At 44.6% G+C, this 142,753-nt stretch overlaps 6 protein-coding genes, 1 long non-coding RNA gene and 1 other non-coding gene across 14 annotated transcripts in view; 4 read left to right on the forward strand and 4 right to left on the reverse strand.

Annotated features, from left to right (window-relative positions):
- The window catches only part of LOC118790749, a 10,951-nt gene extending 9,696 nt beyond the window's left edge, over positions 1-1,255 (reverse strand). The window contains exon 1 of the long non-coding RNA XR_005005520.1: positions 1,195-1,255. This is a non-coding gene — a long non-coding RNA (uncharacterized LOC118790749). The remainder of the gene's footprint in view (positions 1-1,194) is intronic.
- A 28,613-nt stretch (positions 1,256-29,868) lies between these two features.
- On the forward strand, positions 29,869-31,404 carry gpr101 (G protein-coupled receptor 101). Its single transcript, XM_036548940.1, has one exon. It carries the CDS (start codon positions 29,912-29,914, stop codon positions 31,241-31,243), a length of 1,332 nt encoding a protein of 443 aa, XP_036404833.1. The 5' UTR covers positions 29,869-29,911; the 3' UTR covers positions 31,244-31,404.
- A 3,811-nt stretch (positions 31,405-35,215) lies between these two features.
- Positions 35,216-48,673, reverse strand: LOC118791480 (transmembrane 9 superfamily member 2). The gene is made up of 17 exons (XM_036548849.1): positions 48,349-48,673; positions 47,356-47,423; positions 47,151-47,244; positions 46,781-46,908; positions 46,092-46,221; positions 45,617-45,744; positions 44,867-44,978; positions 44,611-44,690; positions 44,413-44,518; positions 42,988-43,120; positions 42,438-42,557; positions 41,728-41,785; positions 41,433-41,592; positions 40,841-40,992; positions 40,601-40,712; positions 39,755-39,926; positions 35,216-35,782 (listed from the first exon to the last, which is right to left on the reverse strand). Exons 1-17 carry the CDS (start codon positions 48,481-48,483, stop codon positions 35,715-35,717), a joined length of 1,956 nt encoding a protein of 651 aa, XP_036404742.1. The 5' UTR covers positions 48,484-48,673; the 3' UTR covers positions 35,216-35,714.
- A 355-nt stretch (positions 48,674-49,028) lies between these two features.
- LOC118791122 (RNA-binding motif protein, X chromosome-like) lies at positions 49,029-53,647 on the forward strand. Of its 3 annotated transcripts, none has more exons than XM_036548385.1 (9): positions 49,046-49,072; positions 49,788-49,915; positions 51,008-51,114; positions 51,214-51,379; positions 51,657-51,782; positions 51,869-51,986; positions 52,138-52,269; positions 52,452-52,543; positions 53,256-53,647. In XM_036548385.1, the coding sequence occupies exons 2-9, from the start codon at positions 49,807-49,809 to the stop codon at positions 53,573-53,575; spliced, it is 1,170 nt and encodes a 389-aa protein (XP_036404278.1). In that variant the 5' UTR covers positions 49,046-49,072; positions 49,788-49,806; the 3' UTR covers positions 53,576-53,647. The 3 variants fall into 3 exon arrangements, with proteins under 3 accessions (XP_036404280.1, XP_036404278.1, XP_036404279.1); XM_036548386.1 differs by having other exon boundaries at positions 51,214-51,355; XM_036548387.1 differs by lacking the exon at positions 49,788-49,915 and having other exon boundaries at positions 49,029-49,072.
- On the forward strand, positions 51,501-51,576 carry LOC118791696. The gene has a single exon (XR_005005557.1). It is a non-coding gene; the product is annotated as a small nucleolar RNA SNORD61 (small nucleolar RNA).
- Positions 53,648-56,423: 2,776 nt separating the features above from the next.
- On the forward strand, positions 56,424-87,111 carry arhgef6 (Rac/Cdc42 guanine nucleotide exchange factor (GEF) 6). Of its 5 annotated transcripts, none has more exons than XM_036547992.1 (22): positions 56,424-56,802; positions 58,451-58,534; positions 61,555-61,639; positions 65,775-65,896; positions 66,599-66,803; positions 67,515-67,585; positions 67,844-67,938; positions 68,388-68,483; positions 69,881-70,003; positions 71,778-71,916; positions 72,252-72,311; positions 76,174-76,320; positions 77,297-77,383; positions 77,584-77,665; positions 78,071-78,186; positions 78,682-78,867; positions 80,447-80,467; positions 81,911-82,007; positions 84,262-84,348; positions 86,044-86,143; positions 86,338-86,392; positions 86,825-87,111. In XM_036547992.1, exons 1-22 carry the CDS (start codon positions 56,638-56,640, stop codon positions 86,945-86,947), a joined length of 2,346 nt encoding a protein of 781 aa, XP_036403885.1. In that variant the 5' UTR covers positions 56,424-56,637; the 3' UTR covers positions 86,948-87,111. The 5 variants fall into 5 exon arrangements, with proteins under 5 accessions (XP_036403885.1, XP_036403886.1, XP_036403887.1 ...); XM_036547993.1 differs by having other exon boundaries at positions 81,914-82,007; XM_036547994.1 differs by lacking the exon at positions 80,447-80,467.
- Positions 87,112-96,183: 9,072 nt separating this feature from the next.
- On the reverse strand, positions 96,184-100,389 carry cd40lg (CD40 ligand). The gene is made up of 5 exons (XM_036548572.1): positions 100,130-100,389; positions 98,004-98,144; positions 97,734-97,755; positions 97,472-97,558; positions 96,184-97,186 (listed from the first exon to the last, which is right to left on the reverse strand). The coding sequence occupies exons 1-5, from the start codon at positions 100,301-100,303 to the stop codon at positions 96,816-96,818; spliced, it is 795 nt and encodes a 264-aa protein (XP_036404465.1). The 5' UTR covers positions 100,304-100,389; the 3' UTR covers positions 96,184-96,815.
- Positions 100,390-108,109: 7,720 nt separating this feature from the next.
- tmtops3a (teleost multiple tissue opsin 3a) lies at positions 108,110-123,871 on the reverse strand. The gene is made up of 4 exons (XM_036548573.1): positions 123,493-123,871; positions 117,272-117,600; positions 110,903-111,136; positions 108,110-108,346 (listed from the first exon to the last, which is right to left on the reverse strand). The coding sequence occupies exons 1-4, from the start codon at positions 123,869-123,871 to the stop codon at positions 108,110-108,112; spliced, it is 1,179 nt and encodes a 392-aa protein (XP_036404466.1).
- Between the last annotated feature and the right edge of the window lie 18,882 nt (positions 123,872-142,753).

Genomic DNA, 142,753 nt, shown 5'->3' on the forward strand with positions numbered 1-142,753 from the left:
CATGCACTTAGCCCATAATTCAAGAATGCTGAAAAACGAAAGGAGACCTGTAATAATAAAAGTTAAAACATGCTGTAAAACTAACTGTTATATATCCACTGTTGTATATGAACAGCTTTGTGCTAAATGCGCGTTTTAAATTCTAATATATCTAATACCTAATACATTTCTAAAAGGCGGGTTTAGTGCAACAAAGCAACTCCACTGTGTGCAATGCATTAGACCAATCAACAGCAACTTCCCCCAATATTTACATGTTGATCTTTTTTACTCAGTTCTACTATCACTACATGACTGCCCAAATAACTGACATTGTTAATTTCCTATGAGGGCTAATGGATACAAACAGTGTAAACTTAAGTAAGGAACTTAAAAATATACACCGGGTACTTCCGTAACATTGTCAGCGCTGGAACTGCAATGGCTACTTTAAATGAACGTGATCAACTTCTAATGACATGTGACTGCCTGCATCCTGCAATTTTACCAACACTTGACGATGGGGATAATATGCATCATCCAGCCTTAACCATCGTATACCGCGCCTGCTGTTACGCCGACTGGTGTGCAGCTGCGTGTTTAAAAATGCGAGTTTTATTTACATATTAAATTAGCCCGACACTGGTCGGCGTAACTACAGCCGCAGTCAATACTAACAAGGCTGGAGGATAAACGACTGTTTAATTAATAACGGAATAAATGAATAACTTTGTCTTCAGAGCGTTTCGTCTGTTTTTCAAACAACAGAATATCACAAATCGTAGCAAGATAACAATGACGCCACCATAAAAGGGGGGAAACCCTTAGGTAACCACTTCAGCCGACGGCTGTCTCTCCTTTTTTCCCTCCTCCACACAACGGCAGTTGCACCAGCGATGCTGTCTAAGGTCGGAACCTCGGCAATTTTCGCCTTCGATCTCATTACAGTCCTGCCTTTGTCCCCCCTGCAGTTTAAAGCACCGTTTGTGGCTCGAGTCAGTCCCTGTGCGACAGACACCGTTGTGTTTGTTTCCACGTATCTCGGCTCTCGGCTGCATTACTGGCGTCAGCATAAAAGTGTGTCGTCGGTACTAAACTTGAAGGGGAATTATGTGACGGCGAGAAAAGCCTCAGTCAGCACGCGATTCACTCACTGACTCCCCCCTCTCGCGTCTCGGTCTGTGCGGGTCTATCCAGCGTTCACGAGCATCTCACCTGCCGTCCTTCATCTTTAGCATACCAGGTTCTGGACATTTCTGACTCACGGTCCTGCGACATATTTTTCAGTTTTGACCCGTTGATGTCACTTCCTGTGGATGTACCACATGAAATCCCCCAGCTTACGAAAAATCAAATATCACCGAATGGTCATTTCTTTCTGGGTCGCCCGGCCGAAGGAGTTCACAAGGTCACGTAGAGAGTATTGCGTAAGAGCGGCTCGCAGTAGTCTGTTGTCTGTCGCCCTGAGCGTTTATGAAATTTAAAGCGATATCCAGCATCCCAGCGCGAACATCTGATGACACTTGCGCATTATACTTTTATATAACCACTCTCCGATCCACTCTTTCCCTGTGCTATTACAGTGCCGAGATTTATTTCCTGATACGTCCTGCGCATTTCTCGCAAACTACGCTCTCTACTCTCAGACTTGAGCATTTCACTTAATCGTGTTATTTTTAAGGGGGCAATCCAGCCGTTACAGTTACGATTTTAGCGCCACGTAAGACTACAGAGGCTGCATTTGAGTTTAAAACCATTACGGTGTAAATAAAGGTCGCAAAAAGGATACACTTGAAGACTTAATGGCTGCATAAACAGACACTGTAATGTAGGTCTAAGAGGAACTTGAGTGAATTGTTGGACAATGTATTAACTGTAGGTAAATCTTTTTTGTTGTTGTGTGAACTGTTATGTCAATTTATTGCCCAAGAAGGGTAACAGGTGTCATTTATGTTGTCTTTGTGCCACTAAGTGCCACTATCAAAATTGCAGGTACAACGGTCACATCAGGAGCTGTGGAGATGACAGCATCGCCTTAGGCCGGCATTTAAGTGGCAAGCAAATTAATAATGAGACCCCAAGTGTATGTTCAACTTAACACTGAATCTCTTTCCCCTGGATTGGGAGAATGGTGTTCACAACATGAGAAACAGCAGACACATGTTGAGCACACCCGTCTGATCTCCCAAATGAAATACAGCTCTTACATTGCATTAAAGTTGCGTAGCAGACACAGTCATCCACAGTGCCTTGCATAGCTTACAATTTTTACATGTTGTCTGTTACACAGCTGGAAATTTTCTGAGGCTATTCGGTTTTAATAGCTTACCCAAACATATAACAGTAGTGAACCACTGGGCAACTGAACCTGCCACCCTTGGGTTACAAGTCGTGTTCCTTACCATGATCCTACATTGTTGCCCACAGCTTTCTTGTCTAATGCTGCTGGCAAGCAGTAGTACAAGTGGTTTATGTTTACTGTACTTTTTTGGGGTCTCTCCTCTGCATCTAGGGGGTATTTGGAAAGGTGCATGTTGTCAGGAGAGCAGCACCATGGTGGTAGACTGTGCAAGTCTGCAGAAGGCAGCGTGAGTCAGGAAACATCAGTCTGGAAGGGCACTCACTCCACTCCCCAGGAAAAGGGTGGCTGGCGAGTAAGGTAACAGCGGGCCCTTTTTTAGGGGACGCCCGTGCGGGTGGGGGTGAGGAGGCTTGTGTATGGACCCCCCTACGAGGAGCGGTATCCCCTTTCTCCTCCGAGGTCTTTCTTCTCCACCTTTGAACCACAGGCTCTGTGGCCCATCTGCGCTCTTCAGAGGATCTCCCCTTACACCATCCTCGCGCTGGCCCGGGTGATAGATGGCCGCCGGCCTGCCAATACAGCACGATATTTCAATTTCCTGCCTGGGCGGAGGTATTCCAAAAGGTCGCCCCGAGTTCACAGGCACGGCGTGGTGCCCAGCGGATGCCACGATGGCTTCGGTTCAGCCGAGACCCTAAACATTCGACTGAGTGCATTCCAGCTCGCAGCCTGTGACTGCACCACCATGGAGCCTTGGTCAAAGCAAACACACACACACACACAAGCGCAGATTAACGTTTGATGCAACGTAACTTGTGTCTGCAAAGGGCATTGTTTAACTGAATTTAATCTGATTTCTTGTATTATAGTTTCTCCAGAGGGTTATGATTTCATTATGTACGCTCTCATCCACCTGGAATGGCACAAATTTACCAATTCTTATTCTGAATGTTATCCTTTTTAAGATGTGTTTTTTGTTTTTTGCTTGACCCATATTTTTACTTTGTATTTTAGCTGTGCTGGTGTCCGAAGACATTAATATTTGTCTCTTATATCTGGAAAAATAGTACGGGATGATGATTTGAAAGTGATACATCCTTTGGCTAACAGCACACCCAGAACACAAGCATTTTTCCCCACAAGAACCCAGAGAAAGAACCAGGAATCAAACAACAGTGGGAAATCTCCATATTAAGAACTGAGTTGAAAGAGAATTCACACTTCAGTAGACATGGAGCTATTTCAAGGAAGCACTACTTCAATAGTGCAGCCTGGACTCCTTCTTCTCTCTCCTTAAAAACATATGGCAAACATTCTGAGGGAGAAAAAAAATACCATGTGAAGAATACAACCAGGAATGAAGTCATGGATCGCACTGTTCTACAAGCCTGACTGTATTATCTGGGTCAGTTATATTTATGTACCATGGTGTTTTGGGCAAACAGGATTATGTGCACTCATATCTATGAGAGTGCGTGAGTAAAGCAGACAAATATTCAATATGTGCGTGCGTTTGCGTGCTTGTGCGCGTTTCCATTCTGTGCCCTGCTTGCCTGCGTATTGGTCGAGGCGAGCGACACAGCTCCCCCACGGAGGGCTGGGATTGGGTGAGATGAACTGGGGGGCCTGAGGCAGGCTGGGAGGCAGGCAGTGCGACCTAGTGGTGGGAGAGGGGGACGGGGCGGCGGGCTGAGCGGGCGGGAGCAGGGTGCAGCCGAGCACACTCCCTCACAGAGTGGGGAATGGGAACAGCAGAGCTCAGACACTGAGAGATTACCACCGGCTCTGACTCAACACACGCACGCGCGTGCACACACACGCACACACACATGGACGTGCACGCATACGTATACACACACACACACCTAAATAGAAACACACAGGCACATATAAATTGACACACATATACGCATACACATACACACACAAACACATACACACAAAACATGCACACACACACATCTAAATAGACACACACATACATACACCTAAACAGACACACACAGACACATCTATATAAACAGACACACACACATCTAAACACACACAGTGAACCAGTGACAGCACAGGCCCTAAAGTAGAAACGGGGTCTAATTCAAATATGGAAAGATTATCACTGCCTTCATCTTCACGCGCATGCACACACATGCGCAGACATACATGCACATACATACGCACGTGTACCCGCACACACACACGCAGACACATAGGGATTAAAACACGCAAACAGGCCCACACATATTCACACACACGTGCGCACCCAGGCTCAGCGCTCACACATACAAACAAATATAGACTTATTCACACAAGCAGACAAGTGCAAACGGGGGCACACACTAACGCTGGCCCTCACACACACAAACACGCACATCATTATTCACACAGAGACACACACACGCATGTTATACTTTCAAGGCTGCTATTACGTGTTATGCGAGAAATGCACAGTATGAATCAAACACAAATACAGTATCTTATACATACATACATATATATTACACTTAATGCCTATTGTTCCTTTGCCAAAAATAACACATAACTGCATAATCCTCAACAGCCACCCGCCACGAATCGCTTTCCGCTCCATGATCCGAACGGTGTTTGTCTCGCACCCCCCGCCATGCCCCGCCCCCTTTCAGACCAAATGGTGCTGCTGGCAACTTCAGAGTCAATAGCTTCTCAAAAAAAAAAAAAGAGCATGTTTGTTCAGCAGCTTCCACCAATGGACACGAGGCCACGCGCTGCGTTTTTTCCCCCTGCTCAGAATGCGACTGCCAGGGTCAGACAGACACCCGACAGCAGCCTGACCCACTGCAGCCGCATAAACCGCCAACAGCCCCCAAACCTGGCTGGGGGAGCCAGTGTCTCCACGCAACCAGGGATCAGCCATGGACGCCCCCCCCCCAACACACACACACACCCCCTCCACCCCCAACTACAGATTATCCTCCCCTTCCAGATGTGTTGAAGCAGGATTGAGGGAAGAGGAGGAGTGAGCGGAGACTGAGGTACTGGACAGGACAGGACAGGACAGAACAGGGTTGGGGGGGGGGGGGGGGGGTGTAGGGTGGGGGGGTACTCAGGCTGAGACAGACACCCTAAAGCTGGGTTTTAGTGGGGAGCACAGGCAGAGGCAGCCGACTCCTCTGCTTGCGAGGAGATTAATAATAAATTAAGGCATCCCCTAAAAAGAGATTCATGCATGCTAATGCATCCATTATTTATAGCCCTGTGTGCAGTCCCAGAACATGCAAGGGGATCCCGTCACCGCCAGACGACACCGGCAGGGCCGCAGGAGGGACATCCGCTCGTCGGGGCGGTGTGGGGGAGGGGAGGCGGCGGGGTGGGGACAGGGGAGGACACCGATGGGGGGGGGGGGGAGGGGTGGATTAAACAAATAAACACATGATAAGAAATAATCACGGCAGGGGCGGTCGAGCTCAGTGGAGACAAAGAAGCTAAAGGGGGGGGGGGGGACGCAGTGGGGTGGGGTAAGTCGGCCCGGCTTTGCTGTCTGGATTGCCCCGCTCTCCCTGATAAATCCAACATTTGGACCAGATCAACTTTTTTTTTTTAATTTGTTTATTTTGGCTGTTACTCGTCTGCCTGTCTGTTTTTAAGGATGGCACCCATGACCGCTCCCTGATAACATAATTTTGTTGTTTTGATGGGGGTTGGGGTTTGCCGTATCTAAGCACAAATTAGAATATACGCAATTATTACAATTAGAATATGAAGGACCCGTGCGATTCCTAACACTCATGCATACGCACAGCATACACATTGAAAGAAAGAGACATGTCAGTGGCCAATTGTGATAGGAAAGGGACACAGAAAGGGGTGTGTGAGAAGGTGGGGAGATCGGAGGGGAAAGAGGCTCGGACGCCGCATGCCAGGAATGAAAAACAGCAGAGGAGCAGAAGATAAGATAAAGAGAGAGAAGAGAGGAGGCATCAGACCTTTATTAGCATAGATATGGAGATCAGTGAGTCACCACGCGAGACTGCCAATCTCTGATCTCTGTGCACACTTGTGGAGCTCTGCGAGTTGAACCTGGAGGGCTGAGGACTCTCGAGAGCGTTCTGTTTTTTCTGTCCTTTTCACGCGCCGTTCAGGAAGCTCTTTCTGTCAGCCTCGGTAATGACACTCACAGGTGAATAAGTCATAAAGAGGCTAGCGCAGACAGCAGATAATAAAGTCTGACAAAGATATGGGAAAACCCATTTCGGATTAAAAGTGATTACTGGCGCGTTCGGCCTTTTGGATCGCAAAGATACTCACACCTGAGCTCAGTCATGCATATTTTTTATGAAATAAGTTACCGGAATCCATAGGTGGGTGTTGTTTCCCCTACAAAAATATCCTGCCAAAAAACCACTTTAAGATCTTACTGTGTTGGCTAAATCCCATTCTAAATTAACCAAAGGGGACATTTTATGAGTGTATGTATATACTCGTTTTTTTTGTTGTTGTTGCTGTTGTTGTGCAATGCACTAATAAAATCTTGATTTGAAACAGATCGCTTGCCGTGTTCACAATTCATTTAGACACTAGACAAAAATGATGGATCAAATTAGCGGTCAAGCTCTAATTGACGGTGTTAGCAACGTTGCTCTCTTGAAGCACTACTTCAGGGCAGACCTCCCACACATTGCAACCTTTGTTTCCTCAGCAAATGCGAGGTGAACCTTTCAGCATTTTACCTCCGATCTCGCCACGCATTGGAAAACCCATAAACTCTGGAATGATGTCAACAAAACACACTGAGGTTTTTTTTTTTTGACAGATTTGATTTTCCACTGTTCAAAGTAAAAACCTGCTCCCTTTACATTTCCTCTCCTGGTTTTTTTTTTAATGGCGCTACAGCATCGGTGTAATTACATGTACGACCACCGTTGTTAACACCATCCTGTTAACACAGAGGGCCCCCGAAAAACTGTCTGAGTGGTATTTTTTTAATGCTTTCTCCCCCGTGCTGCGTTCTCGGTTGCCAGCTGGCACAGTTATAAAGGAAACAAACGTTTATGTGATTGTGAATTCTGAGTTTGAGGCGTAGCTGGTTTGAAAGACCGTTACAACACAGGGGGGATAACAGTAGTCCGCACAAGCAGGCAAACATGGACCCTGGTCTCACTTCCTGACTGCAGTTGCACGCTGCAACCATTTCTGTGATGCCTGTCCCAGGGCATCCAAGGAAAACTGCGAGTCTCTGAATGACCTAGAAAGTGCTAAACTCATGCTGAAGATAGTTTTACTAGAAGATAGTTTTATTTCAAAGCCTGCCTGGGATTGCTTTATTGAAGAAACACATGTGGCACAATAGAACTGCCCAGCACAGTGATCAGTGTTTACTGAACTCAGTTCAAATAGACCTCCTAGAGTTAATTCAAACTTCCCTCGGTTTTAATTTCAAAGCAACAAAGCAAGGATCCCGGAGTCAGTTTTAATGCTCTCAGAACTGAACTTACATTGGCCATTTTGCTGTGTGCTTGGGTGGTGCTTGGCCTGTCCATGGGGATACAGTGAACGGTCGGATCTGCCACTCCAAGCAGGAAAGTGGTGGAATTCAGCTAAGCACACAGAGCACTGGGCTTCCATTTGCCACTCCATTTACTGCTGTTTGTCTGACAGCACACTTTCCCTGTTTCAGCTGCAGGTTTCACCCTACAAACCCCCTGCCAATGAGACTGTCAATCACACACCCTGCACCTCTTTAATTGCCCCAGGAAAAGTGGCGAAACCAGACATTTCCAAAACAGGAAGTATTCAGATCTGCGCCAAACCGCCAGCCAGGTGCAATCCCCACCCCGAAACAGACTTTCCCGTCCGTCTGTCAAAGGTGAGGTGCAGCAAAAAACCTGCCGCACGCTTCACCGGCAGGGGCCCCATCAATCTTGCAGCGGGGATATGCCGCCGGTGTTAATTCAGGAGGAGTGAGCCAGAGAAGTGGGCAGAGAAGGCATCCCTCCTCTCAATCCCATTATGGCCAGGCCCTATTGTTTTCCAGCACGCCTTATGCCCCTGTAGTGGCTTTTTAAAAAGATATGTTAAGAAAAGAAACTCCTGGCTGAGAATGAACCAAATCAATTATCATAGTTGCCCCGGTGCTCTTTAACATGTGAATGGAGCCTGCCTGCATGCATAATTCTTGCAGAGTCATTGTGCCTGGCCAATGACAAAAACCACAGGCACGGGGCCTTTGTTATGGAAGCATCCATCTGGACCCAGGCCATTAGAGGATATTTACACTTCCTCTGTGGTCCTTTGGCTTTTTGACATGCGGATGCGGGCCCCTTGCGTTTGCCCACCAGCGCTGGGATGGCTACGGTGCGGGCCGGCCATGGGGGGGGGCATGGGCCTGTCGGAGTAGTGACGGACGGTGGACAGGGGATGTAACCAAGGGTGCCGCTCTCCTGGAGTCTTGGGGCAGGGACCCTGACGAGACCTGGAGAGTTTCCGCCCGATGGGTTTTTTATGCGCAGCACACTTCTGTTGTCAGGCTCGGAGACTGACTCCTGCTGCTGGAATGCTCCAGATGGGCTCCTCGGGGGACCCCATGCTCCAACGATGGGGGAAGTGTGCCCTGTCAGTAAAAAATCCTCGCTGTGCACCTGTGGATGTATGGAGCCCCGATGGAACAGCAGCATAGGAAGAAGAAGCAGAGATAGTGGGAGAAGGGTTGGTCACGGAAATCGAACGTCTCTTTAAAAGGGAATCCCAATAATGAGAAGAGAATGACCCAGCTAACACCAACGGGTGCATCTGTACATACATCCCATAACTAGATAAGAACAGCACAGCTAAGGCCAGCGAGAGCACAGAATGTGGAACTAAACCTATCCCCAGGGAGACTGTAATGGTGAATGAAGTGAATAAGACGCATTTCCTCTTAGTAATCAGCATATGATGATTTCGGTTTCCTATCAGCTATAAATGCGCTTGGTTGGTTTGTGTTTGGACGTACGTTGAATTTTCCTTCTCCCAAGATTGTACTGGATTATCCTACAGTTAGTCCACAGTTAAAACCTGTATCATTGCATCACCAAAACACAGTAAGCAGTCCAGCCTGTCCTGAAACCAGGGTCCTAAGCCTCATCATCAACGCAACAAGAGAGAGAGAGTGACCGAAAAAAGAGGGAAAACACTTATAGGTACATGAGATAAGATAAATGCCTCGCTTTAAGATAAGTGTCTCCCTGTCCTCATTGTAACTTGTATTCTTGTTGTTGTATTTTGTGGGGCTCCATGTTGTGTAGGAGGTGGAGATAGAAATCTTGATTTAATTAAGCAACGATTTTGGGGGGGCGGGTGGTTGGTGGCGTTGGCGGTTTTGCAAGCGGGTGGGTGGGCAGGCGGGTGGGCCAGGCTGGGCGGGCAGACCGGCAGGCGGGGGCCAGGAGGGGGGGCACCTGAGGGGCAGCTCCTACAGGGCGTAATTTGGAGCAGACAGCTCCCAATGTGTTCATTAAGGTGGTGATTGGGATCTGTGCAGGTGGGGAAGGGTAGGCCCGCCTAATGCTGAATGGTACTGACTGTACTCAGCATAAAACGCCATCTGTTTCGGCTGGGGAGCCAGGCGGGAGGGGGTAGGGAGGGCGGAAGGTTTGGGGGGGGGGGTTACAGCAGGAAAGTCAGCTTTTTCTTACCCCCCATTTTAAACCAGCTCTGTGATGGGTGTGAGGAGAGTGAGAGACAGAGCAGGGGCCCAGATGTGCTGATATGGCTGCCTGAATGAAATTCAAACCTGTGCACTAACAGCCCTCGACTAAACCTAAACCTCTTCCACAGCCCTGAGCTTGTGAGAGTCACTGGGCCTCATTCACAGCAGCACCAGAATGCGTCTCCCATTGTCACTGCCTCCATTCCAGCAGAGCTGGCCGACTGAGTCAGAGGATGAAAGGTGGACTTCTCCCATAATGAATATCCAGCTGTGCAAAAGGATAATAAGGAAAAAAACCTGAGCCCTGGAAGGCACCCTGCATGAGGGCGTCCGCTAAGCAAATAAATGATATGAAAAAATACATGTGATTCATCTAAGGAGAACCGATGCGATGAGGGCACACCGGTGTTGTGTGTACAGATCGCTCTCCTGATACACACGCGTGTGCATAGACGCATTTTTCCATACATTTACACACAACCCATTTCAGCCACTCTTCCGTTTAATCTTATTCACACACACAGACAGGGCTCAGGTCAGGATGTGTGCTCTCGCTTTTGCACTGACACTCAGAGGAACAAATGGCCTTGTGTGGTGAACACAAATATACCCTTTTGCTCTCTCTCTCTCTCTCTCTCTCTCTCTCTCTCTCTCTCTCTCTCTCACTCTCTCTGTCTCTCTCACTCTCTCTCTCTCTCTCACTCTCTCGCTCTGTCTCTCTCTTTCTCCATCTCTCTCTCACTCTCACTCTCTCTCACTCCCTCTCTCCCCAGGGGTCCTTCGCCCTCCTCTATCTGATGATCCCTCGGTTTTGACTGATCCTCGAGAAGAAAGAAAGAGCGGAGGAGCTGGCGGAGGGGAAGAGGCCCGGGCGCTCTCGCTGCCTGCCGTTTGATGCGTCTTTATCTGGGGCGGCAGCGTCGTCCGACGCCTCTCTCCGCGCCTCTCTCCCCGCCCTCTCCCCGCTTTTCATCCTTTGTGCAGGCCAAGGTGTGTCCAATGCGCCGGCTGCTTTGTACCCGCTGCGCTGCGAGGGAGACGACACATCGCATTCTGTCTTCTTTCTCTGGTGGGGGGGGTGAGGGGGGGGGGGGTACAGAAACTCAACTTACAGAAGGCCGCTTCAAAGCCGGGGGGGTGGGGGGGTTGAGGGGGATGCACAAAGGCCCACGTAGCGTTGCTTCATGCAGAGTCGCGCCAGATGTAATTGCGGGGTTCCCTGAGATAGGGGATCGCATGCAACGCTCCGGCCCCGCCCCTGGCGTCCATGAAAGAACCGCGGCGAAAAAGCCTTCGACTGAAAATAAAAAAAACTTTGCCTTTCTTTGATTCCCCACAAACAAGTGAGCAAATAAGCAATCTGCAGGGCTCGGGTACAAATCCCCCTCTTGCTGACTCCAAAAGGCAATTTCATGCGTTTAGCCTGATAGACGCTGAGAGAATAGGGGCCAGAATGCCTAATGGAGAGAGCGTTACCAAGTGTCAAGCGATTGCAGGGGAGGGACGCCGCCCCTCCCAGCATCTCTCTGTCCGGGTCGCTGTGTGGCTGCAGGAATTGGCCAGTCTACATTGGGGTTTCGCCGAAAATGGCGCTGATTCACTGAATTCATTCATTGAATCTTGTGCCCTGTGTATCTTTATCGGTCACTTTAGGGCATAAAGGGTGCATACTGAACCTGTACCTGAGATCTGAGCCCATGTTGCATACGTGTTGAGATACATCTGGGAGCAGTTTCACCTGCATGGAGAGCCAGTGATCTGTGTCCGGGGACCCTGTGCTTGCGTGTGATTGGGAGAGAACTAGCAAGCGCTAGACAGATGATCTTCATCAGAAACTTTTCAATGCGCTCCGACAGGCTGGTCTTGCATCCGGGAGGCTTGCAAGGGAACGCGATGTTCCCTTCCTTTCGGCGGTAACAGCAGCCTGCGATTTCCAAACGCCCGCGTGACGTCGGCGTCTCCGCCTCTTCAGAGCACGTGCGGCGAGAGCTGGGCGGGGACGCTGCAGAGGCGCCGTGCTCGTCACCGGAGGATCGCAAAGTTTTTGGGCGGGGGGGGAGGAGGTGCTGCCGTTGAATGCTTGAGGAAGATGTTTCCTTGAAATGTTGTGTGAACAGGGGATATATTCTGCAGAAAAACACCCGCAGTCCAGCCGCATAAGGCCCAGCCCTTACCTCCCGAGCCTCTGATGGCGGCGAGTCATGGGAAAAGTACCCAGCTCTGAGCCCCTGAACACACAGAGAGGTTGAAACGAAGCGCAGCGGCTGCTCGGGTTGGCCGACGGCAGCGACTTGCAGCTGGAGTGAAATCTTCCCTCTGATCAAAGTGGAAATGAAGGATCTGGTGTATATCCAAGCGGTATTAAATGGCACCTGGCAGGTGAAATGGGAAGGGGGATGGAGGGGGGGGAAGGTGGTAAAGCCCCGCGTCACCGTCTTATGCATATCAATGACACGCCGGCTATGAAACAGAATAATTCATCCCCCTTTTCTTTCAGTGCGAACCTACAGGATGCGTGGCTTTCCCCAGGCTGCAGCCGCAGCCTCTCAGGGCTGACCCCTGACAGCCACTTATGGGAAAGGACAACGCAACAAAATGGAGGAGCCAGGCGGAGCATGATGAAAGCGTGGCAAACAGTAGCTGAGACAGAGCAATGACTGCTCCCGTGCAGCACGCCGTAATGGTGCAGAATGAGGCTTGATAAGTATCTCAGATGGCTTGGATGAAAGAAGCCTGAGAAGGTAAACCCAATTACTTCTGATGATGGCGCAGCTTTACGTGTTGCAGGGGCGCAGTTCCACACACTGACCTGTAGAGGGCAGTGACGACGCAGAGCTCTGCAGGGGTCCCTCCTCATCGACTGTGAGCCTGTGTTGCTCTGAGATGTGATGGCATGGGTAAACACCACAGCCAGCTGCGGAGCGGCGGATCATAACCGATGTACACTGCACGCGAAGCCCCAGGCATGCTGAGAGGTGGCGGGGTCGCTCTGCTCTGAGGAAAAGGAGCTAGTCTCGTGTCGCCCCCGCTGATCCACCCTGGGAAGGAGGCAGAGAGGACCGCACTGCGCTTGGGGTCGCCCTCACCGCGTGGCTAGTGTGCTCACTCTCTCTCGCTCTCTCTCTCTCTCTCTTTCTCACACAGGCACACACACACACAAACGCACACACACACACACGCAAACACACACACACACACACACACACACACACACACACACACACACACACGCACACACACACACACTTAAATTCAGTTTAACTCAGCACAGCGTACAGAGTACACGAACACCCAGAATGACCCACAATGAATCAGTCAAAAAAAAATTACCCAAAAAAAGAAACAATACAGATACATTTGTAATAATGAATAATCACAACTATAATAACAGTAACTACAATACTACCAGTGCTAATGATAATCACATTAACAGTGCCATTTTGATGTCATGCGCTGTCTCTCTGGCTGTCAAAGGCAGAGATATGTCTCTCTGCCACTGTCTCTGGCTGTCACAGGCAGAGATATTTTGCACTGCCAGCCTCTTCTCCTCAGAGAATTGGGAGTTTTTCCCTTAAGGAGGGTTTTGAGATCTGGGGCAAATCTTTGTAATTTTGCTGAAGAAAAAAATTCTTTATTTTTCAAAAAAAATTTAAATCAAATTTGAGCACAGCCTGTCCTCCTTAGGAAACTATGCGTTGTGTGTCTGTATGTTCAGGGTCTTATTTGGATAAAAATGGAGTTCACTAGTTTCAGGGTGTTTCCAGGATTTAATGCCTTTTTCAAAGTTATGAATGTTATTTAGTAATGGATATTGGCCTAATTCTGTCACGCATACATTGTTTTCCTCTGTACTTGATGGATTTTCTCTCTCTCTTCCTCTCTTTCTCTCTCTCTCTCTCTCTCTCTCACTCTCACTCACTCTGCCTCTCTTTCACTCTCACTCTCTCTGTCTCTCTTTCTCTCTCTCTCTCTCTCCCTCTCTCTCTCTCACTCTCACTCTCTTTGCCTTTCTCTCTGTCTCTCTCTCTCTCTCTCTCCCCCTCTCTCTCTCACTCTCACTCTCTCTGCCTTTCTCTCTGTCTCTCTCTCTCTCTCACTCTCACTCTCTGTCTCTCTGTCTCTCTCTCTCTCTCTCTATGACCTCCCCCCACCCAGGTCAGATGGGACACAGTGGGAGACCAGTAATGATGCTCAGTCCACACTGGGCGCTGGACATGTCCACACGCATGCTCCCCCGTGTTCAGTCCAATCAAACACAGGGGCAAAGCGTTGAGGGCCTCAGACCGCAAGAGACAATTAGCTACATCCCAGTCTCCCCCACCACAGTGGCTCGCCCAATCAGCCTCATCAACGGCCAGCCAATCACAACACAGCTCTGCGCCGTGCCGCAGGAGCACAAACACGAGTAAAGCTGAGGGGGTTAAGGAGAACAGAGGCCACACCTAAACAAAGGTTTGTGCAATACATCATTATTCACATAAGAGTATGTGAGTCAATATCTTCATCACTTTAATACAAATATGTTTCTCTCCCCAAATGTCACTTTCTCTCTGTAACCCCTGCCTTTGCAAACCTATCCCACAGTGCACTGCTCAATCCCCTCAGTGTAAGTACCAGATACCCCTTCCCTGGTAGAATACGTGCATCAGCCACTGATAACAGCCTTACTCTTCCTGTTACTTCTCTACATAAACAAGGACAAAATGCTCATTTTCAGCTCACACCGCTGCAGATGTAAATACAGTCTTTCTTTAGGCTTTTACAGGCACAAGGTTAAGAAACAGAGACTTCTAAGTGGATTCCCAGTACTCTTCTGAATGAAAAACTGCAACTTGAATCCAATCTAAACGCCTAAATGGGAGAGCATTAAGATGTTTTAGCGTGGGGTAAGGTGGTTAAACATATGCATACATAACATGTTGGGGCTAAGACCCCCTGCAGAGAAAAGGCAGGGCAAAGCCTCTCTAACTGGCATACCTCTGGGATCGCTAATGATTAATTAGCTTGTGTCATTAACTGAAGCAAATGTCACCCGGGCTTCCTGGGGAAGCTGTCACACCGCGTGCACTCACGAGTCTGTCACAGGAGCGCAGAGGCCGCTGAGCTCGAAAACACAGCAAACTCTGACATCTTGTGGCGAATTTTAGAACTGCATCCATCAGGCAATCATAAAAATTAGGAACAAAATGATCGCCTGTAAGAAATTCATATACGAAGTGTACACTGATACATGTGGATGACACCCCAATACCAAAGTAATTTTGAGATGTATTTAATTAAATATTTAATGTATTTGATTCAATTATGATGAAAATATCATTTAACTGAGTGTGGCAACTTGAAAGAATGGTGTCAGCTGGGGTTTCTCAGCCCTGATTCTGGGAACCAGCTGTGTAACGTGGTCTTAATTCCATCTGATGGAATCTGGTGATTAATTAGGTCTTATTAAACTGAATACAGCCATGGATGTGACATCTCTTGATAGTGTCATGTCTCACTTCCTTTGTACTTGAAGTTTCTAAAGTGTTGTTTGTGCTTGTAAAAAGATAAAAAGTTTTTTCTTTTATTTGACCGCACAAAGCAAGGATATAGATCAGCTGAGTGAAGTAGAGGGTTAGCATTGTGTTCCATGACCTGGACCACTTCCTAGGCCTTTTAATGATGGGAGAATGACCTCTGACCTCTAAACCTCCTTCAACACTGTCAGTGCTCTATGGACAGATTCTTGAACTCTGGGTCTGGTGACAGATGCCGCTGCTGTTCAGCGGTACCACATACCCTACAAAGGCATTCCAGCCCCTCTCACATCTGTGTCCAAACACCAAGACAAGGCCACATCAGTGAGCATCACATTATCACATAATGTACAGTTTTATACAATGGAAAAAAACTACAAAGCAGAAGTTAAGGCAGGAATGTAATCTTACCAAAAAATCCACATCCACACCTTGTCACGTGACTGTCCTCTCTTCTGGGCCGATTGAAAGTACAGCCAGAACTGTGGTTCCTCTTGAATTTGCTGACCTACATCAAAATGCAGGGAATCTGAAATTAAACAGACAGTCCAGGATTTTGGAGAGGTTGCCTTGTGCGTCCGCGGAGCTTGAGAGCGGAGACGGGTCCCTCGCTCGCTCCTCACAGGCTGTCACATTCCGCCCCTGCTTTCCCTCCCAAGCCCGTCCCATCGGGAAGCAGGACTGCGGCCTGCCGCTGGCCCACGGCGCTCATTAAGGCGAGGGGCTGGGAAGCTCATCCGAGTGTGACGAGGTCTTTGTGTGACGAGAGGTGGGGGGACACAGAGAACACACAGGAGAGACGACTGTTTTGAAAGCCCCCCCTCCAAAAAAAAAAAAAAACGTATGGTCATATGCACATGGTGCAGTGGGAACACACACACACACACACACATACACACACACACAACAAAGGCACACCTGTCAGTCCGTTTCCACTTTGTGAGCACAAGCAATGGAACAGAACCCTCATGCGGTCTCTCTTCATGTGGACCTTGCACGCATGTTACATCAAAGAGGTTCACTCATGCCTGTCCTCTACTCAGCCGTGATTCTGAAACAACGGCATCGGCGACCTCACCTTTGCACAGAAGAATACGCACACGTCCACACACTCAGCCACAAACTTGCACTTGCGCATACACCCCCACACACAAACCCCTGTCTGTGGAAAACTTCCCCTTCCTTCCCCAACGGCCACCGAAAATAAACTTCAAGAAGATTAGTGGCTCTGAGAATTAAGCCAGCCTAAAAAAAGAAACTAAATGGAATAGATGCGCACAGATCACTGCATAGTCAGTCGGCCACATGAGTGCAGTTTGTCATATTGCCACAACCAGAAGACATGATCCACAAGGACCCGTACCTGTTGAGCTTAGGTGTTCAGTAGCAATGGCCTTATTTGGGTCACGCCTTGTCCCTTGGCTCAGTGCACGCACTCGTCTTCAAGGGACACATCCTGCCTCCCGGATTTTGTTGAGAGCCACACGGTATTCGGTGGAAGTGAGATCCACCCTAAAGATAGCCCTCTCAGTGACGGTCCCTGAATCCTCACAGCAGAAGGGGAACCTGGGTAATTACCTGCAGGTCAGGAAGTAAGGGATTCTGACTGGTGACCTTTAGTCCTTTAATATCTTCACTAACTGGGAGAATGAGTGTAGCCAGGAATGCACAAGAGAGGGTCTTCTTAACTCACAGATTATCAACTTGGCAGCCCTCAACCAGAGTCCTCATACAATGAGAAAATATCCATAGAATAGAACTGGTTGTTGAGTTAAATTGTGTGTTGTAATATTTTCACTTCGCATTGTCTCATACAATTACTTCTCTCTATCATCCACCTCCCTCTGTCCCCCTCTCAAGTTCAGAAGCTTTATTGGCATGAAATACAACACAGCACACATCGCCAAAGCATAGATATTTAAAATACAAATGACATACTCCAAAAGAATAAAATGCACAACATTTGCCTTCGATTGCAGGGATTACATCCTATTTTTTTATCCTACAATTTTATGTATTCCTTCAGCCTCTCTCTCCCTCACTCACTCTCCAGAGGGAGTTAATTAATTAAAGGCGGACAATTACAATGGATATTTTTTATGCATATACAGACAGCATTGCTTTGTTAAGGGGTTAAATTTAAGATCTGCAAGGATAACAGCACTGGCCTGTTGTCCAGGCCATGTACCTCCATGACCTATCCCATTTGTACAGAATCGTATCAGTTAGTAAGGAAGAACCTTTCCTCTGACATTTTCCTCCTCATTCTCTCCCTGTGCTCCTCTCTTGGGTCAGTGCCCAGCCCATGGCAAATATCTCATCCTCAGCCACAAGCCAAGATTTTTAGCAGACACCCCATCCTCCTTTCATCCAAATAAAATACCTCATTTAAAGGGTGGTGAAAGGGAGATTGGGGGAAGAACCAGACCAGACCAGAGTCATGTGGGTGGAGGTTGCATGCCCATTGTATGAGATCTACACTTATCAATGGTGACACTTGATTGGTCAGGCTGGTTATTGGGAGATTCCTCTAGGGCATAAATTGTTCCTTCTAGCCTAAGACTTTGAAGTGCGGCTCTAATAGATCTGACATATTTTTGAATGTTTTGAAGGATTTGGGGGCTTGCATTAATGTGAAGCTTTTGGTATTGATTCTTGAAAGGCAGATGCATTTTTTAAGCCCCGTTTTCCGTTTTGCACCCACATATTCGAAAGCAAACATGCCTCCATCGTAATTGGAGTTACCGTCACGCAGACCCGGTGTGCGAGAACATGCAACTTGCAGCCTACAGGAAGAGACAGGCTGCCCTTTCCGTGACAGGCAGTGGGTGCACACACAGCCCCTCTGAATGTCACAACCAGGGCACCGTCACTTGGAAACGCACACTGGGAGACAGAGCAGCAGGAAGGCCTTCACAGACCAATAAGAATTCAGAATTTGCCACCCCCCTCCTCTCTAATGCCCCTGCCCCCCCACCCTCACCTTACCCAGCAGGTCTACTGCTGTGGGAGTAGGGTTTTTTTTTGGAGTGAGGGGGGTAAGTCCACCTAAATGTTGTGAAAATGTAATTGACTAACTACACTGCAATGTGAATGGTAACGCCAGTGTTCTCCCAAAGTTCAGACTGAACCTCGCACACTCCTGGGAGCTGCTTTCACGCAGTAACGTGTCTGAGCATGTTGCAACGTGCATGTCTGTTTGCATGTATGTGTTTTCAATCTGTGCACAAGATTGCACACCTCCTTTTTTTCTATACTTTCATCACTGAGGCCGTGTGTGTGTGTGTGTGTGTGTGTGTGTGTGTGTGTGTCTACAGCGGGGGGGGGGGGGGGGGGGGGGGACCTTAAGTTTGGGCATGGACACCCCCACCCCACCCCTTCAGATTCGCTTGTTTGAGTTGGTCCCATGATGTGTATTTTCAGGGAACTTTGTCAGCTAGAAAGATTTAATTAAAGTACACTTTATTCCTTTCAGGCTCCGTCCCTTTGCGGCCTGCACCGCAGCGCCGTGCGGCTGAAATTAATTAGACTGGGGGGGCATTGGCGACCGAGTGGCTGATCCCCCCCCCCCCTCAATGAGCGGAATCATCTTCCCCTGAATGGGGGGCTCACATCTGAGAAGACACTTTATTTTTCTACACTTGAGGTTTGTTGTCTTTTGTGTCCCATTACCCCATTCAGAGGGGCACTTTCATGCAGCTGTACCAGTGAGGCGCGCGAAGAAGAAGGAAAAAAAAAAAAACAAAAAAAAGCCTTTGTGCGGGGTCCATGAATACGCCGAATGTGTTGGTGGCAGGTAGCCCTTATAGCAAGTTAATCTCCTGAAAGAGCCCCATACAAGCACTTTTTAAAGTCCTGCTCGGCCGCTGAGGGCCGTCATCAATCGAGCACTTCTCTCCTTTGTCGGGGCGGCCCACTGGCGTGAAAGCGAAACGCCGGCTGGTGACAATGGCTGCCAAGTGTGGCGGAGTAATCACCTTTAGGGCCAAACACGGGTAATTACTTATAAACTATTTGGCCATCCGGGACAAACGCCCGCAATGTGAGATGGAGGAGGAGCGGCGGGGGGAAAGCCCCTTTCACGGCGCTGGTAGAGTGTTGTTGGCTTTTTTTTTACCCCCACAGGTCTCTGTTTACCCATTAGTTTATTTTCGGGCGAGCCGATGCTTTTTCTTTCCCGTCTTTGTCCCCCCGAGCTCAGACAGAAAGGCCTGGATGCGAACAGCATTCCGTTGGGGTGTTTATGTTTACGCTCATGTGCAACATAAGGGCGGACACATTCGGCTGAATGTTGGTGAATGACCTAAGACAATGAGGCATGGCCTTCTTGTGGTTAAACGCTCAACAGCCAATGAGAGGGAAAGAGAGAGGTGAGGAGAACGATGAAAAACGGACAACCCTGGGCTGATTAACAAATCAAGTTTCCCTCTCCCTCCAATGACGATTGGATTTTCTTTAGCAGACACTTTTATCCAGGATATAGTTTTTATACATTATCCATTTACTCAGCTAGATATTTACTGAAACAATTTGCCCCAGGGTACACCCACAGGCTGGGAGAGATCCTCAAAAACACAGAGAGACACTACAGCGTCCTATAAGCTACAGAATCTACATGGTCAATAAAAGCATTAAATAACCAGCAAACCCCAGCCTGCAAGTGGAGTGTCTTCAATCAAACTCACATATATGGCAGGCAGGATCTAGAAATGCAGGCTCTAGAGGAGCAGTCAACAGTGCTGGGTGGATAAGGGACAGCACCAGCACTCTGACACAGTATTCTCTCACCCCTGGGCGGGAGGAGCTGTCCCTACTGCTATGGCTATCTCCCTACAGCCAGTGAAAACATTGTGTGCTGTCACAGTTTAAGCACTTTGAGGCTTTGCGTAGTTGCATTTCATTGCATTTCATTGCATTTCATGGTGGATTTGTAGGCCATTTTTGGCAGCAGCTGCAAGAAGCAGGACCTAGAAGCAACAGTTTGCTTTCCGCATTCACTTGCTGACCCACAGGCCTTTCTGATGTGGGCCACTCCTGCAGTAACAGTTTTTACCACTAGAGGATGTAGGACATTGCCTGTTGTCAATCCTGCTGCCGTTCCTCTGACTGCCTGCTGTTGTATATATACGTCTATGTTGACCCTCGTCCCAGCATTGCCAACTTAATAATTTAGTCACAAGCTCTAGACACATTTAGACCAATCGAGAGATTCATATCCACAAGTTTTTTTTTATATGATTTGGACTTTGCCAAATGGACAAAAACACATCTGTACAGTCTGTACCCTGCTGCTGCCTAACCAGGTCAAACAAAGCTTTCAGCATTCAGAATCGGGCTGCACTGCCTTTGATCAAGGTGGATTTGTGTGCACTATTTGAATTACCCAAGTCATTGTAGTGTGGCCATTGTCACATGACATGTTTTCTGTTTTCATCAAGTAAAACTAAATTAAAATCTAATTTTTGTTACACATGTGCCATTCCTTCTCTTCGGTAGCTCTTTGTCATCCTTTTGAATTCACTGATGTGTTTCTCTTGGGCTAGTTCACCATTTTAGCAATAATTTGATCGTCTTTGTTATCTTTCCAAAATCATTTCCCTGGGATGCGCATTGTTTCTTGGAAGCGCGATGTGACAAGATCATTACAAAAATCACAAATGCTACAAACGGCCTGACCGATTGCTTCATAATGTCACGCGGGAGAATGCCAGAGAATTTTCATAATAATTGCAGTGAGTGATAAGATTTTCCATCTGTGAAACAAGAGGACAAGAGGAAAAGAATTAATTTGCAGGTTTGGGAATTGCTTAATGGGAATCAATTTAGTATTATGTCGCCTCGACAAGTAAGAGGCACTGGGCATTATTGTCAGATAAAAGCGCAGATATAGCTATGTGCAGCCAAACTGAGGGACAAATGTCCATGGATTAGCATCTTTTGTGTCTCCGAGCCATGTATGTCTAAACATTACCGTTCAAACGCATGCACTGGAGTGAAAAAAAACCACCCTTTTCACGGCGCAAAGCAATTAACCGCCTTTAAAAGGAACGACAATGGACGCTGTTCGGATAGGGCTAAATAAAACGGGTTCTCTGCCCCGCCCTCCTTTATCAGAGGTCAAGTGCTTGCCCCGGCCTTGGCAGAGCGGCCTTCACGGTTGGCTGGGGGGTTGGTGTTGAAATCGGGCCTGGAACGGGGGGGGGGGGGGGGTAGATACATGTGCCAGGTTGAGTGGGCACACTCATCCCAGCAAAAAAATAACCCTGGTCTATTGATGGAGAATGGCTGGATGCTTTCCATCCCATTTTCAAGCCAAATCACACGCGCTCGCATCATTGAGACTGAAAATATGTCTCCTGAGACAGAAAGAGAGGTGAAGTGCATAGGAGTGTCGTAGGAGCGGCGTACCGGCTGTGCTGCCAATGCATTGCGGTGCACAACCCTAAGTGTTTGTGTACGATGATGCTGAGTTGAGTCCCCACAGCAGGTGAATGTGATGTAAGGGGGTAAAAGCTTGCATTAGCCATTACTGTATTACACCTAGCAAAGTGAGGGCACATGAGAAGAGAGGAAGGAGGAAAACATGAAGGGCAGATGGATGTAAGGACTCCACTTACTGTATGTGGGTTTCTGTGCTCAGCAGATAACTGCAACGTGTGTGAAAGGGCCACAAACACCTTTTTAAAGGCACTGCATAACCAGCAACTTCAAATGTGGTTGTGGTAATGCGGTATCTTCGGTGTGGTTCCAAACTGGAAGGAGGAGGCAGTTCACCCCAGGGAAGATGTTGGAGTTTCTATCCCCAAGGTATAGCGCTTTCAGCCCTGAGATATGCTCATTATTACATTATTATTACATGTTGAATCCGAATCATTTTATGAATTGATGTACAATCCCAAGGCTTCCATATAATTGCGTCAAATGAAATTAACCCACCATCTCTCTTTCTCTCTCGTTCAGAAAGTTAGTTCACAGAGACACATCTGGAACAATAGAATTTGATGGCCACTAGGGGGCATGCATGCTCCTGAAAGAGGAAACTGAGCCGATTCCATGATCAAGGATAAAGGATGTTTGAACACTCTCACTGACACAAAACCTAACCTCTAACCTTGAGTAAACAACATAGTGATAGCTTTTTTTTGTTTTTTAAGTTCCATCCGGGATGAATTGTCCCTGCTTCAAAGGGAGGTTGAGTCAGTTACTATGCTCAGTTCATTTCACAATTACTATGAATGGATTGCGCAATTTTTACTCCCGTAAAAGCATGTGCACCTGGCGGTTTATTTAATTTATGAAGGTGCTGGAATGCTGGAATTAAGCAGTGTCAGCCCCAGATACCTAGAGTAGGGACTCCCTGCATCTGATCAAACAATCAGCAAGAGGTCCTTTCACATTGCACTGAAAGCTAACGCAGGTCAAGACCTCACAGGCCAGGACCTTAACCTCCACACTCCACACTGCCACACAGCATGCTCAGAGCATGCTCAGAGCGTGTGGAATAGCCCCGGTGCCGAGTCAAGCCCCTCCCCTTTTCTGGCTATGTGGTCACGCCGGGCAAGTCCTGTGGAGGGAGCAAACAGGACCTTGAACTGTAAATACAGACAACACAGCTGTCAAATACCACAAGCATCCGCACGTCACCTCCAGAAACAGCTCCAACGTAGTGTCCCACCCCTGTGACCATCCCAACAGCTTTCAGATTGCATGATCACTACCTGTAATTCACATCTAAAACCCGTCAGTTTCTGGTGTCCCTAGCCAACCTTGCAAACATTCCTTCCTTCGTACAGTTAGACTCTGACTACAGAACACAGGAGACATTCCAGGTATCTCCTACAGTGCGCAGAACACAGCAAATCAATGATGTTACGTTTCTGTCATTCTGAGAATTCAAGATGCGGAAAATTACAGACATGCGAATGGATAGAGTGGACTGTGTAAGGTTTGGACTAAAAACCACATGCAGGAGACCTCCCAAGAGCTATCTTTTATTAATAATTTATTTTGAAAATCCAATAAAACACATATATCTATACACACCTGCATGCTGATCTGAGTGAAATGTCTACATTTTAACCTGTAAACACAGAAAGAAGCAACAACATCCAGCCCTGGGAAAAGTGTAGCCCATTGGTTGTGCCTCTATCACAACTGCTCAACACAGCTATCTGCTAAGCTGTAAAACCACTTCAAGGAATGCATAACAGTCAAAAAATTTGAAAAACTGTAGACATGAAAGCTGTTTTTTCTTCATTCCAGTGAACAAGACAAAGAAGAGTCAAGACTTTTCTTTACTGAGGATGGGCTCCCCAGACACATTTAACAAGATGAGACATCGTGTAGCATAAATTATTGACCGAATCGCAACAAATGTGCAAAAATGCTTCTCCACCAAAAAGCGCTGACTGGCTCAATTACACCTCTTCCTACCCATCAATATTTCGTTAACACTTGGCTTCACTCTGCTTGTCACCCCCGTAGCCCTAACCCCCCCCCCCCCCCCCCATGCTCGATAAAGCACTGGCGCATGCTTTCTGTGCTGGCTCAGCTGTCACTGTTGAAACTTCATACAAATTGATACTTTTCCTAAACTCTTCATTTATACAGTTGGTAGGCTCACAAGACAAACATTAAGATCCAGCCCTCTCTGCACTGTCTTTTACACTTTTTGGTAATGATTTTATACATTTATTTAATTTAAAAATTATTCAATTAGAATGCAAACATGCAGTTGTATCTGTAAATAACATTTATAATAGACCTTCCCACCTTTACTGGTCCCTGACAATAACTTGACTTTGTAATAAGTGTGACACAACAAGGAGAAAAATGATTGTTCTCCAACATTGGTTCCACGCTTTCCTTAGCTCACACCATGCCTTCCCCATTGGGCAGACCTGACGGTCATTTGGGTGCGCCAGCGTTGGATAAAAGAGAGTCCTCACATCTGTGCCTGTCGTGGAAGTGAGGAGGCGTTGCTGGAGTGGAAGGGTGAACTAGGTGTTTTCAGTATATTTAGAAAAGCTTGCGTATGACTTTGTTTGGAGGAGCACCTGGATTGTGTTTTTGATCTGCGCTCTGGACTGGAGCAACCTTTTGGGATTTCCCCGTTTTGGCTTTGTGTGCCCTGCTTCCCTTGTTAAGCACTTGGTGTAATCATTGTGGAGCTGTACTTGCTTTGCTTTGGGTGATGTTATTGCACACGTTCTGCCACTTTGGGCTGTGGCTTCTCTTTGGGTTAAGAAATAATCTTCCATTCCCTAAAAAGAATGAAAGAACTCAAAAGAGTGTTAGCATAGCAATAAGGTATTGTATTTGAACTGATGTTGTATTGGTAAAGAATTTCATTTGTTATATTTCTATATGTATTTTTTCCCCTTTTCACCCCCTTTAGAATTGTCAGTTTGCACATTAGACTTTACTATGGTACTTATAAGGGATAGAGGGAGCTCTATCAATGGAAAGAGTAACAGCATGCTTTGGTTGTGACAAAAACTGTATGTTGTTATCTCCAGTATGTGCTATCTGTGTGAGTTTCTGTATGTGTGTGTGTGTGTGGTGTGTCATCATCTCAAGAACAAGAAAATATGATTCCTTACTGCTGTATAAATAACTGTAAGATGCTGCATCAGGACATTTCTTTGTTCAAAAATCACTGGAGCTTACACATATTTCAGTGTTCATTGCACTGTCACTCTAGGTGTTTGGAGAAGCTGGCCAAACACTTCTCACCAACAAAAATGAACAGAAGGAAGAAAATTTAGAACAGACAAGTCATTTTAAAAATCAACAAACAAAAGGAACCAGCCTTGAGCACAGCCAAAGTGAAAAAGCCTTCCAGTAGCAGCCACACACCTGTATTCAATAGGTCATTGATTAGGCAGACGTGGCTCATTAACCAATGGCTGGTTGACTGCAATTAAACAATTACATAGACAATGGCTTTATTATTAAAATTTTAACCGGTTTGATTGCATTTGATGGAAGCAGGTAAGGAATTGGTGGTTAGAATTTGATGTACATTGGAGACAAAGCGGTCCTGTCTTAAACATAACATTTTAACAACTAACATTGACACAAATAAACAGTTCTGTGGGGGACAGAAGAAGGCCCTTCTTCATGAGGTGATTTTGTATTACATTGTATTATTGTCATTTAGTAGACACACTTATCCAGTGGTAGAATGAACTCCCCACGGGGTTTAGGACACTGGCCATCTTCTGATGCAGACTGAAGACCCACCCCTTCAGACTGCATCTCGGTTCCACTTCTATCCCCACCCCCTAACACCTGCTACTTCTTGCATTTGATGTCAATTTTATGTGTAGCATTATGATGTATTATGACTTTGTGTTCTAGGGACTGTTGTATCGTAGTATGCTTGCCTTCTGTCAGAGTGCACAAGTTAACTTGTGGTAGGGCTTGAATAGTGTTATGCTCACACTCACTGGTCCGGGAGTGTTGCTAGCCTGGATGCTCATTTAAATTGAATGGGTACACTTATGTTCTATTGTTATGGAAGTCACTCTGGATAAGAGCGTCTGCTAAATGCATGTAATGCAATGTAATGCAATGTAATGCTACACTGCTGCTTTGTCTTACAGTATCACTGCACTGTGGTCGTCTTTTTTGTATCCATTTCATGATTTAAGTATTTTCATTAGTTTTAATTTTCCATGCAACACTCTGGGATATTTACATTGTTAAGACTTCGATATTAGCCAAAATTATTTTCCTATTAATTGTTTAATGAGCCTGTGAGATTCTGACTGAGAGTGACTTTAATTCGGCAGGCCTTTTCATTTCACATCACATATCGCAATTCTTTTTTTCATGTCTTTTTCCCCTCCATGCAGCCCTGTTTGGAATCACCTGCATGCACCTGTCCCTGCAAGCGCACAAGAACACTGTTGCAAAATAAATGCAAACCTCCAATACACTCGTATGCAGCCATCGGTTATTTTTCATACTGCAAATCACACAGCGCACTTCAGCAGAGCTGGTGCTACTCCAGTGACATCATTCAAGCAACTCGCAGGTGCTTGCTTAATCACAGGGTGCCCAAGAGCAGTGAGAAGAGAAACTCCTGGTTTCTCTTTCCCACCCCAAGAGGACGTAGTTTTGTTCCACTGTGGTAGTCATTGGCAGTAAATGACACGGCTGCATTTTGCACCAGGCTGTAGGGCTCTGTCTGCTTTTAAACTGAACACTTTGCCAACGCCAGCAGTCTCACTTGGGATACCGAGTTTCACAAATGTTAAGCAGCCATACCAGTCAGTACATCATTATTAATGTACTGAGATATCTTCCTTTTTCTCTTTTTCTTTGAGAAAGAAAGGAAAAAATTATCTCAGACATTTCTGGATATCACCATGAAATTGTATGTCAACTCAAATTTAATTGCAAATATGTTACTAGCACCACACGATATGTATTCAGAGAGTGATGACTACTATACAATTGCTTGTGTAAACATACTACGTGTATATTTTATTTTGTGTCCTTACATTACCTGTTATTTGGACACCCACACTTCAGGAAAGGAAAACAAACAACAGCTGATGTCATCTGTCAATACTGTGAAACAGCATCAAGCCAAGGCCTCCATCTTTATGGAATGACTACCATCAATTCAGCGGACCACAAGGCCAACTTGCACAAATGGAGTGGAAGGAGCCCTCAACACGAGACCACAGCTCTGAAGGAAGACACAGCAATACACAACATGACTCAAAACAAGAAATTCTGGGTAGCGCTTGAAAAATAGACAAGAGGATCAAATTAAATATAATTGAAACTAAAAAGATGCCCACTCCAAAGCCACATGTTCTGATGACTACCAATGTCAGCGGTTGAAGAAATGGTTCAATTCCTTCCCTTATCATTGTACTGGGCGGTAGTATAGCGTAGTAATAATGAGTTGGGCTTGTAACTAAAAGGTTGCTGGTTTGATACCCCACCGGGGCACGGTCGTTGTCCCTTGGGCAAAGTACCTATCCCAAAATTGCCTCAGTATCCAGCTGTATAAATGGGTAATGTAAAAATTGTAACCGATGTAAGTCGCTCTGGATAAGAACATCTGCTAAATGACAGCAGCGTAATGTATTCTAGCACAAAGAGGACCATGCACAATTCTGGAACACCCACCTCTGCGTTGCCATCTATCCGCTAGTTTGTTTTCCTTTTAGGCAAACAAAATGCTAAGGCTGAATATCTTACAGTGAATCCTGCACGGAAGGAGATGTGGTTTGGCGACATTTTTTACTTCATGACTGCAGCTCCACGGCAAGGTCATCTGGGACCCCCACCCCATTTTGTGATCAGGACCAAAAAAAAAAACACAGCCGGAATCACCCAGTCGAAACATCGGGTCTGATTGGGTAGATTCATCCTTTTTGTTTGCTTTTGACCAGGCAGAGATTCGAAGAAACCAATTTACTACTGGTTTGCCATTAGCCACACTTGTGCTTCCAAATGTTATGCATACCCACACAAATTAAGGTTTGTCACCGCTGTGTGCACAAGGAGACCCAAATGTCTATTAGGTAGCAGCCCTGTGGTAGCTGGGCTATAGAGCACCACCCCTTTGCCAAAATATTTCCGCCATGTCAGTTAGGAGAGCATTTTGATAACGCTTCTCATGTTTTATTTATCATACATTGTACTGTTGAAATGGAAAATTGTGAATTTAATCCTGCAATGCTGTGGTATTTACGCACAAGCCTCTTGCAACAGAACCAGCAACAGCTTTTTCAAATTTGGAAGCACCTAAGCACAGCAGAGATTTGAACCACTGACCCCTGAGTGCAAAAATCATACCCTTTCATTACAAAATCACACCTTTTTACCTGTTCACTCTGTCTCAAATATAAAAAAAAGAAAAAAAGAAAGAAAAAAAAACAAGATTGGACAAAGAGAGAATTCACGCTTTCAACTATTTTGCAGAGCGAATTCAATCTTGCTTAATAGCCGCTCACGAGGAAGCTGAATTGAATTGTGCTTGAAAACTCCGCAACATGCGCTACATGTTGTTCCACATGTTGTTCCATTCCGGAACATTTACATAACAATTTGCCCATATGCACTATATTCCTTTTCGCACAAATTTGAAGCGGCACATAATGCTAAATTGCCTATTAATAAACGATTTCTCCTTCAAGGCAATTTTTACTTCATACCTGTCTTAAAATCACAACCCAGAACTGATCCACATCCTGCATAGCATTTCGGCTATATTTGATGGTTTTGTATGACAGACGCCTGTTGTCTCAAACACAGCTATTTCTGTTTTGCTTGGAGGAAGGAAAAAAAACGTGATGAAACCGGCTACAGACGGTAACTGCCCACACAGCGCAGGTGTCGCCCAGTTTAGGACACCCACCAATATACCGCACACGCAAGGGTAAACGAAACATTTCGTTTCTCCTTACATAATAAACGTTTACTCCGATGGCAAAGAGCGGCGGCAGCTGTGTGCGCCTAACGGCGAGATCCCTATAGAGTGATGACACGGAGCGTATGCTGCCTGCGCGTGAGGAGCTGCCATTGATCATCCAGCGGTGACTAAAATGGGAGCGCAGCGCTGCTGTCGGAGCGGAGCGCAGTCAATGGGAGGCTGAGCAGAGACCGGGTAGCTACCGAGAACGGAGACCGCAGCCCACGGCGTACCAGGCGAACTCGCGGAACACGGAGGGATGCTGCGTTTTCCATGCCATCTAAAGGTAACACCGTCGTTGTGTTCGTGTGCTGCGTGTCGTTATTTGGACGCGACCCTAAACCGAGAGAATTTAAAAGCGAATGATGTGTACGCGTCAACGTATATAGCCAACAATGGAATTTTGACAGGGGTGGTATTTGTGTTTTCGTTCTCCGGCTGAGCGTTAACGTTCAATCCCAGCTCATTGGAAATATGTTCTGAATCATACAAAATGGACCATTTCATTGTTTAGGGTATTTATTCCGCCACATTGAATATAAGAGCAGAACATGACAGATTTTGAGTAGCATGTTAACATAATGGTTCAACTAATGCAGCAGTGTATAGACGATTAAAAGGGATCAAACAGCAGATTTCCGTTTCTATTTATGATACACAATATACGCCGACAGAGTAATGTATTCTTAGTGGGAGAGTTAAGGCAGGGGTTAGCGCTGTCTTCAGTATGACTGATCTAGATAAACTTTCCTTAAAGCACACAAACACAAATATTTCCAGGGATATAAATCTATCATTTTTAACTGAGCCCAGCCTTTAGACCGTGTGATCCAGTTGCTGTCCTGTCATATTTGAATGCAGAGGAGCAGGGATTTCTCTTACTTCTCTTTGATGCTATGTTCTTCCCCCAGGCTGGAAACAGGCAAACCAATAAAAAAAGCTGAGAGAGACAAGTTTGATTTACACCACAACACCCCCCCCCCCCATGTTACTGTCCCATCGTCTGTACCCAAACCATGCCCACCTCTCTGGCCCCTACTGTGGGCCCTAACTCCAGCACGGTGCCCTGGGACCCGGGTGCCCACCACCCCTCCTCCTTGGTCAACAGCGTGGTGAAGATGGCCCTGATCTCGGTCATCGTGTGCACCTCGCTGTTCGGTAATGTGGTGGTGCTGCTGGTGTTCCAGAGGAAGCCGCACCTGCTGCACGTGGCCAACCGCTTCGTGCTCAACCTCCTGCTGGCCGACCTGCTGCAGACGGTGCTGGTCATGCCCTTCGCCATCGCCGCCAACGTGCCCGAGGTCTGGCCCCTGGACGCCCACCTGTGCCAGGCCCTGGTGGTGCTCATGCACCTCTTCGCCTTCGCCGGGGTGAACACCATCATCGTGGTTTCGGTGGACCGCTACCTGGCCATCATCCACCCGCTGTCCTACCCCACGCGCATGACGCCGCACCTGGGCACCAACCTCATCATCTGCACCTGGGTGCTGAGCATCCTGCAGAGCACGCCGCCGCTCTACGGCTGGGGCTCCATTGCCTTCGACCGCCGCCACAACACCTGCAGCGTGGTGTGGTCCTCCAGCTCGTCCTACTCCACCCTGGTCTCCGCCTTCTCCTTCTGGCTGCCGATGGTGATCATGCTGGCCTGCTATTGGATGGTGTTCCGCGCCGCGAGGAGACAGAACGCTTTGGTGCACCCCATCCAGGCGGGACACCAGGTGGACCCTCACACCCCCTGCCCCGGCCCCCAGCCGCAACAGCAACAGCAGCAGCAACAGCAGCAGCAGCAGCAGCAGCAGCAGCAACAGCAGTCTCCAGCGGACGCCACCCTCTCGGCAGGATACCCCAACAGGGTGCGGAGCAGGCGGTTCCACTACCACTGCAAGGCGGCCAGGGTGGTCTTCGTGATCATGGCCTCCTACATCCTGAGCATGGGACCGTACAGCGTGCTCAGCGTCATCTCCATCCGCTCGGGCTCGGCGGTGCCCGCCTGGCTGACCTCGCTGGCCCTCATCCTCTTCTTCTTCCAGTGCTGCGTCCACCCCTACATCTACGGCTACATGCACCGCAGCGTGCGCAAGGAGTTCCTGGCCCTGCTGTGCGGCCCGCTCTGCCGGCAGGGCCAGCAGGCACGCGGCTCTGCCGTGGAGAGCTGCTTCACCGTCACGGACGGGCGCTCCGGACTCCCGCACCTACCCAGCATGGCCGCCCGGATCTACCCCCTGCGCACCTGGGAGGAGGGCACCACGTCCTCCTCCCCGACCGAGAGGAGGTCCCGGGACAGCCGCAAGGAGACCACCTCCGTCAGCCTCAGCTCCGAGAGAGAGCTCATCGTCCACGGCAAGTGACCCACAAGGGTGGGGGGGAACCTCGGATGTGCAGAATGAGAACACTGTTTTTTTTGTAAGTAGCAGCAGGTTAATGTGTGATATGATTCTACCGCAGTTGTGGGTCATCATACAGCGGGTCTTTTCAATCCCGTGCTACATATCGCCTACAGGGAATATGAGTTACAACAAAGGTACTAGGGTTACCTATCTTCCCATTAGCGATTCAACATGCTGTCATGAACTGTCCAAGATTGTTATGTGGAATATGCTGTCTGCGAAAAGTCAGCAAGTATCTGGAAAATGTGTGTTAAAGCCACACAAAAGATAAAAGTGTGATTTTTCCATTTTCCATGTTAATTATGTAGCAGGAAAGATCAGCCTGATCCAGTGTTTTGTACACGCACAATGACCAGCATTAATGACATTTGGGACCAAAAAAAATCAGGAAAAAAATAAGTGTTACATTCCTTGGGAATCATGTAATTCTCTGTAATTGTCACATCAGATGAATGCATATTTCCCCATGTTACACAAAACCATTGACCAATTGCTGCAAAGAGAAAACTTGCATGTTGAAATTCAATTTTAAACCAGTGATTTGTGACTGTCAGAAATGTCTATAGACTGCCTATTTTGTATTTTGTGTTTAATTTTCACATTTAACATTTCATAGTTAATTGTACCCCCTTTGCGATTCCAACTGAGCCAGAATGCTTATTATCTGATCTCATACACACAGACAACTCAACATATCATCAACAACAGTAATTATTAAATGAAAACTTAAACTACCAAGTAGGTCTGTGGAGCTGTATTCTAGGTTGATGTCAGGGCTTAGCTTGCATATGTAGTGTGGGATTGTAAGTGGTCTAGCTCACACACCAGGCCCCCTCCTTATAAACATTTTGATAGTGACACTAAATTTATCATGACCCTGGCATTTGTCATTCTGGCTAAACCTGCTCATCAGATAAATCTCTCAATTGATTAATAGCCTCAGGGTGTCTGGGGAGGGCCCAGGGCTGCGCTTGAAACCTCTTGACCACTAAAACGACTCTTAATAGTCCTGCATCGACTGTTCCTATTTCAAAGTGCCTCCCGAATGAGGTGTACAGTATCCGTCATTGACTGGAATGAATATCTGCTCTAATCCCTGGTGACTGCCAAATTGATTGCCCCCACCACCCTAGGGGGGTGCAAATTAAATAATTTAGCCTTGGCATGGTTAGCCTGCTAATCGCAGGGTCCAAGAAGAGAGCACACGAATCCTTCAGCTGTGTGTCTGTGTGTCCCTGTGAGCATGCCATGGTGGCACCAAACAACTCCACTATCGTCCCCATGTCAGCGTATAGTGCAGAGAGGAAACGGGTTCAGTAAGCAGCACGTCGCCTTACTCTCTTTCAAATGTGCCCGTCGCCCTTGCGAACACTACCCGTGTCCCAACTTCAAATGAACTCTGTCTGCCATTTGAGAAACATATCAGCTTACTGGCAAGGATGACCCATATTTTGTCTGCATATCTTCACCGCAGTTGCTGTTCGTAATCCTGCCCAGTTTCAATTGGGCGTGGTGGTCAAAGAACAGGATCGGCAACCTCATAGCTGTATATCTGAATCCCACATTGGGAACTGTCATTTTATCCTTCAGAAAGGTCCTTACCCTGAATTGTTTTAGAAAAAAAACACCCAACTGTATACATGAATAATAAATCAAGTGTAAACAATGTAAGTTGCCTGGGATGGGGGCTTCTCCGAAGCCCAATAAACAGTGAAAACAGTCACCTTGAACTGTAGAACTGAAGCAGATCTTCACGCAGAGACAGACACGGCTGCACAGATTCACTGATCCTTAAATCACCCGGATGGCTTATCTCATACTCTCTGCCTGTTCTCAGAAAATCTGGATAACGTAAGGATCAGTGGTTCGATGCAGGTCCTGTGCAAGCCCTCTCTTTGGGGAGAGGGGTCATAAGACCGAGGATATGCTTTACTTCTCGATGACCATGTTTGATTCAAGGCACAAAAGAAGGAAAGAATTATGATTTTGGAGATCCCCTTGACACTACGACACAAAGCTTGTTTTCTATTATATTTACAGAAAACAAACTGTTCCACACATACAACATGTGGTACTATAAGACGTATCCTTGTGTGATTTACTTCAGAATCCTTGTATTTTAAGACCATGGATATTTAATTGTATTTGTTGACTACCAATTTAGGTTATAGTGTGTTTGAACAGTGATGCTCTGCTGTGAATAGTTTCTTGTTAACCTAAATTACCTTCTTTCCATGTGTGATTTAGTACACTGAAGTACAGTGATGCGAAACTGCAAACATTTCTTTCACACAGGAAACACAGTGACTGAGATGAAAAGCAGATTTCTGTGATGAAACAAACATTTTTTTTATTTGAGAGAACGGACAAAAGGCTTCACTTCTGTTGCATCTCAGAACCGTGTAGACAATCAAAATACAAGACAATAAGGGAAATAACTATTACTGGATATCCCACTTAGAACAGTGCTGTGTGATATGTTTACTCATTTATTTATAATGTAATTTTTAGAATATGAACGTAAACAAACGGTAAGTTTCTTAGAGTACATAAGGAGATTTTATGTAACTCCCTTTAGATTGTGTATCTTTTTTTTCTTTTTGACATGGTTAAAATATGTTTATGTAAATTTTATATCATTGAATAAACTGTGAAGCTGAATGAACTCTTGTCCCCAGTTCTGTTACTGCAGGCTCCCTGACAGAGTCAAGGAAAACTGGGGCTTCCTTTCCTAAGTTTGTTCTTGCTGTACTGCAGTGTTCTTTTCTGCCCTGAACAGGGAAGTGAGTACTGCAGTATGCCAGCATAACAAGTGGCTTACACTACACGTGGGTCTGAGGCTGGTCGAGGCAGAAACACCGCCCTCCCGCAACTGACAACCAACCTTGGAGGGTGCTTGAGGCCTATTCACATACAAACATTGAGGCAACAAAAATTACCGAGCCGCTCACGAAGAGGCAGATATGATTTGCAGACGAAGAATCCTGTGCGCTTCGAGAGCAACGGTGTCATCGATTCTTCCCGTGTGTGTGTGCGCACGTGTGTGTGCGCGCGTGTGTGCATAGGCGTCATTTACGCTGGGGACACTGGGGACACTGAGGACATGTCCCCACCACTTTTTGTCATGGCCCATTTCATCTCCACCACTTTTTGAAAGCCTTTAGTTAGTTATGAACACATCGAACCTGTCGTCGTCCCAAGCACTTTTCAAAACAAACTGACGCCCATGCGTGTGTGTGTGCGTGTGTGTGTGTGTGTGTGTGTCTTTGTGTGTGGAAACCAACATTAGAGCAAGGTAAAAATGATAAGTGAAGAACCATCAAATCTAAAACATGGCGTCATGATTAAGGGCATCCATTCTTAAAAAAAAAAAAAGGACAGGTCATTACACACAGCATTCTGAAGCCCCTGCTCTTCCCTTCCCCAAACAACCAGACATGGAAAACCCCAGGCAAAATTCAACAAAAATAAATAACCTCTTTTCTTAATGCTTCAAGAAAAAAAAAAAAAAAAAAACGGACATTCTTTGTGTATTAAATTTTTTAGAAATACAGCGATGAAGGTGCAAAAAGGAATCACAAATAAGACTCTTGAGTTTACAAGGTAGGGACCACACAAGACTAAGTTCATTTCTGATACTGTTCGAAAACAGTAAACGGTACACTACTACTTAACAATTAAGTATGACTTATCTTTCAAACAGAAGGTAAAAAGTGATCTAGTAGTAAATAACTTGCCAAATGAAAATCAAGCCTATTTATAAATCATTTGAAAAATTTACATTCCATATGTGCATTTGGTTTTTATTTATTTTTTTTAATCAATGTTCATTTTTAAGACAAATATTTTGTGTTTAATATAGTTCAGTCACTTCTGAACCAAAATTGAAGGTAAACTACTTACTAAAATGCTTACTATCTATTTAATAGCCGTTTCACAAAACAAGTCATACTTAATAGGCCGCAACGAACAGCAACAGGACTTTAAAATAAAATGTAATCAGTAAAGTAGAGCATCTTACAGGCATAAAACGAAGTCCTTCCGCTCAAGGTCCTTTCCAGTCAAAGTAAAAAGCCTCTCTGCCACCGACCAAAAAAAAAATATATATATATGTCACTGATAGACATCTTTGGAGTTCACATAGGGCCATACCTCCTTTTTCCCATGGAAGGTAAAATCAATAGCCAACTGTAGTAACAGCAACAACAAATATATTAACAGCAACCTAAAAGCATAGGCCAGAAGAAACAGAGGTCGAGAGTTCCCCAAACAAACAGGCAGAAAGGGCTGTGCTCTCTCCGGCGCTCCTTGTTCTGTACATATCTTACACGTGCAGCGCAGCGTTGAACAGCTGCATCGCCCGCTTCTCATCCCCGCCAGTGAGAGGCGCCGTAGAGGGCTGCGCGAGGGAGCGGTGAACGCTACTTCCTGTTCAGTCCACCTTGACCACGCTGTAGATTTTGTTCACGAACCAGAAGCAGGCGAAAAACCCGATGGTGCCTGGGGGGGGGGGGGGTTAAGACAGAAGATCAGTGAGGGGCGAGGTGTGGGACGAAGGGCGTCGAAATGTGGCGGCGAGAATGTGTCCCATTGTCGGAGGCACGTGGTTCCGATTTTTTGCATCGACAGCGGTCTTTCAAGGCTTGCCTGTTCCACGTCTAGACTGACACTAGTAAGGAATATATGGAGATTTCTTTTTTTGTAGGGCACAAAATTCTTGTCTGTTCTGGGGCGGGAGACGGGAGACAAAGGGATAAGCAAAATAAACATCGCAAAGGCTGACGCTTCAACAGAGCCCATTTCCAAAAATAACCTCTAAATCACATCTCCGAACGGGTCAATTTATCCACAGCACCGCCAACTTACCTTCCGAGGGCTGGAAAATTCCTCTCCTGGAGAGGCCCGTTAAAGTCAGCCCCCTCGGCTGGCTGTCACCGCCACACTATTAATCTATTTCCGGATGAGATTACCGTTTTCCACGCTATTTTTGTTTCTGCGTTTCTCCGGAATGTCACTTTCTCTCTCTCTTTTTTTTTTCTAAAGCCAAAGGTTTCTAAAGTTGTTTAGGGCGAGACCTCAGAGATAAGGTTTTAATACTGCCTGAATCCTGAGGAAAAGGGACAAGCAGCAAAACTGAGAGGGCGCTATCAGGCTGAGTTTAGCCAAGGCCAGCAACAGGCCGCAGAATTTGATCAAAGGAAGGAGGAAAGAGAACAAGCAGCAACAACAAAAAACACAGAATTACATCCCAGTAAGCAATCGGGGTGAGATCAGGCCTGACAGGTAGAGGGACCCTGGAGGCTCACCGCTGATCATCTTTTACCAGCTTCTAAAAAGTCCACTAATCCCACACTTCAGATATGACCTCCCAATACCCACAGGAGTGCCAGCTATCTGACCACAGAAAAAGTCCGTTAACATCCAAACGCACCTCATGCCAATGTGAATGTGCTATATGGTTTCGAATCCATCGCCTGCATGAGATTTTCTTTGTTGAGCAAAATGATGCATTTCCATACTACGAGCTTTCCATAGGGGTGTAATTCAACCCTGAATCCAATGAAACCATGCTGGAAACGGTCCTATGCACTTTTTTTATTCAAAGCCATATATATGACTAATATTGATAATTCCTGTAAGTCTGTTCCCAAGTTTTTTCTATTTCTCTGCAGTTCAAACAACCGGACCTTAACAGTCAAAACTGCAAGTTATTTATTTAAGTGATTAGTATTTCAGTTCACGTGCATTTAAATTAAGAGCAGATCTACGACATACAAGAGTGTCGAAGAGTGCATTCTATCTCAGTTATAGCGATGCTCGGGGGGGACGTAGAAACATATAGATCTGCACTTCGTTAGGAGACAGTGAAACAGGGGTGGCTGAGCACAGTGCAGGGGGCTGAAATGTATGCACCGGGGCTTTTGATCGTATTGTTGTGCGGATAAAACGAGCCCACATCTCTCGTTTGGTACGCATCTTTATACCTCAAGTGCCAGTACGGGGAAGTTGCCATAACAGCCGTAGTCAGGGCTCCTGGTGCATCTATTATAATCCATGGCAACAAATAAATTGGGTGCATCCTGACATTTCTTCCCGCACCTATAGAAGCAAAAGCTCACCATTAAGACTAAACCCTTATGAGGGGCCTTGTGTAAAAGGTGAGCCTGCGCTTACACACGCAATCAGCACCTTGACAACAAACAGCGCGGTCCTTCCCTTTGTCCTGTAATGATCTTGTATCAACAGAGAATCTCCTGCAGTACTGAATCTACTGCTCCGCGCGAGGCTGATCAAAGCTGGCACTTTCCAGAAGAGCCGAAAAGGCCAGGAGAGAGAACTGAATCGACGTAGAGCATGACTTGACCAAAGAAAAAAAAAAAAGAATCACTTGTGACCATCTTCAGAGACTGTCTGTCATGCTCAAAAAGGGGGGTGTGTGTGTGAGAGAGAGAGAGAGTGTGTGTGAGTAAAAGAGAGAGAGAGAGGGGGAGAGGGAAGGAGGGAGACAGAGGGAGAGTGGGAGAGAGTAAGTGGGAAGGAGTGTGTTGTGCACGTGAGTAAGAGAGAGAGCGTGAGTGGGAGTGTGTGCGAGCGAGAGGGAGAGAGTGCGCATGCTACGCTCAGTCTCATAAGATGCATTTAAATGATTACCCCCCTCTGGAATAAAAAAAGTAAATGGATCCACAGAAACATCCACATAAACACAATCAACCCTCAAATCAAGGCCTCGGCACTTAGAGATTGCTTCTCGAGGCCTTGGGAGCGCTGCACTCTCCTCACGCCGGCAGGGGAATTACAGCACTTAGCCCAGGGAGCTGGCCAGTAATTGCAGTTGAGTGCGCAGAAAGTTAAGACGGCAAACAGTGTTCGCTCGTTACGCAACGCCACAGCGGCTGTGCGCGCGGAGCTGGGAGGGGGGGGGGGGGGGGGGGGGGGGTCATGGGTAACAGGCCCGGCCCTGCAAGCACGACGGCCCCCGAGCCCTGCTGAGGCAGCAGCTGTCTCCCTCACCCCTCTTGCCTCTCGGTACATGTGCGGCTCGAAAACTGCGTGAGATCTGATTAAGACGGAGGAGGGCCCCGGAGCCCTCGATGACACATTTTTAATGGCTTCGTTTAGTCCGGGATGGGTCAACACCGAGGGGATGCTAGATCCATGGTGAGGCCAGAACGTATGGGGAGATAATTCAATACTTTTGCCAGAGCATAGCAGAGGCGCGCGCACACACACACACACACACACACACACACACACAAAACGCGCATTGCATGTCATTTTAACAAGGAGGAAGGCTACCACCACCGCTCTAACTGAGTGTGTGTTTACGGTTGGAACATTTCCCACTGCATTACAGTAATGCAGACAGGACCAGAGGATACGCTAACATCAGCGGCAGTGACATTTCCACCGAGGAAGACGGCGGGCCAGATCTGCTTGCCTCAGTACCGTCTCACTGCCTGGTAAATTCATTGAGACAGAGGAGCAATAAGGAAACGGAGATTGCCCTCTTGCTGGGAATAAACCGCCACGCTTGTTAGATACGGATGTGCAGAGTATTACGGAGCCGGAGCGAAACGGATATCCGTATGCAGATATCACATTAGGCCCTGCCTGTTTCATCTGAAGCAGTGCAATACACACACTCCCCCAACTCAACTCTGCTCACAACCAATTGAAGATGACGACATCGGTGAACATATGTTGCAATTAGTTACAGGTGCATTTCTGGCCAATACCAGGAAGTATTTCTCCCAGAGTTATACATGCACAGAATATCTCACCAGGATTCACAGTAATAGCACAGACCCTTACAGAGTTAAAAACCAGGCTTTACATGATGCTGAATACAACATGTATAAGATTCTATATATGAACACTATATATATTATATATATGTATATATGTGATATATATATATATAACACAAAACTATGAGCCTCGGTGGGCTGTATGACCTGTTAATCATTTAACTTATGTTATTTCTCAAGCAAAACCATGTTTACAACAGAGTGACACCAGAATACCTCCCAGAGTCAATATGTCACTGATCTTTGACACAGAGGTTCTTTGACTGATAAGCCTAGCTCCTTGACTGATAAACCTAGTGTTTTGTCTTTGATCCAACAGGCATTTCCCTAAAAAAATTCAGGATTACGCCTGAATAAACTGTATTGACAATAGGCTGCTCAGGTGGACAGCTGAACGTGACAGCTGAAAATAACTGTCTTGGGACCAACTGCCCCTACTGGCATTTTAATATTTTCATGTCTTATGAAAATTGAGCGTACCTAGGTCGAATTTTTTCCATTATCACCGTGGAAAAGTCAACCTGGTTTCAGTGTGGCCTTAATGCATCTGGTTGGTTGGAAGCTATTCTTTTCAACCCCTGACGCAACAGCAGCGTCTCACTAGGGGCTGAAACCTTAAACCCTGTGGATAAAAGCCCAGTTCCCCGAGCGCTCTGCCACTCACCTGTGAAGAGGAAGAATATGAGCACCATGATCATGGTGTAGCCGAAGTAGAGGATGGTGCTGGCGGCGCCGATGATCTGCAGCTTGGAGAAGAAGTAGTGCACGGCATAGACAAACAGGTAGACCGCCGTGAAGCCACTGGTCAGGAAGGATCGCCACCACCAGTGATAGTCCTTAGGATTGGGGGGGGAGAGATGTCAGGGCATGGAGCTGAGAACCTGCTTCTGCACAGCACCACAGCTCCTTCTATCTCCAACAGCCTGCTCCTGCAGAAACCTCCCCCTACCATGACTTAAATCCTTCCTTTCCTCACGCATTACTATATTATTGCACTTGTTGTTCAGCAGTACCATAGAGCAATGCACAATTGATCATGGCATCTCTGTATTCCCAATGGCACAGGTTTTAACACCACTATTCACCAGACTGACAAATGATGAGGCCTGTCACGCTGTGATGCAGCCTGTTGCTCTGTATCTGTGTTCTGTATGACGCACTGTGTTCTGTATGACGCACTGTGTTCTGTATGACGCACTGTGTTCTGTATGACGCAATGTTGTTCTTGTGGCTCTACTGGCTGCACTTCTGCAACTCCCAAGTTGTTCTGAGCAATAACGTGAAGACAGGAAGGTTTCTTTCTTCCAGCAGAAGACTGTCAGAAAGACAACCCTGCATAACTTAGCGGGCAGGCTGGGCACGACCGGCACGCTGGGCTGACATTTCACCTGGCACCGATTTCTAATAGCAGGTATGATAATGACACTGTCACACTGAGTGCCTGCTGCCAGGACATTGGGATACTGCCCTGCCTCTGAACGAGAGAGCAGAGCGTGTGGTTCCCTCTCACCTCCGCGCACAGGTGGAAGTAGCACAGCAGGATGGTGGCCTCTGAGCAGGTGATGAGGAGGATGATGAAGACCAGGAACAGAAAGCCGAACATGTAGTACATCTGATGGGACCTGCAGGTGAGGGAGGAGCAGTTCCAATCAACACGACCAAAGCCTCCAACGCAGCCATGCTTAAAACTGGACCCCTCTGCTTACGGAAGGAGGAGGCGGCGACACACAGACAGACAGGCCACACCCACCAGATGCTGTTGAGGATGAAGAAGAGCTGGATGAAGATGCACCCGAACGGCAGGATGCCACCCATGACGATCCCGGGGAGGGGCTTGGTGAAGAAGGACTGCTCTGGGATCTGACGAGGGATCTGATTGGTCCGCACTGGCTGCTCGATTGCCTACAGAAGACAAACACACAAAAAAGGACAAAACAATTATTGCAAAAAAGATGTACTGACACACGAACTTATATAAAGGACAGCTCAAAGGAAAAGTTTTTTTCAAATACGTGTTTTCAGATTTTTTTTTTTTAAATTGTTTCAAAACATTTATAATGAATTTGTACACGCCTGTAGTTCTGTTACTTTTTATCACATCACTTATTTGCTTAGCAGACACCCTTATCCTGAGTGACCTACACAGCATACATATCATCCATCGACACAGCTGGATAAGTACAGCAGGTAAGGATACGGGTAAGGATACTGCCAATAGGTACAGTGGCAGTATCCTCCCTTGAACTCTAACTGGCAACCGCTGGGTTACATGTCCCGCTCCTTACTGCTGCACCACACTGCTGCCACGATACTAGCTCCACACAGCGAGGCTTGGAGCTTACCTGCTTCTTGAAGCCAAAGTAAGCGCCGACGAAGGTTAGGGGCACAGAGATGCCGAACCAGAGCGCCAGCACAGCCACCAGCGTTCCGAAGGGGACGGCGGCCGAGGAGCCCTCCACCCACAGGATGAGGTTCATGAGGAAGAAGTCCGCGAACACGACCCTGCCGGGGGGAAAGAGCAACCACAACTCTGAGAGCCGCTCCTTCCACTGCCGTGAGCCCACCGCCCCACCCCCATGCCCCGTCCCGCCCGTCAGGTGTAACAAGGTTCACGGAAAACGAGGCGCTCACGCGTACCCTGGGCACAGAAGCGCGGTCAGCAGGACGTTGGTCTTCCACTTCTCCCCACCGAACGCTGGAAGGACACAAAATGAAGAAGTGCAAGGGTATAGAAAAAATTAGATTTTTATTAATATTTAAGATTTAAATAGTTAAAATTTCAGGTAAGCACACAAAACTACAAAATACACATTAGATACATACGGTTACAAGACACAACTTGTAAGTATATAGAAAAGGAATTCTCAGGTACAGTTTATCAAATTTGTCCTTTCAGAGGTAGCTTGAGCTTTTCTCTGAAAAAGGCTAGATAGAAAAGTGATGTTTGTAAACTATTTGACTGGAACTTGCAATTAATTCAAAGCCTTTCTAGCACTTGAAAATGAACCACGGGGAAAGCCTTTAGTGTGCGCTGGCTACAGCCAACTGAGTAAAAAGCCGAGTTGAGGCTGATGAAGGGAGATTAATAAATGTTTGGCACGTCCAACCACGCATTTTCCCTCCGTTTTGTTTCCGACAAAAACAACTCACATCCCTTTTATAGAGGACGGCAAAATCAGAAAGCACAATCACAAGCTGCAAAAGCCCTGCAGACTCTTTAAACTGTCACCGCCGCATTATCAAGTTAAGTTTGACGGCGGCGGGAGGAATCTACTATCAGATCACCTTAACAGAGGGCTGTGCTGAGCTGTGCTAATATCTGCTGGATTTTTCGGAAGCAGACTCACTCTTGTACATGCGCGCAGACACATAACCCGCTGGGGTTCCCAGCAACACCCACAGGACCACTGCACACGTCATCAGAGCGCCTCGATTCGCTGGGGAGAGGAAGCCCAAGCAGGCCAGAACTGGGAGGGGGGGAGAAAATCGTCCACATCAATGTTTGTAGTAATAACAACAGCAGACATTGACAGATGTAAAGAAGCCCTGCGGGACTGCAATACTGAACATGGGGCCTTCAAAGAATAAAAACAAAGGCTTGAAGTGCAATGAAAAGGGCCTAGTTTAAACTTTAAAAGGTACATTTCTGCATTGCTATTTGATAAAGAGCTCTGAAATGAAAGCTTGGCTTGTTAACACATGGTGGAATCATTTTACACACACAAAAAAACAACCTTGTGAAGTAACCTTGGTTAAAAATGTCTTCTTCTTCTGAGGCATGAAAGGGAGCCAGGAAATAGGAGGCACTTTAGGAACTGCGAAATCTGAAGTGGGTGTGTTGAAAGCCCTTTTGCAAACTGAGTGCTTTTCAGGAGAACGCGTGGGCAAGGCACTTACAGAGGGTGATGAAGGTCATGATGAAGATCTGGGTGCCCTGCCCGAGGAAAACTGACAGCAACATGCCCTTCCCAGGCGATCTGAAAACGTCTCCGTGCACCTGCTTCCACCCAGACTCCTCCTGGGCATCTTCCTACAGGAAACACACCACACAGCCAATCAGCAGCCATTACAAATCACTGCAGTACAGTACATGTAGGCCAATCACCAACCAGTGGACCCCCCATCAAATGGCACCACTTAGCCTATCACCAATCAGATTTGCCCTTTCGTGGGACTACACAGCCGATTACCGTGAAATCTGGTGTGGGAGTGTCCATTCTGTATGTCCTCAGAGGTTACAAAAACAGTGCTAGTGACAAATAAATCAGTATGTTCCCAAAGTGTTACTGAATTGTGTCTCAAAAAGACAGACATGGCTGAGAAGAATATGCAACTTAACACCAGATTTCAAGGTATCAATATTCCTACATGACCATTCAGAGAATCCAATGATGTTCTCCCATAATCAGACACCAGCTTGCCGGTTACATGGTAACTTCACCATAATCGCAACTGAGTGCTTTGCAGATTAGAAGTACATATATTGAAAAGCACAGAACTGGCTTCAGATGACAAATCTCTTTTCAAGCATTTTCTCCACACTTGGTGTGCAACACTCCCCCTCGCTAATGCTCTAACAAGCCATGAATGGGCACCTGATTTATAACTCCCTCCAGTCATACTTTCTGATGGATTAGCCATCAAAATGTACACAGGTGGGTGTCCTGAAATATTTACACCTTTTATTTATTATTGAGATGATGATGTAAATATGAACTCCATAGCTCTGTAGCTGTTGTCAAGCTAATGCACTGTTAAAATGGATACAAATTCACATTCCAAATGTATACAAAGAGTACATTACATCTAGTTTATCTAAGTGTTTGGAGTTGGAATTATGAATTTACATAATTGAAAACTTTGCTGACAGAATGAGAAGATGACATTAATATGATAGCTGCTACAGTGGAGGTGTGGCACCATACTGATTTTTTTTTATTTATGGTGAAGCTATCATTTAAGCACCACTTAAAAAAAGTTTTGTGCTATTTTATCAGCTTACATAGAAAATAAGGGTATTCACGGCGGATGGAGGTATCTTTACCAAGTCTGCCTGTGAATATTACAACAGAGGTTCAGACATGTTTGGCAAAACTGAACAGATCCAGAAGACAGAAGACAACAAAGACAGAGTGTTATATACATGAGAAAATCCTTGTTAAATGCAGATCTGTTTTAAATTTTCCAAAATGTCAGATTATGGGTCCATGAGATGATACTGGTTTAGTTCACAGCACTAAACGTGACAAACATCCTCCACCACAGAGGCTCAAAGCTCGAAGCCTGTTGCAATCAGTAACAGAGCGGAGAGGTCAGAGTTACCTGGTCCACCTGGTTGTACCTGGCGATGTCCTTGTGCAGGGTCCGCAGCAGGATCATGGCCACCATGCCGGAGAGGAAGAGCACGATGACCAGGGAATTCATTATGCTGGGTGGGAATACAACGCAAACCAGCCATGATGAGGACCAGGGCCTCTTCCCTGTGCTCACCTGAGCCGTAACACTTAACTTCACACTCACCTAAACCACTGGATGTTGGAGTGAGGCATGGATACCAAAATGTAATCCCATCTGGAGGCCCATTTGATGTTATTGTTTTCCTGTGGGTAGGGGACAAATGACAAGTCATATATTACAGCAATGCAATGTAACCACAACTCCTGGTCACTGAACAGTACAGATCAAAAATACACAAAACCCATCTTTCTTAAACAGAGGAACACTTTCTTTTGTTTTTTTTATAGGCCCAAAATAAGTTTAACAGGAATCAACTTACCGAGAAGGAGATGGAATATGTGTAGGTGAGCTGCAGGTTACCCTTGGCATCTCCGGGGATCTCCATGGGGGGTCCATCACATGTTGGATTGTCTGCGTTGCTGTGTTTGATGCTGCAAACCCAGACGAGACCCACCACACATGAGGCTCTCACAGCTTTCCATGCCACCTGCCGTCACTGTCCAGCAGGCTGACCAAATAGTCATACATTCAATCTTGCAAATTGCGCACACAGTTACAATCCTCCACTGATTGTTTTGTGCCGTCTGCTGGTGAAATATGGTATTACATTAACTGTGATTTTTTTGTGATGCACAGAAGTGAACAGCATTCGCAAAACAGCACATATTTATGCACGCCTTACTGTGAATATTGTGACTACATGTAAACAACACTGAAAACACCACAAAATCTAGCCAATTAATCCGAAAGTTAAATCTCTTAAGAATTCTTGGCATTTAAAGGGGATCATTACCATTTTTTTGGATTTGCAGTTAGTTTTTTGAACATTTCCACAAGGCAGAAATCCCTGTTCTCTGCTTCACTCTTCCACAGACATGGAAGGTAGGCCAAAGTTACATGAATCTACATACTTTACCATGCTAACACATAATTTTAAGACTGAAAATGTCTTTGTTTTCACAAATCTCCCCATTTGCTGGTATGATGACAGTCTCCTGTGTAACCACATTAAAACAGCTCTTCAAGGCCTGAAATGACTCTCCCGGTGGACATGGCCTCCCAGCCTCACCTCTTAGGCTCCAAGGTGGCCGCCACAAGCCTTGACCCTCTCCAGCCCTCCTTGGTGCCGTTGTGATAGGTGATGACAATGTCGATGTGGTTGAAGACGTAGAAAGTGTTCCTCTTGTTGAATTCGGACTGCAATATAAGGAGACCAGCACCACATGCCTGGCGTCAGGCCCACTTTGATCCTGCCAACTCACCCTTGCCCATATTCAGGGTTCCACAGTTTCATTCAGGATGCCCTTTTCTAACCCTGCCCTGGGACTGTTCCAGCCCACCCAACTGTAAAAATTAAAAAGACCTCCACGTTCATCATCTTTCAATCACAGACAATCTAACCACCTCTGCTGCCTGGGGACTTCATCATAACCTCCATTATACTCAGAGAGGTCAAGCTTCCACCCCATGAGATGACATCATTAGCATGCAGTATACTGCTTTTCAACATTCACGCTGCACTTTGACACAGCCATGCAACTCACGCTGATGACGCAGGCATCTTTTGGCCGACCATCTGAGGTCACCAAGCAGCCGATGGGGAAACCAGGGTTGCAGTATTTCTGACCATCCTCCACATCATAGCACCACGTGACAGGCATGTTGTCAACAATCCTGTAGCAAATACACGGCATTCATTTCAACACCAAACCCAGCTTTCATCGATAATGTACAGGTCACAGGACGAGGATAACAGTGCTGCCAAATGCACCTAATAACTCCGTTCTCAAACAACTGCACGTTCAAAAGCCATTGCAAAAAGGACTGTGTGCAGTGTGCAAGACCGGATGACTCAAAGGGCCATCTCTTGTCCCAGATTTAGTGACACGAAACAGCTTGCTCAGCCACGAACACAAGTCCACATCAGGGCACTTATGCCTTCAATCTCTAATGCAGAGGGGCCTGCAGAGCGGTCATAGAGGAGAGGTCTTCAGTATGATTAAGCTTGGGACACAAGTCACCATCTTTCCATTGCAGAAACCCATAAAGTCGGTATTTACCAGTGGTCCAGTATTTACTTAAAATTCAACTTAACGTGTAAGAGTGTCAGTTCCTAACTATAAAATACATTTGCAACACATCAATGCTGGTCCCGATGGCAGCTTCTCTAACACCCCGCAGGAATTTGGCTCCACACTCAAAGCTGCAAGCGTTCTTCATGCGCGACACTCACCAGTGATGCTGGTAATTGAGCCGGATTCCATTCTTAAGAAATTCCAGCTTTTCACGATCTTCCTGTTTGGTGGCATCGTAAGATTTGGTGCAGACCTTCTGACATTTCTGCTTTTTCATGAATGAGAACTGAAAAAAAAGGAAGAAAGAAAATCAATTTGAAGATTATCAATGATATCCTCACAAGCACTGCAATTCCGTTTCACTGTATACCTCTTCACATTAAAACAGATAATAACATGTGAAGGAGGATGTTTACCCAGCAGGTTTAACCAGCCTGGTGTTGGGTGTATCCTTTTCTTTTGTGAATGAATGAACCAAACCATGAGGGAAAAAAAGACATTGCGTCAAACTTAAACAAATTTTCTTACCTTGTATGGTGACGTCTCTATTCTCTCTCCAAACAGCACCTGGCCAAGGTTCTCGGTAGGTCTCCTCTCTTTATCATCTTGGCAGAAGTCAAACCTTCAGGGTGAACCAAGTACAACACGGTAGTTAGGTCCTTGCGTTTGTCTGGTGAAAAACTGTCATACACCCTAATAATAAATACATATAAATATAATCATGCCTACTTACACATCATATTCATAAGGCAACACTGACTCCACGGAATCAAGGCGATTCACAAACAGCTGAATATCAGACTGGGGAGAAAAGCACAAAGAAATATAGCAGATGCGTCAATTCCGATAATATTAAGACATTGGCGGTATACCTACTGCTCTACATTAAATGAACAGTGCATATTTACACAACTGTAACGCAAACTTGGGAGGAAAGTATCTCTGATAAAATAGTATGATATGATTTCGTCATATTTTGTTAGCTAGATTATATTTTAAAATTCCAGTTAGTCTGAAAGTATTGCGCACAACTACATTTGCTACATAGCTCATTGGTGAGATAGATGGCTACTTAAGGGGCAAAGAGAAAACATTTTAAGCATGATTCTGGACCAATGAAGTAAAGTAAACACACATTTAGACAGCTAATATAAACAGGTAGCTACATTGTTTTAACAGACCCAGCTCATTCAACTATAGCGCCTATCATCCTGAAAACTAGGTAGCCCACTACCAAACATTGAATGGATTTAGCAAAAGAAGCAATTTGTCAGTACATACATAGTCTGGTTGGCTAACGTTAGATGGTCAGCTGAGTACCTCGTTTTAACTTGCTAGCTACCTAAGAAGCCAAATAGTTACTAAGAAGCCATGATATAGCTACCTAGATGCTACAATGCTAAAGTTAATGCTACCAGCTAGCTCCCAATCTCTAGGACAACGATAGCTAGCCACCTAAAATGAAAACTAAACACTATATACAGCAAACAATGAAGTTATTCCATAAAACACAAGCCCATAAAACACATCCACAAAGAATGAGTCTGCTACCTAAGGAATAGTGGTGGCTATCGTAACCTAAACCAAAGCTCCAGGTGATGAAGAAGCCCTTACTGAAGTAGCTGGCTGACATTAGCTAGGCAGCTGCCTGAATCGAGAAACACTGCTTGTCATGCACCTCCACGGTTGAATGCTAACACATGGAAAATATAAACAGTCTTATTACCTGGCAGTCGTCGCTGCTATCTTTCCCCTCCTCGCAAAAGCTTACCGGGGCCAAACCCGGAAGATAGAAGCCGGAGCAGTGGCTAAGCGCAACTAATGTGCACGCAACTCCAAATATGCTTTTCAGCATCTTCATTATTAAATAGCTAGCAAGCTGGCCAAGTTGTCAGTTCTTAAAGCAGCTATCCCGTTTCCCTTTTATACGCTGCAGCCAGAGAGGACAGCTAGCTAGCTAGCTACAACGACTGGGCAGTCTGCATTGGCTTCGACAACCATCCCAGTGTAACTTGGATCGCTGACTGACGTTGTAAGTATGGTTGTCATATCGCTCTACTCGACACGGATTGCTGGGTAAACTTCCGTAACAGGAGGGGAGTGGTCTGTTACCACGCACTGTCATACGTCAGGTAGCCGAGAACCACACCTAATTGTCTCTTACAGCAAAATCCAAGTTATAAAACGTTATGATAAACCGTAACTTAAAAGCTACTCAGATATATATATATTTAACGTATGTATTTTTATCATAATTCTAACAGGTATTATTCTTTCTTATTACATGAGGATACGACAGGGGACAGCATTACACCATGCAACTCGTATGAAGTAACTCTTAGATCATTTCCGGGGCGTACTGTTGTAGACGGCTGCAAACACGTGATGAGTATAAATACACATGCGTCTTTGTTTGTCTCCTGTTGCGCACCGTCAATTTGGAGAGATAGGTGAGTGAACCAGATGGCTAATTCTTTTCAAGCAAGAAGTTGCATTCTGTTTGAGTTTGCCATTCTTTGCTCTGTGTCCTGCCTTCGACCACATACACACCTTCGCATAACTTTTTTTCGTGACGAATTGGAGTATTGAGTGATACCACGATTAACTGGCTTGGCTAACGCCTTCTGGCTAGCTAGCTAGATACATTCACTGAACCACAGGAACGCGGCGCCATTTTAATGAATGCATCTCAGTTTGTCGGTCTGTTGGCCAGCTTCCAGACTTCTCGTGCTTAGTGTGGATAGTTATGGCTTAGTGGCTATCTAGCATCAGAGATTAATTCGCGGTGGTCTGCAGATTGCATGCGTTTGCGCCATTGTCTGGTAAACTAATGCCATACATCCTTGTCATTCATTGCAGTCCGCCATTTTGTCTTGCATGGTTCTTAGGCCTTGTTTCCGACGTGCAGTACTTAGTTCGGAATTTCTTTGAAGAATTTATGATCAACCCACGCTAGCAAGCTGATCTGACTGCATTCTTGGCAGTGTTTCACAATTGCCCTTAAATTGAGCATTTTACCTGTTTTAGTTGTTTATATACGGCCCGTGCATGTTGAAATGCTACGTTTGTGAATGCAACAGGTGTGTGGAATGGAGTCTATGAAGAGTCACAAGGAGACTTCCACTTGCAGTAATGCACATCTGTGTATCTCTCTTCTCTGTTTAGAGGTTACAGAGACGCCATTATGGCCGAGGCAGACCGACCAGGGAAACTCTTCATCGGTGGCCTAAATACTGAGACTAACGAGAAGGCCCTTGAACAGTATTTCAGCAAATATGGCAGAATAGTGGAAGGTAATAGTTACAGATGGTTTTAGTCAATTAGGAGTCTTAAGGGGAAAAGACCAACTTAAGCCAGTTCATGGCCATTCATTTTCTCAGTAAGACCTTTCAATAACCAGAAATGGTGTAGTAAGTGTTCAGAGCCTCTCTTGATATTGGTGTGTAGGTAATGCTGTTGCTCCCAGTGTAGGTGGTTTGATTTGGAAGGCCAAAGCCTTAAGTCCCTGCTTTCACTTCTGGTTCTTGGAGCCAAATGATATGCAGTGTTTGGTCACCATGGAGCCAAGAACCCTGGTCCTTAACGCTAGTCACTTCAAATGGTTTCAGAATGATTTGCAGTGGAGTGAACTCTCCCTTCCCCCAGGGTTACACATTTGCACGACATGTAATCTGTAAGAACTATAGATAAGAATGCTCATCCACATTTAGAGAATTGCCCCCTTCCCCTCAGCTGTATTGATGAAAGAAAGGAAAAAAAGCTTGTTAGCTGAAAGTTGTTGCCAAAAGTGAATGGTCTGTTTTAACCTGTAATCTACTATGAGCTGTAGAATCTGCTTTGAGCAATAAATTCTAGTTACCTCGTGTAACTTTGAAAATGTTTAGAACCTGAGCTAGGTACTACCACTTAGTAGTAGGTGCAGACAATTTAACTAGCTGGCTAGCTGCTACAAGGTAAATGACTTGTGCTTGTGGGCACCTTTTTGGAAGGTATTCCTCAGCAGTTTCACTTGAGTGGTTCTTTTGCCATGTAATCTCAAATTTTTGTTCTGACATTTGTTAGAGAAGGTGTCTGTGTATGTATGCCTGAAACTTTACCAGGTTTCAAAGTCGTTTAGGCTTTTGTCAAACCGGTCTTTCAGATGAAACCTAATTAGGCAGAGTGGTGGAACTTGAAACTGTACCAGTCTTCCAGTAATGGGGTGGGGGCTTTCCGCTGTAACTATCACCTGGAGTGTTTGTCATTCAAATCTGTTCTGGCCTTTCAATTCCTTGTAGTACAAAGGGTGTATACACTAACTTATACAGTCCAGCCCTGCTACTTCACTGCTTAGCCTGAGAACCGGTGGGCCACTTATAACCCATGCATTTTTTCCCCTTTTCAAGTGCTGTTGATGAAAGATCGCGAAACGAACAAATCGAGAGGCTTTGCTTTCGTTACTTTTGAGAGCCCAGCTGACGCGAAGGATGCTGTGCGGGAAATGAATGGAAAGGTAAAATTTATCCTCATCGCTGTCATTGATGCTTTTTTTTTTTGCTAGCAACTTGCATTGTTTAGTCATTAACTCTGAGCAATTCCTCCTTCTCCCCAGTCCCTCGATGGTAAACCGATAAAGGTAGAGCAAGCCACAAAGCCCCAGTTTGAATCGGGAGGCCGTCGGGGCCCGCCGACCCTGCACCCCCGGAGCCGCGGACTGCCAAGAGGACCCAGAGGATCGAGAGGAGGACCAACTGGTATGAGAGGCCCGCCAACCAGAGGTACATACACAGGCACACTACAGCTCAGGTTTACAACATTTTCCTTTTATTAACCATTGTATGGATAATTTTGCTCAGGGGGGGCTAGTTTTTCATTTGAAACTTTTGAGCAGGAGAGTAAGCAATGATGAAACCATGTGGCATTGATGTGTTTGAACTGATGTTGCCCATTTTGTCCTCTAAGAAGTTCTGAGCTTACATTGATGCACTGATTTCTTTTAAAGTCCAGTGGATGGAGTGTGACTTGCCAGCTGAATGGATGTCTCTTCTGTTGCAGGGATTGTAGATCCCTTTTTCAAAGGCATGTCATCCAGAGGTCCACCCCCGATGAAGAGGGGACCCCCAATTCGCAATGGAGGACCCCCTCCCAAGCGATCTGCACCGTCAGGACCGATGGGGAGACGTAAGTGAAATCGGCAGCTTGCTCAGACGTGCCAAGCACAGGCTTAAATGGCCGATGCCTCACGTCTGTTACTGCCTTCTTCACAGCTCCCATGTCCAGGGAAAGGGACCCCTATGGCCCCCCGCCTCCCCGCAGAGACCCCATGATGTCAAGGAGAGATGACTACCCGTCACCACGTGACGACCAGTACAGCACAAAAGACAGGTGTGCCCCACCGACATCCATCAGTTCCTTTCACTGGACTGTACCAGGGCCAGCAGCCTAAGCGCATTGTCTGGATCGTTGTCGTAATAAAGCAGGCAGTTTCTGCGTTTTCTGTGCTAATAAACTGTTGGTCTCCTTGCAACTTTTACAGCTATTCCAGTCGTGATTACATGAGTTCCAGGGACACGCGAGACTACGCACCACCCCCACGGGACTACGCTTATCGTGACTATCCGCACTCCAGTTCCCGGGACGACTACGGCTCAATGTCGCGGGGCTACAGGTAGGGGCAGGTGTTGACTTGTGCTGCTGTTATGGCACCTTCCATATTCAGTGTTTGTTTCCCATGTTTAGAATTTTTACTAGAATTTGTACTCTATCTCACTTGTAAGTCGCTTTGGATAAAAACATCTGCCAAATGAATAAATGTAATGTAATGTACTAAGTGCTCTCTCCTCCTGCTAGCGATCGTGACAGCTATGGAGGAGGCCGTGAGCCGAGGGGCTACATGGATCGCCCCAGCGCAGGCTCCTATAGGGATCCCTATGATGGTTACGGTAAGATGAACCGCTTTGCAACGCAAGCGCTAAAAGTCTGTCGTAGTGTTTCTCTCCGGTGTGCACACTGTGATCCTGGGAGCTGGGGACCGATGACATGCATCCGGTACTCAAAAACTCACCCCCCCGAAAGTGTTGGGAACGGCGTTCTTTAAAAAAAAACAAAGCAAAAAAACTACCAGTCAACTCAGAACCAGTGTTCATTCTCCAGAACACCAGAAATGCTGCTACAAGGAGTCTTGCACATAACCCTCGTTTCTGGAAAAGCGTAATCAAACCCCCCCAAAAAAAACCAAACACACAGAACCGTCAAGAAACCAAACGACAAGGCGAGTGGCCAATCCGCAGTGCTGACAGCTGGAGATCTAAAAGGAGAAAGACAGCTGACCCACAGCTGTACAGTGGCATGCTACTGTCTTATCACTGCCCTTTTTAAAGTCCCCTCACACCTGTTCAATGTAAGCTTGGAAACAATATCGGCTGAGGCAGCATCTGATCTCCAAGTTCAGTGGGTATAGTCACTTCTCTGGTTCATTCAATAGAGTACATACTTGGGTGCTGAATGGGCTTCTGTTGTACTCATAATGGGGGGGGAAAAATGTATTGGTTTCTACTTGACATGGGCACATGGGAATGCAGAAAGCAAAAAAAAAAAAATCAGCAATGTTTAAAGTGATGAACTTGCCAATTACCTGACCCGTTGACCCTGCAGGTAACTCGCGCAGCGCCCCGCCCTCAAGGGGTCCCCCTCCATCCTACGGTGGGAGTGGCGGAAGCAGTCGCTATGACGACTATGGCAGCAGCTCCCGGGACGGATATGGCAGTCGCGACAGTTACCCCAGCAGTCGGAGCGACCCGTACTCCGCTAGCCGCGGGGAGCGATTGGGCAGACAGGAGCGGGGGCCCGCACCCCCGATCGAGAGAGGCTACCCTCCTCGTGACGCATACAGCAGCTCTAGCCGTGGGGCACCCCGCGGTGGTGGCCGTGGGGGCAGTCGGGTTGATCGAGGGATCGCCCGCAGCAGATACTGAAAACCAGGCTTTGAAAAGGAAAAACGTCAAGGAGGCTCACGAACTTAGCGCATTATTATTTTTATTTTTTTTTTTTGTGCTGAGGAGGAAAGGAAGAGTCGAACCAAGAAGGGGATTTTTATTTTTTATTTTTTAATTCTATGGACAAAAAACGCTTACGTTCAGATACTCCTCTCCACCATCCCTCAAACTGTCACTTTCTTAAGTTAAGTGTTGCAATTAGTTATGTTCTCCCCCCACCTCCCATTTTGATAGCACTGTTATTTTAAGTGATGAGTGTTAGATTTTTTTGTACACTAGTGTTGTTAAAACTGCTGCAATTCCCTGGAATAACATGCCTTTCATTTACTAATAAAGTTTTTATCAACACTTGTGAGCCAAGCTGGTCGATGTTCCAAGGAAACAGGTAACATCATTGCCTGTATGCTTCAATTTAAAAAAAAAAAAAAAAAAAAATTAAGTCAACAATTTTCCCAGCCAATCCAAAGTGCAGATAATACCACACTGTTGGAGCCTTTTGTTAAACTTATAGCTACTGTACTGTATTTCAGTCATGCAGATCATTTGTTCGACCTGTGGTGTCACTGAAGGAGAGAAGCGACACATGTGTCTGTTGCAAACTCTTTGTCAGTGTAGTCTTCCTCAGTAGAACGGAGCCCTCGCCACAAAGCATAAACTAAGAGGCTTGCCGAGACCAAACCAAAGATCCCAACGTGCAAATCACAAGAATCTTTGCAACTCTCAACAGATAAAACAAACTACAAGTCTGTCAACGGATGGTAAGCAAAGCAAAACTTTTTGTTTCTCGTCTCCGTGAAATGAGTTGATTGGCGTAAGTATCATTCTCAGCCCCCAGTGTTCTGTAAACGACAACTTCAGTATGTCACCAACTGAGGCCCTCATGAGCGACATCCTTCAAAGTTGAATCCCAGTAGGGTTTTTTATTTTTGTCCCCCCCAATCCCCAAAATAAATCTAAATCATGTTCGTTACTGGTCAACAGACAAGTATTTATCACCTGAAGGAATCTCAGTCTGTACAATGGATTCTAGCATAATGGAAACTCCTTTCTCAAAGTTCAAGCTTAAGTTTTCAGTTTCACAAAGGGAAATCAAAGCTTTGGAGACAAGTCAACCCCCCCCTCCTCCCCCAATTAATTCTACCCCACTTTATAATTTCGGCCACCATTAGATTGAAACACCATTTGGTAAATTTTCACCTTGAGGAGTTGTCATAACGGTCAAGTTCACATGAACAGCGGATTTAACTTAGAAACTGTAATGCAGGAGACTGTAGGTTCAGGAAAAACTTCAAGGTTGTAAAGTGAGCATGCCCAAATTCGTTCAACAAGGGACAACTTGGAGAGAGGAAAAGCAACATTCTAACAAGGAGCAAACTGGAACATAAATACAAACAACTAAATTGGAACATTTCTCAAAGGGGAAAAAGGAAAATGGTTTTGAACTTCTCTTTTTGCCTTTTCTTTTTACCAATCGTAGAAATGACTGTTCACTGATTTTAGTTTTATTTTTTTAGGTTAATGTGCTACGATGTCTGTACACTTAAATGGATGAGTCTCACAGACCAAAGACTACAGCTATTGAGCAGCCACGCCTTCTACATGAGGTCTGAGAGGTATGATCAATGAAACTGGTGTTGCCCAATCAAAAAGTCTTTGTGTGCATGTTGTTTGTATGGAACAGTATGATTGGTTCAAATTTGTGAGTCACTGATCACTGATGGCTCCACCCCTTTTGGGATTAGCAGTGGGAGAGCCAGGCTTCACTAGAGGGGAAATGGTAGCTTTAAACCAAGATGGCAGTTAGTCCAAGGAGTCAGTTTTGCAAATGCCTGCTTATGGATGCCTTCAATCACCTTTGTCATTTTTCTTTAGGTCTACCATCAGTTGGTTGCAAGACCTTGGGATCTCTTGGGGGGGCAGCAGAGAGCCTACTCACGTTGGCCATCTGTGGACAGCGATAGGAGCCACGCGCAGATCAAGTGTAAATGATTGTATGAGGGTGTTTCAATAAAGAATTAAAAATGAACCAAGTTATTGGTCTCGTATTATTTGAAACACATATCGGTTAGAATCTAGTTGACACTAACAGTTTTTAGCTCAGTCTAGATCAGTGCTTCCCAAACCTCCTGGAGGAACCCTTGTCCTGCATGTTTTAGAGCTTTCCCTGCTCCAGCACAGCTGATTTAAATGATCAGTTTATTAAGCAGCTTCAGGAGTTCATAATGAGGTAATCATTTGAATCAAATGTGCTGGAGAAGGGAGAGATCTAAAACGTGCAGGACAAGGGGTCCTCTAGGAGGGTTGGGAAACACTGGTCTAGATGACTGACCCCCTAAGCCAGGGGTGTCCAAACCTCTCCTGGAGGGCCACTTGTCCTGCATTTTTTAGATCTCTCCCTGCTCCAACACAGCTGATTCAAATGATCAGTTTGTTATTCAGCAGCTTGGGGAGTTCATAACGAGTTGATCATTTGAATCAGCTGTGTTGGAGCAGGGAGAGATCTAAAACGTGCAGGACAAGTGGCCCTCCAGGAGAGGTTTGGACACCCCTGCCCTAAGCAATATGTAAGCTTAGCCTCGTATACCTTGAGTTTGGGAGACTTAATTTTACTTAGGTTTTGTGTGGACATGCTGCATCTTCAATAGTTTGTCAGAATATTAATATACAGGGTTCTGTTGATCGTTTTTATCCAAAGTTAACTAAGCATGGGTTTAGTTCACCTGGCGTGGTTTTTCCAGGCACTCGTAAGGAAACAGCGTTGTCCCTGAGGAAAGTGCAGAAGACCAGGAAATGAGGGAGGTCTTCAGTTTAGGGAGGAGTGGGGAGCGATAAGCATGGCAGCAATTTACATGCCAGCAGCTAAATACCGACTGGATGGATTGATAAAGATCGTAGCGGTAAAGAGATAAGCGATAGATCCGCTGAAACGGCAGTGCAGAAAAAGCAGAAGTGCGATCACGGATGTGGGTTGCATTTCGACTCCTGTCTTCAAACTTGCTGCCTACCGGGGTTTTCGATTTAGTATACGGCCTGCGGCAGCAATGAACCCGGAGGAGCAGACCGTGACCTGGCTCATCTCATTAGGCGTGCTTAATTCTCCGAAAAAGAACGTCGCGGATCCAGAGGAATTTCTGAAAGGGTCCCTTAAGGATGGAGTTGTCCTCTGTAAGCTTATGGAGCGACTGCTGCCTGGGTCAGTCCAAAAGGTAAGTTAATGCATGCAGATAGGGCAGCATCACTGTCGTTTCATGAGACTGAACGGATCGTTTTTTACATAGTATTCATGTCTGTCTATTTAATATGGTAGCATATTGCTAAGGTCCGAGGCAACATAAATTTGCCCGCGGAAGACCGTGTTTTGAGTCTAATTAGCTAGCTGTTACGTGCAGGCTGTTCATGACAATCAAAAAACATTTATGGCAAGCATATGAGGCTTGAAGGTCAAATTCTTCACGAAACCTGCTTTTCAACACTAGACTGAAGCCTGTTTGTCTGCTCTAGATTGCATCACTTAAATAGTAGTCAACTTCCTGCATTGTGCTGACAGATGTTTGGCATGAACGTTCGACTAGTAGCAATACCTAATAAACGGTATTGCCTTACAGGACAGTTCCAAAAAACTACCGTTTTTTTTGGAATCGTGTAGGCTGTGTAGTAGTAACTTCACCACTATGCATCGAACAAGACATTGGCTGTAGTTTTTTGTAGAAAATAAAGTTTTACTATGGCTGTAGAAAATATGAGCAACTGCGCATGAAATGATGCACGGTAATCTACTGGCTCCAATTGTAACTCAGAGGACAGGGTATTTTCAAGGCCAAAACTGCGTCCTGACGCACCCCTGCTGTTAGAGAAAACCTATGACAACATACTGGCAGTACAAAGTGCCAAATTAAAAAAAAAAAAAAAAGAAGCGGATGTATTTTGTTTTTATTACCTCTAGATGCAATCGTCTTTTATATGCGCGTTGCTGAGGATGCACAGAGTCATCCTATCTACAGAGGGTTAGATTATCGAAATATAATTTACTCATGAATTTATGTACACCTGTTTTGAGAGCATTTGCACAGTGAGGAATATGTGGCAAGGTATGTCTCAGTTCACAGATTACTGGACGTATGAGAAACCCGCACAAAATTAGACGGAATTGCAAAATATTAAATGTACTTTGGTGGTTGCTTAATCTGTCGACTTTAGGAGCCTGAAAAAAGGAAGTGCATGGTGTAGTTTCACATTTAGTTTGCCAAAATTCTTTTGGACATTGGTTAAATCAGTTTTACAGAATAGGTCAGGCCACTTTCCTCAAAGTCCTTTACTTACTGATAAATCAAGATGCAATGCGTCAGATTGCTTACTCGTTTTACCACTGCATATAACGCCTAAAATAGCTTCCTAAACATTTGTTTTGTTATATAACACCAGCAAATCGTCTGGATTTGGGGGGCGTTGCAAAGCTACACACATATATATCAGGTTAGGGTAAGTTACCCAAAGGTTACATGGGTAAATTGTGCCAACTGAAAATGCAGTACTGAACGTCAATTCCTTTTTATCTGTCCATCCATTAATAAAATAGCCGGCTGGCTGCAATATTTACGTCACTTCCTTTGTCGCTAGCTTCCTAGTGTGACAGCTCCTATGAGTGGATGTGTTCGCGGGTCTGGATGGAGGAGGGCGACAGAGGGAGCATGTACAGTTACTTTGTAAACTCAACGAAACGGTGCACTTCGGTCTTAAGCCATCGTGGATTGCTGCGTCGCATTCATTGATGACACAAACACTGGACTTGTGGCTTGCTTTCCCAGATTTTTGAAACAGGCATCGAACGCTGGTATTTTTGTCTGTCGTTTTTAGTTCTGCCAGGATCCAAGAACCGAAGCTGACTGTCTTGCCAACATACGAGAGTTTTTAAAAGGATGCACAGCTCTGAAAATTGAGGTGAGTGCGTTTTTAGCTATGAATAATTGCACACGAGGCTGTTTCTCCTGCTGCTTCGTGCATTTCTCCCTTAGACATTATACTCTCATTTGATGTCATACCCTAGTTAGTATGATTATTGGCGTGAACAGCAATGTCATCGACCAATAATGACCTGGTTGCTAGGTATTCTGAGAATTGCTGTGCAGCAACTGCAGCTATGGAGGTGACTGTTAGATACAGGGCAGATTCTGAAACATGTAATTACAATCACATTATCGTTAGCTACTTGTGCAAATCAAGGTAGTGTTGCCACGACAACACGACTTGTACTTGTCGGGAAATATATATTAGCGGTTTTTGAAGGAAAAAAACGACCCACAACTGCAGATGATTAGCTACAGTAGTCTACTTTGCCATTTCCACAAAACTGAGCACAAAATGAGTACATTGCTTGTGTATGTTTTGGTCAATTTATGTTGGATTGCACATCTCTACATTTTATTTGTCTGTTTATTGGAATTGTATGCGAACCTTTCTGTATAGTTTGTTGAGCAGAACTATATGTGAGTGAGACACGCAGTTATGGAACTGAATTTCCTCATTTCACTTTGGGGCTACACATGCATATTGGAATCTGTGTAAGGGCTTTTGAGAAGCTTTTGAAACACACCATTAGAGATACTTTTTAACTTAATGACTTCATTATAGCTAGCTGTATTGTTCACTTAAAAAAATAGTCACTTGACAACTCAAGACCATCAAAGACCATTATACATAGCTAATTGTCATATCCTTAAGGTAAGTCCATTTTTATTGCTTTCAAATACACATACAAAGATCAGACTCGTTTTCCTCTCGGTGCTGTATGGTGCAGAGTGTGCCCACCTGTCCAGACAGCCGTGTGCATGGTCCCGATGAGTGGTCACTCGGGGGGGGGGGGGGGAGGGACACAGGCTGTAGGCCAGTCACAGCTGAGAGAGCCATTCACTGGTGCCTGACCGGTCGCTTTCATCCAAAGCAGTTCAGGTGCTCGTGTTCCTTCGGTCAGTCCGTTTGGTCTTCGCTCATGAGCCTCCCTTGTGAACCAGCACTTCTCATTTTGATTTGATTTAACGTGTTGTGTCGGCTAAGTGGGAATATTATCCTGCGTTGAAGTCCACAGACAAGCAGACATTGGGGTGTAGGAGTGCATGTGCGCGCACACACACACACACACACACACACACATACACACATACACACATACACACACACACACACACACACACACGTACACAGAGCTACCCTTTGATGGACCACACGCCGCCACTCCCACTGTGTGCTGTCAGTCATCCTCTCCCTCCTGTTCTGACTCCCAGTGTGGGGTGCATCTGCTTCGTACATTGGACTGAGTAATGAGTCTCCAGTTTAAGGTCATTCTCATTACGCAGAATTGAAGAAATTGTCTTTGTGCCTCAGTAACAGCAAAGAAATAAACCGACTTAAAGTAGTTATTATGTCTGCACAGGGAATAGCTTCACATTGCTGGGTTTTTTTGTATGAAGAAAAAAAATTATTGTGTGTGTGTGTGTGTGTGTGAGAGAGAGGGAAATCATTATGGTGAATCAGTAAATTAAGGCACTGTTTTCCATGCTCATTTTATTTCCTTTAACATTAAATGGGGAATGAAAGGCACTGTTGGAAGGCCCAGGCTGAGACCGAGATCCCGAGATCGAGCTGTGTTTTCACTGACCGCCTCACCAGCTGCATGCTCCTCCATCCTGCCCACCTGGGGGGGGGGTGGCCTCCTAAAATCTGTCCTCTTAAATGTGTATTCTCTGTTACGGAGGACACACATTTCATTCGCTCGAAAACAAAGACATTTCTCCAGCTGCAGTTTAAAGCGAAAGGGTTTATTTCAACCACCGTTCAGCGAGCCTCTTCCCGTTTTAACTCTGATGCCATTTTTGACTCCGTAATTAGAGCCTTGGTGGTAGCGCTGCGCCCGATTGCAGCAGGGGCAGAAGAAAAGAGCCGCTCGCGGAGGGTATCATTAGGATCTTCTGTGCGGGGTTTTTTCGGCAGGGCCTCGCCCATTCTCCGGTCAGCTCCGTTTAATGCGGGCCCTATTTTTATCCTCAGTCACAGAGTGCAGGCATGGTGCAAACGGGACGTCTGATTGGACAATGGGGCCACTGAGCTTTCACTTCTGTGTGGAAGTACAGAATGAGGAAGGAACACCAGCGCGACATCGGGTCTCTATTCTCAGACCGCATGGGCTACTTGCCATACCTTCGAAGCTACGTAAAAGTTAATAGATGCAGCACAACAACAAGAAAACACAAATGCCAAGGGCATACAGTAATATACTGTGTGGCAGGAGAGTGCAAAGCAAACAGGTTTTGTTGATACATTCAGTAATATAAGTATATTGATAGGTTGTTGTCCTTTTTCTGGAGCTTTGTTGGATGTGTTTCTGTACCTGTTGACGTCTTACTAGGAGTCTGACCCGATGAATTATTGAATGCATTTTGGTAGTTTTGTTTAGGCGTGCTATTTTGGCCAGTGCGAGTCCGCGGTTTTCGTCTGACCGTACGGGGAGGTTCGGGAAGCAAAGCCACATGCACCACTGCCCAGCTCTATATTTAAGATGTTTTATTTAACATGTGTAACCTTACCCTTGGGAGGAAAGAGGATAGTCAGTCCATGCCAAACAAAACACAGAAGGCCGGCGCATCCAATCACAAATGGGAAGGAACAATTTGTTTCTGGATCATTAAAATGTGGGTTGCTCTCAGCTCGGGCTGGGGCTGCTTTTTTGTTCCCTACACCATGTACCATTTAGTCACATCAGACTAGCGTGTCAGTGTGCGGCTGCGATCCGCTCCCTCGAGTCGACTGAGCCGGCCTCTGCTCATCTGCGCCTGACCGGTGGAAAGGAAGCTTTTGTGTGATTTTTTTTTTTTTTTTTTTTGACCTTGTTTTTAGTTGTTTTTTTCTTTTGTTTTTTTTGTTCAGTCTTGTTGGCAGTCGGTTTGAAGAGTCTGTGTCTTTGCCAGGGTTTTGAACCAGAGGACCTGTACACGGGGGAGAACTTTGACAAGATCCTGACCACTTTGTTGGCAGTGAACATCGCCACTCAAGGTAAGGACGAAACCACCATCCCAGCTCTTTAAGTCTTTTGTCTAGTGCCTCGTTCCTCTAAACCAGTGTCTGCCTCACTGACACACATTGCTGTAAAGGAAATGGCAGACAGTCTACCACAGTGTTGTAATACAGAAAAACCTTTGATGTATGCTGTACCACACCGTACCAGTTGAGGTTTTTATGACGCTTGGACCTACCTACCTTGCGTCTGCCCTTTTCAGATCAGATGATCTCTAGCATCGCTGTTCCTGGCTAATCGTTCTTGGCCTCTTTTTCTAGCGAGTGCAACCGCAGATGGTTTTTAGCCTGGCAGCTGGGAAAGCGAGGGCAACTCGAGCACACGCCAGCGTGTTTTCAGCTTGCAGTCGGTCGTTTTTTGTTGTTTTTTTTTTTTGCTACAGCGCGGGGTTTGTCCCGGGGCCTCCGTGAATCACCAAGGTGTCCTCTCTCGCGGCCCGCTGCACGCCACCCCTCCTCCCCCTCCCCCGCTCCTTGCACCTCTCGGCGATGTGCCACTTTTGCAGACGAGCGGGCCTCGCTCCTCCACATGCCTGGCCGCCAGGACTCCTGCAGCACTGGCACGATGCGAGAAAGCGCCACACTCCAGCCTCAGATGGTTGTTACGGCGATGGCGCATAAGCAGGTGCGGTAGTGAACACCTGACTGCGTGCCAGGGAGGATTAGTGATGGCCGGCTGTGAGTTACAGTATGTTTAAATGAGGGTTAAACTGATACTGGCTCCTTCTCGCCCTATCAGTGTTAGTATTATCTTTTATTAATATTATTATTATTTTGATTTACCCAGTGCTCTTACCCAGGATAGGGAAAGGGATAATAGTTACAGTAAGTATCGTATTATTTTTTTTTTAACTTGACTGTATCTAGAACATAATACATTATAAATAAAACAGAATTACTGTAAAAAGACTTCAATCTGCTTTCAGTTTAAAACAAGCAGGTGATCAATGCAAATATCTTTTGCGTTGCCGCCAGCCACGGGAAGGGAAGAAAATCATTAGAAGTGACAAGGCATTGGGTAAGGACTGAAAAGGAGGTCATCAAGGCACAGAGTATTTTCCTGCAGTGGAAGTAGTGAGTTGTCCCTCTTGAACAGTAGTGAAGATGCAGGTCTCATCTTCACAACAGTGGACATCATTTCCACTTTTTACATGGTTTTGCATGGAATCCAGGTTTATAGGTCACGGTTCGTTGTGTATGTCGGCACAAACTGATTTGTTCCTGTTGTATTAAAAATAACAGCCAGCGCTGAAAGCCCAGACAGAGATCTCTGAAATTCAATTCAACAATGCATTCAATTATACCAATTTCAGGACATCTAAAATTTTACAGATTTGTCTTAAAGATCTGAAAGCATCATTGATCCCCATAATGATACAGCTTTGTTCCTTTTTATCTTAAACCCAATAGCAGTAATGTCAAAATAGATGCTTGGCATTATGGCTTTGAATTCAGCAGGATTTCAAAATACCATTTCAGAAAAATATGTTTAACAGTGGCCTCTGCCTCACCATGGATATTGTGCTGCACTCATTGAATCACAAGTCTTTCTGATTACAGCGTGTTTTAAACAGATCAATATAAAAATCTATAGGAATTAGGGAGAAGTGTGCTGGTGGTAAATATTAAAACGTTATGAAGAAGATAAATCAATAGCTTTTGGTTCAGGGAGGCCACAGGCTTTCAGAAAAGTGATCTTTTGTAATAAAACTGTAAGCCCTATGATGAAATGCAATAAAACGGAAAAAATGTAAACATTTCTTGCATAATTCACCCTGATGGAGCATTTTGTTGATCCTCAAATAATGTGCATTCTCTAACATGGTTTTGAATAGTAGACAGAATGCTACTTATGATTATGTCATTACTTCTACTGACTTGGTTTTCAGTGCTCTGCTTCAGAACTAATACAAACCGGTCTAGTCTTGGTCCCAGTTGTGATTACCCAGTTGCAGATTTGAACAGTGTGGAGAAAGCTGCTTTTGTATCCTTGAGAAAGGTATTATTCAGTAAGACGTTATGCTGTAATGAAGGATAATATCTATGATTGTAAGCTGTGCCTTGCAAAAGGGTCACTGCTAAGCAGGCAAAAACAAAAGAATTTTTTTTTGGTTGCTGAATGTTGTGACAAGTGGTACCACTACCAATTCAACCACCTGTGGGAGTCGTCCTTCCAGGGGATTGTGGGATTCCTGCGGTGACAGGAATAATCTGGTGCTGTGTCTCCCTCTGGGACAGCATGTGGAGCCCAAGGTGTGGAGGCGTTCCTGACAGGCTCCCAGATACTGATAGGCCAAGTGCTATCCTCTTTACTCATCCCCTGCAGTGCCGTCACCTGTGGAGGGGAGATTTGTCCCCTTGGCCACCCCTGGCTGCCCGTGGGCCTTTGTGACAGGTAGATGACAGTGCCATGATGAGCGGTTGGATTTATCAGCGCCTGAAATCTGCTTCCCTCTCTACCCCACCCCTGAACACCCCCCCCCCCCCCCCCCAACTCATGCACAACACTCGTACTCATTAATAGGATATTCAGCTAATCCTGCTGCCCAGATGGTCTTCATCAAAACACACAGAAATGGCTGGGCCCAGCTTTCTCTCGTGTGCTCAGGCCTCAATAATGGAGTCTCCAGGAAGATTACGCGGAGGTGTCGACGATGATCCCAGCTCAGCGGAAAGGGATTAGCTCACGGCGGAAGTTTAAATTGACAGCACAAAACGACTCCTTTTTTAACTTTCTCTTCGTTGTTTTTGCACCGGTTTTCACAGAATGTAGTCTTCGCGCAGCAAATTGAATGTTACACCACTGGATATTTGTTTCCTCCTTTTGCTTGTCTGTAGCATATTGAATAAAATGAAAGATGAATCATTAGGAGACGTTCGGGCTCGCATGCCCGCAGGCTATCCCTCTCTCCTCTGTTATCTTGGATGGAGAACGCGAAGGGGGGGGGGGGGGGGGGGGGGGGTGCTTGCTTGTTGTTAGAACTGCACGGCTCTGAGGAAGCACGGCGTGAAATTCGGTCGACGGCCTGGCGTTCATCGCTCTGACGGTGCAGCGAGGCAGCACGGGCTTGACGACGTGTCTCCGGTGTCGCCGACGGCAACATGGAAATTGCGGGACACGGAGCGGGGTTCAGCAGGGCAGTCTCGCTGGAGTGTGCCTGAGTATGGGGCTGCCGCGCTTAAAATAGCCAGGGTGATAAGGCAGATAGACTCAAGTGCATCTCTTATGCAGGGTGGGGGTCGCTGAATGTCCAGTCAAGCTCCCCAGTCCCCAGTCATGTAGCCATGCATATCTGCATTGGAAATGACCTTGCTGTGATATCCTACATCTGCATCGTGAGGCATCTCGTCCTCCACCTTCTCATGTGGTGAGGGAGCCTTTTGATTTGGCCTCAGTGGAGCACAGTTTGCGGGCTCTTAGGAGCCATCCACTGTGAGAGGGAGCTCATGGCAGAGGGTAACTGGTCACTGTCTGCAGTGTTACTGCGTTAAAGTAAAAGGAGAATTTACAGGTGACGGCAACATGAAGCCACCTGTTACTCTATATGCTCTGCATACAATTCAAATCAAAGCCCCGTTTGATTATTCTAAACTACAATAGATGGGCGGGGCAACTGCCAAACTTGCTGAGAAACACACCTACTGTGCTGAGGGTTTTCTTTTTGAGGCGGCTTCCAGTCTTCATTGCTGTGACCCCAGCAGGTAACGTGTTAAACTCCAGCAGGTAAGGGGAGGCATTTCTGGATTGGGATCGTTGCAGCTGTTCTCCTAGGCTTGCGAAGTTGCGAGGGTAGTAAGTCCAGGGTCCGATAACAGCACCGATATGGGCGCTCTCTGCCAAGAATAAATGAGACGCCCGAGTTAGTGGCTCTGTTGATTTGTGAGCTCCGTGAGCTGTGGCCTGAATGAGGTAGCGCAGCTGCCAGACGCTGTCGACATCCGCTCTCCCAGTGCGGCGAGGTGAGAGCACCCGTACGGTAATCTGTAACATGTGAAGTGGCAGACGCGCATGTTGTCATCAGCACGCTGCTAGCACAGAGCAGCCTGTTTACCGTGTTTGTGTTCATTTTTCTCGGGGGAAGTATTGGTGTCCATGCTGTGATTCTCTCTGCAGATTGCATCAGTGAGAGGTCATGTCCCCAGCAGACTGCTGCTGCACCTAGCCGGTCGTCCTCCTCAAACGCACTGTCCTCTTCCAAGTCTACCAGGGTCCTGCGAAGGCAGTCCAAACCTGTGGTAAGGCCACAAACACACATACACGCACACAAATGCACACATACACATCCTCTCAAACACACTCACACATACTTGTATTGTCATAAAAGCACATTCACACACATACATTGTCATGCACGCATATGCACACACCCACATCCACACACGATGGCTACGCATGCATAGATTAATGGGCTCTGTCATAGAGTCAGGGACTCTGGGAAACTTCACCTCCAAAAGGCAAGCTAAAAAGGGCTGAATGGACCTCTCTGTTCTCTCACACACACACACACACACACACACACACACACACACACCAAGATTAGGAGCCTGTCCCTCTGGGCCCTTTGGAAGCTGGTCAGATAGTTCACTGCACGTGCTCAACCTTTTGCATTCCATGTGTGCAGCAGAAACGGTGTATTTAAGGCCTTCCTGGTTCCTTTAGCCATGATAGGCAGGCAGCATTGTAAATGTGTCAGCATCCTCAAGACACAGTGTGTTATTAAACTCCATTAACAGTCCCTGTAATGTTTGGTTTTGCAAACAAGACCCCACAAATCAACGTGAATGGTTTGTATTTGGCTTGTTAATCCCCCCCCCCCCCCCCCCCCTACACACACACACACACACACACACACACACACACACACATACACACACGCACACACACACACACACACACACACACCATTTTTTTTGTTGTTTTTAATTCTCGTTGCCCAGGAGATGTCGGAGAACGGCGGGGGCGGGCAGCTGGTGGTGAAGGCGCGCTTCAACTTCAAGCAGAACAACGAGGACGAGCTGTCCTTCAGCAAGGGCGAGCTGATCTGCGTCACCCGGCAGGAGGAGGGCGGCTGGTGGGAGGGGACGCTCAACGGCAAGACCGGCTGGTTCCCCAGCAACTACGTCCGCGAGGTCAAGCCCTCCGGTCAGTGGGGAAAGGGGAACAGCGGTGCGCCTCCATGCCGGACGGCCCGGTTCTGTTACATCTTACTCTGCTGTTTATTCCAGCTCAGCTCAACTTTTAATATAGTTCTCTTTATAATATAGTCCTCTATATAATTGACACAGGACACTTCACCGAGCACTCTTTCCAGAGGGAATAAATAAAAAACAGAAAAAAACCCAATGCTGAATGAAAAGAAAAGAAAAATTATTCTCTGGCCCTTACAGAAGTTGATTGACATAAGCTGGAAATATGTAAGAATAGACATATAACATATACATGTGATTTATGAATCACATTAGTGAATGTCATGGTAGAATATTGTTGTTCCAGCATCCGGTCAGGGCAGTGAGAGTGAGATGGGGGAGGATCACAGATCGGAGTTCAGGTCCCCATGGTTGCTCACGGTCAATGCCTCGGTGTGATTCTCACGGAGGGTTTCATCAGAGTGGGCGTCTAACCCCGGCCGCCGAGTCGGCAGCTACAAATGTGCTGTGTTTGTCAGTGTTTCCTCTGTATGGTGACTAATGTGCTACATCTGAACCTGCTGTTTTGGGGCGGAGATGACCCTAGTGATTTACCAGAGCAGGTGTGCTCCAGCTTTGAAGAAACTGGGGTCAGTGAGAGCAGTGCAAGCCACCCGCGGTTTTACGAGCCACCTGTCGTGTTTGTGTGTTTGTTTGGCCCCCCCAGAGAAGCCCATGTCCCCCAAAGCTGTGAAAGGATTTGACTTGCCCCAGCTGACGAAGAACTACTACAGCGTGGTACGTGGGTCCTGTCTGCCTGGTGTTGTGTGTCTTTTGTCTACTCTAAAAGCTAAGACACTGAGTTGTTCTGGTTTAATGCAACAGAATAAATTGTATAAAACCTGAATGAAAACTTAAGTTTGTGCAAGCTTTTGTGCAGCCGAATGGTCCAGTGTAGATATTATGATAGGTTTCAGTTCTTTACTGGGGTCCATCGATTTGTGACGTTGCCTCAGCCTTCTCCACTGTGAGGCGCGTTTGATGTTGTTGTCTCAGGTGGTGCAGGACATCCTGGAGCACGAGCGGGAGTTTGTGAAGGAGCTACAGACCCTGCTGAGCTGCTACCTGCGCCCCCTACAGGCGAGCGACAGGTGAGCGCGCACCTGAATAAACACAATAACCCCCCCCCCCCCCAAAAAAAAGCCCAGTAAACCCGACTCCCGGGAGCCTCAGTGCTGCAGGATTCCCGAGTGTTCATCAATTACTAAACGCAGTGTGCGCAGTCTTTTAAAATGCTAATGAATGACCCAATTAAGCTATCAAGTGACTGGCTAAAAGGTAAAGCCTCGCTGTGTGGGTCTCGTGGGGGCCAGTACGGCCTCTTCCGCAGGCCACAGGAGGAACCAGGGAAATACAACGCACATGCTTTTACGTTTTTCAGCAGAAACCCATTGTAGAGCGGCTGCCGCTTTATTTTCCCCATAAAGGATGAGCGCGTTACCCTGCTTGCAGTGCATGCGTGTTAGTATCAGAAGCATCAGAGCAGTTGGAAAATCCTCCGCCACTAAAGAGTGCATTTGTGTCCCCTTTCTCTGGCCAGGTTGTCCAGTGCGGACAGCGCGAGCTTAACGGGGAACCTGGAGGACATCCTGACATTTCAGCAGCACCTCTGCGTGTCTCTGGAGGAATGCACTAAGTAAGGGCGGTATTGGGGGGGGGGGCACTTTTCCTGTGTATCGCTGTTCTCAGAAGGAGGACTGTGGCCGCCTTTGCTCTGCGTTCCGTGATGTCTTGCAGTCTCCCAGATGGGAGTGTTTCGTCTTAAGGGAATCGCTGCAAACGTGTTAGTTTGTAATGTGCCGGTACTGTCGGTTCCCAACTGAATTCTAAAATTCAGCTCTCATTTGGCAGTGGTGTATCATGGATTTTAGCCACGCTTGCCTTGACCTTCTCCAATTCGATGTGTGCCGATCTATTGCAACCCAGTACAGTGCTGCTGTCCCTAGATCACCTTTAGAGTTGAGACTTTGGTACCATCTACATCTATCTGTGTTGTGTTGTGTAAAGAAATGAGGTTACTTGCATGAATTGGCATTTGCTTGCTACAGTATGGCAGAGGAAGTAATGCTGATGATTGTGCTTTTTTAACTCCTCTGTTGGAGAGACTGCGACAGAGACATTATGTCAAATGCAGTTGTTATACCCAGATCTAATGTATAAGTGTCGGAGCTAAATATTTAATTATTTTCTAGCATAAAACTGTTTGACGATCTGTGAATAGCCTTTTGGTACACAGGAATAAGCATTAGTGAAGACATTTACTGGCTGTGGCATTTCACAGAGTAAACAGGCCATTGTGCTCGATTCACCTGTGTTTGGGGTGAACCCACTATCTTGCTTGGGGTTGGCAGACATACTGTAATCCTAGGTGGCCAATTTGTTGTAAAACGCCTGTGCTATATCTTATCTGTTGCTGCAGAAGACAAGTGGAACTGTGGCCTTAAGTGTCTGTTTTTTGTGGTCATGGAGTGCCCCCTATTGGTGAATAAAGGAAATATCAACGCCTAAAAAATTTTAACAGATTTTCCCCATTCATTAACTGCTGTGGAGGATTCACACAAAAGGCCTGATTTCACACCAGATCTGTAGATCTGTCAATCACAGCTGTCTCTCTGACCTTATCTGCCCCCCCCCCTCTTTTTTGGCACTCCTCTGTCCTCTTCCCTTAAGAGATAATAATATATGAAAATTAAAGATGAAATCATCGTAAGTGGTTCTGAGAAGAAGAGTGAGGAATGTAGGATAATTTGTCACTCATTCTCTCAAACGGCTGAAAAAGAAGCATAGCTGACTTGTGCAGCAGCTCTTACAGCAGCCAGAGTTAGAAGCAGAGATGTAACATTTTCATTGAGGAAAGTTAGAAGTCCTTCATTCAGTCTGTCCCTGTTGGCATCCTATACTGACCTGTCCTTCAGGACACAAGGGGCCAGGTGAAGTTTGCATTATTCTCCATGTACCTCTTCTGCCTCACAGTCACCCGGTATATGACTGTTTTTTGTGTCTCTCTTGCTCCCCCCCGCCTCCCTCCCTCAGGGTGTCAGAAGGCCAGCAGCGTGTCGGTGGCTGCTACATGAACCTGATGGGTCAGATCAGGACGCTGTACCTGTCCTACTGCTCCAGTCACCCCTCGGCCGTGTGCGTGCTCACTGACCACGGGTGAGTCCGAGCCTGCGTCTGCACATACACATACACATACGCATACGCATGCCTTTCGTGGACACTATTACTGAGCCACGGCAGCTCAATGTGCAGCTATGGCCTGTGGCTAAGGCCCCAGTGCAGGTGAGGCGTGCTCTATTGCTTAAAGATGGCTTGGAACTGTTGGGAGGTTTCGTTTAGTTGTAAATACCGAGAACTGTCACACCAATGTAGACAACAGAAGTTGTGTTTGAATGCAAGGGAGTGTGATAACCTCACAAAAGGTGCTATGTTTTGATTTTGAAAGTTTTTTTTTTTTTTTTTTTTTTTTTTTTTTTTTTTTTTTGTGTTCATGGCTGGAGTGAATCTTATGAAGATTGAAGATCTGTAAAAGTGATAAATGTCCTCTCAAAATTGTTGTTGTACAACCTGTTTTCTCAAGGCAAATCTATATGTACACCTCAAATACTACAGTACAAATCTGCAAATGTGATAAAACCATCTCCATCATTTAGCCGTTTTGTGCAAATTATAGGACACATTTAATGTGTACCTCAAAGAACCACAAGGTGTCAGGCTTTCTGTGTCTGGTAAGGAGGGAATGTTGTGAAGAGATAACTTGCAGGCTACAAGCTATGCGCATGCTGAATTTCCTACCCCTCAGGTTAACTTTCAAAAGGGTTCCCATGCAGATTTGCATAAGAAAATAAGTGATGCCAACTGGCATGTAGTTTAAAAAAGAAATAAAATTTGATTCGACTCCTATCATTCTTCATACACATCCTGCATACCACTAACAGTGGCATCTTCCATGAGAATCATTTCTGATGTGAAGTGTTACTTTTTGATTCTGTAATTTCAGAGCTGAGGGAGTTGTTATTTGATACTGTTTGAGCTTGGCTTTTGCATCTCTCCCCTGGTTTGCTAAGGTGGAAAAGGCTCAGCCTAAGACCGAAAGTAACAGAGAGGAGAACAACACAGGAAATTGCTCCTAATCTAACAGGATATCTATAGTTGTGGTTAAGCTCATGAGCAAAGAGCAGGTCTTTAAAGACACACTTTTCATTTTTTTAAGGGACCTCATTTGTATTTAACATGAACGGCAGCATGCACAGTGAACAATTAAACGCAAATTTGCAAGTCAAAATGCGTCAAACTTCCGTTTCGGCTTCCGATCTAATTATGACGTGGCTGTTTCAATCTAATATCATTAACCCCATTTATTATGAATTATGAAAGTCAATAAATCAAGGACAAAACGTGATTTTGTTTTTTTTTTTTAATTTTCTAATGAAAAGATCAGAGCACTGACTGACTGTTTGGAAAAAATGTTATCTCTTTTGTTTATTGTTTTAATCAGACTCGGCCATCCAGTGTAATGTTTTTCTGTCTCTCGTGACTCAAGGTAGGGGAAGGGGATGGAATGGGGTCTGTGGTAAGTCTAGGCAGAGCGATTGGGTTGCCAGATTAAAAAAAGGCGGGGTAGGTGTGTGAAATGTTGTTTTCCCAGGAAATGGTGGATTTCTCGAGATAAGAGAACATCTCCCTGAACCATGAGGATTAAACAGACAAAACAAAACGTGGCATGAAAAAAAAAACATGAAGAAAATGTCATTTAATGATGAAAAAGTGTGGAGAGAAACACAGTGACACCATGGAGATTCGTTCTCATTTTCTAAATGCAGCACAAAAAGCGGTTCCATGGGCATTACAGCATTACAGCCTCCACAGCGACCCGCAGTCTCAGTCAGGGCTGTGTCATGGTGTGTGTTGTGTCACTGTCTTGTTCCAGCGAGGAGCTGGACAAGTTCATGGAGAGCCAGGGTGCCAGCAGCCCGGGGGTCCTGACGCTGACCACCAGCCTCAGCAGGCCCTTCATGCGGCTGGACAAGTATCCCACCCTGCTGCAGGAGCTGGAGAGACACATGGAGGTAGGCGTCGCTCACAGCACTGCTCCACCGGCACTTAAACTCATTTGCCTATCTGCTTCAAGTCCTCCCACATTCTTAAATCTCTTTGTTATTGCCTTTAGCGTAGCGCTAATATTAGTGCGGCATTAGCATAGCGTTGCCCCACTGTCAGCCGGTTCACATACTCCTTACGTCCTGTTCCTGTGCTGAGTCATATAAGTCTACACTACAACTACACTTGTATCTACTATGTAAGTTGTTCCTGATTAGGGTAAAATACCAAAGAGATGAACTCTAAATTAACATAAAATAACAAAACAATTACATGACCAAAGTGTTTGTCTTCCCCCTTCCAGGAAGCCCACCCAGACTACAGTGACATCCTGAAAGCCACAGTGGCCTTCAAGAACCTTGTGGTGGGTACAGCAGCGCCACCTCACCCTGTGTCCCTCGTACCTCAGAACAGTCGCTCACAAAGTGTTCTGTGGTTTTTATATGGCTCTTTATTGCTGCTTCGGTTGGCCGTATCTAGGTCAAGCCATGTTTTACAGCACAACTGCGCCGCTTTTTAGGAAACGGCGCTGAAAGAGAGGGAGACTGCTAAGATGTCCGCTGGATGTTACCAGGCAAATGTCCATTCAAATATGTGTTACATTGCATTGCATTCATTTAGCAGACACTCTTATGCAGAGTGACTTCCAGCGCGGAAGAACAGAAGTGTATCCGTTCAAGATGAATGAGCAACCGTGTCAGGCCAGGCTAACAACACTCCCGAGTGTAAGCACACCGCTATTCAAGCCACAAGTTATCTTGTGCAACCTGACTAGACAGCCGAGAAAAAGGAAGCCAAATGCACACAAACTACCAAACACTCTGTGAAACTACACGTAAAACGGCAAGTAATTCAAGTATGTGAAGAACTTGACACAGCAATCCCACCCACAGGGGTTATGTTCCTGAATTAGCCCATGGTTGACCAGTCTATTGTTGCTGTGAGCTTGAGTCCATGGGAAATTTAGGAATTGGGGGACTTACCTTTAAGAAACAAACCTATGGCGTATGGTCTATTTTGATTTGGACTACATTCTGTATATACACATCAAGGTTAAAAATAAGGCTGTTTATGAAAAAAACATATTAACTTGCATTATATAGAAGTAGAAACACAGCACATGTGGGGAAGGACAGAAGTCTGCAGATAGTGAACAATAGCTGTGTTGGCAACACAGTGCCATTAGCTGGCAATGCTAATAATCCAGCTCCTGGTGCTAGCGAAGCTAGCTATCAACATCAGATGCTAGTAGTACGAGAAACACTCACGCAGCTTTTAACCTTAACGTCAGTGGAGTAGCTGTTCCTGCCCACGCTGGTCAGTGTCTGCCCACACCACGCTCTCACATATTCTCCCATTACTATCACAGCTGCATGACCGCGTGAGCAGTTACAGAGATGTGAAGACACTTTACAGGCCACATGAATCACAAGTAAATTTTTTTTTTTCTTTACTTACGACATTTTTTTTTTTTGAACCGTTTCAAGTTTAAATTCACGTGAAGCCCGGCTGCACATCCAGTGCCTCTCTCGTGCTGCCAGAACATCTGTAGCTGAGTCCTCGAACAGACTCACTGTAACTGCAGCGTTTCATCTGATGCGCTGGCATCCATCTTTCTTGAGACAGCTGCTGCCGCACGCCGGTGCAAACGGGCAGGCCGCGGACACGATGCAGAGGAATGACGGTGACAGGGAGATTAGTGTGCTGATTTGGATGAGTCAAACTTTCGTCGAATCATTGACTCAAGGGTGAAAATTTTGTAAAATCAAAACCGTGTTTACAAACCTGGTCGGTGTGGAGCTGCTGTTCGGAGGTACTGAACACGCGGTGCTCGGTGTTGTTTTTGTTGTAGTTTTGTTGTGTAGAGAGGCTGCAGTGTGGCATAGTGGTAAGGAGCAGGGCTTGTAACTGAAAGGTTCCTGGTTCGGTTCCCCTGCTGGGACACTTTTGTTGTACCATTGGGCAATGTACTTCACTCAGAATTGCCTCAGTAAATATCCAGCTGTATAAATGGATAAAATTTTAACCAATATAAGTCGCTCTAGATAAGGGTGACTAAATGACAGTAATGTTATTTTATATTTGCAGACTCATCAAATTTTACTCTGGTAGTGTCTGGGCAACCATTTTATTAGTGAAAAGTGAGCAGGTCAAGCAAAAGAGACAGCCTAATATTGACAAACCATTTCAGGGCATTTTAGATGTGATAAATATGGTGGAGTTTGTATAGGAGGTTGAAATAATGCACACTCTTCTCTATCAGGAAATAAATAAGCTTTTGTTTCCAGGGTCTTAACAGCACTAGGTTAGGCCCTTGTATGCAAAAGAGTAAAAGCATAATTTGTCAACAGGCCTCTCAGAACTTTGCTTCAAGATTTGCCCCGCTTTCTTATAGTTTGAACTTTCTGCTGCTTTCTCCTTCAATGGAGAAATTCGGTTGTGTTGAAAAGCCACCGAAGGTTTGGAATGTCTGCATATGTATGAAATCCACCTTTGAAATATAGGGCTTTCAGGCGTTTATTTATTTTTTTTTCTTCACTCTCTGTCGGGGTTGAAGCAGCCAGTATCATGTCGGAGGCATGTAAACAGAGGCAGGCTCTAAAGTGGTGGGTGTGTGCCGAAAATAGCAGCCGGTGCATGGGAGAGGTGGCTGAGAGAGGCCGGGGACTTGGGAGTACTGCTGAGTGAAGGCAGTTTCCACGTCGCCACGCCGCTTTTTTACAGAGAACTTGGGGAGGGGGACGGGGGGGAAGGGGGGTTGAAGTGACTCAGTGTTCCTGTGGCCTCTCCGGTAGGCCGGGGGGGAGGTGGCGGCAGCGTCCTTCCCAAAGGTTATCTCACCACCACGCTGTTGGTGTTGGTCCCGTTTGTATGTGACAGGCTTTCTGACTAAGGTGGAACACTGTGGTAGCGTTATTTTTTTTGTTTCGTTTGCCGACTCCACAAATCTGGTCGACAGGGGGGAAATCCCCATGTCTTTTTCGGGCTTCACACCATTTTATTTTACGCTTTATGTCAAAAAAGGGATAAGTGATTAGGTGCTTTTTTTTTTTTTAGCTCCTCTAAGATAATGCCACAGAAGCGGAACATTGTTTACTTTGAATCAACTCCGGCTGATTAACGTGTCCTCGCTATGTGAAAAAAGTGGCTGCTGTCACCGTCCCCAGCGTGGTTTTTTCAGTTTAGCACATCAGTGTCACCCTCCCAACTGTCAGTGCTGTCTCCTGTGCATTACAAGTGATTTGAACTGTGTTGAAATATCATCTGAAGACTGATCATTGTGCTGATAAAGTTCACTGGCTTTCATTAAGATTGGTTCTAGTCATAAAAATATTCCTGCCATTTTGACCACCTGAATTTTTCCAATTAGTTTCAAGTTGCACTGAATGGAATATTGTAGTGTGATTATTTATTGTACGTTTGCCATGTCAACATTGTGCTCTTGTTGTCACATTTTTCTATATTTACACTTGCTTTGTAGATGCTCTTATCCAGAGCTTACAATTTTCACATTATCCACTAATACAGTTGGATATTTCCTGATATACACGTGCTTACCTCTCTGTGTTAATGGTGGGGATGCCTCAATGTGTAGGGGTGCGTGGTATTGTGCATTCATTCTAATGTGGTGCTTTCTTTCCCTGTTATGTGGAACTTGCGTATTGGGTGGGCTCTGTAGAAAATGCACAGCCCTCTGACCCATGGATGGTCCTATTGCTCATTCCTTTCTGTCGTCTTCTCCCTCTGTTTCCCCCACCCTCTCTCCCTCTACTCCTAACTGTCCTCCTCCTCCCTCTCTCCCTCTACTCCTGTCCTCCTCCTCCCTCTCTCCCTCTGTTCTTTGCTGTCATCCTGATCCTCCTCTCTCTCTACCTCTGCTCCTTACTGTTCTCTTCCTCTCCCCCTCTACCCTGTTGTCTATCCCTCCTCCTCCCTTTCTCTCTTTATCTTGCTGCCCTCCTCCTCTCTCTTTCCTTCTGTATCTCACTATCCTCCTCCTCTCTCACTCTGTACCTCACTGTTCTCCCCCTCCTCCTCTTCGTCCTCATACTCCCTCTCACCCTCTGTACATTACTGTCCTCCCCTCCTACTCTCTTTCTCTCTTTACCTCACTGTCCTCCTCCTCTCCCTCTTTCTGTATCTCACCGTTTTCCGCCTCCTCCTCCTCCTCCTCCTCCTCCTTGTCCTGCTTTTCGTCGTCCTCCTCCTCCTCCCTCTATCTTCAGACGCAGTGCCAGGACCTTCGCAAACGCAAGAACCTGGAGCTGCAGATCATGTCGGAGCCGGTGCGCGGCTGGGAGGGCGAGAGCATGAAGTCTCTGGGTCACGTGGTCTGCATGTCCCAGGTGCACGTGCAGAGCGCGGGGAGCGAGGTGAGGAAGGATGGGTGGAGGCGCAGGGCCCACAGCCCAATCCACACCCCCCCCACACCCCCCCGGCCCAGGGCCCTCGTCAGCCGCACCACACTGGCAGCTCACTTGTTTTTTTGTTTTTTTTTTTTCTTTTTCCCCTTTCTCTGTTTGAGAGCCAGGAAACGACAGCAGGTGATGCGGCATTGTTGTTTGCATGCTGGGGCAGAGTGGCTTAGTTCAGGGCTGTCAGGGTTGTGAATTCTCCCAGAGAGGCCCTCAGAGGCTAGACATTACCAATGAGTGAAAGTTTTAATGACAGTCTCATCTTGTGCAAATGTAATAATGTGCAACTGACACCTTTTGGAAAAAAATGAAGGCCTGCACTTGTGAGACCGCAGACCTCCTTTGCTCCAAATTGATATGATAATGTGGTCTCTGAATTAGTAATTTCTCAACTGCAGATAGTCTCTGTACTCCCTCTTATGAAATGAAGGTTACCCAGATATAGCATGCAAAACACATCCCACTTTTGACTTTAGGTGCTGTTTCGGTGAAGGGGTGTATTGGGGGCTTGTCAAGGATGGTGGGCATGGAGGATTACCACATGAAGGAAAATTGTCATGTTGATTTGCCCTGGCTTGAAACACAGCCAGCTTCAATCACAACGCCAATTCAGATCTATTCCCTCTCTGTTTTTTTTCTCCCTTTTGGCTTAGCTGAATTATTGTCACTTGGTATGCTTGAAATAAGGTATGCTATATGTGAGCCATCATCACATGCAGTGCAATGGCAACAACCTTTATTACCATTGTGAATGGGTGCTATGACACTGGCAGTGATTGTCTTTGTGTGTGTGTGTGTCTGTTGGTGCCAACGTGTGGTGTGTCCATGGTTATTGTGTGTGTCTGTCCATGCGTCTTTGGCTAACATGTATGTTGCACGGCTGAACCATTGTGCCTCTAACGTGTGTGTATGTGTGTGGGTGTGTGTCGCGTAGGACAAAGAGGAGCGCTACTTCCTGCTGTTTCCCAGCGTCCTCCTCATGCTCTCTGCAAGCCCCCGTATGAGCGGATTCATCTACCAGGTGAGAATGGGCGGGGGGTGGCGACTCACAGGTGACTGTTATCACATCGCCTCACAGCAGACCCAGTAAGAAACCCTCGCTCCATCATGAGCCAGACACATCGCCCAACAGAGCCCTTCGCTCCCTTTAAAAGGAATCTTTGCTTTAACAGTTGCTCAGACTGTCTGCTTCTCTGCACCGAACTGTTATCTGCTCTACAGGGACGGTTACCTCTGACTGGGACAACAGTCACCAAGCAGATAGAAGACACAGACAATGGCCTCTTCGCCTTCGAGATTGCAGGTCAGTTTGTGCACACTCAGGACATCTCTGATCCGAGAGTCTATTCTGTTGAACATGAAGGCTTGCAGGTCTAGTCGGTTTCCTAATCTGTGGCTCCGTTGATACAGCTTACAGAATGTAACGCATGTAATGTTTGTGTCATTTGGTCTGAGTTTCTTTTTTCATCTCAATTCAAGTGGAAGAGCAAATTATTCAGGCTTAGGTCTTTACAAAGCTCATTTATTGAAGTTTGTTCTGTCCAGCCAAACCTCTCTCCCTTGGGTTTAGCTCTCTCTGCAGACGACCCTAAGTTACCTTTTAACATGGGGTCTTGGTGAGCTCCAGCGGCTATTAGTAAAGGCTAACTCAGCTCTTTGGGGTTTTCTGTGTGTGGGCGCGTGCGTGTGCGTGTGTGTGTGTGTGCAGGCAGCATGATAGATCGCATCACAGTGTTCTGCAACACCCAGCTGGAGCTGCAGGAGTGGCTGGAGCACCTGCACTCTCTGACCAAAGGAGGGAGCCCTGGAGGCACCATCAGCAAGGTACTAGCCCAGCGCAGCTCCCAGAGCCTGTGGGGTTACAGGGAAACCGGGGGGGGGGTGCATCTCTGGTCACTTTACTGTACACTGAATGCCACTGTGGAGCTGGAAATAGGCTAAATCTTTCCCTATTCTGGATGTACTGAATGGTCCCACAGAAGTGACAGGTCCAGGTTTCCTGTTTCATTCATGCCATGCTACTCCATCTAATACGGCTCCCTCAGTGGACTCCCAGGGGAAATCTGCCTGGAGAATCAGTGTAGTCTCTGTCTTAAATACATTTGTTTGGGGCAATGGGTCCAATCGGACCAATTGCATGTCACATACTCCTTGATGTGTAACCAGTCTAGAAATGAAGTGTCTATGGGGAACTGCACAGTGCATTCAGCCTTTTACTTTGCCCCCTTGTTTAGACATTATCCCCTCTTGGAGGTGCAGAGTGTGAATTGGGAGTTTTCGTTACTCACATTGTCTTAAACTCTCTTCGTCTGAACTCAGAGTGCCGAAGGGAAGCCTGGTAGTGGGGGGGGCACCCCCAGCCACCAGGCCCTATCCCAGGGGTTCAGCACGCCCGCCACAACCCGAGGGCCCCTGGAGCCACCCAAAATCAGCAAGCCCTGGTCCCTGAGCTGCCTGCGGCCCGCCCCGCCCCTCAAACCCTCGGCCGCGCTGGGCTACAAGGAGGTAGGAGACCCCGGTGTATTTCGAGACAGCTTTCCTGTGTCGGCGTTTCTCAGATAGGAGCATGGAAAAACCCAGAAGCGAAGATGCTAAAGGCGGGCCCTCTGCAGCCAGTGTGGGAAGAACGGCCTACCGCTATGACTAACTACGGGGGGTCCTTGAGTCTGCTAGCCCACGGGCCAGCAGTTTGCAGGAGGCGGGCAGACTGTGGTGGCACGTACGCTCCTATTCCTATAACGGCTGTGGCTAAACACTCCTATTTCTATAATGGCTGTGGCTAAACCCCTTGACATTCGATGTAGTCGATCGTTCTTCTACCAGTCAGGCAGCTTTGGTGGTCCACTGTACCATTTTTTGCGTCCCACAGACCCCAACAGTTCAGCTACATTGTGCGGAATGGAAATTCCGTGAAACTGAATCTCTCAGCAACCCACCCCTCCCGCCCACCCCTCCCGGCCTGTCCAAAAAACAGAATGGAAGCTAATTAAAAGAATAAGAGTTCCAAGGCACTCATGTAGATTAAGAAGTGTTTACTTTTTTTGGTCTAGAACATTTAAAAAACTACAGGCGGCCGTCACGTCATGGATAAATGCCCTCCACACAATAGAAGTTGTAGGGGGAATGAATGAGTGCCATCACAATCTGATCAATCGGACATCTTTTAGAAGTGGTTAATTGGTCTGCCTTGGACGTCTGACTCACCAGACACTTGTGCTTTCAAGTGAGCCTTTTTTTCTCCAAGGGTTCTGGTATGTCACATGTCTAGAATTTTGTAAAGCTTGAAATTTGTGAAAAATGTATCTCTCCAACACCAACCTAAAGTCACTTGGGTTGTGCTACTCTATAGTAACTAGGGAGCTGTGACTTGGTAAGGTGTAGGGCTCATAACCCAGACATTACCAGTGCAATTCCCAAATGAGACACTGCCGTTGTACCTTCGAGCAAGGTACTTAACTCTTCCTGCCGCAGTAAGTAACCAGGGATGGATAGCATATAAATAGTCAGCTATGCAAGTCCCCCCTGTGTAAGAGCATCTACAAAGCAAATAAATGTATTGACTAGTGTGAGAGTAGTCAGTGTGCACCCTTGAGGAAGTCATGATGTCATAATGGTGATTCAGGCCATTTTGGATCAATGGATCAGTGCTTGATGATGGGGGCCCAGACCTTGTGTTATTTAGCATATATAGTGGTGTTTTGTGTAGCTCACGTTAGTAGCATTTGAAACTAGAGAACAGTCATTTTGGCCCCTTTTCATGACCGGCCTGTCAGCTCTCAGCGGTCAGGCGTTTAACCCTACCGGCTCCTCTGTCTTCCCCCCGGGTGGATTGAGAAGTTGAGCTGCCACATTTCATTCGTTCTGTCTGGAGGCATGTCTCAGACTTGCCACTATGCATCATGGGAAGAGGAGCGGGCACACTGGGGTAACACAGAACTGAGACTTCCTAACGGAGGCCTTCATTTCTCCCCCTGAGGGAGATGGGGCAGAGAGGGAGGTGATGATAATTACATATTGTGAGAACCCTTTATTCATCTGTTATCTCATTCACTTCTTCTCTTTCTCTCCACACTGGTCTCTGTAGAGGATGTCTTATATCCTGAAGGTAAGGCTAGACCTGCTTGTGTGCTTGCTTGCCTGTCCCATAACTGGGCTTCTGTCTGTCTCTCTTTCTCTCTCTTTCCCTCTCTGTCTCGCTTTCTTTTTCTCTACCTCCTCCCCCCCACTCTCTCTCCCTCTTTCTCTATGGTGTAAGCCACTTCCTGTCAGTGTTCTTGCCTGCTTTTTGTCGGTCTCAGCTCCTCTCTTCCACTGTCTAAATAAAGACTTGTTTCAGCTCTGTAGAAAGGTGTCATTTTCAGTGTTGCAACAGTGTTCCCCTTTAAAAGAGCGGGAGTTTTTCAGAGTCTCTCACCCACTATTAAACTCAGGCGACACAACGATATTAGGTGATGCTTTTGACAAATTTTGTGCAGAAATGTTATCTTGCTCCTTTTTTTTTTTCAACCTGCTCTGAACAGTTTATCTAAATGTGCAATCACATATACAAGGAAGCGAGAAAGGATCGGTACTGCTTCAGCTATTTGAAAAACGCACACCATATGAGGCTAAACGCATTTGTAATACATACTGAAAAGGACCGATTTCTAGGTTTGTTGTTTGTCGAAAGTTTCATAATCAAATGCACCCTTTTTGCCATGACGTCTTTTTTAAGATTATAGAGTACCTGCTCAGGTTTAGTATGTGAACTGTCCTCCAGTGTTGCTGTGTGCCATTATGTGTCATTGTCTTTGTGCACTGTAAGCCCTCTTCTAAGTCAACTTCAGAGGGAGACGTCATGAATTGGGCAGTTTAAACTTAATTACATTTGAATTTATAGTTTCTCTCAGACAAAGATGGAAGTAAAATCCGTCTTGGGGCTGAGGTGGCAGGATCAAGCAGTGTTTTATAACAAAATCTTTGAAATCTGGAATAACGCCCTCTGAACCGAAACCTAACTCACTTTGGCTCGGAGAAAATTGAAGTTTCACCCACCTGCCAGTGGCAAATGTGGCATGTACAAGGTCTCTGGACCTCACATTTCAAGGCTTTGAAGAAGAGCGAGGCAATCTGATTGATGATGTCATAATTGCATTACTTTTGGTGGGGGAAGCTTTGGTAGCGTATGTTGGTTTTATGTTGGCTTTGGGCCTGTTAACGGCGACCGCCGACCATGTCTCTCTGTGGGGTTGACGCGGCAAAGGGTCGTAATTTGTTGTAATGTTTTGCTTGCCAAAAAAAAGCAGCAGGGCACGAGCGAGCGAAACACGGTAAAACAAGCACGGTAACGGTGACGAACGCAAGCAATTGAAGCACTCGTGCTGCTGGATTTCCTGTCTGAACTGCAGACTGCGTTGCATTGGGGAGTGCTGTTGGGAGTTGCCACGTGCTGCTTTCTCTATGTGCTTGATGGCCGGTCAAGTGGTTCGTTTTATTAGCTGACAGCGAGGTCAGCTCAGGCCACCATTTTCCCTCCCCGTCTCTAAAACCTTCTCCTCCGTTGTTCCAGCAGGACTCCAGCAAAAGCCCCAGACCAATTAAGAAGTTCCTCCCGAAGCGAAAAACGGAAAGGAAGCCATCTGATGACGACTTCCTGCTGAGGAAAAGTGAGTCTGATGGTTGGACAGAAAGGGCTTGCTATACGTGCATTATATTGCCTTGTGTTCAAAAATAATCCTCCCCACTCACACACACACACACACACACACACACACATCAGATGCAGGAAATGACTGTTTACTGTTCGTGATCGTCGATTCCCCAGGTTAGTGCTAATAATTCTGGGAAATTAATGCATCACATGACTGTTTGAGCTCTGATGGGGATTTTCATCGGCTGATCGGAGGGGAAAGTCTCATTCGTGACAGTCATCAGATAGAATTTCTCTTTTTGCATCACTATGGGGCATTCCCCATATCCCAATCATTCCCCAAAGTCCAAAAAGCAAAACTGTAAAGGAGCTTTGTTAATTGTCATAAATATGTGTCTTCTAATCAGTGAAAACTGTTGCTTGTAATTACTTACCCTAAAGTGAAAAAAATGTCTTAAATGATTTCTTGAAAGTCATCAGATTCTGAATTTTTCTTAGTGTTTGCATGCCTCTCAGTAGGGTCTCAGTGGCCCCTTTTCCATGTTGCTGTCAAGTAGAGCTTGACCCAACAGTGCAGTATGTGCCTGTTCAGAAAAAACATTGCATTAAGGCAAAAAGCCCAATAAAATGACAGTATCAATTTTTTTTTCCATTTTGAGCCAAGGCCTTAGGCATAACTTTCTAATCAGCATTGACATAACTCAAGGTAATGCTCACCTGTTTCATGTAGTAACACAAGAAAATCAATTGTGTCTAAAGAACGGCCGTTTGGTTTGTGTGAAATCGACCTCTGGTGACAAAATGGGCGGAAGGGGCCAATTCAGGACAGCCTTGCTTGGGTAATTTAGAAACGTGAATGGAAACTCTGCCACTCAGAGCCAATAGAGCCGGTAATGCGCATTACGATTTTTGAAGATCACAGCTAGGCGTTCTGTGAGTGAACCTGACTCACTTCAGTGAGTGGGCCGTTGCAGAATCATCGGTGTCGGGGTTGGCAAACCACACACAGGATTTGAAATTGGGTAAGGGTGGCATGTGTCACCCGCCCCAGGATTTGGTGATGATGATTTCCGCGCCATACAGCACCACCCACTATTATTGCTGCCTTATGCACGTATAGAGTGCTGAATATAACTCAGAGATGCAGTCACTGACATTTCTATGTGCTCAGCTGTTTATTTCCATTTATTTTTAGTCATGATAGGTTTCTGTGGAAGGATAAAACACTCATGCACTTCCCACTGCTCAGTAAGCTCTATAGCTTGCGCTCCCGCCTAGTGTGTGCTTTTGGCTTGGCGCCTGTCCTTTTTGCCCTGGTGAAATTCTTCTTCCATGGTGTTCTCGCTGCATCTTGCTGTGATTCTACAGGGCAACGGCTGCTTCCTGTGGGCACATGAGATTATTGAATGGCTGTTTTTCATTGGTTGTTTCCAGCTCATGAAACTCACAGCTCACAACTCCTGAAACATGACACAGAAATGATTGAGCAAAAAAAAAATTGCTGGCTGGATAGAAATAGACTTGCACCAGGCGCTGGAATGCATATGGTCCTATTACACAACACTGACCGCGGTGTTAAGATGAGGTCCGATTTCAGCGTGCATGCACCAAATTTAGGTAATACAGAAGCAGTGTGGGCTAATGTGGTGATGTGGTTCAGCCCAGTCACTGTGCAGAATAATACAGCAAAGGGTCAGTAGTGAAGTCAGTAGTGACAATATATCAGTTAGTTTGTGAAATGTGAGTACATTTTCTTGATTGACATGCAGCCTGAACAAGGTGTGACATCTGTTTGCCTGTACAGCTGTGTAAGGACTTTGTTACCACAATATTCAAGCCTTAATTAACCTGACGACGTTTACACATGTTCAATGCTCCCACTTGATCTGATGCATAAATCCTAATGAATTAGTCTTATTAAAATTATTTTAGTTGAATAAAGAATATTGAAAACAGTAGTAACAGTAATGATGCAGTACAGAATATTGAAAACAGTGTAGTACTAAAACAAGACTTAAATAAGCTTGGTGAGTGGCAGATTTATTTCTCATTTTATCACAAACATTAAAAGAAGGACAACTTGCTAATAACATTCAATTTGTCAAATAATATAACACATATGCATGTATGCATATAAGGTGAACTAAGACAAAGCAAGCTAAAAGTTGGTTGGTATGGTAATGTGTGTACTAGCCTTAAGACACCCCATGGTCTCATCTAACTCCACCCTGGCTCCTCCCACCTCCACCATATTTGCTTGTGATTGGCAGGTACGGCAGCTCTGGAAGAAGATGCCCAGATCCTGAAGGTTATTGAGGCCTACTGCACTGGGGCGAGCTTTCAGCAGGCCAGCACAGGTGAGGAATGCCCACAGCTCGGGCTGATTGCTCCTACAGACAGCGGTGTGTGGGAGCAGTGTGTGTGAGGTCTGTTTTATACCCAGGTCCCCCAGCGCAATTCTCTGAAAAGTGATCAGTACTGTGATTTTATTTCTACCTGGATTTTTAAATGGAGCTTGAAATTCATATTTTTTCATGTAAATTTTAATTGGATCCCTGTTTCCTTGGCCATGCCAAGCAGCAAGTAAATGACCCTTAGATTTAACGCCAAATGTGCTTAGATGCATTTAAGTACTGTGCCCACAGCAGGGTGCATATGATCACAGTTCTCTACATTTCTGCTCACACAGCATCTTTTAACATTAGCACAAAAGGGGTGTTTGTGTCTGACCCTCCCCTTTCCTGCTGTAGGGTTATGACTCCAGTCAAGGAGCATCTGTGGTTTTTCACAATAATTCAACAAGAAAGTGGGGCATATGTTTGTCTGCCTCTGATTCCATTTTAGCATGAGGGGGTCAGAACAGAGTCATTGAATCAAGGCCCCAGCCACTGGCCATTGACTGAGACTCTATGTAAAAGGGAAAAGCATACACTGCATTTCTGCTGCATAGCAGAGTTGGGCAAGCTGAGCCAGCACTCTGTGGTACATCAGCACTGTAGATTTAGAAACTCTGTTTGAGTCACTCCCTGGAAAGTTGCACAAAGGGAATATGTTCTGAAAAGAAAATGACTCTCAACACTGATTTTCCACTTTACTTTGGTTAACCTCATTTTTACATTGTCCGTTGTCTGACACGATCTTAACATTTAGACTCATTTGTCACTCACGAAAAATTAACTTTCTAAGAATCTGTAGTAAGTTACTAAGGTGTTATAGGATTGCAGAAATTACAAGAGGTTTGAGCGTAACATGTATTTTTTTCTCAGATTTTGATAGAGATCTGCTTAGTTTATGCCTGGTTACACCCAGTTTCTCTGCTTGAGTTTCATTTTTAAATACCTGCATAAACAGATGTTAAGCTTCAAATTTAATCTACCAGTTACATTCTAATTTTTAAGCACCGCAATGGTGATTTTCCTGAGAATACTCCTAGTTGCTATTTGAGGATGTTTTTATTGAAGGAGACTCTTTAGAAAGGGGAGAGGGAAGACTATAGGGATTATAAAGAATGCTCTCAGTAGGAGACACTGAGACAGATATGGATGGCATAGGATGTCAGCTGGAGAGTAGCTGATTTTAATTTGGACAGTTTTCATGTGGTTTGACATCAGGTGAATGTGTAATGCCGGTCAGGTGGATGTCAGAGGGTCGTGAAATGGATGTGAGGTTGATGTTAGATGGATGTAGGATAATTGTGAAGTGGATTTGAGATGAGCTTCAGATCAAATTGTGATGGATGTGAGATGGGCATGAGCTAGGCGTGAGATTGATGTGAGAGATGTGGCTGAAGCCAGCATGGATGATTTGAGGTGAACGTTAGGTGAATGTGAATGGCTCTCAGATGGATGTGAGTGTGATGTCAGGTGGTCTGACAGATTTGAAGTGGATGTGATTGGCCATTGGATGGATGTGAGTGTGATGTCCACCTCAAATGTGTCGGACTGCCTGACATCAGGGGGATGTGAGTGGGACGTGAACATGATGTCAGAAGGATGTGGGAGATTCAGCAGGGAGGTGGCAGGGTCACTCACGGGGCCTCTGTGCTTTTACAGCGACGCGTAAGGAGAACACCCCGCAGGTGCTGCTACCTGAGGAGGAGAAGATCATCGTAGAGGAAATGAAGAGCAACGGCCAGACCGTCATCGAGGAAAAGTAAGGAGAATACGATCCATATTAATTACACTTTCCCCTCATGCGTCAGAAATGAAGCCATTTACCTTCACCTTAAGGTTGATTTATTTGCTGTTTTATGTGGCAGTTTCCATGATGATAGCTTGTAAAAGCAACTGACAGTGTGCCTTGGCTTTACGCAGGCTATGCGCTGTATCTGTCTCTATCTCCCACAGAAGTCTTGTTGATGCCGTGTACGCTTTAAAAGATGAGGTCCATGAGCTTAAGAAGGTAATGTCACCATGTTTTCCTTTTTGAAACACAATCTTCATCTTCTGAAATGAAGCATTTGTTGTATGGTTCCTTCTTGAGTGTTTCATACTTTTCCTGTGCAGGATAGCTAGGTTAGTCATGCACTAAGTATTGGTAAGTTTAATCAAAATTATACTCTTCTGTCCCTATTTAAAAAATCCTTTTATTGTTATGACAATAATACTTGCAGGTCAAACCAAGGTCCCATCAGGTGACTTGACATTGACATTGAAAATGACAAAAAAATTACATCTCAGTGTGAGTGAGGTCTGAAGATCAGGCAAAAGATATATAGGTATAAAGTGAACATGTGTTCATACAAAGGGTCCAGTGAGGTGTTCCCAGTGTAGAGTAGAGTTGAGAGGGCGGTGATGACCCCTCTGGGGAATCCATTTTGTTTATGATCTGCAGGAGAATAAACGAATGAAGCAGTGTCTGGAGGAGGAGCAGAAATCCCGCAAGGAGCTGGAGAGAGTGGTGAGGAAGCTGGCCAAGCAGAAGTACGACTGCACCTGGGAGAACGGCGGCCACTAGACACCATCCTGTCTGTGGGGGTTTGGGTGTGTGTGCGCGTGTGACTGTGTGCGTGTGAGTCTGTGTGATTGTGTGCATCTCCATTTGGTGTATGGCAAAGTCCTGAACCCGCTAGCACTTTCCAAGGGCAGTTGTCCCCCAATGGCCCCCTGCCCCCAGCCCCTGCCCCCACCCCCCTGCACTCCAAGGGGTTTTTTTCTGGCAGAAGGCAAACAGGATGGAAAGAATCCCCAGATTCATGTTGTAACTGAGAAGGAAAGACCCTCTGTGACTTCACACGTCGTGAGGCGAGGGGGCAGAGTGGGATGGTAATGTTGACAAAGAAAACAACCAAAATTTTTGAGAAAAGTTGCTGTAAAAACAAGACTGAGCCTTGACATTTGAGCGTGGAAGGATGGTGGTGGGAGGTGTCAGTCATACTGGTCACTGCTTGGAATCTCCCAGCCGGAGGCTGAAGTTTGAAGGTGGACAGTTGTGTGCAAAGCTGTTTCTCTCCCCTCGTCCTGAATCAGTCCTGCAGGTGGATTCAGCACTCTGTCACAAGGCGAAACAAACCTGTAGGAGAAAGAGACAGAAATCTGACGAAAATGGCAAAAAGGAATCAGGACAGCTGGCCTACGCTACTCACTGTGACATGCGGCCTCAATCAAAGGCCGATCAGATCTAAATCGAGCAAAGAACAAACAGGTCTTCAGATATCCCACCACAGCACACAAAGAACTTCTCATGCTCTACAGACATTAACGGGATAACAAAAGCCATCTCAAAGGTGGCAAATCTACTTTTGCATGTATTTTAATAGGAGACGCATACAGTTAATGTTAGACATGTGGTCACCCTGTACAGTCCGCATCTCTGACTTCAGTTTTAAACGGTTTCATGATAGTGGCCTCCATATACAGCCGAAAGTGGTAAATGCACATTGGTGACATGAGGCAGATCTACAGCTGTCTTGAAGTTACTGAGGCCAGGATTCAGGCTAACCGTAATGTTCTTTTTCCTTCACTTTGAACTACAGAAAAGCAACAGCTATATCAGTTCTTACCTATCATTTTCTCATGTCCATTCCAGAAACCATAAAATTCCTAAGTAAACTTAAGTAAATGAAGTCTAACTAAAGGCTATTCCTAAATAATGCTAAGTAAAAAACTGTAAATTTCCAACTTGCTTCTTTATTCAAGGTGAAGGACAACATACATTGGAGTTAGCCCTAATCTAGCCGTAAAAAATAATTTCTGGATAAAGCAGAAGGTAAAGAATATTCATAGTAACTGTATCTTCTACATATCTTACTGGATGAAGTGAATTTCAAAGTTACCGCCATCTATGTTTGCTTATATGGTCCTCTCAAAAGTATGTCTTACAATCTGCATGTTTATGTACAGTGTTCGAATTGTATGCATTGCGGGGGAAAAGGAAACAAAAATTCTATGAGTTATTTTCTACATTTTCCTCTAATAATCAGTCTCATCACGTCCAAAGTTATCAGGGATGTTATTCTAATTGAAATATTTGTGCATCTATATGTATGTATATTATATATACATATTTATAGAAAACTTGAGTAGTATATACCTTCATAAGCAAAAAAAGCTATATAGCTTTATTCTTCAAGATAATATAGAGCTTATTTATTTTTAATTGAAAAAATTCATGTTCAGGCAATACTGTATGCTTGGTACTGGAAGGCCCACTAGTTTCAGGTCTAGTTTTTAGGGGATTATCCTTAAACCTCTTGCTTTATTATGTTGAATTTTTTTTGGTTCGGTATGATGTTGCCAGGCTTTCTTTGTGATGGTACAGTGTTAGCCAATAATGACATGGCAATTTTAATGGGATTCGGGGTGAGTCTGGGAATACCCAGCGGGGGCGTAAAATTCCAAGTCTTACCAAAGAGGCTGTGTAACATCTTCTGTGTTCAGCAATGCTGAAGAAAATGCCATGTTTTAACCAAACGGATCAGACAGACCCAACACAACACCACTCACCACATGGGCTGAGAAATGGAGAATTCTGTGGGACTTGACTACTCCCTCAAACGCAGTTGCACTAATTGTAGTCTCACCAGCTGGAGTGGTGAAACCAATCAAAATGCTGAACTGCTGACACCATGAGTGCTGAACAGTAGCATATTGGAGATTGCAAATAAACAGAATAAAAGTTCAGATTTGAAACAAAAAACAAAAAACTATTTGGTCCAGCTGCCATCTTAAATGAGACACAGGTTTTGTGAATTGTTTGCTTTCTGGAAGCTGCTGAATGTAGAAGGAGCCTAGCGTTACTGTGGAACAGAATGGGCTCAGACTGAAGAGAGATTTACCCTACTTTATGTGAGGTCTGTCAGTTGCTAACAAGATACGATACTGGCAAAACAAAATTATTTAGAGATTTCTTACTTGATGATATATGGCTATATAAAAGTATATAAAGTATATAAAGCTTTCATCAGTGAAGGTTTGTGCGTTTTTGTCATTGAAATAGTATGTTACATTTTAACTAAAAATTGAATGAGACTTGGATGCATCAGGCATTGAAAATAAGTACGGTTTACAGGTGTTCTACAGAATCAACGTTAGTACTGTTTGAATGTAAGCATTATAGAAGGTGTCTTATTAAAGGAAGAAAAATTATCCATCTCGAGATGGTTGACTGGTAGCCAGTGGTTATGCCATCCAAGGAGAGAGAGTGAAATGAAGGGAGGAGAGAAACAGTCAGTTTTAGGACTGTTCTAGACCAGGTGCTGCACTGCTGAAAATCAGCCCAGCCTCCAGTCTTCAATATAGGCAGTTCATTTCAGGCTGAATATTTGAAAATGTTTTTTTTCACTGTCATAGTACATGTTATACAGTATATGATGTTTACGATGAACAGTGGAGGCCCTGACAGCCTGTCATATCCCTATGGAGACTAGCCTAAGCAAACATCGCCAATCGCATTGAGTAAGTTATGCAATAATATACTGTTGTGCTGTGATTTCCCCTGAGGTGGACCATGGCTTAACTTTAATTAAACTGTGGCTTTGCAAAAAAAAAAAAAAAAAAAAAAAAAATGAAGGTAGGGCCACACACATGGCCAGATATATATTACTGAACAGTAGCGCTGTGTTCATATTTTTTGCTGTTGGGTTATTCAATTTTAATAGAGTTTTCATTTTGATTCTGCATGCTGTCACATGTATAAATATACTTCCAATAGCCTTTAAACTGTCATTTCAAATAGCTATGAGTTGTGATATTTTTCAGAAAGGTCTAGATTATGTTATGTTATGCCCTTTTTTCTATTTATTACTTAATGTCCTAGTATCCCAATGACCAGTGTTTTGATGGAAGTGTCTGGACTTGAATGTTTATTTAAGTCCATAGGAAAACATTTCGCACCATTATGTGGAGTTACAAGTAGAGTGGAAAACAGGGGTCAAGTCTCACTGTAGATCATTATCTTTTCTCACAAGAGAGGTGTTCATGTCTACTGTTCCTTTCATGTAGATCATTTCTGAATTTCTTCTATGCAATTATATATTACTGTTATAGATATTTATTTCCAGCACTTGCGTACTAAAGTATATTGTTTGCCTACTGTCAGCAAGTTATTTCTTTTAATAAAAAAGTGTATATATCTATACATAATGTGCGGAGGCATCTGCTTTTCCTCAGTAACAATGTGTGAAATTGAAGCCACTCAAACCGAACAGCAAGCAATGACTTTGAATGCGTTTAAGGTTTGTGGGTGTCAACACCTCCATCTGTACAGCCACTTACATTAAGTACAGTTTGCTTACTGTCTACACACAGTACACTTTCTGCATGCTTTGTAATCATGTTTTCCATGCAAAAATTAATTTCAGTTTTTAAAATGATTGAATTCTGGGTGCTTTGACATCAAAGGCAAGGAACCGCACATTTTCTCTTAACCACGCAGCACGTTGTATTTTCACTGAGATGAGTAATTTAGCACCCAGTAGTATGAATGTTTAACAAAACCATGTCTGTTCACTTCAACCTATTTTTTTTGTGTTATTTGTGCATATGAGTCCATCTGATTGTTCCATTGTCCTCATAACTATTTACGATATCCACCTCTATTTTGCTAATGTTGAGTCAGTGGAAAGTATGGTTTTGACCGAGCGTGTCCCTTACTCTCTTTAGTTAGCGCTGTCATATGTCAAGATGATCCAGTACACATGGCCGTGGTAGCGAGAGTCCCGCTTTGCACAGTGCACACGCATATGCAAATATGAGTGCATAAGTGGCTAAGTGAAAGGTGCCTTTACCTTGTGACTGTTGCTTAAAGCAACGCAAAGCTGCCACAGTGCCTGAAGATGGCTGTGTCACTGCAGCCATAGAGAGCCCTGATGCCTTGGCCTGCTCCCACTTCCTGCTGAGAAAGAATAATTCTGGGGGGGGGGTGGTAGGTGGGGGGGGGGTGGTGTTGACAGGAAAGTATGCGCAACCAGTAAACATGCTGTGGGCGCAGTGTCAGCGGGTGTCTCGGAGATGGCCACGCAGCGTCACAGTTTCCGTGGGGGAGGGCAGTGTAACGCAGCCGAGCGCACTCGCAGGGGACATACTGTAGACGCGCTCACGTTGGGGCACTGGAGCACTTAACCAGAAGAAACCCGACGTTCTCCAGCAACCCCCCCCCCACCCCCCCCTCCCCACCGCCACCACCGTCCCAAAAAAAAAAAAAAAACAAAAATGGGCCGTGCAATTACATTTCATGGAGTGCCAGTCCCCGTTCTGTAACATACACAGATGATTATCTTTCAACAGCCCATGTACTAAGAGTTAGAATGCTTGCATTTTTTTTTGGATGGTGTAGCATGCAAGTATGCTTGTTTTTATAAACAGTTTGATAAAACGCTTTGCTGTGGTTAGTTACTGTAGCCTTCCGGAGAGTTTCCACTAGGGCTGAAGATAATTTTCTCTTCACTCTCCTTACCTAACGATAGAAAATAGGAGTGGTATTCACATATTTAAAAAAAATTGTTTCCTGTCATCATTCTTGAGAATAACACCTCTATACATTGTGCAACCTTTCCTGCCTTTATTCTCAATGCATGGTGGCATGTCCTTATTGTGTAATCATTTTAAAGGTGTGAATCATCTCTGATTCAGCTCAAAACACTAAAATAGGTTTCCTAGAACTACTAAAGATGCCCTTTAAATTCCCTTAAACCAGGGCCGCAGGGTCTGCTGGTCTTTATTGTACCTATTGCATCCGTCAAAATTTTATATCATTAGTTGAGGAGGGAGTCACCACACCTACCCGTTACCATTTACCTGATTTACCGGTCCTAGTGCAAAGGAGGTGTTGACATCCAGAGGGTGACTGAAGTTAATCTATTTAGAACTGAAATAGAAAAGAAACTAGGATCTCTTGCTTCCCTTCAGTAACATGGGATCCCTACCTCAGCCTAACACAGGCAAAATTACCAAATGTTATAGAATATTCCCCTTGCGTGCATTTTGCTAAACCACGGGGTGATGTCGCTTTCATCCTCTCTGGAAGCTGACCACTGTCAACCCAATCCACGCGATATTGTGTAACGTGCTGTAAAAAATGCATTTTAACACATTCTTGACCAAAGACACCGGTAAACTCTGTGACTCAAGAATTGCTGGGAACTCGGGGACATGGAAAGTTATCGTATGAATTAGTCGTCTTGTTGCAATCTTATTACAGTCTGTTACCAATCCTAAAACCACCTTTTTTTCATTTACTGGATTTCTACTTCTTGCTGCTGCTGCTGCGGTCATGGTGGTCTCTTTTTATTGTGGTGCAGATAAATAAGCTTCCATGCCCTAGATCTGCATTCCGAGCATACTGATTGGTAACCAAACCGCATTTGCTTTTCTATACAGCAGCCAGTAAGTTGGTGGGGACCAAAGCCACTGTAACACAACTTGCCATCAAACAGAATCTGTCATTGCTTGAGGTTGGCTGTCCTCACACGCCGTCAGGTAAGGGAAGGTCCCATCCCACTGCGTCCCTGCCAGGGGCTCTGAGGCAACATTATCTTAGCCAGGTCATGTACAGTGACTGTCACTGGAGTTTGAAGAGCTGACTAAATTCATTTTTGGACATGCTTCCAAATGTAAAACTCGTTCTGAAACGTAGTGTATCACTGCATGTATACGGAAACCAGCAACTGTAATACTATGATGTGCAAAGTTCACCTGCAATGGTTTCAGTTCACAATGGCCCTTTTTCACAAGCTGAAACAAAAATTGCTTACTACAACGTATGTGACAAACAAAAGAAAGATCAGAGACCACAGTCACCATAACTGTTTACATTTAAAAAACATAGCATATTGAAGGCACACAACTTTTTCTCCTTCCCGTTAGTACTTGTGAACTCTGAGACAGATCACCCTAAGACACTGTGCTACCTGCCTGAAGACTATCACAGAGTCGTTGGTAGGAAATTGTGATTTTCTTTCCTGTAATGATGGTGACGGGCATTCTCAGACCCTCCACCTGTGGCTTGCGACAATAAAACTGAATTGCTGGGAACTACAGTGATATCTAGACTGAGGAGGCCAGAGGAGTGTGGGGGACTTCGAGTAAAACACGTGTAAGTCTGCTTTGTTGCCGAGTTTCGTTGCTAAGAGCCTGAGCCCTTCAGGGCACCCGTTTTCAAAATACTCAGCAGACGATTTTTTTTTGTTTATTTACTTTAGAAGGTAGAATTCGATGTTACGTGGAATTACGAAGAAAGGAAAGACTGTGAACTGTGGCAGACAGTTGTGTCATTTTAGCCTTTCTGCATGTTGGTTTTCAGTGTTTGTGGTGGCGCTCATAGAACACATGCATAACAGGGTGGATAACACATCTTAGTAGGCAAGAGGTGGACCAGGAGTGCTGACCGTAGAGGACCCCTGGAAAAGTGTGTGAAGCTGGACTGCAGACGGATTATATTTTGTATGGCCACCCTTGGGTTACACATACTTAACCATTAGAATACAGCCCTAAAACTGATCAATCAAGCCAATCAAGTGAGCCCCAAAATTCCATTAAAAATAACAATGTATGTCAGTAATTCCAATCAATAGCTACCTGTGATTGATCCTCTGTCAAACCCCAAAAATGTTAATATACACCATAGCATTATTATTATTTTATTGCTTTGACTTTGCATTTGATTTTGAGTGAATTATTTTATTTCAGCTTATGTTTTTTTTCTTACAGCAAACCCATAGAAAGGAGGGTGGTGTGGTAAAACGTGTAGAATTAATTGAAAACGGCAGAGTCGGCAGTCCCTCAGTGATAACAAATTCACTGTGCAGCCCTAGATATATAGCTGAGAGCCACAGCCACTGGAAGAGATTCTATTTCCATATAGAAGACATTCTTACAGGTTGAAACACATCAATATTTAGAGTGTGTGTGCCTGTGCCTGTGTCTCTTTGTTATCACTGTGGTTGTATGTGTATATTAGATGAGCTAATACCAACCACCCTGACAATATTTTGCTCAATAAGTACGTTTCTTCGTCATGCTGATTCCATAGTCATGATTTCATTGGGATTCATAGTAACCATATGAATTTCTCTGTTCTTCAGTGTTTTTTAATTGGGCTTCCAAATTATTTCATGTAAAGATATACATCATCAAATACACTTGCATTCTAACTATTTAATGTACTAAACATTCCTTAATGTTTAATCAAATTCAACAATTGAAAAAATGTTATTATTGTAAATATACAATAATAACAGTATAATGTATATTATATATACATAGAGTATATGTGACACATAATCTCTGTATGCATATTTTCATCCCTTCTCCTTGGTGTGTTGTATGACAATCTAAAAGAACAGTGTCTATTCTTTAACTTAGTTTTCAAATGTCTTACATAGAAACAGCCGAATGGATCAAACAGCACCCATGTAAATCTAAACAATTTTATTCAATTTTTCAACTTAAATATAACGTGACACCAAGTGCTCAATCCACAATTTTTACATGAACAATCTGTCAATTGCAATAAATACACAGAAAGTGAAATATTTTAAGCATGAATTCCCATTTCACATTTAAGAGCAATAAATTATTTAAGCAATACACATATATACAAAATATGAACACAAAAATTGTCATTCTCATTTAGCCAAACACTGGCAGTACTTTCTTATGCCATCACTGTATACATCTGCAGCAATATTACTTGGCTCACATTTTTATGTGGATCACTCAATGCATTTTTCTTGTGTCTTTGTGTTATCAGAGAGCCCTACAGATATAAGGACTGAGAAGTGAATACTGGCATAAACTTACACTGAACACAATCTTGAAAGGATGGAGACAGCTGCAGACAGTGTTAAAGTAAGACCATCCCTGTACTCAAAGATGTAATGGAATCTTTCTTTCTCAGGAACAGATAATCTTTGACATATGTAGGCTGTTCTTTTACAATCCTTTTCTGTGTTTTGTTTTGAGTTTTCTGGGGGGTAGCTTCGAATCTGTAATGCAGTCGGGGAAATCAAGGAAATAAGGCCATCTAAGGTGCTGGTTCAAACTTACCCACCTTAACATCAAAAATTCCACACTGTCACCCATGCTTGCTAGCTGGGAGTCTCACCAGGGTGCACTGTGACTTTACATTCATGGCATGCCGAGGTGGAAAATCAAAAGTGAGAGAAATAGTACTACCTCACCCTGTTCCAGAGTAACCCTAACCAGGGTAACCAGAGTAGGTCATTGCCACTGTATTCCAGTTTCAGCTACAAAATCGCTAAATATGTATTGGTGTGGCCTTGTTACTTGGGGCAGCTATCTAGCCTGGGAGATCAACATATGGGAGAAGAATATGGGCCAGTGCCTAGCTGAGAGAAGTCATTTGTTTTGACTCTTGTGTATGTAATAGATTTGAAACTATGGAAAAATTTGTTTGTATAGCAGACAAATTTACAAAATTAATTAATTAGATATGCCCATTGTAGTGTTGTTTCTCCTACGAGGTCCATTACTGCCACAGTTATGCAAATACATGAAGGCAAACATAGTTGTAGCTCTGACAAACCGTCTAATGTGTAATGAGTTAGCCCCAATAAATGCTGTGCTGTGCACTTTTCACGGTGCCACAAGCATGTATGCCTGATCAATAAGCTACATCCACTCACCTTACTTACAGTAACATGACTGCTATTTTAATACAAATCTGACTCTTCTATCAATTTTGTATTTCCTGTAAGTGTCAGCAACTCAGATCTCCAAGAGTTTGTCCTGTCATCATCAACTACGGAATCTGTACCTCCTACTGCTTTTAGCATCATACCGGAGTTCAGCAGTTGCACTGACATCCATGGTTTCTTCATCTGAAATTGGAATACAGCACCTACTTTTTTTCCATTCTGGCTGTGTGGCATGAAACTAGACTGTAGTGCAATAACAAACGAGAAACGAACACAATAAAAAAAAATATCAAAAAGTACAAAAAGGGAACATAAAAAAAAAAAATCTATTGGGATGCTTCAATCCATAGGTTTCCACATTTTTCCCACTTACATCCCTCACTACAGGGTCATCAATGTATCATTACTTCTAATTGTTATTATTACTCTGTTAGGATACATCCTTATAATATCATTATGTGTGTTTCCGGTCCAGATCTCATGGTGACCTTGCCTTGCCATTCTTGCCTTCTTCTTCTCTGATTGTTCTCATACTCTAGTCCTTGGTGCAGAGTGAAAGTTTAACCGTTTTTTTTTCCAGTAACCCTGTGTAATTGATTTAGTCAACATTAGATCGAACACAAAGCCACACCCATCCAGCTGGTTGCAGTGGAGTCTCTGTTGGGCTTTTCATCCTGGTGGGGTCATGGGGGGTCAACATCCCAAGAGAAAACGTTTTGAGGATTGCAGTCACAGCCTGAATAATCCAAAGGCCGTGGTGGTCACATCAAAGTTGATCAGATTCATGTCTGTCACGTTAAGCGAGAGCTGCTCCTCCTTCTCCAGCCTGAAGACCCCTCCCTGGAAGGAGGTGTGTGCCTCCTCGTCCCTCATGCTGCAGAAAGCCTTGAGCAGGAGGTCCTCCTTGTCTGCACTCTTACGCATGATGGTCTGGACCAGGGGAATCTTGGGGTGCACCTTGGTGAAGGTCACCTGGGAGTAGACGTAATAATCCCCGGGGACGACGATCTTCAGCGCACCCGGCGAGGAAAGGTATTCCACTTTCATCAGCAGAGAGTGGTCCCTGTTCCATTTCAGCGTCTGTGCTGCAGGGGGCAAATTTACATGTTAGCATGATAGCATTAAGCATGTAGCTTTTGTTAGACTATGAGATTGTTTTTTTTTTTTTTTTTCCCCCACATGAAAGTAACACCTCAGAGGGTCTTTACCAATTGACATATCTCTGTAGCCACAGACATCTCCTGTAAATGCCTCCCTCATTTCCACTTCAGCCTCCAAAGGAAGAGCTTTTTTTTACCATTTTGTAGGTATGGGCAATGGTGCCTGAAGATCTGAATGTGGCACAAAGCTTTTTAAAGGAGCCTACTTAGTTCTGCCTCACTCACATGTAGAGGGACCGGAGCGGCGCTCCACTGTCATGTGGGCCACTGCGCCAGAGCCATAAAATGGCATGCCCGCAGACAGGAAACCGGCTGAAATGGACATGAAACTGTTAGTCTTGACATTACCCTCCTTCACAGTAGTGCAGTTATATTTGAAACAGACTGACACGGTGGCAATAGCAGTGGGTAATGCTGTTATGATATGGTAGAAATAACAGTAGGCCTGTGAATATGTTCAAAATGATGTATAAAAATTCATATATACCTTTCCCTTCTGCTTGTGAAACCTGAAAACATGAAACACACACAAAAAAAACACAATTAATACTTTCATTTACTGGTATAGCAGCAGTTGTTAATTGGCTCAGATATTTGGAAATACATTATTTGTAATTGCCAGTATACACACACACACAAAGTTGTGTTCTTTCTTTCTTCGTAACCACACAACTAATCCATATCCTGGCAGAGCATAGCATGTGGTCACAAAGGTATGAAAAATAATCAGTCACAGCCTCTATTATGCAAAGCATACCTTTGAGATGATACTCCTGTATTTGCTCAAGAGCTTCCCACAGTCCAGCAGTGTGTTGTAGTCTGAACTGACGTCACACTCCTGTAGTCTCTTGAGCACGATGAGGTCATCGTACTGCCTACCCTGCAGCTCTGTCTGCAACTGTACAGAGAGGAAAGTGGAAAGGACAGTGCGTGGATTAGATATTTCCACGCGTAAATGCTCCATATTTAGGCCTGTGTATTGTTCTTCATCATTTGCAGCAGTGTGGCACAGTGTTAAAGGGCGGGGCCTTGGGCAAGGTGCATAACTTGAATTGTCTCAACACATATCCAGCTGTTTAAAACAGATAACATGTAAAAATTGCAACCTGTGGACATCCCTATGGGTAAGAGTGTCTGGTAAGCTAATGCAATGCATTGTTTGTATGTACTCTGATTCCTGGCTTATGGGCTAAACAGTACAATAACAGCATGTTGAGCAAACAACAGGTTGCAGTGAGAAAACCATTGCTGTGGTGAGCACAGTAGGTGCAATCACACTAAAAAATGGCAAGTTTAACTGCAGAAGAAGAAACGATAACAGCTTTCAAAGTGTTAAACTCACATAAACTCTGATGTGCACAGTACATGGAAGATGGAAAAAGAAGGTGATTTGCCAGTGCCTTCAGAGCAAAAGCTGTATATCTGATTGTTTAGAAGACTGTATGCTTCCTCTGCAATGCAAGGAGATTTGTACATTGCTTTTCTGCTGAAAAAGCACCATCTCAGAAAACCACAGAACCCAAGATGCAGACTATCCTGGTGCTTGTGTCACACAGGCCTTGTTCTGAAGCTGAAGAGACTGGTGTATTTTTAACACAGATTAGTAAAACAGATAAACACCAAAACCATTGTACTGTTACTGACACAATGAAAACAGCTGAGATATAGCTCAAAGAACATTGTTGATACTGCTCGCCAGATTGCTTGATCAGATTGCTATGGTCGAATGAAGTAGAAATTTTAGGTTCCTTTGCTTAGGCATAAAAAGATAAGTAACATAAGTTTACTTTCAAACCAAATTTGAATTGTTGATTTTACAGTTTGAAACAGATTGAATGGCTGTTGAATTTACAGCCTTGGAGATAAGTGTTTTTATTTAGGGTCACGTGTAATAATTTCTTTCTTTCCATAAACGTTCAGAATTTGTGATATTTCTGTCATATTGCTCAATTTGAAAACACAGAGCAGAGACATCACTTACACATTACATCAGATTTCCCTGCTACAGCTATCACTCAAAGATTCATTGCTGAGATTGCTAAAGATTTCATTGCTATGAAATAAGAAGGAAGCAAAACCCGGGGAACACCTTTGGCTGGACATCGTGTATTTATATATCAACCATGGGAAGGCTGATGAGAATTAGCACATGATTGTTTTTTCCAAATACAATATTTCCCTGAAGCTCCTTTTCTAATCTGCAATTTTTCATAAAATTTTAAGTTAATTTAAATAGCAAGAAGGGCACTTGCTAAAAGGTCAAAAATGATTTGAAATATCAAAAAAAAATGAAGATCATTATTTCATGAGAACAGAATGAGGTGCCATTTAATTTATCAGATTATTTATTAATAATTGATTCATTTCTTCAGTTAGTTTTTTTTGACAACTTGTCCATGCTATTCAAAGACATTATTGATTCACTTTGTAGTCCTCATGTTTTTCAAACACCACAAAGGAATTAATCTAAATTATATATATGGACCTGTTTGCTCCAGTTCTGTGAAAGCATTGTTGCCCTGACTCCAGCATGGATTCATAAACCACCTCACAAATACCTCAGTCTGTACCTCTCACAATCACAGAAGATTCCATCAGCGTATGGGACTAAAAATCCAACAAAATTTTTTCCTTCCAAAATGCAGACATTTCTTTTCAACCCTGCGCTGGCAGCAGCTTATGGTCTATTGGCTTAAATCAAGATCAGCTATTGCTTTTGGCTGTCCATAGAGATCATCAGCTGGAAGACTGACTATTCCCAAAAGAGCAAGCCTCACTACAGAGCCTATATATGCCCTGAGACATTGTAGCCCATTGTACATTACACTACATTACACGCATTTACATTACAATACATTGTAGCTGATCGCCCAGAATTCTTACCATGCTGCTCTTCCTGAACAGGTAGACGAACCCTCCAAAGGTCACCACCATCTGGAGGACCATGATGACAGACAGGAACCAGAGGAGGGGGGTCATGCGGCCCCTCGGCGGAGGGTGCAGGCCCTGCCGTGGGGGCACAGGCGGAGGGAGGCTGGTGTGGAACGTGTTGATCATGGCAGAGAGAGAGGCAGGGAGCGACGGAGAGAGAGGAAAAGTGGCTGCCTAAGCACCACGCGTGCTCCGGAGGAGATGCTCTCATCAGCCTGAGTGCCAGTGGAAGGGAGGTTCTTAGGTGCTCAGAAGCATTTTTGAGGTGGCCGCCTCTCATCTTTTTGCTCCGCCCCGCAAACACTGTCACCGGGCCTCTGTCTCTGAGAGTTTCCATCGCTCATCATCAAAGATGCTTCCCCAGCAACCTTCCCCACGCCCCCACGCCCCTACAATGCAGGCCCTGTCTGAGATGGAGCAGACACCTGATGTGGGACCCAGCTGAGATCATTCCCACCAAACAAATGACTCCATGAGTCTAGTAGCCCAGAATCCAGCAATATTCTTCTCTCAGTTGATCCACTGGCTCCATGAAAAGAAAGGAAAAGAAAAAAAAAATGCCATTCAAGAAAACCATCTAGTCCTCTGAGAGGTCTTCGCAATTAGAGTGGGCCTTTGAACAAGCTGAGCACAAGGGTTACTACCAAACTGACAAAACTAACATGCAGAAATGAGCCATTATTCTGCAGGGTTGCTCTCCTTGCCTCTACACGCTTTGTAACTTTCCTGCCACTTGTCGAGCAGTCCACACCTCTGTGTCACCTCTGATTAGCTGTTCTCATCTAATTTGGCAGTTGGCTTTATGCAGCGGTTAACTGTGTGACATGCTAGCCTCATTACAGTGCAGCCCTGCTAGTTTAAATCAAAATTAGCACAGAGCATCGAGTCGGCATGACGGTCACTGTAACCACAAGAGGAATGCGTCACACACAGAAAAAGAATTGCAGCTTTCAAAATAGATATCTCTTTCAGGTCGGTGATGGTATAAGGTGTTTTCCGTTAATATATTCCGTTAATAATTATGAGATGAAGATTTCCATTTATATTAATTTCACAGATGTTCTGAGCAAGTTACTCAATGGTGTTAAGATATAGCCATGTTCTGGAGCAGATCAGGCTGACTGATAGTGTGGCGTGTATATTGCATCAACAATCCAAGCAGGTTACGTGGTTTCCTCTCCTGGTACCCCAGCTGAGCGTTTTAATTCAAGTTGAAAAAAGGGGTCCCATTAAAATAAGACTGCACACACCATCATGCAATCCGGTGACCTCGTTCAGCCTCTGTGCAAGCATTAGCATGTGACAGCAGGTTGCAAAGTAAAAGGTGAAAGGGTTTATGTTTCTTGGTAAGGAGAAGGGGCAAAATTGGAGCTGCAATCAGCATGCCTGGCAGGTCTGTCCATCCTGCCTGTGCCAGCTGCAGAGTCAGCCGTTTGAGCATGAGTGTGTGCTGATGCTGTGATCGTGGTGACCGCCTGGGGTGCAACAAGGTGCTCTCGCTGTGGGTGCAGGGTGCGAGGCAGTCTGCAGTCACTGCTGCTGTAGCCCCAGCCAGTTACCGACCAACATTTGGACACAACAATGATCTCAGTGCACTTTTTCTGGAAATAAACAATGGCTTCTGCTTTTCCGTAGCTCTTTCGGAGCATTCCATATTATGTTTGTGCCCTGGGAGCATTTGGTGCACTTTTCTTGCGGCTGTTAAATAATGTGCATTACATGCAAACCACAACTACAAAACATAAAGAGGTGTGTGAATGATCCTAACATTGCAGCGAGTATCTGAATTCCCTTGTGCACAAATAGGTTTGAACACGATAAATTTATGGTTGTTTGGAGCAATGCAAGCCTTCAGGTAATTACAGAGTCCTGCTGATGTTTGGCTTGCTAAAGTCCGAGAGGAACTTAAAGTTGGAGATGTGATTGTCTAGTTTGAATTACAGCCCTAGTATGGAGATGAAGCAACACATCAGCTGTATGCACTCTGACAATCTGAATGCCCCTACTTTAACCGTCCAGGTGCCCCGGTGTGCCAATAAATTAGTATGTTTAATGTCAATAGTAGATTATAGTACTGATTTTGTTTTCTCTACCCAGGTACCTCTACAGATACACTTAGTGATTTGGATCCTTTGTGTGTGAAGTCACACAAGTCTGCATTCAGCTTTCAGTGGACACATGCTAGATGGCATTGTTGTGTTTCTTGCACGAATTCCTTCAAGGGGGTGCAGATAAGAGACAGTTTAGAAATATCTTTGACAACTCAACTTAGCAATTTTGCTGAATGTGTGACTCATTGAGTGGTTGAGGGTAACCACCGTGTAATGGAGTGTGCGATGGATTGACACATGTTCGAATTATGGTCTTTTTTGTTCTGTATACGTACATTGTTGTTCCGTAGACTGGATGAATTGTTATGTAAGCAATACTGTCGAACCCTGTTTGTAAAATTAGCTATAAAGTATGAGGTCAGATGAAATTAACTGTATTAGTCACTTCCCTGAAGTCCAGTCAAAAGAGACACTTGAGCAATAAGCAGGAGTTCTTCAGAATTTTGGCTTTTAACCTCGCTGCTCCCACACATGGTGAACTGCATGCTGACACTAACCACTACGAACCACCTCGGAGAGGAAAAATCATGGGCCCATGATTTGACTGACTGACTTGACTGACCTGAAAGAAGCAGACATGCTTTCTGTTTGGAAGCAAAAGTGTGGTTTTCGTGCTTGTAGGCGACATGTGAAATGCAAAAGCCACGGGGAGGCCAGAAACCTAAAAACTGCCCCAAATAAAGGTGTGAAGATGATTCACTCTCTGCTTCCTGCTGACCTTTCTACTCACTGTCTTGTTTGTTCGTTTATTCTTGATTACACACATTATTTATTACTTTGCCTCCAAATGGCTTCTTGTTAGAGAGCGTGTCATACGCTCAAACAAAGCACGATAATGAACAAAAAATATCCAAGACAGAATTACAACATAAAAGTGAGGTAATAATGTGATGATAAGAGCATTTATATTAAATTAATTACACTCTCCCATTCAGCTGCATAAAATGTACAGTGACTACAGTTGTTCTACATGTACACTCTTTCTCTAATTTTGGCATGATGTACCTCATAGACAGGCAGCTGAATCACTGATTATTCTCCATTAGCAAAACCCCAGAAAGTTTCTCTTTCTGTCTGTATGTATGCATAATTATGCTAATGTCAGTATGCTGTCTCTTACATATAACCACACCATTCCATATGCGTTTCTGGGTGGCGTAAACGTCACAGGCAACAGGGAAAGGCAAACATTGAATAATTTGATTCATTTCGCTGGAAATGGAAATGAACATGATGTGTCTCGAGGCGGACTAAATGCTTTTTACATGCTGCGCTAATTGGTCCACAGATCATTTCATTAAATCTGACAAAACGTTTGTGTGTGTTTTTTTTTTCTTATGCTTCAAAGGGCACCAGGAATCCTTGGATTAAAAAATAATAAATTGTTTGGTTGATTCCCAACATTTATGAATCAGCCTTATAAGGCCTACTGACTCGGTTCTCACTGGCATTCACTCGTTCGCTCTGAGCTTGAAATCTCTGTGGTTAAACCACTCTATTCATTGTGCTCCATGGAACGCAGTTACAGCTGAAGCTCCTGTTACAAACTGACAGAAGCCTGAAGTCCGTGCTCTCTGAGCGGTAAGTTGAGGGAAAAAAAGAGAGATTTTTTCAGCATTCAGCCCCATTTTATTTGTCAAAGTGCAACCTACACTGTATGTTTACACATGACTCAAAAAAAAAAACAAACCAAGTGGTCTACACTGTGGTAAACCAAACAACAGCGCCTTAATGTATAATGCAGCTGCAGGAGCTGCAAGTTTCTGTTCTTGCAGCGATGTTGACATAAACATGCCGCAGTCAACATGTTTATCCTGGACTCCTTATTCCTGTGCGCAAGCAAACCACTGAATCTGGAGTTCGGTGTGAGGATCAGTGCATCAAAACAGCAGCTGAGGGTGCTGAAACGGGGATGAAAGCAGACGGACAGCCGTCAGATCTCACACGGACCAGTTTCACAGCACGTCCTTTCTCGGCTATGTGCTCTTCATGTGGTTCACTGTGTTAAAACGCAGGTGATTTTCACACCTTTTCACTGACAAAGAGTCATTTCAGTATTTTTAAAAACCGAATTATGTAACAGTCCAAGTCCTGACTATCGGCCGAACAACTGAGAGATTTTTATCCCAAAGACAAAGGACATCTATTGTGGTCATTCTCTGTTGGCCTGGTGACTGTGTAATTGCTGGTTTTATATGAATGGGGACCCATCAGACAATGACTTCAGCAGCAAACAAAAGCATAAGCAAACTCCGGCAGGCCTATGAACAAAAGCCTTCACTTGTCTCCCAAAAATGAAAGGTTTTAGTAAAGTGTGTTTATTGTGCTACATATTGTGTGAAATGTTTCTTAATGCAGGATCCCTTATCTTACATTTCAGACATACCCATGACAGATCTGCATTTCATCAGCTTCATTTTGAAAACAGATTAACTGCCATTGTGTGTGTGTGTGTGTTTAGTTGAATTAGACCAGCCATTGGTTAACAAGCTTCACCTGTCTAACAGGGATGTTAAATACAGGTGTGTGTCACTTTTTGTGAGTAGTTAGTTTGCGGTGGCTTGGCTGGAGGGTTTCAGTGTTTTTAATGATTGTTAGATAAGTTAAGTCTACTGTTAAGTCTACTGATTACGGGTTAAGCATGCAGTAGACGAAGGCCTTTCATCTCCAGTCGGCAAAGTAATTTGAAACGGTAAGTGAAAATAGGGAGGGCACTTTTGAAATGTGTGATCGACACATCCTCCTGCTGGGGCGAGAGGAATGGGCTTTTAGGTGGTACGATCAGTTCAATTACAAGTGGAAGTAACTGCTCTGTGTGATGAAACTCTGGCTGTGCAGTTGGAATCTTCAGGTTTGTTTTCCAGCATGTCAGGAATAACCCAGAATGACGTAATTGCGTCCACTTTAGTGCGGTGCTAGAGACACCAAAGTTGTCGCAGCTCCTTGTTAGCAGTACATGAATGGAACAACTGTCAGATGAATGCTGACCACCTCTCCACTATCCTACGTAATGTGTATGTTAAGGGAATCATTAAAGAAACTCTCTTTTTTTGACGTTTTGGACAGTCTCGCATGTGTATAGCCTTATTTGCCCATTTGGAGCAAGAGGACAGCATTCAGCTCAGACAAGACTGTTCAGAGGAGCGCGAGACACTCCGTATCTAGACGGCACAAGGAATCCTGAAAGTTGCGTTGTCCTCAGATGGTAAACACTTTTAATGCATAAATGCTCAAATTGTCAGATTCTAGTGGTTAAGGAGTGTAATGCATTTTGTGTTAATGAAGAGCTGAATCTGAGAGCTGTGTTAATGTTTTCCTTTGTCCTTGGTGGAAGGGCGATTTGCCACTGTCACCCTGGTCCTGCTTGCCTGGACGTTACGCACTTCACGATGTATGGGAAAGTGTTCATGCAAATTAATTTTGATTAGAATTGTAAGCAGCGAGCTTGTATTATGTTGCCTTTGTTGCCTAACTGATTGCAGAATTAAGTAATATCCCACCCTAGAAGTTTCAAAGACTGATCGTTTTAGAGTGATTTGGACACATATTTTCTTCCAGGCACTCAAAACTACCACCAGATTAAAAATGCACTGATATACAAGAAATGGCCAGAAATTCTTTACTTCGACTTAAATGTAATGAAGGGAAATGAAACTCATTCCACCCGTGGGAATATTTCAAACTGTAGTAAGAAGCAGGGACATCTGATTTCTTTGCCCATGGAGTTCAGTTAATTCATTCTTTTATTTATGTTTAGCACTGTTGTCTGGGCAACCCTCAACTTTTTGATGCTGACGTGGCAAATGTGAATAAATTACTCTAGCTGGAAAGATATCAACATGACAGCATCCGACATGAATAGAACCTGAACGAGTGCGTTTGGAATGTAGTACACTAACCGGTCAATGTTTCCTCATCGCTCGGAGCGTGAAGCGTGTGTGGAGTTTCCGCGCGCGGGTGCGTAGGACTGCTGAGCGCGTGAACTGTATGAGCATGTGTAATTCAAACAGCCCATAGCGGCAGGGAAAGCCGCCTTCCAAGCCCAGAGCTGCTGCCCTTTTCCTGGCGCACCAGGAAAAAATACAGTTTAAGACACTGAAATATGGCACAAGTACAAAAGTTTGCCCTTTTTCATAGGGAAATAGATTTACAGCTTTAGAGCTTTGACTTGTTGTGCTGTGGAAGTCCATAGTATTGTGTTTTTTTTTTTTTCTTTTCCGCGTCACTTGTTAGTAATTGCTTAATCAGGTCAAGGTTCACACTGGAGTGGTAAGAACAAAGAGTTTTGTTTGGTGAGCAGATGTCATATTGAGAGTTTGCTTTATCAAAGCCAAGATCTGTGTATGTTTAAAAATAAATGTGTGTTTTTGGAAAAAAATACCATGTCTCCACTATTTGCACATGGCATTTGCATTGAAACTTTTATACAGGAAAGAGCTGAAATAGCAATAATAACGAAACCATAACCACTCCGTGATACAAGATGCCCACTGGATGACCCAGAATCACAGGTAGGCATGACCAGAATAGAACAGATACATAGAAATTGTGTTTATTTACACCATTTACAGTCATCCACAGTGAAAAGGCATGAGTTATGAGTCATATGAGTTATGGAATGTGTGCTGGGAAAACATTTGTAAAGGCACGTGGCAGTGATGGCTCAGACGAACAACCAGCATTTTGAACACTGAACAGTTTGCCAATACCCTACAATCAAATAGGTCACTATGGCTGGAAATATGGCTGCCATTTTGGTAATGGGTTTGAAGCTAATACCTCATTCATTAATACAGTGCAGCGACTAATGCTCTTAGCTTTTCTCCATATTTTCCGTATGTTCTGTTGGACTCTCAGAGATTCTGATTCTCTCTCATGACTACAAGAGAGGTTAGGCTATGGGCTGCTGTTGGTAGTATGACCAGCAGCTCCGCCTACTGGCAGCTGTCGGAACCTGAAGAACGACATCTATGTGAGTCATTAGCACCACAGGGTTCAGGCTAATAACATTCATCTGCTTGTAAATACATGCTCGTAAAATAATTAAAGCGGTTACATCTCATGCATTATCAAACAGGGCCTCTAAAATAAATAATGGAGAAAAAAAACTCATTTAGATTTCAATTAAACTGACTATTTATAGCGCAAGTCGTCTCACTGTCTGGTCTGTTTTATGTAGTTCCTTGTTCTAGGCTCCAAGAACATCTCAACAGCACTGTTTTGGTGACACTTGGTTTTTTTTTTTTTTAAATTGTGTGTGTGTGTGTGTGTGTGTGTGTGTGTGTGTGTGTGTATGTGCGTACGTGCATGCGTGTGTGTGTCTGTTTGTTGAACCAGGCCACCAATCAGTCATGCCACCCTGAAATAGTTTACCCCAAAGAGAAGAGATCGTCTTGGACTGAGCACATGACGAAACCCCGGCATTAATCTTGCCATATGCGTCTGCTACTCAATGCTCCCATATGCTGAGAAATGCAAACTGCAGACAATCTGTTCTTGAAATATCTTTGGGGGAGGGGGAAGGGGGGGGGGGTTTAAAAGGCTAATCATCCTATGGAGCTGGCACACCAAAGTAGCCAAGGGCACGAGCGCAAAGAGGCGCTTTTGTCAGCCGTCAGATCAGCGTGCCGGAGTGGAGGCTTGGCAGAGAGGCTCTGGCCCGATGCCTCTGATGCACCGTTCCCTAAAGAAGTGCGCTGAATAGAGGGGCGCGTCCCTCTCCCAGTCCTGGTTTCTGCCTGCCGCTGTGAGATGGGCGGGTTTTCGGGGGCCCTCCCTCTGCAGTGTTCGGGGGTCATCTCTGCCCCAAATGCCCTTGCCCTCAGGGGGAGTAGTGGACCACCAGAGTCAGGATACGCTGCTCCTGTTCCGCCCGTGGCCCAGCGGGGGTCCCGGGGCCGAGGGGCTGCATTTCGGGGAGGGCGCCGGGCTCCAGGGGGTGCAGGTGGGTCCCGTTGGCTGGCTGGTCCTCCGCTCTGCTGCTCTGCTGGGTGTTGAGGGTGTGGCAGGACTGAGGATCTGCCCCGCACTTCATGAAGGCCACAAAGCACCTGTAGAACTGGGAGCAGCAAAAGAGCGTCACCGTTCGAGGGCGCTGGCAGCATAGCCTGCGACACCTGACAGCAAGGCAGTACAGGACGCAGTGTGATGATGTGTAAGGCAACAGTGGCATGGAGTTGCAGATTCATACTTGGTAACTTTAAAAATAATGTGCCTGTTCTCCCTAGCAGCTCAACACAATTCATGCTCCAGGTGCTTGTGTCCTCTTGTCTTGACTACTGCTATTCTCCTCTTTCTGTCCTCACAAGAAGTGCCATCTGGCCTCTATAGCTGATTTAGAATGCAGCAGCTGGGCCGCCAACCAAAAAACTCCCTTCTTGCCTCTTATCTGCTGGTTTTAATTTTTTGGCTCTGGTAAAATTTAATTCTCTGGTTCTGACAGTTCCAGCCTAATAAGCAGCAATTAACCAGCCACTCCATACTTAGAATCAACTATCAAACTCTACACTCCTGTCTGACCTCTAGGTCACCTAGCTCTCCATTCCTGGAAGGTTCCTTCGCCTTGATCATGTCCTTGATCATGGTGTAATAAGCTTCCCATAACAGTAAGGACAGTGGGGGGTCATTATCTATTTTCAGATTCAGACTCAGAACGCCTCCCCTGGTCCCCCAAACTTTGACCCAGCCTCCTCCTAACATCGTGGTGAAAACTCAATGATTAACATTGATGGTGGTTGCAGTGATGGCAGTTGAAGCACTGAAGGCAAAAACCTGATGGCGGTATATGCATCTGCAAAGCTCAGTGGTGAACAGAACAGAATCTTGTGGCGGAACAAGCTCGATGGCTGGAAACTGGTGGTAGCACTCTGAGGCTGTGCACCTTATGAAAGCACTCAATCACTTCCAGGCAGTGCTTCCCACAATGGCATTATATTTCAATGATGTCACTAATGAGTCTGTATCCGCATGGCCCTATTGAATGTACTTTTTTAAGCCGCTCTGGGTAAGAGCATCTGGCAGATGAATAAATGTAAAGGGTAATGTAATGCATATAAGGCACATGTCATTAGTATTCTACATATGTTCAGGAAGTGAACATACATGCTGCACATGCATACGTGTCTGGCTCTCATCTGATCATTGGTCTTGACCACCCCTCAAGCAGATGGTCCAGCACTGAAATTGCCAGATGACAAATGCAAAGATATTGACGCAAATGTGTCCACCATTTCCTCCCTGCTGTCTGTCCCACGGATCATTTCCATTAAAAAAAAAAAAAAAAATATATATATATATATATATATATATATATATATATATATATATATATATATATATATATGAGAGAGAAAGAGAATATGTTTTCAAGAATTTTCAGCAATCAGCAATATTATGAATGTTGAAAATATGTAAATGATTGCCTTTTTGGTATATTGCAATATATTTCTACTCTGCATTAATATATTTTAAATGTATTTGCTTTATGTTCTTTGGCTGAACAACATATTTCTCAGTATTTTACAATAGATTTCATTTGGCGTTCACCCAGGGCCAGTTCAGCTACCTTGTGCAGTGATGATAAGCTAATCTTCCTGTCGCAGCCTATCACTTCCTGTTGCATCTCTCACAAGGGCTTGGTGGAGGCCACATCAATCTCCTCTGGGCTAGGGCTGGATGATGGGTTCAGGTTAAAGAGGCTTAGTATTCCACAGTTTGTAAAACAGTGCCTCGTTCACCATGTCCAATTCCTATAAAAAGCACAGTGGGGGCGTTGTTTTTTGCATATGTAAATGAGCTACAGCAACAAAGGGCGTTGATAAAGAGGGCAGCCTCACAGAAACTGATTACAATTCAAGGAGAATCACCCTGCTCCTAGTGGCAGCAGTGTAGTATAGTGGTAAGGAGCAGGCCTCGTAACCAAAAGGTTGCCGCTTTGGTTCCTCACTTGGGCACTGCTGTTGTCTCCCTTTGCAAGGTACTTAACCCATAATTGCCTCAGAAAATGTCCAGCTGTATAAATGGATAAAATTGTAACCTATGTAGGTCGCTCTGGATAAGAGCGTCTGCTAAATGGTAATAATGTCATATTATTTGGATGTAGAGAGCACATGTAATTTTACTGGCTGCCCTAAACCACCCTAACCATTACATCACAATCCTGTGCTGTCTGTATCATACACTATATTTAGCCACTATTAATTCTGACTGACTGATGCACAAAAAAAAATCCCATTGATGAAATTCAAAATGAGGCTATCTAAAGCAACAAGATATTCATTTTCATGTGGGCACACGTCTAGACATGTAATATTTAAATGACTGTGTGCCCACATGAAAATGAATGAATGATGTGGGCTACTTCTTTTTCCTTTTTCTATTTCCCTTTGTAGCTGTCTGTTTTCCAATCAGCGTCATTCACCAGGGTGTAGTTACATGACATTCTACTGAACGGAAAAAAAAGAATTCAAAAATTCCAGAAGTCAGTATCGGAAAATTAAAATTTGACTTTGACCTGTTAAAACTGAGAAAAGTCAAATACAAGTCCTCACCCTCGCGACCCCCCCCCCCCCCCCCCCATGACCTCTGCACCCCCCCCAACTTCCTGCTGGCTCACCTGGTTGTTGAGGAGCACGTAGATGACGGGGTTGAGTACGGTGCTGCTTTTGGCCAGAATAGAGGGCACGATGCTGGCTGTAGGGGTGATGATCCCGATCCTACCGAAAGTGGCCAACAGCGCCACCACGCCGTAGGGCATCCAGCACAGCAGGTAGCAGGACACCATGGACACCACCATCACCAGGATGTGGTTCTCCCGCCTCTGTGCGGACGTCATGTTGATCTTGGCCACCTGCGGGATGACGGGAAGAGGGGGACACGTGGTGAGTTATTGCCGCAGATGTTCTGTGTACTCACCAGATAGTCGGCCGTATGTGCTGGAGACTGAATGTTCCGTCTCAGATTGTTGGAGCTCTGAGTGTTCTAACTGCCTGCATGGATGTGAACATTCTTGAAGGGACATGATGTAAACCGGGATACATAGCTGGGGTAGCAGCAACAAAGACAGCAATCACTGTCTTTGAAAATACATACATATACTATGTATATATTGAAAACTATTATATATGTATTATATTGAAACTATTTTTATATACTTATTAGGTAATACATGTCCAGTCAAAGCAGCCCAAAACTTAAAGGAAGCAAGACTTCCTGAATTCCTTTGAATTCAGAGCCATGATTATCTGGTCATGATATATATTGTTGTGTTACTGGTCTACATGTAGCCCAAACATCGTGTGTTTTAGCTCATTTTTTGATGGACCATTTGGATTTTGATTACAAGTCTTCTCAAAACCCCCATTTTTTAAATTAATTTGTTAACATTAACTGGAATTTTCAGTGAAATACACACATACACAGACACAGACACACACGCACACACACACATACACACACACAGTTGCAAAATGATCACCTGCCCACCCAAAGAGCCATTAACTTTCAAAAGTTTGTACCCATCAAACATTTTTGGATAGAGTACAGGAAAAAAAACTGAATAATATTTATTTTCATTGTCCAAAAGTTTGTGTTGATTTCTATTTTTGGAAAAAAAAAATCTCTGTGGAAGAATGCTTGCTGATATTATGAAAACAAATCCTTCCTTTCAGAAATGGAAGAGGTGATTGTGTGATTGTGAACGTACAATCAGGATTCTTTCTGAATGGTGCTTAAGAGCTCTCTTTCTAAGCTGCTAAGTCAGTCAAAGCAGCTTACAGTCTAGCGAAGCTGCGTCTATACCTGGTGTCAAAAAGAGCACTGCTCAGCTAAATTAAACTCTGAAAAACAACACCTGACAAACAAACTAACACGCAACACACGTTACACAGTACCAGCATCCTGAGACTTGGGTTTAAATAGCCGAAATGTGTCTTCAGCAAGCATGTCTTTTTATTAAATTTATACCTTGAACGCATATGCTGTGACCTAAAATTTTGCAGCATCTGCATTAGGAGTGAACGTCTAAACATACATGAGATCCACCTGCCAGGTAATTGTTGCTGTTCTCTGGCCATAGCAGCTACACGTAAAGACTGCCTGCCAGCGCCATTGTCATGTCAGTCCTGACATGAGGTTGTTTGACTGCAGCAGGTTGCCATGACAGCACCTTTGCCAGGTTCATCTCACATTGTCTCAGACTGTTCCTCCTATAACCGGCCCTCAGAGGTCTGTATCCACAACAGTGCCTGCTGACCAGTCTGGGTGACCCCCCCCCACCCCCCAAGTCTGACTCACAATGTCTCTCTCTCTCACTCACACTCTTGCCAACACATTGATTCTATACATTGTTCCCTGCTTGGGATGATATTGCCTTGATTAATTTAGCCTGTGTACTTGTCCCTAAACACATCTAGCTTATCAGGTTCATCAGGTTTGAGTATTTGCAGGAGGCTGGGAGGAAAGATGCCAACAAAGAATTCCTCAGCGCAGAATTCTACATGCCACTCCATAACAGGTGTTAATCTTTTCAGCTGCTAGTATCAAATCAATAAGTGCACAAGCAACGTCTGTGGGTGACACCTGGTGGAATCAAAGTAAACCCTCTTTTTTTTATCAAGGACATTTTGAAGAATGCTGTCTTCAGCTAAAGATGCACTCTGTCATAATTTCTAAATGCCTGTAGTGTTTTGTTTTGTGTTGAATAACCTTTGTTGTTAAAAAGTGAGAATTGTATCAACTTCTGGCCAATAAATCCCTTTCAAAAATGTTGCTCTACAGCTGAGGTCGTGGTGAAAGAGAGTACAGAAGGCATTTGGGTCCCTACTGCTGTATTGCTCTGCATTGTGATTGCGACCACTGTGTGTGACCACCATTCACAGGGAATGCCACTGGCTGATGTGTTTCTGTTCTCATTTATTGGCTTTTTTTAAATTACCATAAGACCTGGTTTCATAGGGTAATTAGTTTGCATGAAAAACCTCTGGACGCGGGCCAAAGCGGCGGCTTGCCATATTAATCAGATATAAAGCGCTAGATCCGCAGATGAACAGAGGAAGAAGGAAAAAAAAAACCCTGGAAGAAATGAGCTGGTTGCGCAACAGGCTGTCACCAATAGTAACAGACAAGCCCCAGATTCTAAAAATACCACCAAGTGCTCATTTATGAAATAGCGCTGGCGAAGCGAGCGTGGCTGCCTTTCCCCCCAATCGGGGGACTAATTACATATTCCTCCGCTCGGATCGCAGCTTATGTAATACCTCGGCGGTGTGGATGAGTCACACAGCGTGGAGGGTCACTGACCTTCCCCAGCGCCGAATAAACCCAGCTCCCCGAAGCACCGTCTTCTCACGCCCCTGGAGACGAATCGATAGGAAACCTGCTCTCTCCAAAAGCCTGATGGTGGCGTCTTTAAATAGAAGCGAAACCGGGGGGGGGGGGGGGGGGGGGGTTCAAGGGGTTCTGGACCACAATATCCAGCTCCTAGCCACCCAGCTGCCCCAATTAATTTCCTGAGTGACATCACTGGGGGCCATTAGACACACATGGGGGGATAAAGAAAGAAATGGGGTGCAGGGTAGAGGGAGGAAAATACAGGGAGTGCATTATTTTGCACTTCGTACTGAAGCATTATGCAACCAGGGGATGGGTGCTGTCATCTGCAGAGACCCCCCTTATCATGATGCAGTTGGCTCGACATATGTTTTTGCCGAAAGCCTACTGATGTGTGTCCAACAAATGAAAAGAAAAACATTGTATTTGAACGTTGTAGGAGGTTGTGTTGCAGGACTGATGAAGGTTTAAAAGCTGACCACCAGGTCTTAGTTTTTTATGTTTTTTCATCCTCTTTTCTGGTCTGACTTTGAACCCGCCAACTATTCACACATTGAGCTCACCTTGCCATTCTCTGCGTCCACGCAGGAGCACGGAGGCATGGTGAATGCACCCCTTCGATACACCTACACGCAGCCAACGGTTATTTCTCACCCTGCATGTCCCACAGTGCACCAGAGCAGGAATAATGCCGAACGGAGGACAGCCACATCCTCCACTGACATAATCCGAGAAGTTCATAGGGTCCGGACGAGTTGCCAGAGGGTGCTATTAAGTGGTGTGACAAGGGGGCCCTGGCCAATTTAACCCACCCAACCCCTTTGGAAGAGAGCCAATTATCTTCTGCCGCTGTTAGTTTCTGGTCATTGGCCCAGACTCAGACTGAGCCCAGCGCGCACACTTAATGATAACCTGACACACTCAGGAGCCCCATCAAGTGAACGTTTAACAGCACTCAGGTTTTGTTGCAATTTGCCTAAATTAACATCCATTAAGTGCAGCACAGTTTATTGGGTTTGTTTTGTGTGGTCGCTGTAACTGTGTTTCTTTCAGAGATGCGGTAATGGGTATAAAACGGTTGCTGGAGGGCCAATCATAAGAAAGCCACAGAGGAATGTTTCTGATCAGACGCCTCTGTGAAGGGCTGGCTTTATGGCCAATATGCCTGGGAGGGACGGCACGGGAATAGACAAGATTGGTTTTTTTAGCCTCTATCAGTCATTCCTGTCTCTGAGTCTCCCACAGCGTGAGAGGCTTTAGGATCTGGGACAGGGGCGACCTCACAGGCACCTGCACAGTGTTAATCAGTCCAGGTGTTGCCTGTTGCCTTTGCCTGGCCTGCTATGAAGGCACATCCAGGGGTCAAAGGGGGAAGCCTTGGACATAGTGGTTGCCTTTTTGTGCTGCTCTTCAATGCCAGCCCGCATATTCCCTGGGAAGCTTATTTTCTGATAAGTATTTACATTTTTCATGTTTTTTCTTTGACCGCTTATGCAACCCTGGTTTGGAATTGGTAATTGTATGTTATACTCATCTTACCGCAGCCAGTTAAAACAAGATGCAGCTGGCACCATAGGGCTCAGTCTGTACTCAAAGCAAACAACTTGCTGAATGAGCCACTCGGGCCCTCACATTTACGTTTTTTGTAAATGTTACTTTGATTGCTGTTGTTGTTTAACTCGGTGCGGAAGAATAACCAGATTCACCTCCTGATTGTTGTGTACTCGCCCAATCACTGCTTGGCACAGTGGCGATCCCTACCACCTTGCCGCAATGCCGGATTATTTTGGATACCTTTTGTCCTGTGGTCTTTGAAAATATACTAACTGAAAAAGGCAGGTTGAGTGACACTTTTCTATAAGTGTCTATACATTTTTTTATATAAAAAATGACCTGCATTGAGACAGACTATTTGCAGACCACGGATGCTAACCTTCCGTCATGATCCATAGCAATTCTGTTTACCGCGCTTGCCTTGGTTACAACCATTTTAGTCTGGGTTATAGCCAGTACTTTGCAAATGTATTTTCCCCTCTCAATTCACCCTAATCAGCACGCAACAAGCTAAAGTGTGAACACACAGGGACAACACATAATGAGTGATCCACCCTGACACGCACAGCTTGCCATTGATTTGAGTGTAGGGGTGAAAGTGCCTATGGAGAGGAGGCTTCGCATTTTATGAAGTGCACACACAAGCACTCTCCAGCTTGTTGTTTTGCACTTGGGAGTTCACTGATGCGTCAGATCACTTCTCAGGCACATTTTTCTGCACTGCATTAACTTGCTGACAATCGATAATATCAGCATTTCCCGTTGAGATGTTAAATTTGGTAGCCTGTGAACTAATGACATATCTTCAGCTAATTAGCTTTCTAAATGTGTCCCATTAGATTTATATTCCCTTGAGTTTCAACCTGCAAACGTTTGTGTTCAACACTTGATTTTTTAGGTGCACAAACTGTACCCTGAAACCCTTTTCCTATACAGTTTTTATTCATATGATGAAAGTTACCCACATGTCCAGAATCCATCCATTGGGCATTGTACCGATTCATTTTCAATGTAAAATTTGATAGGAATATGCCACTTAATGACCAGTAGACACCACCAAGCCACAGAAAGAGAACATATGGCTTGTTTCTATTTTGATTCTATTTACATTACATTTTCCAGATGTCTGAAAGCTAGTTATTTTGCTCTGAACACCTGTTAACAAGAAGCCAAAATCCACACCCCAGCCTTATGTCAAGCACTGCCTTCAAAATGTTGCGTCCTTTAATGGCCATTATATAAATTCATTATTCAAATTGACGCAATGCATATATCTGTAAATACAAAGAAGGACTTTCTATATCCCAAATATTGCAAAAATTGGTCTGCAGTTATAATTACTGATATTTAAATGTAATTACAATTTCACCTACATTGCCTCACACAAAATATACAGGCATTATCCTAAAGTAATGCTACCCGATGTTTCCTGAATTGATCCATGTAACGTCATCCTGGATTTTTCATCTTGCCAGCTGAAGAGATCAGGGAGGCATTCTGCTTTGTTCGTTGCATCGCATCTGTGGGGCCATTATTTCACGCGGAGCCCTGTCTGGACACTATGGCAAAGTCTTCTTCAGTTCACTCCTGTATATTTACATTCATTTCATATGTGAGGGAGATTTTACAGCAACAAGTGGCTAATTATAACTGTAGGATGTGGGCTGCAAACCTGTTTGACAGAGTAATTTAAATAATGCTAATACTGTATATATGGTGTAAGAAAAAACTGTCTAAGATTTATTTATACAGGACAGGTCAGCTGTCATAAGCACTGCAAAAGCAGTGGAGGAATTTTGAGGATTTAACAGGAAATAATATTAAGATGAAGAGAAAGTGGATGATATGGACATATGTGCAGGAAGGTTAAAGTTTGGCCATTTCTTGTGTGCCCTTAATGAGTTAAATAAAACTTGGGGTCAGACCAGGGTCAGATTTGTTATTTCTGGGTAAAACCAGAAATAACAAAAAGAGCTGAACTCTCTGTAATGTATAGACATGGCAGTATGCCACCAGTCAACACTTTGGCTGGCAGGCTGGCTGGCTGGCAGACCGGCAATCCCTGATTCTGCCCCTTTGGAGGCACCAGCGGGGAACCTACCCCTCGTACTGCGATGAGGATCTTGCTGTAGCAGAAGACCATGAGCGCCAGGGGCAGCAGCAGGCAGAAGATGAAGAGGCAGACCACGTAGGAGACGCTGTTGGCCGAGCGCTGCTGCCACTGCACCGAGCAGGAGGTGCCCACCCCTTCCGGGCCGTAGCTGCTCCAGCCCAGGAAGGGGGGCAGCGTCCAGGCCAGGGAGTAGAGCCAGGACCCAGCCACGCACAGCCAGGCCTTCCTGTAGTCGGACACGTCGGCCTTGGTGGAGCGCAGCACAGTGGCATAGCGCTCGTAGGAGAGTATGGAGAGGGACACCAGGGAGACTATGCCTGAGAGGGATGGAGAACACAGAGATAAAGAGTGGGGATCCCGCAGTACCTGACCTACCATGTATGGTGTGGAGGTAAAAATGTTTAAGAACAATTCTATAAGTGAGGCCTTGTGCAAATCGTTGCTGTTTATTCTAATGTGTTCTCAGGCTCCAGCCACTTGCCCCTCTGTGCTCTGTGTTTGGCCTGTTAGGCAGTAATTTTCAGAAGCTGTAATAAATTGACCTTCCACACATGTATCATCACCTTCTTTTTCTGTTGCTCCCCACTACCGAATATAATTCATTCAGCGAGTTTCTCAGTATCGCTTTGCATCAGCACTCACAGTCTGCTGCAAGCATGTTGCTTCTGGGATGGATCGGAAAGGTGTCTGGTTACAGTGTAACTCACTGGCACCTCCAGTTCGTTCGAGAGAGGGATTCACTTCATTAATTAACCACACCTGATAATTCTGCTCTTAACTGCCGGTTTAATTACCTGACCCATACTGGATGTTCTCAAGCTGCTCATTAAAGATTTTCTGCCTCCTGGGTGACATTACAGTTTATCTCGATCAGTGAACACCAAATTGGACGATCTATAGAAAAGCCCGTTTGCATGCTGCGTATGTGCTACACATGCACTGACTGAAATGCAAAGTCCAGTTCAGCTGCAGTTGTGAGCATTTTGTGTTCTTCCTCACACACCATAATAAGAATCCACACCGAAGGACGACAAATGTTATATAGGTAACCTTTGTTAACGTGCCACACCCGTTAAAGTGAAGGTTATTGCATAAGTTAGAAAATCAAAGCATCCTTCTAGGAGTCTGGCACAGCGTCACCAATGGTGCATAAACTCATTGTGTACCAGTGGCTTATTCTTTTGCCTCATTCACCCCACAGCCTGGCTTTGAGCGATAGAGCCACGAGGGCCTCATTTGTATCACCGACTGTATCACCAACGTAACCATTTGTACTTTTTTTTCATTTCCTGAATGAGTCATAAGATGGTAGGCGGTGGCCCCAACTTGTGACTGTCACCTTCTCAAAAGTTTATAACATGCTGCGAATGCTCTCAGCAAACCCAAGTAAAAATGGAAAATTATTTGCATGCATTTTGTGAAATGCAAACTAGCAGTGGAACTTGAAAGCCCATTACGACAGGTGCTGGTTGGCTGGTAAGAAAGCGAGTGAAAGTTTTGCAGGTGGAACTGGAAAAATTGCTCTAAGTAAGAAGTAGCTGTCCAAGGGGAAACCAGAACAGGTGTGAACCTATTTCATGTAAAAGTTTTTTTTTTTTTTTTAATCTGATATTATCTCATTCAAACATTATAAGACTGCAGTGTATTAAAACAATACACTTGAAGACAGAAACCAACCAAGGTGCAAACCAAAAACATGAAGCATTCTTGCATTTGAACTTTAGAGTTGTTTAACAGAAGGGGTTTCTGTCTCATACATGGCTGAAGATGGCATTTCTTTTTTTTTCTTTCTTTCATTTCGACACACATATTTGACACCCCAAATTACTCCTGCGCAAATAGTATCACTTCTAAAATTAGCATTAGAATATGAACTTCTTTGTCCGTTTTTTTTCCATTTGTATGTTTATAATGACTAATTACATGTGTTATAAAAGGCTTTAAACATGAAAACGATCAAATATGTATTTAACCAAAGACAACAGCACAAAGCACTGCTCAGGGGCCAAGTGAGGTGAGTACAATTAATGCAAAACAAATTCTGAAGTCAAAATTCAGTTATAAGTAATTAAAACTAATTCATTTATTTTAAGTAAAGTAATTAACTTTCATAAGCGGACTTGGATCTGATTTCATACTTCTTGATCACCGCTGTCTCCACTAGATTGTTATCCTTAGTGGTACATGCTTTGCATCAAAAGAGGAATGAGGCAGAAATGCAATGGTGTGCTACAGCCAGGAAATGTTCTGTATCCTCATAATCCTCCAGTTTAGCCAGCTATGGATCTTGTCTCGAACACTTCTCTTGTGCCACTGGTTCTGACTTGCTCTGTGTCTAAATCAGGTTGGTGTACTTAGTGACTGAGGACATTGAAATTTTGGTCTGGGGTGTGCAGCCTTGTTGTCTTGTCTTTCATCTAGACCGCATTGATAATTTATGAAGCTCTGAAACTTGCTGGCCAGCTGAGAGGGTGAGGGCGGTACAGCATTCCTCTCCCCCGGGGGTAGCTGACAGCTGTACTATCTCCATGGTGATGCTGCAGTCTCACCCTCATCACTAGGATCTGGGTCTGTTCTTTTATATTGCGTCTTAGTTTTGTTTTGAGCCTTTTTTTCCCTCTCTTGTTGCAAATGCAGCTCTTGCCTTGTGGAGTTTGCATGCATACTGATGTCCACATGTGTTTTCTACCGACACTCCATTCAAAATAATTCAAAGACATGCATTCAAATCTGAGATGTGCAATTAAATTTGACTTGGTTGTGCGCAGATCTGGCACACTGATAACACATGTCCCCCCTCTGTAAATACACCAAATCTGACACATTCTCAGCCCTACAGATAAATGTTCATTTGCATTTTTGTGCAAAGTTTTGAAATTTGATTGGCTTGTGACAGTCATATTGTTTCAGCCTAAATACCTGAGCTCACCACATCTGATGTCTTTGAGTCTAGCAATGAGGTATACCAAGGTCTACATGAATCAGAGGGGCAGTGCGCTGCTGTACTGCAATCATGTCATGAGTTTTTAGCACACAACTTGGGAGACAGTGGCAGCAGTAGAAGAAAAGTAGTGTGGTGTATTTCGGTAAGGGGAATATGTGTGCAAAGCTTCAGACTTCTTTGGCCTACTGATAATTTCTAATGATTCCACTTTCAGCTTAAGTTGCCGTGGAGATAGCAGTGAGAGGGGAAGAAGAGAAAAACTGGCAGTAACAACATGACTTCAGCACCGTGGACCCCAAAATGAATAGTAATAGCAAGTAATGGGTACATTTTGGGAATTCCAGTGGAGTCTGTGGAAGGATATCTATGAATTCTTACTTGATTGACTGTGTTTCAGCGTAGTAACCCGCTATCCCTCCACTTAAGGTAATTTACAGGCCTGACTGAGCTTGGTGAGGGACCTGCAATCAGTGTCACTTCCCTCCAAGTGTTCTGAATTGAACATATCACAGTAAAGAGGACCAGGGGAAGGGACATTCTGCTGCACATTCTCAGGGGTGCAATTACAGGCTTTAAATGAGCTTTACCTCTCCTCTTCCCTCTCTCAATTCAGACATTACTGTCACATCACACCAGCAAAACACACACACACACCACACACACACCACACAGGCTTTCCGTTTCAGCTAAGTCAGCTAAGTCAGAGAAAACCTTAGATGAACCAGAGTAATGCAGCCAACAAAACAAAAAAAAAATTGGATTTACTTTAGAGACCTGGGGTTTCATACAGTTTCATGCAGTTTCCATAGAAACTAGGTGTTTCTAGAGGCTTATGCTTACTCCAGACTTTATTTGTGTCATTTGTGTCATTTACCCCTGGTTAGGGGATGATGATGTATTCTGTCAAAAAAAAAAAAACTTTTGAGCTGGATTTTCTAGGGTTGCATTCAGTTTCAATAGAAATCACCTCCCCTTTCCAGAATCTTTATTACAGGCCACAGTTCACAGTTCACAAGTCACAGACGACAGCCTCTCAGTTAAAATGGTCACTCATTCTGTGTGAGCAATAGTGCCGGTCACAACAGGGTCACATAGGAAAGGAGTCTTGGTTAGGTTGAGTGCACGTGTGTGAAATCTGTGTTAATTTTGGAAATGCTCTAGCTTTTGAAGTTTTGCTTTGAAATGCATTTGCTAAATCCCCAATTCTTCATGCAGAATCTTGGCTGCCGCTCCGCAGACAGCCCTTGAGTCCTGAGCCAATCAGAGAGCAGGGTGATGTGATCGTGTGACTCCCCATGCGAAGTAAACACTTCAGCACTTTCAGGATTCACCCATTTAAAATTGAAGGGAAGCAGCTGTGAACTGTTCTAAAATTTGGTCAAAGCAGCCGTAAATATGAAGGGATTATACATACAGTAGATGTCCAAATGCAAATAAGAGCGCATGGGCTAGGCTTTAGTTTTAATTTACGGCTCCTGGTTAAAATGACTTCTACTTGATTTGTTTGAAATTTGAACCTCAGAGATCTAGTGCGTGTTTGTCTTCCCTGCTACGGCCATGTTACTTGTGAGTTTGACCTAAACTTCTGTAGTTATCCTAGACCGTGAATATGAGAGCAAGAAAGCTGCTTCTTTACATTCTGAAGGGTTTATTTTGTAAATTCTCACGTAGACTCAGGAAAGGAAGCATCAGTCTCATCTGGCTGAGCTTGTCTTGTATTGTGAACAAAAATGGTCCTGTTTGTATTAAAGTGCCTGTCTGCCTTGGCAGCCTGGGCAACTAGTTTCTGCTGTCTGTTAAAGTAGCACTGAGAATATAATCTTTGTCCACGTTTCTCCCTTCACTCTCTTGCTCCCTCTCTGAAATGCTTTGCTGAGGTCCTTCCACCACCCATTGCCTCAGTAACAGGTTATGACTTTTCCATTGTTTAGCTGAGGGATAGGATCCATCACCACCACCAGGTCATGGCAAGGAGCGCCTTGTGTGCCGATGTACACGCGCAATGCCGATTATAGGGCGGCTCGAGAGGCATTCGCTACGCATCTGAGGTATGGAATGGATAGGGTTTAAAATACGTACGACTCTCGCGGTTACTGAGCGTCGTGAAACAGTAGAATAATATGCGTTATTACGTTTCACTGAGAACAGACGGTCACTACTTGGGGATCTGTATAATTTAGAACGGCACAAAGTTGTCCATCATACAGCTCGTTTTGGAAATGCTATGAAAGGGCATATGAGGTGAAGGAAAACAATAATAATGAAAATTGCTTGATTTAAATGTATTATTTGCAATAACTCGTATTTATTATTGTTATGCGGTCATCTTATCCCCCCCCCCCCCCCCCCCAAAAAAAAAAAAAAAAAAAAAATCTTTACACTTCTTGGCCCTGGAGTGACTGATGAGTTTCTGACAGATACAGGTCAAGTGACTGAAATAGCATGATGCATGTTTATTGATTCTTGTCATGAAATTTACTTATTCATTCAAAAATTGACAGGCATTCCCCCACGTGCACCACAGCTAATGTAGTATTGGATATGATAATGACCAAGGGAAAATGCTATGTTTTCTAGTTTGTAGCTCTGGTTGATCTGAAATCAGATATAGTTTCCGTGGTCCAGTTTTTGTGCCAAACGTTTTTATGATAGGCTAATTAATATAAATAGGCGATTTATGTATAATGGTGATGTTGCATTTGATAACATCTCCAATGATACAAGAGTCTGTTGTAAAGGGAGAAGGCTACTGTGCGTAAAAGTACTCATTAATTTTCTTAAGTGTGTTAATGCAGTTCGTGTGAATTGCTGAAGTTGCGTGCTGAAGTTCTTGCCCTCTGGTAGCTATGGAAGTGACACAGGCATTACCGCGATAGTTCAGTTAGTAGTAAAATGTTTATAATGTTCTCAGTTAATGGGGGAGACCAAGATACACTCAGTTGTCGTATATAGTAATTCCTCTAAAGTTTTCCCCTCTGAAAGAAAAAAACAGAGAAAAGTAATGAATCGAAGCCTCAAGGAAATGAGATCGCGCCTGTCTAATGATACGCGCGAACAGAAGATTGAGATCTGGTTGCATTTTCTGATGTTGGCATAACAGAACTTCTAATGCGTAAAGCAGTCAATCGCATTAAAATCGCGCGCTTCGCATGAAACGCATCAGACTTCTAACTCACCTTTCATTGTCGAACCTATAGTGTTTATAATATAACAGGTTCAAAAAGACTGGTATTTGCAAGAAATCTTTCCAATCAGGCAAACTCACCGAAAAGTGAGTTGGCGAAGCCGTACCACTTGCACCCGTGGTGTCCTATGAGCCATCTTCCGTGGAGGCTCGCGGCGAAGCTGAAGGGAGTCCCGAATATGCACACCAGCATGTCGCTCACGCTGATATTCAACAGGATCAGGTTGATAGGTGTCCTGAGTGACTGGAACTTGGCGAAAATGAGAAGGACAAGGAGATTGTTCAGGAATCCTAGAACGAAGATGAGTCCGAGGAATACTGCCACCACCGTGTGGCCAGTCCTGCTCAGACCGGACGGGTCCTGGGGCACCAAAGGGTCCCGAAAGCTGACATTGGTGCTGCAGTTTAAGAGGGAGCTGTCACTGGTGCTGAAATTCAGACTCCAGCGCTGGACGACCATGTCAGCCCTGATTCACTTGCGGAGATGGTTAACAGTTGGACCCGGGTTAAGGCAAGACGCTCCCGCACCCAATACGCGCGCACACAGCCACAAGCTCACCAAGTGTAGCGAAGTAATGCGAGCACAACGGACATCTCGTTTATTTCAGCTGTTTGTCTTTCAATACCTCGCACGTCTTTAGGGTTTATTTTCTCCTTGGAAATACTGGAACTGGAACATACCTTTAAAACTGTTAAGACAATTCAGCTACTGGTCGCTCACGGGCTACTTGCCATAGCTCACTTCGAGTTTTATCTAAATTCCTTTATCTAATTAAACCTCTACATCAGGGCGAGCCGTGGCAGGGGGCGGGGGGCTATTATCTACTAACAGGCAATAGCTGCTGCGATCGCGGTTGCCAAGAACTTGACAAATTTCCAAGCAGTTATAATTTCTCTTAATGCTGCCATTCCTCCGATAATTATTGAACAGTTAAGTTTTCGTTCGTTTTTTTTCGCCGGCCAACAAGCCCTTTATTCTGTCCACCCCTATTTCTTTGATTCTGAATATGGTGACATTTCGACTAATTTATTAAGCAGTTGGCGCTGAAGTCTTGCAGACAGGACGATGGCATTTTAAAAATGTATTTCGCCTTTTTATCATTCTTTTCAGACACCCAAATTTCTTTCATGTGTTGCCATGAACTGAATAGCTTTTCATGTTGAACAAAATCCCACGTGTCAACGCTTCTGTAAATGCCGCTTGAGGTGACTGTAGTCATTGTGGAGGTGAGTGAAAAAAAAAACCAAACTGAGTGTCAAGAGTCGAAGTCAGTAATAAAGGCGAACATCTAACGGGAACATTGTAAGAAGACAAGTTGATTCTTTCATGCTTCTTTTGCATTTTTAATTTGTCCAAATCATTATCCCCCCCTACCCCCCCCCCCCCCCCCCCCCCCCCGTTATTGTTAGCAAAAATATGCAATCAGCCTCCAGGCCACTTGGACAGCAGAGCGTACAATACAGTGACTTTCAGTGAATGGCAGAGAAGGTTATACCACAATAAGTTGTTCTTGAATCTGATGCTGAATTCCGACCTCCACATAAAAAGCTTTTAAACCTATATAGGACCCCAAATTAAGTATCTAAACAAAACGGAGAATTAAAAGGAAACAATTCACGTTTTTAGCAAAAAATAATATAAAAATTGTATAACATTTTGATGTTGACATTGAATTGTCAATGAAAAACATGTAGCTTTTAGCCTAGTCCCTTTTCAAACAAACAACCATTACTGACATATAAAAAGTAAAGAACTTCAGTTATGCTGTGTCCCTTATTTTGATGCCTCTCCCTATCATAACTGAAATAAATAGTTGTGTGTGCGATAAAATGCCGTAGAGTTTCACTACCGGTGAGAGAGTGTGACGGAAGGATACTCTTACTCTCTGTACAGCCATTGCTCTGTTACTTAATGAGCTCCGTGTAATCAAGGCAAATTCTGTGAGTAAGCTGCACCAGGAAATCCAATTTCCCCTGACACAGGGTTGGAAATCATACAGGAAGTCAGGGAAACACTACCACAGGGTCAATTAAAAAATACTGAGATGTCAATGTTAAGACCTCCAGATGTAAAGCCACAGTGGTTTATGAATGCTGCATTCTCGCTCTGCATTCAGATGCTCTCAGCGTAGACTGATTTTGTAGGGACTTTGTAGACCAATGTAAGGACCCATGCTTGCACCTCAGCAGCACGACAAAGACATTGTTGTTTTATAATGCATGCATTTTGTCTACAACAAAAACAACAATCACTAGAAAACGTCCGCCTCAGAAAAAGCCATGATAAATAATAATGGCAGCAACAACCAACAGCAATAACCACTGCCACAGCAAAAAATGACACAACCAGCAGAAACAAATTACCTTTACTCAGGTTTCACTAAACCTGCTCCAAGGGAAGGCTCAGGAGGCTAGAAGACCCAAAAGTGTGTTATCATCAATACATGATTTGCACCTGTTCAGCATGTAGTGTTCTCCCTCACCAGGTTCCATCCATCACAACCTGCCTCCCGCTGAACACCGCATTCCCAATCTGCCATCTTTATTAATGACAAGGCCTCCTTCTAAAAGGCTTTGTCATCTAAATGATCTGGATTGGTAATGGAGTGCATTCCTACCCCTTCCTTTTAGTCTTTTTTTTTTTTACCCTTATAAGTATCTCTCGAGACCAATCCACACTCCTGCATCGCTCTGAGTTCTGGGAAATACTGCATCTGGCTGTGATCTGTGAAACCATCCCAGGCGCCTTGGGGCACTTCTGAGGGAAGCGTCACCAAAGGATGAACTTCATAATTGCATTAGGTGTCAAGAGGTATGTGAGACATGAAGAAGAAGCTACCATTCGGGCATGCTGCTTGACTCAAAAGGTCATGAAAAAGACCGTTCTTCTAATCCGATGAAGTCCACAGCCCTTCTAGCTGCGGTTTGACAGCAAGCATTCTTGAGTGGTCCGATATAGACCCTATTTATTTCAGGAGCTGCTTTGCTCTGTAAGGGTTTCATTTTTTTCACTGCGATGCAGGGCTTGTTTGTGGGCCTCGGTTTACCGTAGGCTCACCCACTCAACACAGGATGCCAGGCAAGGCACAGTGACTCTCTCTGCTGTCTGAGGGAGAGTCGCATCAAGCCCTAGAGCTTTCAAACAGCCTGAAACTGCAAGGCCTCGAATATCTAAGGCAGCTGCAGCTGACTTTGATGGAGCAGCTAGTTCATTAGACCTGGAATCTCAGGTAATTGGACATTCTCTTGTAATTGGATTGACAGCCAGATCCTCTTTGGTTCTTCAAGCCCAGACCAGCGCACCTCAATCTTAAGGCATCGCGGCATACGGCAAGCATTTCGTTTCGGTTCCAAAATAAAGATTTGTAAAGTTTATGTCGAAAAATCTGTCCATTTGTCTTTCAACTCCTTCAGTAGTCCAGGTGAGAAGGGGGTGGGGTCTGTTATGTATTGCTATCTGTGAGAATAAACCATTGTTTTAAACTCAGTGCAAATGGGAAGACAGTGACCACAGACTGGCCATCCTGTTAAGGCAAGGTGGTAGCAGGTCAGGGAGAATATGCTATGAGCATGTCACTATGAGCAGAAAAAAACATGTCTGTGTTTCAGCTCCTACGCTGCTGTTACCATGAAGACTGATACTCTTTTTTGTGGAGAAAACTGGTCTGAAAACTGGTCTGAACTGGTCTGAAGTAGAGGTTAACTAAGAGGTGCATATTAACCATTTTTTTTACAATGGTCAAAACTCAGCTAGTACCATTTATGCAAGACCAAGAATGAAGGTTGAAATTTAAAAAAATGTTGTTTAAGCAGCAATGTATAGTCAATACAGAGAGAACCATGACAATGTCTTCCCACTGCTCCTTGAAGCAGTTCAATTTAGTGGTGCACACAGAGCAGCTCAGGGCCACTGAAACCTCCTCCCTTGTTTTCACATTGCTGACCTTTTGCATTGACGTTCGCCATAAAAGAGTGGACAAACTCCTGGTGTCCACAAGGTTCAGACAAACACATGAGCACGTGAGCGCATCAATCACAGAAATGCACAGGCAGTGAATTAAAAAAAACCTTTATCACACAGACTAAACACATGAGCTCCCAATGGGGCCGTGCTGATGCGCCTTGAGAGATTACCATTCAATCAGAAAGGCCAGCGCCATCATTGTGGAGGAGTCTATGCCTGATGTGCGCTTAGATTAACAGGTGGGTCATTAGCTGGAGACGCGGCACACCTGGAGATTGAGTGGGGATGAGGGCGGGGAGACGGTGACAAGGACTCTTCTGGAAGAGGTGGTCGATCAGTCATCTGCCGAGATACACGTGAGGGCGACCGGCGACCCCCTCCTGAGGACCGCAGTGACTGGAGGTGCCGTTTGACTCGAGCATCCATTAGGGTGCTGTCACTCCTTTTGGTGGACAATGATTCCCCCTTCGCCCCCATCCATCTGAGTCACTGCAATCAGAAAGACAGCACAATGGGGGACAATTGAAATACCCGTACCTCCCTTTCCCCCCTGAGGCCCTGAGAAGGGATGATTGCGCTGATCATTACTGCCCTGGGCCGGCGGGGGTGAAGCATGGAGGGGGGAGGGGCTGTCAATCACTGGGCTGAACATCCACTGCACCACTGAGACAACTGTTGTCTCTACCACCGTCCTTCTAGAACACGTTGTACTGGCAGAAGCAGAGGGTCTGCGGTCCATAGTGGACATCCGTTCTCATGATTCACCACAAGGAAACAGTTGTCAAGCTCCCTGAAAAAAAAAATCTCATTGGATTCCAGATTCTTTAACACAACATGCACTCCACAGGACTTTTAGAGATGTATGTGTTTATCCATCCTTATTTCATGATCCATTTGGCTAGCAGTGGGCATAGACTTTTTTTTACTGTCGAGCTGGAGTCAGGCTGACTCACTTAGCTCAGGCTCCAGGTGGCTTTCCAGTATCTTTTTCTCTTGGGCTAACCTGTGTCAGTTCAACTCACTAGCATCGCTGGGGCTGGCCTGCCCAAGCTTTTTGCAGAGTCTGAAAGCTGCAAAACAATGTTGCTTCCATTAGTTTTGACACTTTAAACTGAAGACATAAACAAGGAATGGAGCTGCCACCGTCGCAGATCACAGCGACCAAGCAGGTGTACACACCAGTAATGTGGAGCTTTTTTTTTTCCTGTGGCAGCATCATGTGCCACAGCAGAAAATGTAATGGGAAAGCAATAGCCCTGCATAAGGCATTAGTGCTGCAACTTCCGTTCCCCTCAGTAAAGGAATGTTAGCCGAACCTGATGAATGAGCACAGATCAGAACTGGGCTTGTTCGGCTTCACCTTCTCAGCCCCGCTTTTTCAGGTTCACTCTTTCTGCATATCCCACAGGAGGGTCGCGACTGCATCAGCGGTTGCACGAAGCATCCAAAGTCAATGCCAAAGTCTGAATGCTAGCTATCATTTGTTTCTCAAGTCAGACGCTACCACTATCTCCCCCAACCCAAGCCCTTTCATTTTTGATTGTATGGGCCTGTGCAGCAGTGGTGGGTGAAATGTGTTTGTACGCAGGAGACAGGATCGGAGACCTTAGTTTGTGTGAGTAGGCAGTCTGGCTTTAGCAGGCGCTAGCAAATACGGCGGATGGGCTGAAGTTGGGGCAGATGCTAAAAAGCAGGAGGAGATTAATGAGAGAGGGGATGGTGTGGGTCAGGGGCATATTTCAGGTTTAGGGGATTAGAAAGGTTAGCAATATCAGGATCCCACCCAAAGGGGGGGGGGGGGTGGGGGGGGGGTTGAGCTCAGCCGCGAAAGACCACCACGAGCAAGCATTATCTACAAGCCTTACGACAGCTAATCTCAGTCAACGCAGCTTGACTTTCGTTAATTGGGCGCATTCCGACTCCAGCGTTATCACTGTTGCTGCCTGGAAATAGCTGGTATAAGAATGGGGCGAGAGCCAGAATGACTTGGTGCCGTGGCGCGCCGAGATGCGTGACATTATTTTGCATTGTGTCGCGTTATCCCCGTAATACCTAACAATGAAGTGTTTGCTTTTTACAAAGGTGGGTGCATTCCATGTCAGCCAGTCGCTCCTAATTTAAACGAGAGAACCGCCGCGCGGTCTCGCCGTGACAGGGAACGGCGGGAGAGCTTCAGATAAACGCAGAGTAAAGAAAAGAGCCGGAGGCCCTAAAGGTTAATGGAATGGATTCCTGGAAACAAAAGCAGATGGTGTGGAGTCAATCAGGTTGCCTAAATGCCAAAGGAGAAGTGGCTCAGCTCCATTCTCTCTATCCCACAGGGGAAAAGAAAAGACTTTTTTTAAACACTTATTTAAACGCTTTGGGCATGGGTTGGGTTTAGAGCCACCACAGTATCACACAAAGATAATTTTTAAAAATTATTTCCATATTCCACTGTGGTTGTAAATGCATGTATACATTTTGGTAGCTGTCAAAAAAATTGGCCTAACCAGTCTAGGAAGCATTGTGAGTGTGAGTGTTGAAATCTCTGCAGATCTTTGAGTTGGAAGGGTACATTTGTTAAATCTGAGAGATCAAAAGCGCAGTAAATTGGATGACCTTGGGTCATCAGTTAGTTAACACCTCCCAGCCCAGTCTCTGCTCTGTCCAGAGGGTTTGAAGTGATTAATCGCCTCCAGCAGTGCTGTAACACTCCCGCTGAATTTCCCGTCCCTGTAGAGTTCATGTGAGAGCGAGATGGTGTGCCTGCTCTGATTACGGAACAGGACCGACGGTGCAGTGGGGGCCTGGTGAATTTTTCCCAGGGAAAGTGTTTGGCTGGATTGACCCAGTGTTTTATACTGTATACCAACTCTGTAAGACCCACTGACCTGGATTATGACTTGACCTCCCGCAGCCAAAGCCCAAAGGAACCAAAACCTATCCAAGCAGACCTCTGACTCCATCCAGAACCAGCTGCTGGACCTGACAGCAAACTCACAAAGAATGTGTCCACTGTACAGAAACATATTTATATATACTTGTCAGGGATGTAGCTGCTGCTTCCCAGGTTGGCCACCAGATGGCCATATAGAACCTCCTGTGTTCTATATCTCATTTATTTAATGTCTTTCACCTGTGTTAGTAGTAGTTGTAAGTAAGTTATAAGTAAGTAAGTTGTAAGTAGTTATAAGTAGTTGTTTACACCTGTGTTCTTGGTTATTTAAGCCCTGCCCCATGATCATGTCTCTGCTCAGTCTTGAATTGCCATGCCTTCGTGTGTGTGTGTGTGTGTGTGTGTGTGTGTGTGTGTGTGTGAGAGAGTGAGAGAGTGAGAGTGAGAGTGAGAGTGAGAGTGAGAGTGAGAGAACTCTTGTACCAAGCCTGTCTCGTTTCTCCTGAGTTTCCAGTGAAGGAAACTTTGTTTTCTTTGAACCAGACCTCTTGTGTCCTGAGTCATCTCTGCATTTGGATTCTCTCCGCTCCTTGTCTCAGTACTAACATACAAAGGTATGCATCCTTATTTCTCTGTCTGAACGTATGGCATATACATATATATATATATATATATACATATATATATATATATATATATATATATATATATATATATATATATATGTATAATATGTACTGAGGTGATACTGAATCTTGATGGGAGTCCAGTGTCCAACAGTGTGCAATAAGCAGCACTATCCCAAAAAGCCGCTTCCCACATTCTGAACATTCAGCACTTCTTTTTTCTTCATTGAAATATGCTGTCATTTTATTTCAGAGTGAATTGTTTGTGATATATTAAATTTTAAAAATATACAGTTCTTACAATGGTAAATAAAATTACATTATTACAGTTGCCTTTCTAGATCAATGGTGAGGCTGTGGCCTCCAATCCTGGCAATGCAGTTTAGTGATAATAACGATAATAATGTTTGCACACCATCATGTAGTTATTATACTGCTTTTGCAAAAACTTTCAACGTGATGTGAATGAAATATGTGTATATGCATATTTATCCCTTTTAAAAATCAATTTGAATTTTGAAAATCTATTTACAATAGTTTTTATTACATTTTTAGTACTTTTTTCTAGCAAGTGGTTTCAAGTTATGGCTAATTGATTTAAAAAGCATTCTCTAATATGTAGTGTGTGTATGTGTGTGTGTGTTTGTGTGTGTGTCAGCACGTATGTGCATAAACGTGTGTATTTGTGTGTATGTGCATGCATATAATTACATGTACATGTGTTTGTGTGCATTCTTTTTGCACGGGCATGCATGCATTTGTGGGTCTGTATGTTGGTGAAAGGGGGCAGGGTCAGGGTTTGCCTGCCTTTGGCATTACCCCGTTTAATTTGGAAAGGGACTCTGGTGGCAGCAGATGGGTGAGGCGGGGGGACTAGAATTATGGCGCAGGCATGAGTAATCCGCAAGCGGCCATGCGGAGGAGGGGGCGATACCTCCATCTGTAGCCACAGATTTGATTTGTGGCGGTGAGGGGACTGCGAATGCCAGCGTGTTCGGGCTGGAGAGGGTGTTTCTGAAGCCTGAGGGCCTGAGGCAGAGACTCCAGGCACAAAGGTGCCGGTGACTTCCCCCTGTCCAGTTTCAGTCCAGTCCAGTGCAGGGGAGGAAGGATATTTGACCTTGAAATAACAACAAAACTTTCACTGAACTTGATGTTGAACGACGAAGGTCTCTCACTATGCACGAAATTGTATTAAATCTGTTCACATCATTTCAATCAATACCTATTCAGTGAAAAGGGTACTTCATTCTCCCACAGCGGCCAGTCTGTGCTATTCATTGGTAGGGAGAAACAGATGAAGATTAAAAAGTCCAAATATTTGGAGAGCCAATGGCAGGGGTCAGCCCTTGAGTTTTGTTTGCCTTCCTTTTAGATCTCACAGGTGCATTTTTTGTTGAAGGGAATAGATAAAGCACTTGGTGAAACACGAGGAATACTGGACTCATTATAAAGCCATGATAAGCATATACACCCAGTGCATTTATTTTTTTCATGCAGCAATTCATGTCCTGAAGTATGCAGTGAATGAATTTTTTCTAAATTTCACCTGTCTGCCACTAATTGAACGAATACAATCCATTCATCCTTGTTACTCAGTGTCCATCTTTTTTTTTTTCTTTTTCCTCTTTCTCTGTCTCTGCCTTCACGCATTGAAGTGGAAAGGGAAAATTGAAGTTGCGGTCAGCAATGCAAATTACGGAGACAATAGCATGTCCCATGACCCTGACCATATTTGAGGGGAATTGACTGAAAATTTTAGTCTATGAACAAATGCATGGAATGTCACTGATCTGTTCTTCTGTACCATGGTAGCAGCACTTGTTTGAAATTCTAAAGTGCATTCAATCTACCTAGTGGTGTCTCGCTTTAAAAAAACTGTCAAGGTCTTGTTACTGCGGCTTATTAATTGCAGAGGAACACTTATCAGTTTCTGTAGGTATTAATCAAGTGCTGGCTGAAGGTCATCTGTACCTTATACATATATTATTTCTGCAGCAAGAACTGCCTACACTGTTGTAAAGCGTTCCTTTGAGATTCTTATAGCTGCCTGTATGAAAAAGCGCACCCAGAATCATAAAAATACATTTAATTGCAGATTTAGTGTTCACAGACAAGGCCTACAATTATATCAGCCATATTGGAGATTTATTATTATATATTCCTCTGTCTTCACCTTTGATCCATCAAAAGTCAGTTATACATTGACAAAAAATATGAATATCAATGTGATTGTTTTTGTTGAATGGATTTGTTTCTAAATAAGTTTCAGTTTCATAAAGAAGTGTTCTGTTTTTATGCTTCTTGTGGGGTTTTGTTTGTCTGTTTCTTTGTTTGGCAGCAAATGCACTTCCTGCGTATTTACTTCCGATCCTGTGGGTTGTGCAGGTACTGTAGACACAACCTGTCTGCCAGTCTGGAAACCAGTCTGGTTTCCAGACTTCCGGGTCTTAAGAGGAATCGCGAGCAGCTGCTTCGTGGGAACGCATCCAATCAAAGCATTGTGGTGATGTCACAATCGCCTTCCCTTCATGGGTGGTGTTCGTTCTGAGGGTTAGATGACACATTCAAGGTGTGGGGAGGGCTGGGGTTTTGCACAAGATGCATACATCCATGAATTCCCCCTTCCCACTCCATGTCACAGGGTACAGGGTGAAGGTATACAGTGACAGATAGCAGGTGGGGAGGATGGACCTGTTGCAAGGCAAGGGTGAGGAAAAGGCACCAGCCAATGAGAAATCATGTCTATGTATGCGTCATGTCACCTCTAATTGCTCAAATTGCCAGCGTGAGCTTGAAGAATGACTGCGTTCACAAAGAAAGGAGGGAAAGTTGGTTTGCATGTGGGATGGTCCTGAAGGAGGTGGCAACTGACAGATGTCACCAAGGCAGGTAAAGAGGATCCGTCCATGAGTTTCAAAATGACGGCCAACATGAACAGATACGACACAATCCAATAAATTACTTTACTATACTGCCTGGCCCATGTACGCTGTCGGACAGCTAGCGTCAACTCAAGAACACCGTCTGACCAACATACTTAGGGCCCACTAAGGAAAGAATTTAATTGCCACCCCTTCATAGCCTTGACTTGCTCTGACCTCTCTGTTCTACGAATTGAGACATATTTCCCCAATGCCAACCTGCAGGCCTCATTAGAACAGGTGGAGTGAGAGAAATTGAGAGAAGCGAATCAAGGGAACTGGATATGGGATGGAAATGTCAAAAGGGTCACCGGGGTCACATGTGTGGTGTTCTGGCAAATACACACTATTCTCCTCCTTCAGTGGTATGATGTTGCCTTGTGACTCCATGTGCACAGAGCTTAGGACCTGAGGAGATCCCTCTTATTTCACCCCCTGAGTAAAGACAACATTGCTGCTGCATGCCCACTGGTGGAAATGACCATGGCTCTAACCCTGGGGTTTCGCAAATTAGGAGCACCACCATGCAACATTTCAATCATTTCATCAATCATTCAATTTCTACTCCCCGTCTTATTGTGCAACTGTCTCTGGGGGTAGGCAAACGTGTCCAAATTATTGGAGAGGGTTTTGTGTCAGTGTGGAGGTGAACCTTGTTGTGCTAGATGCCTGGCTGTTGTAGTTTGCCTGATGTTAGCTAGCTGTTTTTCTTCTGGATGTCAGACCATGCAGATATATCCAACCCTAAGCAGCTGTCGTAACCCATTGCAAACAAATATTCAACTCTCATGTGCATGTGCAGCAAAAACACAAGTCTTACTGCTTAACAAGGAAGAGGGTTAAAGAATCCATAACATCCTTCTTTACCATCTCCAATGCTTTCATACTCTGAATAACTAATACTCAACATTTAAGATTTATAACAGGGTCCCAATGATTCCTCATCTGGCCTAGCTGTTTCCTTTGCGATACTTCCTTTGGGTCTAAGTTACAGAGCTTGAGTTAAACTAATATATTCATGGTTCCTCAGTGACTAGATCAGTCCAACTGATTTAGGGTTACAGTCTGAGCAGTGTCATTCACTGACTAAGCTGAACAGTTTCAGCTCCACAGACAGTAGGGGGCAGCACATGTCTGCATCAAAGTCACAGGACCTCAGCTTAAAAGCAATATAATCATACACTCACCTGGACAGAAAGCAGCATCAGGTGTACCGGACTTGGTGAGAGGAGGCAGGAATGTGTTACCTGAAGGCAGGCAGTACGCTGTAATTCTGTGTCACTCCTTTGTAAACTTGTTGCAACATTTGCTCATCAAAGCAGTCAGTGTTACCCTCCCAACCCCCATATTGTGATGTTGGTCAAATCAGGAACGATTTTTCTCATTTCATTAAGGATTGCCTGTCATCATTCAGGTGAAGTTAAGGGTTCAAGCTAATCAAAGGACAGCACTGATCTAAGAAACGCTCGTGCTTTGATATAGAATTACATTCTCATATACAGTATTAAGTTAATAAGGGTTTGATAGAGTACAATGAGGTCCAGCAATAATTACTATACCTGCTGTGCACTTCTCTGATCTGAATTGCCCTCTGCTATAATGAAAATTCTACAGCCAGCTCTATGAAATCTGAAAGGGTCAGTCCACAAGTCACCTCCGTCCCCCTGATGACTTTCTGAAGAACCTGGCCCAGTAGCTTTTCATTATGATGGAGTGCAGAGATGAGTCACACCCCGAGAAACACACCCCTCCATTTATGCAGTATTGTTTGGGCAGGGTTATGAACACTTAATTGTATTAATCAGTTTCAGCGCAAGCTTTCACGGTGCCATATTGCGGAGAGGGAATTTCATTAGCGAGCGCCGCATGGATCATATCCATGCGGCGTGGAATAAAAAAAAAGCAGATACTTTGGCCGGAAGAATAATTACGCATAAATGATTTATGGGGTTCGCCAACTGTTGCGCATGGATTCTCTGGGCATCTCTTGAGCCAGGAGTGGTCTGCGGAGATCGGGTAACGCCGCGCTAAAAGATAGCAGGGGTGGTGGAACCGAGTGAGATATCCCGTTCGCTAAGGTGGCCTGAACAACCTTCAGCTCCTCTGCTGGAGTGAAAAGCAGATTCCATGGGAATTTCTGGCGCCCTCGTTCCTACCCTCACAGTGTGAATGCATTCAGCAGAGTCACGTGGAGCTCTTCGGCAGAGCTCTTCCGAGAACTCAGAAGTAAATGAACTATGAACAAAAACAAGTCCATGCTGCATATTTGAAATTTTGGGTGAGTCATGATTCAGCCACACTTGTCCTCACAGTACAGCTATTGAAAATTAAAATCAAAAGCAAAATCTAAATGAAATGTAGTATTACATTTTATTACACATATAACAAGTAAATAATAACCATGTAATATATTTCATTGTCGATATAATCACTGAAATGTATAGCACATTTTCAGCCTAAAAAAAAAGGTGTTACAGCTGCTTCACTCTAACTATACAGTATTTTCATAAGTTTTCATACATCAAGACACATTCCAGGACCCAGAATTTCCCAATGTTTATAATGTAAGGAAAGCAGCAGAGCTATATACCCAGAAATGTCTTCCATCCCTTTCCACTGTAGGTACTTAATCAACTGCCCAAGCCCTTTTTAAATATCTTGAGTTAATGTTCTGTTACATATATGTTTGACCATGGAGAATGCATTTGACCATAGATAATGCATTTGACTAAGAGATGCATAAAAACATAACTGTAATATGGTTTAAATGATAATTAGATAAAAACAAATATGTAAGAGGACATTTCAGCTAGTGTTGCCCTTTTTGTTATTCTTATGCAATATTTTTTTATTAATTTCAGAGGCTGCTGAACTTTTTAAAGATTTTTATTAACGGAAAAATCTTCTTTTAAACACTTGTGTAAAATGGTTACTTGATGTCGTAAAAGCATGTGTTTGACAAACACATGCTTGCATAGTTTGACAAAACATCTTTATGTGTTCATTTTATTCTATATCTGTATATCAAGGAATACAGATCTGTTTATGCATATAGCCAAATTATTTCCTCTGTTTCATAATTCATATTAGTCACAAGATGGTGCACTTAGCGCACGATATTAAAAGACTACCTGAGATTTTCTCAAAAGCGCACACGCTCGCTGAAGGTTTTTATTTCCAGCACTCTTGTATCCTCTGCTCCTTATACCAGTCCATACAGCGACAGTCCATATAACGAGAATGAGATCATAAACCACGAAAACAGCGGGGATGTACCACAAAAAGAGAAGGAAAGGACTGTTTGATTTATGACCTTGGCTTAAAATGCAAATGATTTCCCCCATAAAGAGCACCCGCATATGCACACAGAGAAGCAATTAATAATGAACAAGCTTCCTGTTTTTCTCTTTTAACGGAGAGCATAAAGCTTCTGCGCAACCTGATTACTTACAATAAATCAGCTCAAAATATGTAAACCCCTGGGGATTTCTGCTCGCTGTCACTCATTTATTTATGTGCTGCTCTTTGTCACTAGATACCCATAACATACTGCTACATCTCGTAGTACATGTACTGTAATGTTTTCCAGCAAATCCCAAGTGATATAAAAGGGCAAAATATTACAGACTTATTAGAAAAATCGAAATCCTCTTCATGCAGAAAAAACATTTTTATAAGCTATACCTCTACACATTAATTGTGATGCCTCATTTCCAAAGATACACAGCCCGATGACATATAGTTTTGTGCCCAGTATTACACGCATTCCTTAGTTAATAGGAAAAGCTATTTACTGCTTGAGTCTAAAGTAAAATACATAGGCAATTGAATTTAAAAGCAACAGCTTTTGGTCTGGAGTGAGTATAAGACGTGAATCACAGTAATCATAGACGTGAATCACAGTAATCATATTTATTGACAGATTATTTCAATCTTCAGGCTTTTTTGCAGAAGTTTACATAGAGAAAACACATATATCCTTGGCCTTGTTTGAGTATTACAAGATTCAGACAATGACAGTCAATGCAAAAGCTTTGCATGGCCATGACTAGCTGAGATATGACTGATATTCAACCTCTCAGAAAGTAGACAACAAAGGATAGTGTTTTTGCGATCACCGGACCCAAAGGGTTAAAAAGATTAGGTTAGATTAGGTCAAATCAGATTATATTACAGTAGATTACATTAGATGAGATGAGATTACATTAGATTGAATTACATTATTGCCCTCGAAGGAGGATATTCTTTCCACAGCTCGCATAGAACCAAAGCAGTGCAGGTAATAACATTATGGTGCAACACAGTGTAGTAGACATTTGCCACTTGACAGCATGGTACAACAGGACATTAGCAGACTACCACAGGCTCATTCTTTGTAATGTCATCTGTAAATACAGAGGAAAAAAAGGCTTTCCTCATTCCTTGAGCTTAATTGCAGCTGGGATAGAACTTACTGCAGTATACATTTTTTCAGCTCAAGCAGAAACACAGAGGACCCTACGGCAATCTTTCAAAACAGCTGTGAAGTGACAAAATGAGCTTTACAACAAATAGTGTGGACATTGACTTCAGTGCTGGAATTCTGGTGATTTTTGTAATGATGTGGGTAATTTTCTAAATTATTTATTCATATATTTTTTTTCTTTTGGGTATAAATTATAAGCATGGAAAACAATAATGAAATGCGTTACATACGCATTGGGACATTATGATTGTCCTGCTGTGATATGGAAACAAGACCAGATTTCAGTAATATTTTTGTGATGAAGAGCATGGTTTGCATGTAAGGCAAGAATGTAACCTTTTTTTTAACTTTGGCTATATGCTGATTGATATATATATATATATATATATATATATATATATATTGATAATACTGATCATTAATTGTGCGAATCTGCAAAGTTTGAACTGCTCTTCTGTGCCTCTTATTAGGCTATCAAGAATTGACTTCAATTATCACCATCTTTTCTGTTTAGAATCCTTTAAGATGTAAATACACATTGAACCAAGCCTAGACAAACCAGTCCCACATACAACTATACAATTCCTTCGCACCAGCTGTCCACAGCATCCCTCCTCCACCCCATCTCCCACCTCTTCACTTCTCCCTGCATGATGTCCAAATGGGGGTCAATAACCTTGCCCAGTGTGGCTCCTTCCTCATACTCCGAGCCAAATGAAAACCCCCCTACACCCAGTCGCAGCCTTCACCCTTTGATTGTGTGGAAATTTGTATCTAACTGAATGGAGAAGGTGAGGGGCAGTGGGCTTACTACTGTCCGGAATATGTCTGCTATAGACACAGGTTTCAAATCGACCTCCTTGGAAGGATAGGCAGTAATCCAGTGACTCCCATTTACATAGGTTTTACATTATCTGTCTGTATCCACATTTTGCACGTGAACGAGTGTCCATTCAAAACAGGATACATGCGAAATCCACATTCATTATTAGCACTGCATGACAGAATATGTGATTTGGAAATGCATAGTATTAGGTTTTTGGTTTCTCGAGCCTAAGCCTCATAACAATTGTCTCACTAGTGCCTAAATTACTTATGGAAATCCTTTTGAAAGCAGCCTTATTACAGTGATTAGAGTGCCAGGCTCAAGAATTTATTGTGTGAGCCAGCTGACAAATTGCCCATGCTTGAACGCAATTCAGCATATGCAGTCACTTGTAATGTTAACATAATGCGATAATTATCAGTAGTTTCGCACTCTGTGTTAATTGAACATGTAACAGTACTTGTTTATGCCGTGCTTTTACACTCATGACCTCAAAAACACTGTTGGCAATATGGCAAATGTTGAAGACCGATTTAATTTAGTTCCTGCATACTGAAATGTAAAAACGAACGTTTGCTTAAGCATCTCAGTTGCTCAGCGATGGCAAAAATGTGCGTGATGCTGGGGAGAGGTGTAACCAGGGAGCCGAAACACTTGTCTGTTGAGAGGAGACCTGGACTTTGGGAACCACTGGCTGAGAGATGAGAGGGAGGTTTTTTCTTTTTTTTGATGATTTGTCTCATCCTTGCATCATACTGTTCCAGGTGGGAGGAGGAACGAGAGGGATCTATCAGACATTGGGGTTTGAGGCCTCAGGCAGAGCAAAAAGAGTGAGATTTACCAGAGTGCGGTGGGGCCCAGCTAAGCTTAGTTGCGTGTGTACTTAGCCTATGGGTGGCAGAGTACTCTGAATGGGTTGTGTGTGTAAATTGTACTTCTTGATGATGCTTACTTGCAGAGGGACATCTTGGGTCAAGGATCGCCCAGCGGAGTCATCTGAAGGGCCAGCAGCGGGGTAGAGTTACAGCACTAGCCTTCTTGCTGTTACCCAGGAAAGTGTGTCCTCTCCCTTTATATATAGGAGCTAAATAATGCTACCCTTGTGGCTGTATTTCCCCAGTCATTGTCTTTTTGATGGGTTAGGTGTAAATTGACTGCGAGGGGAAAGTTGGTTTTGGGGGTAGCCCACAGCTTGTGACGCAAGGATGAAACCTACTCTGGTGTTTAATAATTTTTCATTTATAATTTTGATGGTTTATATTTGATATTTTTACTGTTCATTTTTGCAAAGTCAGTCAGTTCCAGTCTTTCTCTGCAATGAGCTTGTTTGTTGCAGTCTGTTACTGTGGAGTTGAGGCTGAACTGCTTGCAGTTTGAACTGTTAAGTCCTCTTACAGTAATTACCCGGCACTAATTATTTGAAATTGCATAAGATTAGCCACAAGTCCATAGGTTAAATGCTATAACTTCACGTGAGAGTATGCAGGCTCAGCTCCTCTGAATCCTGAAAACAGCATTATTAGGATTTTATTCAGATTCCATTGCACTGTTTGGCTCGGCCTGCTCAGGGTGACCTGGCACAAACAGCAAACTCACTGCCACAATACGGGCAGTGCACGGGCAACATTCTAGAACGTCTGAGCATTCTGTCATTGCAGGCCAGGTGGTGCAATATGTAAAGAGAGACATTGCTGCCCTCCCACTGCCACCTACTAAAGTTATTGCAGGCTTGTGCGGAAGACTTTAGAAGAGGTGTCACCAGATGGTTGTGCACGCTTGCAGGAAAGTACGAGTTCTAATGGCGGCAATGTCAGGGGGCATGGTTCACATGAGTGGAGCTCATGCCACCTGCACTGTAGTAAACCTTTGCAGGAGCTGTGCATTGTGTGTTGTTTGGGGAGAGGTCCTCAAAGACTCTTCAATGCAGGGATGAGGGAACCCTGGTCCTGGAGGCCACAGTGCCTGCTGGTTTTCATTGTGCTATGGGATGGAACGCTCTTGATTCTCTAAAGAAACTGGATAGAAACCTCTTGTTTCTCTGTATAAACCTGCAGCTACATGATTGGTAACCCAGTCAGCATATGGTTTTATATCTGCAATAGTAAGAGTTGTACTGTAACTCTTTCCTCAATAAATGATTTCAAACTTGTGTTGATTTTAGTCTTGCATGCAGCTGTGACCACAAGACCCTATGTCCCTTGACCAATGGGAATTCCCCAACCCTTATTTTCAAGATCAATCACAAATAAGGCCTTTCAGACTCCTGTTGAAGGAGCTCTTGTGATACTGGGGGGCTGAATGCGCATATTCTCCCCCAACTCCACTGTGTATTAACTGGACTTGTTGATCTTATGTAAGCAAATATCTATAATGCTGAGTCATTACTCTAAGAAGACTACAGTTCAGTACAAACTGCGCTAATGGGTCAGCACTGCTGTATGTAATGTTCCATAAACTCAAGCAGAAAACCAGTCAAAGCAAGACTACAGTGGCTTAAAAACAAAGAAGTGAATGTCCTAGAGTGGCCAAGTCAAAGTCTAGAGATAAACCCAACAGAAAATCTGTGGCAGGAGGTGAAGATTGCCGTACACAGCCAATCCCCACATAGTGTGAAATCACTAGAGTAGTTTTCCATGGAAGAGTGGGCAAAAATTAAACTCACAGAATGTGAAAAGCTTGTGAAAAGTATATGGAAAAGTATATAATGTGATGTGCATACAATTATGCTGAATTATACTGTCTGAATTCAAACTAAACAATGATGTTGAACACAAGGTGGACTGCCATGCTATGCATTCAGCAAGGTGGGTATTTTCAAAAATGGCTCAATTCAGGCAATTCTATTGAGCTCAGTTTTTTTTCTTTTCAACAAATAATTTGAAGAAGGAAAAGACTGCAAATCCTAACCTAAAATGTGTTTACCCAATCACGTTAGTGAAAAACTAATCCTACATTTCTAAATCCAGTCCATGCCAAAGAGGCAGTGTGCTTTATCTCATTGTGTTGATCATCATATTACTGTTTTCTCTCTCCTCCCAGAGGGGCTGCTTCAGGAGAGTCATGTAGACATGCATTCTGGTTACACTGTGTACACTCGAACTCAAAACTTGTTCTACTAATAAAAATGTTGGGTGTCATTTTTTCATTGATGGTTTCCTGTATAATTTTTCTGAACAGTCTCAACAAATGGTGCCCTGGATTTTATGAGATTTTCTCCTACGTTTTTGTCACCCATCTCTGGGAAATGAATGAATTCAGGGTGAATGATTCACAGCAGACACCCACAGGTTAGTCAAAAGTGCCTGTTTGATGGGAGCATGAGAGAGGAGAGCTCAAGTTATTTATCCCCAAAGATACAGTGCTTATTTGTCTCATGACATTTAAATAATCTTAATGGTACTCAAAGAAATTAAAACATTTGTTTGCCTAAAGAAGATCCGTGTCAGAGCTGAAACATGTTGCCTATGGCCTGAGTGTCTGAACTGCAGTGATCTACTGTCACTGTTCACTGAAGTTATGCATAATTCACTATACAGTTCCATTAATGGAGCGATATAGGGGAATTCCACCTTATCCTGGCAAGTCTGTGCAGTATTGTACAACAGTGCCCATCAGATCAGACGATCTGATCAGAACGATCAGAAACTGATTGTTAGCAG

This window comes from Megalops cyprinoides, chromosome 16, assembly GCF_013368585.1.
Source record: "Megalops cyprinoides isolate fMegCyp1 chromosome 16, fMegCyp1.pri, whole genome shotgun sequence".
NCBI lineage: Eukaryota > Metazoa > Chordata > Actinopteri > Elopiformes > Megalopidae > Megalops > Megalops cyprinoides.

Coding starts and splice junctions, on each gene's coding strand:
- LOC118791122 (XM_036548385.1), top strand. CDS start 49,807: ATGGCCGAGGCAGACCGACCAGGGAAACTCTTCATCGGTGGCCTAAAT. Junction 51,380..51,656: donor GAGAGGCCCGCCAACCAGAG/GTACATACACAG, acceptor CTTCTGTTGCAG/GGATTGTAGATCCCTTTTTC. Junction 52,270..52,451: donor TCAATGTCGCGGGGCTACAG/GTAGGGGCAGGT, acceptor TCCTCCTGCTAG/CGATCGTGACAGCTATGGAG.
- cd40lg (XM_036548572.1), bottom strand. CDS start 100,303: ATGATCAACACGTTCCACACCAGCCTCCCTCCGCCTGTGCCCCCACGG. Junction 97,559..97,733: donor TTCACAAGCAGAAGGGAAAG/GTATATATGAAT, acceptor TGTCCATTTCAG/CCGGTTTCCTGTCTGCGGGC. Junction 97,187..97,471: donor CCGCTCCGGTCCCTCTACAT/GTGAGTGAGGCA, acceptor GCTAACATGTAA/ATTTGCCCCCTGCAGCACAG.
- gpr101 (XM_036548940.1), top strand. CDS start 29,912: ATGCCCACCTCTCTGGCCCCTACTGTGGGCCCTAACTCCAGCACGGTG.
- arhgef6 (XM_036547992.1), top strand. CDS start 56,638: ATGAACCCGGAGGAGCAGACCGTGACCTGGCTCATCTCATTAGGCGTG. Junction 76,321..77,296: donor TGCAGAGCGCGGGGAGCGAG/GTGAGGAAGGAT, acceptor TGTGTCGCGTAG/GACAAAGAGGAGCGCTACTT. Junction 82,008..84,261: donor CGACTTCCTGCTGAGGAAAA/GTGAGTCTGATG, acceptor TGTGATTGGCAG/GTACGGCAGCTCTGGAAGAA.
- LOC118791480 (XM_036548849.1), bottom strand. CDS start 48,483: ATGAAGATGCTGAAAAGCATATTTGGAGTTGCGTGCACATTAGTTGCG. Junction 42,558..42,987: donor CATGACCTTCATCACCCTCT/GTAAGTGCCTTG, acceptor CCCCCCTCCCAG/TTCTGGCCTGCTTGGGCTTC. Junction 39,927..40,600: donor ACTTCCACCTGTGCGCGGAG/GTGAGAGGGAAC, acceptor CCCAATCCTAAG/GACTATCACTGGTGGTGGCG.
- tmtops3a (XM_036548573.1), bottom strand. CDS start 123,871: ATGGTCGTCCAGCGCTGGAGTCTGAATTTCAGCACCAGTGACAGCTCC. Junction 117,601..123,492: donor CTTCGCCAACTCACTTTTCG/GTGAGTTTGCCT, acceptor CATCCCTCTCAG/GCATAGTCTCCCTGGTGTCC. Junction 108,347..110,902: donor ACGTGCTCCTCAACAACCAG/GTGAGCCAGCAG, acceptor TGCTGCTCCCAG/TTCTACAGGTGCTTTGTGGC.